At 38.2% G+C, this 144,179-nt stretch overlaps 2 long non-coding RNA genes across 8 annotated transcripts; one reads left to right on the top strand and one right to left on the bottom strand.

Annotated features, from left to right (window-relative positions):
• Positions 1-29,605: 29,605 nt before the first annotated feature.
• LOC106634928 (uncharacterized) lies at positions 29,606-87,429 on the bottom strand. 7 transcript variants are annotated; one of them, XR_008625823.2, is made up of 8 exons: positions 85,504-87,429; positions 73,053-73,130; positions 71,719-71,929; positions 63,565-63,598; positions 62,841-62,978; positions 51,965-52,125; positions 46,199-46,367; positions 29,606-30,346 (listed from the first exon to the last, which is right to left on the bottom strand). It is a non-coding gene; the product is annotated as an uncharacterized LOC106634928 (long non-coding RNA). The 7 variants fall into 7 exon arrangements; XR_008625825.2 differs by lacking the exon at positions 46,199-46,367 and having other exon boundaries at positions 29,608-30,346; XR_004672268.3 differs by lacking the exons at positions 29,606-30,346; positions 46,199-46,367 and adding an exon at positions 30,353-37,328 and having other exon boundaries at positions 62,841-62,975.
• On the top strand, positions 85,759-90,036 carry LOC117980757 (uncharacterized). The gene is made up of 3 exons (XR_010112547.1): positions 85,759-85,889; positions 87,446-87,906; positions 88,943-90,036. It is a non-coding gene; the product is annotated as an uncharacterized LOC117980757 (long non-coding RNA).
• Positions 90,037-144,179: the final 54,143 nt, after the last annotated feature.

The raw sequence follows: 144,179 nt of genomic DNA on the forward strand, positions 1-144,179 counted from the left end.
ACTTGAACATGAAATAGTCTTGTGTTCTATTGCAAAGTTACCTCCTTTGGGGACAACTTATTTTTAGGTTGGTAACTACTATAACTGATGTATTTTTTTTTTTACCCGTGATGTAGTCTGTACCCTTAGTCTTTTGGTACTAACTCTTGTAGCGTATACCATAATGGGCACCCACATTGCATCTGTACATACCCTTTCCCAGCTCTGAACACCCAGATTCCTGATAGTTCTGACCATCACAATCAATACTGCAACATAGTCCTCATTCCTGACTACTGCTAAACTTCTAATAATTTATTTTGAGGAGTGGTAAAATATATCATTTTTTTCCTGGGCCATATGTATTTAACTTAACTTTTCATATATATGATGGATTTGTTAATAGATAATATCAACTACTTGCCACAATTTGGTAAAGAAAATAGACATAAACTAGATTTAAAAACTTTCTATGTCCAGCCGTCTACTCAACATCTCAATTTGCTGTACCAATTTGTCCAAAAAGTAGCTGAGTTTTCCTTTTGTTTCAGACCTGGCAATATTTCTGAATGAGAAAAAAAATCAAACAAGATTGGTCTAAGCAAAATAACATTTTTTCGACCTCGTGGAAACGTGAAGAGTCTAGGATCAACATGACTGCTCCACAGTAATCAGAACCACAGGTTCCTCCCATCTCCTCACCCCAACACCTTCTCACCCCTCCCACCTCTTAACTCTCCCACCTTCTCAATCCTCCCATCTTCTCACTCCTCCCACCTCCTCACTCCTCCCACCTCCTCACCCCTCCCACCTCCTCAGCCCTCCCACCTCCTCACCCCTCCCACCTCTTCACCCCTCCCATCTCCTCACTCCTCCCATCTCCTCGCCCCACCACCTCCTCACCCCTCCCACCTCCCCACCCCTCCCACCTCCTCACCCCTCCCACCTCTTCACCCCTCCCATCTCCTCACTCCTCCCATCTCCTCACCCCTCCCAACTCCTCACCCCTCCCATCTCCTCACCCCTCCCATCTCCTCACTCCTCCCATCTCCTCGCCCCCCTACCTCCTCACCCCTCCCACCTCCTCACCCCTCCCAACTCCTCACCCCTCCCATCTCCTCACTCCTCCCATCTCCTCGCCCCACGACCTCCTCACCCCCCCACCTCCTCACCCCCCCACCTCCTCACCCCCCACCTCCTCACCCCTCCCACCTCCTCACCCCGCCCAACTCCTCACTCCTCCCATCTCCTCACCCCTCTCACCTTCTCACTCCTCCCATGTTCTTGCCTCTCCCATCTTTTTGCTCTTGTCTTCTTATTGCCACTCCCACCTTCTTGCTCTTCAAGGCTCACACTCTGACTCTCACCTCAGGAGCTGAAATGCTTTCGTTAATTCTAGCCACCCAATATACGTTCTAGCCTTTGGAAGTAAGGAGAGATGAAGAAATATACAAATTTCTCCCGGCCTTTAAGGACACCTGCTAGAAATTTCACATAATTTAGAGTCTATGAAACAAACCTAATACATTTTTCCATGCATTATTTCTAATGAATTTGAGAAAGAACTCAAAGGAGTTGCAGACTGAAGCTAACATATAATTTTAATGGCACAGAGAATCCTGATTGTATGTGTGTTGGTCAGGTGGTCACAGACAATACTGAACCTTCACACCAGACCACAGGCAGATTCCCCGTAGAGAAGCAGGGGTCATTTTCCCTGCAAGCATCTTATTCCAAAGAGAAAGAAAGGTAGAATGGAGCCAGGCATGTATAGTTATTCTTTCCAAACTTACAAACCAATAGCCGCCCCCGCTACTAGGAGACAAAGAAGCCAGCAGAATGTTTTGGATAAATCCCTTTTCACAAAAACCAGAAGTTAAAACATTCATCTTTAACACACAGTATAATATCTATATACTATGTACTATACTATCCTCCTCGTATTAGCTGGGACGTGGTCACAGGGTCACATCTGAATGCAAGGAATCCTAGGCAATGTAGTATCTACTCAAGGTGCTCTTGTGCTCCATGAAAATTTAGAGGTACTGTTCCTAAGGAAGGAGAAATTATCATTATTTGTGGCACAAAGTACTGTTTTGTTTGCAGTCTTTCTTTTCTTTTCTTTTCTTTTTTTTGTCACCTGAATATTCCTGTGTATATTTCCTGTACATACTCTCTCCCCAAAAGACATGACCCCAGGGTACCCTCCAATTATTCTGCACATCATTCAAATGCCAGGATGTCTAGAGACTTGCAGACCTCTTCATCAAGGCTAGATATGAATCTTTGTGCCATGGTATCAATAAGATAAAAAATACGTCACCTGCCCACAACATGCCCAATGTGAAAGGGGAGTAGAAAGGGGATAACTTTAGAGAACCCTCTATTCAGGAAAGGGGGCAATGGAACCCACGGTCAGCGATGGGCAAGAACAATCTCAGACTCCGTGTGTGAGTCCGTGCATGCCCCAGGCCAGATTCAGTGCTTTGGGTTGTCTCTGTTCCATGTGTCCAAGAGCCCCCACTTTCTCATTGTCTTTCTTGGCGCCTGACTTATTCCCTGGGAAGTTTTTCCTTCTTTAATATTTGTTCATGGTGAGCCTTAGGGAGCCCACTCTTCTGGGGTATTGTACAGACTTTTCAGCATCCTTCTTCATGAAGTGGATTCATGAGTCAGGACTACAGGTTGTTTTAGGGGTTACCTGATAGATGCTATTGAAATCTGTGTATATGATCTCTTTGGCAATACCATTTCCTATGAAAACTGTTTGCTGTCTGGTGTATTTGCATGTAGCCAGCCCCTTGTGTGAGTATTCCCACCCACAGTTTTTGTCTGTATGCTATGCTAAACCTGAAGACTCAGATCTTCTTTCTGTAGGTCTCTGTTCTGCCCAATATTCTCTTATCTTTAAACTGACTGACAGCTATTTTATGGCCATCTAGAACAACAGGCTGTCATAGGGAAGAAATTCCTGTAGTCCTTTCACCTTCCTATGGCAGGACACTAGGCTTATCATCTGGTAAGATATAGTTTGACAGCTACGGCTAGGATGCCAATGCAAGTGACATCCTATACCTTTCTAGGTTCTGAATTATGGGCAGACCTTACTTAAAACCCTACGTCAAATAACAATCCCTTTCCTGAAATTCCATAGCCCCTTTTCCCCTTCCCTGCCTGTGTTTCTCCATGGTTCTTAACACCATCTGGCAGACTCTATATTACTCATAAGGCTGTTTACTTTCTGTTGGAATGGACGCTCCAGAAGGGCTGTGCTTTGTTTTATTCGATGCTATAGCCCAGGGTGGGGAATAGCAGTGCCTGCTTCTACCATGTGCTCAGTGACTATTCGTAGAACAATGCCCAGTCCTATTGAGTCATGGGTCCACTGGGAGGGAGCAAAATAGATAATTCTCTTTCAACTCTGTTGTTCTATTAGTTTGCATTTTCATCATACAGTAGTCGAAAAGTTCAAGGAATCTCTGCTGTGTGCTTCTGAGGTCTCAGGACTCACACTCTTCCACCAGACAACACATGCGTTATTGGCAGTACACCTGCACTCTCCCTTTGTTGAAAAGGCATGAATGTATAGACACAATATATTAAGTAGTAAACCAGCACATGTTACTTTGAAAATTCTTTCCTTTCAGAAAAGTTTTATTATTGAGCTTCTTCTCTGTGTTAGTGGCCTTAACAGCACTGAGAATGTGAGGAAAGAAAAAGCACAACCCGTGTCTTCAATGCCAGCAGAACTCTGGACACTTAGATCTGGAAGTAAATCAATCTGAGTCAGTGCAATGTGTTATAATGGAGGGAGGCACTAAGGAGTAAATTGGAGGCCAGGATAACTCTTCCAGGGTGTGTGACAACAGAGGATGGGAATCAGGAGCAAATTTCCACAGAAAAACAATGATAAAATCGCCCATGCTCTTCAGGGGCCCACAGCCTAATCCTAGACCCCCAGTGCACCCTAACTCTGGGCTCTGAACTCAGCCACCAAGCCACTGCAGCTCCCCCACCCACTGAGCACTCCCAACGGCAAGGGCACCTCTTCTGTCTCATCTATCCTATCAAACTGAGATGAATTTCCACTGATTCTTATAAATTCTCCTCCACACATGTCTAGTTGTCATTTTACAAACTCATTTTATTCAGTATAAATAGTCATTATCAGGTTAGAAGTGACTTTTCCCCAGGGTGTTACTATTTTTTTTTTTTTTTTTTTTTTTTTTTTGAGATGGAGTCCCGCTCTGTCGCCCAGGCTGGAGTGCAGTGGTGGGATCTCGGCTCACGGCAAGCTCCGCCTTCCTGGTTCATGCCATTCTCCTGTCTCAGCCTCCCGAGTAGCTGGGACTACAGGCGCCCGCCACCACGCCCGGCTAATTTTTTGTATTTTTAGTAGAGACGGGGTTTCGCCGTGTTAGCCAGGATGGTCTCGATGTCCTGACCTCGTGACCCACCCGTCTCAGCCTCCCAAAGTGCTGGGATTACAGGCGTGAGCCACCGCGCCTGGCCGGGTGTTACTACTTTAACATAAGCAAAGGAGTATTGAAGTTGGAAAAATAATTTGACGCTGGGAATGAGTTGCCAAAGCAGGAAGGAGGAAGGAGTTATCTGGGGTCAGAGGAAGTTTCTTGGTACTCCTAAAATCCTAGCAGAAGCAGCCGCCGTCTCTGCAGTTGGTGAAGTCTGATTCCTCATTGTTTGTGGAATGCCTTGGATGCAGGGAATCCTGACCTGCTGATTCCAAGCACATATGATGACGCCCACTTGAGGGGAGTCCGGTAGCAGTCTCTGATAGTCTCTAACCACATGGCGCCAGGATGTGCTTGGTTTATTTTAGGACAGAGGTTTCCATATGGGGGAATTGCAATGATTTGAACCAAACTAATTTCTCCCCTCTCTACAACTGATAACACACGGCCTTGATTAGAGATACTCAGGAGTGCCTTTTTAAAATTCGCATATCTTTCTGCACAAAAACTAATGGTCCATTGAGTCAGGATTCTGCATGTGATGGTAGTTGGTGCCAGATGTTCCAGAGGAAAGCAGACAGCCCCACAATGAAGCTAACCATGAAAAACTCAAGCACAGGGAGAAATCCTTTCTGACCCCAGGTGGAAATCAATCACAGGTCTTGAAGCAAAGGATCATTACTGTTGGCAAAATTTCGTATTGGCAAGTGCTGTTGCAAACACGATTTTTCCATACAAATTAAGCTAAATGCATTATGAACAGTTGGTAACTATTAACAGTTACTACACTTTTCAACACTCTTTAACAATTTTCCTCAACTCCTACCATGTTAATAGATGTGTTAATCACTGCTTAAACAAGGCAAATAATGAGACATCTTAATTTGCCACTATAGATGGAGAAAGAGGAATATTGGAACTATAATGACAAAATAACACACATTTAAAAGAGATGTTTTCTTAGATATGACGGTGATGAGAATCCCGGGATGTTCAGGGAAAATTTTTAATAACTAATTGAGAATACAAAAGAAATATATGCAGAGATGTTTCTGTGTACCTCGCGCTGTTACTTATAAAGTCAGAATTGGGAGCAGTGGTGGAGAAGCTAAATAGAGTATTTTTATGGGATCCACCTCTCTGCCACCAGTGATTTCATGAAATATATTTATGAATAAATGGTTATGAAAACATATGCAATGTGATTCAGTCAAGGTTATCAGTCTATGTATTGTGGAAAGATACCAAAAAATTTTTTAAAGTCTCTTAGAATGGATTCATTATGTTATATTTCTCTTTATTTTTGTCTGTGAAAAATATGTATTACATTGTAGTCTAGGAAATATAAGTTGTTTTGAGAAAAAACATACCAATACTACGGTTGTTTAAAACAAAAAGCTCCATCCGAAGACAGGCACTCTCTTCAACAATTCTCTTTGGAATGGTGACACAGGTTAGACTTTTCCAAAAGATTTTTAACAAACTCTGAGAGAGAGAATAAAACAGAAACAGCAAAGAAGAAAACAGGAAACATAAAAACAGCCAAGCTTTCAAACTACAGGTTTCGTAGCCCATAATAACTACTTTCTAAGCTTGCATACTGTGTTTCAGTCGTCATCCTGTCTTGTTCTAGCCCAAAGGTTGAGTACAACTATTCAGGCAACATGCTGTAACTCCTGCACTTTCAGCTCTAGGCAAGGATTCCATCTTATTTTCAAAACACACAAAAAAGTTGTCTTCAGGCCATCCCAAATTCTCCCTTCCATGAAGTGAAAAAACACCGAATTCAGGTAAGGGCCTATTTTTTCTGATTTTGGTTGAGGGATATCAATGATTGGAAGCCAATTGAAAGGCCTTTTGTAACTGATAAAATTAATGAATCTGCTCTTCAAATGACACAGGATTTTTCTTGGCCCTTTTGCTGGGCTCACAGTGGGGGCACCCCATCTACTCAGCCCGCCTGGGTCAAGTCTAACTTGCACACTGGCTTAGCCCATGGCTGGGCCTGGTGTGCCCCAGCTCGCCTGTGTTATAGCTTGTACCCATGTTCAGTGGTTCTCGAGCTCTTGTCCAGCATCCAAGAAGAATGAGAATACACTGACGATTGAAGACTGAGGAGGGCAGAGCATAACTTTATTGAACGATGGAACACTCTCAGCAGTGAGAGGGGATGCGACGTGGTCCCTCACCCCCTCAGTTGGGTGGTTTCTCTCTCAGTGTGGCTGAGTCCGGGACTTTTATGGGCTCAGAATACAGGAGTCCACGCTGATTGGTTTGTGAATATGCAAAGAAAGCTAAAGCAAAGGTACCACTCAAAGGTGGGCACGGCAGTGTAGAAGACCAATTAGAAAAGGGTAGGCATATGTAAAACAGGTGAAGGCTGGGGATCCATCAGAGGACAGTGCACCAAATGGGAAGACAAGTTCTCAATCTGGTCTGAAGACTTACCTGAGACTTGTAGGTAGGCTTTGAACTGTCTTCAGCTTGAAGGTGGAGTTTCACCAGGCACCTGCCCCTATCTGCCTAGGCATTTGCCTGTCTCTGGCTGCTATCAGAAACACATGTTTTTGTTTGTTTGTTTTTGGTTTTTGTTTTTCCTTTCCTTTAGCACAACCATGACAGATTATAGAATGACCTATCCAAGACCAGTGTTATCTCTATATTTCTATGTGACTCTTTTTCAAGAACCACAGTACTTCTAAAACAGAAAGTACACATAAAGAAATATAGGACCTTAAATATATCTTTCCCGCTTCCGAATTTAGCTCAGAACTTACTTATTTGAGGAAACTTGCGTCCTCTAATTCGTTCCAATTTTTATCATTTGATTTGCATGCCAGCATTTATTTTCTTATTTTGAGATTCCTGCTAATTAGTATTTAAGCTTTTGCTTTTTCCTGCTTTTCCATTCCATATTTCCATTTTTCTGTCCCTTGATTGTTCAGCATAGCATAGTAATTATAATAAGGATTTGGGAGTCTGAAGTCCTAATTTCATATCTCAAATGTTCCATAGTTTAATCTCTGTGATTTTGTGAAAATTACTTAATCTTTCTAATTCTCAGTTTCCTTATCTGAAAAACAGAGATAACAGTCCGTCTTTCATGGGCATTTGGGGAAGATCTAATGAGATAATGGTTGTCAATTATTTACCACCATGCCTGGCACATAGTAAACTTTGAAATAATGGAACCTGCCATAATGCTTATAGCAGTCAGAGTTTACATGGATTCTGTTCACAGCATCTTTTGTGAAGACTTATTCATTAGTCACTTGTATAGTTAATTAATTATTGCTTTTAGGGATGGGGACCCTCCATGAAATACATCATTAGCAACTGTGGGGCATTTAGAGTTGAGATGACCATGCGTTCTTACTCTGAGCAAAAATCTCTGTCCAAGAAGCAGGAATATATTGAGGCTGGGGAGACGCTCCCATCATGCACACTCACCCCCTGTTATTGCAGACAAATGAATTAGAGCTTCTGCTGTACACAGCCAGGAGTGGAAACAGGTGAGCGATTAGACCCGAGCAGATGTACAAACTAGAAATCTAATCTTCTACAAGAAACCCTAGAAAACATGACTTGATCTCAGCTCACCACAGTGTTGTGGTTAAAGAGATGAAAACAGCCTAATATGGCTTGTTATCTTTTCCTTCTTTCTATTCATTTTACAAGCAGTTTGGAAGGCTTCCCAGATGCTAATCTATAAGTCTTTCCAAATAGCACCTCAGAGGCCGGAGAAATGGGAGGGCTGTGGGGAAAACCTAAATTTGTTAACAGGGTGGATTTTCTCTTTCCGTAAGTTAGTGGATTCTTCTGTGTCTATTCCAAGGGTAGAGAAAAGATTCTGCCTGTTACTGAGCTTCAGCAAACACACAAATCAAACATGCCTCTTGTCTGCAGCCAGACAAGCCGACGTGTGTTGCGGCTGCCGAGTCATCCATCCTCGGAGCTGTGTGTCAGAGCTTGGCTGAGAGCAGGATCCATGACAGGGACAGGGGTTATTTCGCAGCAGAGTTAAGGCATCGTTTTTCCCTCCCAGCAGTGCTCCCGTTTGAACTCCTCTCCAGATGTTTTTCCCTCTACCATGTAAGGAGCGAAGTGATGGGCTCAGATGAGCCAAGGTAGAAGAAAACAAAATGAATTGACTAGTCCAGGAGGTACTCTCATAAGACACACCCACCTCACCCCTTGTTTTGTGCAGTCCTATTTCCAGAATAAGGGGAGGAGAAGGCTTGATTGGAGGAACGATGCTGAGATCAGAGACCTGGCCTTTGTCATTGTGGTGGAGAAGGCAGAAAAGCACCACTGGCTGCAAAAATTCCCTTGCGCTTTCTCTCAAGAATGAAATGGATGTGATTATTGCAGATGGGAAAAGTATTTTAATTTCCAAGTTAAAGATGCATGGAAAGATATAGGTAGGAGAAGAAAGAAACCTGGGCTGCTGATTTATTCAGAAGTGAAGAGAGAACAGAAGAGAAACACATTGAATATGTGCCCAACAATGCATATTTATGTTTGTTTTCCTGGATCACGCAAGGTTATGGGTTGAATTAGTCCCCATTAAATGATAAATCCAAGTGCTACCCACTGTGTCCTGTGAATGTGTGACCTCACCTGGAAATAGGCTCCTGGCCGATGCAATAGAGTCGAGATTAGGTCATACTGAGGATAGAGGGTGGACACTACTACAGTGTAACTGATGTCTTTATAAGAAGATGAGGAGAGACACAGAGACAGACACAGGGAGAAAGAGGCCATGTGACAACAGAGACAAAGATTGGAGTGAAGCGGCTACAAGGCAAGAAATAACAGAGGTTGCCCACCCCACTCCCACACCCCCTCGCCCCAGAACTGGGAAAAGTGAGCCCGGACTCCACTCTGAGCCTCAGAGGAGCATGGCCTGCCACGCCTGGGTGTTGGACGTCCAGCCTCCAGAACTGTGAGAGAAAACGTTTATGTGGTTTTCATCCAGACTGTTGGTGGTTCTCTGATACAGTGACCCTAATGCAAATGCTGAAGGAAATGTGAAAAAAAAAAAAAAGGGACACAGTTTTTACCCTTAAAGAGTCTCCAGCATGAGTAGAAAGATTATCTAGCTTATGCATGCTAGAAACAGTACATGACAGCTGTTGAAAGAAGAACGAGGTTAGCATTGTTGTGTTGAGGTTATTGGTGAAGTTCTCATGCTCTAATGTCCAATGAAGGCCTCATACTATGCTTAAATATGTATATTTTAGATGTATAGTATTTTGAAGCTGAAATAGACTTAATTATCTGGCAGCTTGTAAAATGTGTCCTAAGGAGAGTGGGGCTTCTATAGAGTTGCTCCATCTCCACCTCCCACCTCTGACGCCTGCCTCCACCGCTCCCCCGGCCTCTTTCCATGGCAGCCGTGCCCCTCAAACCTGGTCCATAAACACAGACATTCGCCTTTGAGGCATTGGCTGTTCTAATACTAGTCATCTGCCATGAAGCCGGCCTTCTCCCTAGTCTCTGATAACAGTGATTTCCTACGTTTGGGTGGGAGTTGCAAATCATTTTGTGTCCTGTACAAACACAATGTCTCTTGCCATTAACAACCTCTTTTAATATGCTTTTTTTTTTTTACCTTTTCTTTTCTTTTTAATTTTTGTTTATTTATTTTGCAAGCAGCAAAACCTCACTCTGAAGTAGCAAATGATTTTTGGGGGGAGGATTAGCTAGCTTGCTGAATTCTAAGACTTGAAACAAGATTTTAAAATGGACAGAATCAGGGGAAGCCAGATGGCCAAAATGCTGTCCCATAAGACATCCATTGAGGACAGCACAGCCATCACCATGAAAACTCATGAGACAGCTTGGAACACTGTGGCCGCTCTCAGTCTGGAAACCTCCCTCCACCATAGCATCCCTGGTACTACCCTCCTGGAAGCCAGAGAGAGTAGTGCTACCGCTGTCTGCAGCCAAGCTGGGCTCCACAGACCAGCTCTGCGGCCTTCACCCTGGTGCATACTCCCTGACAAAGGCGTCTGCGTGGCTGAGCCTGGCAAGAACTTAGTCTCTGGTCTCTGCTGAACTGCAAGAGAGCAGAAAATAGAGTGTTGCATGTGCAGTGAGAAGAGAAAAGTGGGATGTTGGCCAGCACTCCCTACTTGTTTCTTTTTTGTTTGTTTGTGTGTTTGCCTTTTGCAAATGCAGATAGCGCTCAGCAGCCCAGGAGCTCATCATCAGAGCTCAGCACAGATGATCTGTATCAGAGTTTCATGTAAAATTTTATTCAAAAAATTGACTCTTGCAACCCAATGGCCCTGTCCAGTCGGCTCAATCTGCAGACTGCAAAATGTTGGGGGTGTCAAGTGACTCACTCAAGGTCACGCAGCTCATTAGTGTGAGCCTATCCATCAGCGCAGGGCCCCCTCCTGCTCTCTATGGCAGCCAGTCGGCATCCTACCTGACAGGCTGAGAAGAACGCTCCGAGGATCCCGAGCACATGCATTTGGGGGAGGGTGAGATGATTCTAACAGCCGTGATGAGGAAAAGCCCCAGGAAATACCACATGGTTTTGAGAGACAATGATCAATACCGAGTGAAGGGTGACGGGTGAAAAATATATTGTGGATAATATATAGCAATCTCTTGCCTTTTGAATTAGATGTCAGCGTGTCCCCCTAAACTCTAAGGTAGACACTCATGGAGAGGCATCAGAGAGGAGCTCAGAGGTTTGTTGCCTGATTGAGGACACTTCCAGGAGTGGTGAACCCTATGCTGAAAACCAAAGAAAATCTTCATTAGAAATTACCTAAAGATCTGTGCTTTGGAGAGCCAGATGCAACGAAGCCAGGTATGAAGATCAGCGGATCTGTGCCGTGCAGCACAGACGGAAGGAGTCCCACAAAGCCACAGGGAGCAGCCCTGTCTTAGCTCATCTCTCCAGATGGATCATGGTTTGGAAGGTGACTGCTTGGAGTTGCCTGTGCGAAACAAGACAGGAGCGGAGGCTGTCAGAGTCCTTCAGCTGCTTCTACATCAGGGCTTCCAGAGTATTCAGTGAGCTGCTGGAAGCCACAATGACAAAGGAGGCCCCTACACGACTGGGAGAAACTGGTGCTTTAAATTAAATTTTAAAAATCCAAGATAGTAGTTGTAAGCATTTTTAATTAGTTACATATCTGCTCATAAAATGTAGACATTTATTTGTTTCTACTATGCCTGAGAGCTAATAGAGCAAACTTTAAGTAAGGCAAGGAGTTCTAGAAAAGGACAGAAGAACTGACCCACAGCCATGGGTCACATGGTAATAACAACAGAGAGGTACGTTTCCAAATGTTACTTATAAGTGACAGGATGATTCAAAATGATGAAAACTCTAGATAGGTCCTTATAATGGAAAAAAGACATGTTTAAATGCTGTGAACAGACTAGGTACATTATCATGATACCATTGTAATATCTTATGTAATGCCAGTTCATATAAACTTGAACATCTGAGCTTCAAGAAAAACACAAAGTCTGTAAAACATCAAATTCTAGGCGATAAGAGTAGAAAGTCATGAGAGATTCTATGACACCATAAGTAAAATTTGTTATTAATGCTTGTGCTTTTCCTGCACAAGCAGGTCCTATTTTTCTAGCAAAAATATTTCATTGATAACTCACATCTGGCAACCATGGCTGGCCTGAAAAGATATTTTCATTTATTTTGGGCATGGTAAGTGTAACAGAATCCTAGTGGTGTATAGACTCTACACCAGAGAAGAACAGGAATAAATAATACTATAATCTCAGTAAGTTTAATAATAGTTACCAATATGATCTCTAATCAATTTAACATTCTTTTAAATTTATTATAGGATACGTTTCTAATCATCTGATGGATTATTTTTGCCCAATGCACAGATAAAACCAATTAACCAAGACTGTGGTATCGCAGTAGAGAAAGACTGTAGTAAATTCAGGGCTAGCCAAGTGGAAGGATGGGAGACTATTACTCAAATCAGTGTCCCCAGTAACTCAGAGGCTAGGAGGTTTATGAATAAGTTGGTGGTCAGGGAGCTAGAGAATTGATGCTGCTGATTGGTTACGGATGAAATCATAGAGGTGTGGAAAAATTTCCTGGTTGCTGAGTCAGCCTCTGGCTGGGGGCCATGGGACCAGTTGAGTCATGATTCATGGATCCCGGTGGAGTCAGTTGATCACCAGAATGCAAAAATCTGGAAACCATCTGAAAGACCAATTTTAAATTTTGACAGTAGTGATGTTATCTATAGGAACAAGTAAGGAAAATTAAAAGTCTTGTGAACTCTGGAACCACAGCTGATTATCCTTTAACTACATCTATGTTTTAGCAGAGTTTGGGCCTCTCCCGTAATCCTAATCTTGTGGCCTTTCATTGGTCTTACAAAGGCAGTTTCAGTCCAAGAAGAAAGGGGTCAATTTTAGGGTTAAACTTCTTTCCTTTGTAACTCATCCAGGCTCGGGCAGTTCTTTACAGCAGTGTGAAAACACACTAACACAAATATTTTCCAAGAGGTAACGAACATTTTAAGAGAGAGAAGGAAAGCGTTACATTGCCATCTCTCAAAATGACTGATTTTTCATTAAGTATGTCAGAGAGCTCATTTTATTCCATTCTTTCCAGAATTGCATATTACCATTGAAGAAAAAATTACTAATCTCTTAAACTGAAAAATCATATTTTTGTTTTAATTTTGCTTTTTTTGGTTATTAAGTGGAATAATTTTAATAGTTTTGTTAATCATCTGTAATTCTTCTTTTCTAATAGTCAGGTTTTAATTAAGTTCCTATTGAATTTTAGCATTTTTTTCTTATCTACTTACATGGGCTGTTTCTACAATAGTTTATTACTCCTTCTTATATATTTGTTGCAATCATTTCCTTCGTTTACAATTGTTAAAGTTAGCTTTGTGATTATTTTAACATGTTTAAATTCAAATTTATATTTACTTTGTCTTTGTATTTTGTATTGATTTGGGTTTGAAAATGACTTTGATTTCCAGATCAGATATGTAGGTTGAGCATTCTTAATCTGAAAGTCCAAAATCCAAAATACTCCAAAATTTAAAACTTTTTGATCTTCAACATGACATTACATGTGGAAAATTTCACACTTCACCCTCATGTGATCTGATGCAGTCAAATCACAGTCAATACTTTATTTCATGCACAGAATTATTTAAAATATTATATAAAATTTCTTTCAGGCTATGTGTATAAGGTGTGTATAAAACATAAATGAATTTTGTATTTAGACTTGGGCCCCTTCCTTAAGACACCTTATGTATATGCAAATATCTCAAAATTTAAAAAAAATCCAAAATCTGAAACTCTTCTGGTCCCAACTGTTGTAGTTAATATTGAGTGCCAACTTGATTGGATTGAAGGATGCAAAGTCTGATTTCTGGGCGTGTCTGTGAGAGTGTTGCCAAAGGAGATTAGCTTTTGAATCAGTGGACTGGGAGAGACAGACCCACTCTCAATTTGGGTGGGCACCATCTAATCAGCTGCTGGCATGGCTAGAATAAAGCAGGCAGAAGTTGGAAGGACTTGATTTGCTGAGTCTTCTGGCCTTCACCTTTCTCCCGTGTTCAATGCTTCCTGCCCTGGAACATCAGAGTCCAAGTTCTTCAGCTTTTGGACTCTTGGACTTACACCAGTTAATTTGCCAGGGGCTTTCAGGTCTTCGGCCACAGACTGACGGCTGCGCTGTCAACTTCCCTACTTTTGAGGTTTGGGGACTCGGACTGGCTTCCTTGCCCCTCAACTTGCAGACGGCCTATTGTGGGACTTCACCTTGTGATCATGTGAGTCAATTATCCTAATAAACTCCCCTTCATATGTACATCTATGCTGTTAGTCCCATCCCTCTAGAGAATGCTAATAAACCGCGCATTTTAGATAAGGACAATCCACCTATATATTCTTCTATATTTCTGTTTTTATTGTCTTGTTTTTATTTTTTAACACAAATATAAAATGTATTAGAATTTTAGTATTTTTTATGATGTGCTGTAAATATAACCTTTTATTTCTAGGATGTCAACGTTAACTAAGAAAGCAAACTCAGCTTCTCATTTGTATGTAACTGTATTTAGCACCCTTAAATGACTTTCTTAAATAGCTCTACTCTTACTTTTTTTTTTTTGAGACAAGGTCTTGCTCTGTCATTCAGGCTGAGTGCAGTGGTGTCATCGCGGCTCACTGCAGCCTCAACCTCCTAGGCTCAAGTGATCTTCAGCCTCCACAATAGCTGAGACTACAGGTGTGCCAACACACCCAGATAATTTTCTTTTCTTTTTTTTTTTTATTGTTTTTGTAGAGACAGAGTCTCACTATGTTATCCAAGCTGGTCTCAAACTCCTGGCCTCAAGGGACCCTCCCACCTGGGCCTCCCAAAGTGCTGGGATTACAGGTGTGAGCCACTGTGGCCAGCCTACTCTTACTATATTTTACATATAATTATATTTTAAATAATGGCATCTTTTTGAAATATAAGGAAAACATGAAAAATGTAAAATTCCTTATAAGATACAATATTACAGATAAAATGGGATTTAATACTGCTGGTAACCATCTCCCTGCACCAGCTGAGTGATGAGGTCAGAGAATAAATCTGGTTAAATAGATCTGAAAATACTATGCTATCTGGTGGGGATGTGAGTGTTTAAAAGACCTACGAGATTAGCATAGTAAACTAGCATGAGTCATGCACAGCTGAAAAGATTAGCGCCTCTGCTGCCTTTTCAGCTAGACTATCAAATGCTAATGGCCTCCATGTAGGACTGACCTACTCTGATGAATAGTTTGCAATAATAACATGTAGACCAAGTTAACAAAAATGTCCATATTTATAATAAAAATGGCCATATTTATGATAAAAATGATCCCCCGTGTTTGTTTGCACATCTGAATATTCTGATACTGACTTATTTTCTCCTGTTGTTTTAGGCAGTAACACCTAATTCAAGGAAACCCAGAGAAAGGTACAGAAAACATACTAAGAACACAGGAACCTCTGGATCCAGGAAAGGTGACTGAGTCCACAATGCCTCTAACAGACCTGAAGATAAATCACAAGACAACAAAACGTCGCTGTCTCTTATTTGGTGCCCTATGGCTGAAAATGTGCAGTGTTTCTGATGTATGTCTTTATGGGGGCCTTTTAGGATAAAGAGAATCGTGTAAGTTAGGGCTTGCCTGACAGAGACATGATCTAGAATCAGTATCCTCGGATCTTCTAATCTCTACAGTTAACTCATGCCCAAGTCCCTGGAGGGCACAGACACAGCCCTGAGGATTTGTCTGCGGGGCTCTCAGCACCCTTGAGGATTTCCATTAGTGAGACAAATGGCGAATTCACTGCAGCCAAATGTTGCACATTTCATGATTAAAGACAAGTATCTCCAGACTGGGCTTCATTTATTTCTCCTGCAGTGAAACATGTGTGGATTTGTATTTTTTCATTACTACATAAATACAAGCAGTTTATGAAATGCTGAAGGAATTATCAAAGTTAAACCTCCCATTCTATGGCTATGCGAAGAATTTTCTTGTTTCTTGCTTCATAAAAACACAAGCCACTATCTAATGATCTAATGAAAAAATCTATTTAATTACATTGTTTAAAAAGTGAAATTAGAATTTGGCACATCTGCTCAATACCTCAGGTGGAGTTAAACCCTTGCTTTCTGAAATAAAGGGTACTGTAGAAATGTGTACCACCAATTGTCCCAAGTTATTGGTTAATAATGCAAATGGCACTGGATCATAACATCAAAGTTGTTGTTTTGGTTCAGATAATTGTACTATGCATTTCCAGGCTAGCAGACCATTCATTTGTATTTTCACCCATCCTAATACTTAAGTGTCTACTAGATACTGGCCACCATGGAGGAGCTGGGAATACAGTGGTAAACAAGAGTGCTGGAGCCCAGGGAGCTTGCTATGATACACACCACCACCATGGTCCCAGTAATTCCTGCTGGCATTCAAGCCCTTGTGTAATCTCCTCCTCCTTTTGTGCACATGGAATGGACCTAATGACTGTTTTCTAACAGAATTTGACAAGAATTCTGGAATGTCATTTTCCAGATTAGGTCACCAGTGGCTTCTTTCTTGGGCGCTATCTCTTCCCTCTGTCTCATTTGCTCTGCAAGAAGACCTGCCATATTGTGAGCTGCCTGAGAGAGGTCCACAGTGGAAGAAACCGATACCCCCAAGGACCATCAAGGACCAACATCCCATGAGTAGACTTGGGGCCGGACACACTGAGTGAGCCCGATGTAGCTACCTGCCCTTGGCCAATAACTTTATTACAGTCTGATGGAGACCCCCAGCTAGGGGCACGTGGCTAAGCCACTCCCAGATCCCTGCCCCACAATAATGTTGAGGGGATGCATGTTTGCTATCTAAGGTTGCAGACTTTGGTGGTAGTTTGCTATGCAGAAATAGGTGACTTACACACTTACGTGCTAGAGCCAGGGTCAGATAATGGACAGATACATCCATGTATGATATGATGTCAGACTGATCTTTCTGCTTTCATGATTTTATCATTGTTTTGGGAGATTTGATTTTGATATTCCTTGGTGGTGTTTCCTTTATGTTTCTAATACTTAGGGGGATTTTAGACTCTTGGAAGTACGAGTATAATTTTCATTAAATTTGGATACGTTCTAGCCATTATTTCTTCACATATATTTTCTAGTCCCTCCTTACTCTTCAGGGACTCTAATTACTCATTTTAGGGTGATTTAAAGTTGTCCCACAGCTCACTCCTGCTTTGCTGATTTTTAAAAATTGATTTTTCACTCCGTGTTTCATTCTGGATCATTTCTATTTCTAAGTCTTCACATTCACTAATTTCTCTTTCTGCAAGGTCTAATTCACTTTTATTCTATCCAGGAAATTTTACATGTCCTATACCGTAATTTTCATCCCTAGAAGTTTGATTGGGGTCTTTTTTATGCCTTCCCTGTCTTCACTTGACTTTTTGAAATATGGAAATACAGTTATAATAACTGTTTTAATGTAATTTTCTGCCAATTCTCACATTTGTGTCAGGGCTGGGTCAATTTTGAAGGATGGATGGATGGGTGGATGGATGGATGGATGGATGGATGGATGGAAGAATTTAGTCCTCATTATGAGTCATTTTCCTATTTCTTTACATGCCTGGTAATTTTTTATTGGATGCCCAGGTTTGTAAATTTTAACTTGTGTGCTTGATTTTTTTTTAACTCCTATAAATGTCCTTGAACTTTATTCTGGAATGCAGTTCAGTTACTTGGAAACAGTTTAAAATTTTTAAATTTTTATTTACTTTTTTATTCAGGGCATTGCTCAGTTTAGTGCAAATTATTCCCAACCCTGCAACCAGATACTTCAGCACAGTCTACAGGCTGCTTGTGAATGTGGAGTGTTTCCCGTCTGCCTGTGGAAAGAGACACTATTCTCAGCACTGTTACTACTGATCCTTCTGGGTGGCTCTTCTGTGGCCCCGGTGAGTTTCCTGGCATGCGTGTGGTTGTAAGGGACTCCACTGAATGCTCCCTGGGGACCCTGGGAAAGATGCTGTGCAGCTTCCTCTTCTGTGTTACCCCAACCTGTGAACTCAAGTACCTTCTCCTTCCAAGACTCTTATCCCGGTCTTCTCAACTCAGGGAGTCTGCAGGAGCCCCTCCTGTCTACTACTCCCTTCCATATGGCTTATAAACCCTCTCAAGTCGGTGAAATAGGATGGTCATAGGATTCACTTTATTTTCCTACTTTTATGGATCACTGTCCACTTGTCTGATACCTATTGCCTTGCTAACCATGGTTTCACATATTTTGTCTGCTGGAGGTTGTTTGTAGTGGGAGGGTATATCCCTGTACTCCATCTCATCCAGAAGTGCAAGGATGATATATGTTTATTCTTAATGAGATTTTTGTTTAGATATAATTATAGATTTACATTTAGTTGTACCAAATAATACAGAGAGACCTTATGCACCCATTTATCTAATTTCTTCCAATGGTAACATCTTGTATAACATTGGACAATATCACAACCAGGATGTCGACATTAGTAAAGTCACAACATGGTACATTTCTGTGATGGTTAATATTCAGTGTCAACTTGATTGGATTGAAGGATGCAAAGTATTGTTTCTGGGTGTGTCTGTAAAGGTGTTGCCAGAGAAGATTAACATTTGGATCAGTGGACTGGGAGAGGCAGACTCACCCTCAGTCTGGGTGGGCACAATCCAATTGGCTGGCAGCACAGCTAGAAAAAGCAGGCAGAAGAAGGTGGAATTAGCTGACTTGCTGAGTCTTCCGGCCTTCATCTTTCCCCTGTGCTGAATACTTCCTGCCCTCAAACATCGGACTCCAAGCTCTTCAGCTTTTGGACTCTTGGACTTACACCAGTGGTTTAACAGGGACTCTCAGGCCTTCAGACACAGACTAAAGGCTGCACTGTTGGCTTCCCTACTTCTGAGGTTTTGGGACTCGGACTGAGCCACTGCTGGCTTCCTACCTCCTCAGTTTGCAGAGATGGCCTATCATAGGGCTTCACCTTAGCATCGTGTGAGTCACTTCTCCTCAATAGACTCTCTTTCATATATATACACATATCCTATTAGTTCTATCCCTCTAGAGAACCCTGACAGATACAATTTTTATCATTACAAAGATCTCTCATATTGCTTTTTTTTCTTCTGCCCCACATATCCCCTCCTTAACTTTGGCAGCCACTAATCTTTTCTGTTTGTATAATTATGTCATTTGAAGAATCTTATATAAATGGAATTATACAACATATGAACACTTGGGACTTGTTTTTTCACTCAGCATAATTCTCAAGAGATTCATCCATGTTGTATACATCAGTGGTTTATCCTTTGTTATTGCTAAGTAGTATTCCAAAATATGGACGTATCAAAGTTTAACTGTTCACCCATTGAGGGATATCTGGGTCATTTCAAGTTTTTGTAATGATCATAAATGGTATTGTGTTTTTAACTTCAGTGTACACGTGCTTGTTGCTAGTATACTAAAATACAGTTGAATTTTGTATGTTTATCTTATATTCTATGGCATTGGTAAGCTCTAAATTAGTTCTAGTAATATTTTTACTAGCATTTGGGAATTACTCTACATCTATAATCATGCAGTCTACAAATGGGAGTAGTTTTATTTCTTTCCTTTAGATTTGTATGCACTTTATTTATTTTTCTTGTTTAATTGCACTGGCTAGACCTTCCTGTAAATGTCGAGTGAAAGTAGTGAGAGCCGATATCTGTGCCTTGATATAGATCTTAGGAGAAAGTCATTCAGTGTTTCCTAATTAAGTATAATGATATCTGTAGTTATTTTGTATATGTTTTTTGTCAAGTGGAGGAAGTCCTTTCTTGACTGTTTTTTGAGAGTTTTTATCATAAGTGGGTATTTGATTGTGAAGTTGTCTGTTTTTTTTCTTTCAGTTCAATCAGTTTTCACTTTAAATATTTTGCAGCTCTGTTGTCTGGAAAATACATGTTTAGGATTTTTATATCTTTCTTGGTGGACTGACACTTTTATCGTTGTATTATATCTCTATATTTTGATTTATTATAATTTTTTTCTTTTTCCTGGAGCCATTCTTTCATGTTAAGTATTCTGAAAATAAATAATCTCTTTATTTTTTTTGAACTGATGATGTCTTGATCCCCCTTCATTCCTGAAAGATACTTTCACTGGACATGAAATTGTTGAGTTGATGGTTGTTTTCTTTCAGCCTGTGAAAAACGTGCCACTTTCTTTTGGCATTTGTTGTTCCTGGTAAGAAATACACTGTCATTTTATTAGTCCTTTCCCTATGGTTAAGGTGTCATTGCTCTCTCACTAATTTTAATATTTTTTTCTTTTTCTTTAGTTTCCAGATGTTTGGCTATGATGAGTCTTAGTATGAATTTCTTTGACTTTATCTTGTTTCTGTTTCACTCGGCCCCTTGAATCTGTGGTTTTATGTCTTTCACTACATTTGAGAAGCTTCCAGCCATTATTTTTTAAAGTACTTTTTAACTCCACCTATTTTCTCTTCTCTGCTGGGATTTTGATAACATAAATGTATATTTTGTTAAAGTCCTATTGGTGTCTGATGCTCTCTTGCTTATTTTCAGTCTATTTTCTCTCTGTTGCTCAGACTGGGTAAGTTCTAACGTCCTATCTTCAATTTTCCCATTGGTAAAGATTGAATTTAGGGTCCAACAAAATTTCATATGTTAGAGCCTCAAGCCCAGTGTGGCTGTATTTGGATGTGGGTCCTTCAAGGAAGTGACTAAGGTTAAATGAGATCATAAGGGTGGAATTCTGATCTGATAGAATTTGTATCCTTAAGAGAGAGCTTGTGCTTGTGCAGGCGTCTCTCTCTCTCTCTCTCTCTCTCTCTCTCTCTCTCTCTCTCCCCCCCCCCTCTCCCTCTCTCTTTCCCCCTACCCCACTTCTCTCTTTGTATTTATGCACATACCAAATAAAAGTCATGGGAAGACACAGTGGGAAGGCAGCTGTCTGCAAGCCAGGAAGCAAGCCCTCACCAGAAATCACATTGGCCAGAACATTGATCTTGGACTACTCAATTTTCAGAACTGTGAGAAATATATTTCTATTGTTTAAGCAACCCAGTCTGTGGTATTTTATATGGCAGCCTGAACAGATCGATTTTAGTACTAAAAATATTAGTGGGTGCTTCTGTAACAAATACCTGAAAATGAGGAAGCAGCTTCAGAATTGGGCCATGTGTAAAGGCTAGAGGAGTTTTGGGGTACATACCAGAAAAAGCCTAGATTACCATGAAGGGACTATTGGTGGAAATGTGTACGTTAAAGTTGACTCTGGGGAGGACAGCAAGAAAATAGAAGGCCTGGAGAGAAAGTCTTCGTCTTCTTGAGAATGCATATATCATCATAAACAGATTGTTGGTAGAAATATGGATGGGAATGGTCATTCTAGTATGGTCTCAGGTGGAAATGAGAAACAGGTTATTGGAAACTGGAGTAAAGGTGATCCTTGTTATAAAGTGGCAAGCACCTTGGCTAAACTGTGTCCTGGCATTTTGTGGAAGGTGGACTTTGACAGTGATGAAATTGGATATTTAGCTGAGGAGATTTCTAAGAAAAATATTGAAGAAGCATATTCGGTTTTCCTTACATGAGGAGTAAGATATGAGAGAAGAGAGGTAAATTGAAGAAAGTATTCAGCAAAAGGGAGCCAGAACTTGATGATTTAGAAAATTCCCAGACTATCCATATTGCAAAAAAGGAGAAAACATGTTCCAAAGAGAACACTACAGGTGTAGATGAACAACTACTTGATAAGATTCATGTTTCTGTAAACCGCAAATGGAATCAGCCACTTCAGCGGAAGCCAGAAGTAGAGATGGGATTATACCTGCAGAGACACTGCCAGTTTGAAGTAAGGGAACCTAAGAAAGCATGACACAATGAAAGAAGGCTATTGGATTTCTGGAATCTACAGAAGGGGACCATAAAGCTATTGAGCTGTGAACATGCTTCATCTTTTAAGAAAAAGAAAAGAAAAGAATGTCCCTGAAGGTGATTCAGAGGTTATTAGGGCTTCCTCCTCTGTTTCAAAGAGGAAGCTACCGCCTCTGTTTCAATGGGCTTGGCTGCTGTCACCAAAGTCCTTATAGGCAGAACCACCTGGTAAAGTCCCAAAGGCAGGGCCACCACAGCTGAAGGAGCAGGTCTTCCCTGCAGAACTATGGGGGTGATGCTGCCATCTCAGTGGGCCTGGAAGAAGAAGCATTGATCCAAAGTTTATTCTTGTCTTCAGATCTATTGGAATTTACCTGCTAGGTTTTGGGCTTGCATGGGATCCATCAACTCTTTCTTCTTTCCTGTTTCTTCCTTTGGAATAGGAATGTCCATGCTGTGCCTGTCTAGCCATTATATTTTGGAAGTACATACTTGTCTGTTTTCACATGTTCACAGGTAGAGAGGTGATAGGGTTTGGCTGTGTCCCCACCCAAATCTCATCTGGAATTGTAGCTCCAATAATTCCCACATGTTGTGGGTGGGACCCAGTGGGAGATCATTGAATCATGGGGGCAGTTTTCTCCATATTGCTTTCATGGTAGTGAGTAAGTCTCATGAGATCTGATAGTTTTATAAGAGGAAAACCCTTTTGCTTGGTTCTCATTTTCTCCATTGTCTGCCACCATGTAAGACATGCTTTTCACCTTCCACCATGATTGTGAGGCCTCCCCAGCCATGCGGAACTTGAGTCCATCAAATCTCTTTTTCTTTATAAATCACCCACTCTTGGGTATTTCTTTATCTGCAGTGTGAAAAAGGACTAATACAAGAGGCATTCTACCTCATGATGAATCATACCTTGAGTCTCACCCATGTCTGATTTAGATGAGTTTAGATGAGACTTTGGACTTTAGACTTTAGGGTTGACGCTGGAATGAGTTAAAACATTCAGGGCTGTCAGGATGATATTTGCACACAAGGAGAACATGAATTTCTGGAGGTTGGAGGTGGAATGTTATGGACTGAATGTTTGTGTCCTCCCAAATTCTTATGCTGAAGCCCTAACCCCCAGTGTGGCTGTCTTTAGAGCTGGGGCGTCTAAGGAAGTAATTAAGATTAAATGAGTCCGTAAGAGTGGGGTCCTTATCAGGTAGAATTAATTTCCTTATAAGATGAGGCATCAGAGAGCTCGCTCTCTCTTACTGTGAGTGCTTCAAAGAAAGACCACGTGAGGATGTAGCAAGCAGGTGGCCATCTGCAAGCCTGAAAGAGAACCCTGGCTGGACACGGATCAGCTAGAACTTGGATTATGGGCTTCCCAACCTCTAGAACTGTGAGGAATAAGTTTCTGTGTAAGCCATCCAGTCTGTGGTAGTTTGTTAAGGCAGCCAACAGACTAAGACAATAGCCAGCATGCACCCCTCCATTCAGCTGTCAAGCCTTCCATTGAGTGTTTTATTTCAGCTGTGTGCAGTAAATGTAGTCATGATACAAAGTAAACACAAAAATATTGTAGCAAACCAAAACTCACAAGGAATGCAAAATCATCACTTAAAGGTTGGTAAACACGAAGGCTTGATCTCAAAGAAACAAACAAAAATCCTGAGCCTAAGACATTGGGTTTTGGTGTCTTTGGAAATTATCTAAAATGTGTCAGTTAATGGCTCAATACAACTGTGATTGATTAGCCAGTCATTTGTGGAATGATCATAGTTACTCAGCATTCTCTCTTAAATGCTTACTCTTTAAATAAGTTACTGAATTATCTGCATGTATTTAATAAATAAATATTTATTAAGGGCCCTTTATTTCCTTGGTGCCATTCTAAGCATGGAGATTAGATTAAAAAAATATAATGTACTTAATACCTATATTGATTGTATTTTGGTTTTAGCCTTATAATTATGAAAAAGAAAAGTCCTCAGTATGTAGGGTGTGTATTGTGGGCACTGATATAATGAGTGCTTAAAAAATTTCTTCTTCTTTACTTCTAGTAGAAGCTGTTTCTTACTCTTGTTTATAACAGAAAGGAAAGAATAAGTGTTAAATATATGCAGCATAAAGTCTCTCTTGGACTCCATCTCCATGTAGAATTATTCCTGAAAAATAGCAGTGACTCAAAAGGCTCCCTGATCCTCACAGGTGGTCAGAGGTTTCAGTGTGGCAGCTGGCGAGCCCAACCCACCGCTGCGGAGCAGCAGCAGGGGGACCACTAGAAAGAGCCAGTTAGAAGGATTTACTTTCAGTTTGTTTTTTTTTCTCCTTAATCAGTGGAAAAATATCTGTAATAGTTAGCCTGATAAGCAGAAAAAGGGAAATGTAAGAGTCAAATTATTGGTTCATAAAATAAAGCTCCAGACAATTCTGTTTTATTATACAGAATGGATTGGTCGTGGTCTGTTAGCAGGCAGAGACACTATGCATACAGATACCATAATCATAGTAAAGAATGGTTGAGTGGAGAACCAGTGCCTCTGTTCCAATTATTTTTATAATTGCTCTCTATCTACTATCTCTACAGATATTGCATAAACAGTGTGCAACACTAACTCCATCCTTTTGTTGCATTTGTTATTATTTTTGCTATAGACAAAATTTTCAACCATGCAGAAACAAAAGTTTAAAACCGTTATGTTGTTCTCTGCATTTACAGGTTTGCAGTAATGTAGGGTAATTAGACATGCTGTTAAATGACCAAATTAAACACATCATGTTTTGGTAAAGAAACGAACCCAAGAAGTAGTAAAGATGGTGGGGAATTCCTGAATCCCAAAAGTCTTCTTAATTTTGACCATTGGACATTCATATGTGTGTGTGTGTGTGTGTGTAGTAATTCAAATCAGAAAAACAAACAAAAGGGGCCAGCTCTCAAAATCCAGGCGCTTTAGTGAGACAAAGGCTATTTCAGATTTCAAGGGCTCAACTCTGTGGATTAATATCTTGCCATTCAAAGAGGTAGTTACTACTGTGAGGTCATTTATTGATTCCGTTAACAAATATGTGTTGACTACTTATGATGGGCCAGGGACGGCTTTGATGCTGAGGGTCAGCGGATTTCAAAGCTAACTATGTAAGAATTTACATATGTAATATGTAGTTATTATATGTAAATATATAATTACGTATTTTAGATTTCAAAGCTAAATATGTAATAAATATTTAATGTGTTGCCAGAAACATTTTTCCCTGAGCAGCAACTGAACAGTGGGAAACCACTCATCTGGAGGCATGGTCCTCTTGGCCCTGCTGGCCTACTGTCCTGCAGTTTTGATATATCAGCATTCATTGAAGATAAAATTGCTTTTCCCTGAAGTTTTTGTTTGTCTCAAAACCAGTCTAAGACATGCTTTCTTCATTTGAGAGATGTCCAGAAGAGGGCTTGAAAAAGAAGACCAAATACAGTGTTGTCAGTGGTGCACCAGGATTGGGAAGGGTAAAAATGTCCACAGAAGACAGAATAGACAGGAGACTAGTGGAAGGATCAACGTATCTGTACATAAGCAGACAACTAATAATAATAGTAAAGAATGGTTGAGTTTCCAAACCTACTGCTTTGTAAAAACAAACAGAACAAAAACCACCCTAAATCTTAGTGGCTCAAAACAACCATAATGTTTCTGCTGATCTTGCTTGGCTCACATATATGACTGCATCAGCCAGCCATTCAGACCTGGATGGAATTCTGATGTGTCCTCACATACTCGTGGTGGGAGCTGATGGGGGGCTGGAACTTTCTTCTCTTTTCTCCCACCACTCTCTCACCCCTTTCTCTCCCACCACTCTCTCACCCCTTTCTCTCCCTGCACCCTTCTCCATTTATTCACTAGGCTGGCCCAGCCTTCTGTATTTGGAAGCAGGACAATCTAAGGAACTGAAGGCAGAAGCTGCAAGCTCCTGAGACCCAGGCTCTGAATCTTCCACAGTGTCACTTCCGCCAGGTTCTGTTGGTGAACGCAAATCACAGGGAACAGATCTAATGGTCAGTGACATAGACTGTATCTCTTAAAGGGAGTTATGCAGAAAATTGTGACCATATTTGATCTACAGCACCTATTAAGGACTACATGTCCTGTGTATAAGAACATAATTATGTAAATATATAATATACATATTTCAAAATAACTTCTGTTGAATAAGAGATGACTGGAAATTAAAACACACAAAAGAAGAAAAGACTGTGAGAGAGTGCAAAATAGGCTTTTGTATCATGTTGAAACCATGTAAAGCTTTATTTCTATTTTTTATTGATTTATTTTTTTTATTATACTTTAAGTTTTAGGGTACATGTGCACATTGTGCAGGTTAGTTACATATGTATACATGTGCCATGCTGGTGCGCTGCACCCACTAACTCGTCATCTAGCATTAGGTATATCTCCCAATGCTATCCCTCCCCCCTCCCCCCACCCCACCACAGTCCCCAGAGTGTGATATTCCCCTTCCTGTGTCCATGTGATCTCAGAAACAATGTAAAGCTTGTAGTAAAGTTGCAAGAATTGTTTGAAGAACTTCGATCTGTCATTTATTTGAATTTCCCAAATGCAAATATTTTACCACATTTGCTTCAGCAGTAGAATAAGGATGAATGGGTACATATAAATTCAGGAAGTAGATTAGTAGCTGTGGGTGGGATAGTGAGAATGGGAAGTGAGTACTGATGGGTAAGGGGTTTCTTTGAGCAGGATGTAAAAATGTGTAGAATTAAAACGCGGTCTTGAGTGGTACAACTCACTGGGTATACTAAAAACACGAAATTCTACACTTTTGATGAGTTAATTTTATGGTATGTGAATTATATCTTAATAAAACTCTTTAAAAATACTATACGTGAGTACTAGGTGAACAGATGTCATTATTAATGAAATCAAATGAAAAGTTGTGGGGCTTAATGTATGCTAGGACTCTATTCTAGATCATCAGAGAGGCTACATTGTCAAAATAAATAGGAGGATATTGGTGAAGTCCGTGAAGTGACCTGCGAACTTATATCCCCGCCCCTCTGAGTATGTCCTTTCAGCCTAAGGCATTAGGTGGTTTCAGTTATTTCACGGGCCCAACGTGTGACTCTCTGACTCAAGGGAGTTAGAGAAATTGAGCGGCTTTCCTGGGTCTCCTGGCCTGAGTGTGGCAGGAACTGGGTAGCAAGAAACCGAGGCCTGGATCCAGCCTCCTGCACCCTGCCAGTATATGTACGTAGGGATCTGATGGGCCAGTTTTGACTTGGTGGGTTATATAAAACAGACATGGCCCATTGTAGATTTATAAATACATATAGAAAAATAGAAATATCAAATGTTGTTCAAAGGAAAAGAAACCTGAAACTAAACAGAGTTGACATAGGCAGTTGTTCCATCTTTTGGCTGATCAGAGCACTCTTTGTATCAGTATCTTTCAGAAGTATCTGGTTTTCCTTCACAAAACATTCGTTCTCATTTTAATTTCTTGCTTGTAGTTTGCATTAAGTCATATTTTAATTCATTTTATGTGTCATTTACCTAGAAAATTATTAATAAGAAATAACCACAGCAACTAAATAACAACTGATAGCTTTTGGAAAGGCTTAAATAAGTTTTGAATAACTTCTTGATTGCTACTGTAGCTAAAATACGTGTTTTGTGAAAAATACACATTATATTATTTTCGGGGTAAGAAACTGAGATAAATTATAGGTAATTTCCATTTTGTAGTACTGTTTCTATGGTTATATAAGCAATTTATGTTATTTCAGTACTTGTTACCATGGTTATTTCAGGTAATTCCAGGTTAATAAAATTAAAATGGTGTGGGGTTTTTTGTTTGTTTGTTTCTTTGTTTTGTTTTGTTTTTGGTGATGGTTGTTGAGTAAAACTGTTCATGTGGAAAGAAAGAAATATCCCTTATTGGTAAAATCGAGTATTTCACTTAGTCGTGGTACTGGGTGACTGGAGGAGAGTAAAAGAGTGGGCACCTCATTCTTATTAGGAACCCCCTCCACTCCTCTCCCACCCTTAGACAACTGTGAGACCCAGGCATCTTGAGCAGCTCCAGTTAAGCTCTTGCACATGATGGGCTGAGCCACGATAACAGATGGAAAATACGCTCTAAATCCTAACATTCCCTCAGCTGCTTCATATAAAAAGAGTGACAGAAAAATTAATGACTGCGAGCTCAGAAACAGAAAGTACTGTCCAGATGCTTGTTTTGTTGTTGTTGCTGATACTGTTTCTATTGTTTATTCATTTTTCTCTTGTTCTCCTCTGATGGACACACGGGCTGACATAAACTTAAAGAGGAGATACGTGTATTGGAGTAGATGCCCGAAATGACTTTTTAAGGTGTGATGGTGGGCAGGGAAGATACCTTTAGTACAGGATTGATGCGCCAAGCCTGCCAGGGAAAAGGGAGTGGTAGAAACCCCACTGGAAGAGCAAGGGCATCCTCATGGGCAGAGCAACAATGTCCAAAGCTCATGCTACGCTGGACTTGGCCGACGTCTAGGGGGACTAAGTTTCTTCTGGCCAGTTAGGGACCCCACTGATTAGGCATGTGACCTTCATGTGACTTGGCAGTAGTCTCTAAAAAATCTGAAACCAAACATCTGGCCCTCCCCTGCAGAGCCTTGTGAGGTGAGTGGAGAGAGAGAGACGTCATTGGAATTTTACAGCATAAATATTGAGTGGCTTTATCTTAGTTTTTTTCTCATTATCTTTTTCTCACTTTTCTTACCTCCACAGTTTCTTAGTTTTGCTTTCTTGCCCTCCTCATCCATCTGATTTAAATTTTACATTTTGTAGTCTCATATGTATTTCTGTTAAGCTCTGATAAACCGTTATGAGGCAGAGTATGGTATGAGTTAATAAAAGTAATAGAAGTTAGGAACCATTATTGCAATGACAGTATAAAAGTAGAATAAGAACTGCACATACTGCATATGCGTACACATGTTCAAGTGTGCACAACACTGTTTCAGCTAAAAATCTATATATATCTACATTCACATCTATCTTTTTAAAACGTGTGTGTTATTTGAGCGTTTGTAAATTAAATAATTGCTAAAAGCATCATGTTATTACATATCTAATTTTTCCCATCTTACATAAATACCAGGATTCTCCAGTACAATTCATAATCTAACAAAATATCTTATTGGGAAACCATAAAACCAATTCTACGTCTCTTAATGCCAATACCAGTGGGGTACATATTTTAGTGGATATGAATAATGTGTCCACTACATTCCAGCAAATGTATGCTACTGAATCTCCAGGAAAATTTTTAGATAATGTCTTATTTTCCTTTTTTCCTCCCTATGGAGACAGGAAGAAGTTCTGATACAAGGGAAGGAAACAATCCTCAGACAAAAAAAATACCCAGTTCAACTTACTATGCAGATCAATTAGAACAATTTAACTGAATTTTCTGCCTGTCTCTTCATGTACAAATAGCTCCTGTTCAGAGATCCTCACAATTGCTGTGAAATTCAAAGCAAGAAAGTAATTTTTCATGACCTGTAAGCACATACAATACTAACATAAGAAAGAAAAAATGTATTTTTCTTTCCGAATAAATTAAACACATCTGGATAAAACCACTTTCTACTCCACAAAAGAACTTGGAAAGAATATATTTGGATTGTTTAGTGGGATTCCCTTTCCACAACACATTCAAAGAGTCTCTGTCTCTCCTTTTTTTAAACCCAGGATTACTCTGTTTTAGACCTGTCATTCTTTCACGTTGCTAACTTGACAAACTCGGTCTTTAAATACGCAATTGAATCAGCCTGTTTCAAGAAATATTACACACAGCATATCAAAGCAAACACAATTCCAGCTCAATTTTAATAATGCTTTTACTTTAATTATAAAGTATGTTCAATGGCAGTTTCAAAATTAAATGAAAATTTTTTACATGACATCTTAGCACCCATAGGATAATCGAAAAGGAAGGTTGGCTGAGTAGATTAGGATATGAAAGCTAAGATGTCAAAATAATTTTTGTTTAAAGAAATGAAATCTATTTTCAATCTGGGGAACATATGGCGGAAGAATCATAGATCTGGAAGAAAGGGACATTAAGCATTCAACAGGTACAGCTCTCTAGTATGGAAGAAATTTTACAGCAAGAACAACTGCAACGAGCAAGAGGCTCACATCGCCTCCTTGAGCCTGAGAAGGATTCTCCACATTCTTCAGATCGTTATACAGAAGATCTCTCTTCAAATCAGGGCAAAAACATGACATTCAGTTTCGGCATTATTGCGTTTACTGCTCAATGCATTTAACTTTACTCGTTTTATCGACATTCTCTCTGAGACTCCTTATTTTGCCCATAACTGCAGTAGGTTGGCCGTACTTACGTTAGTAATGTGATGTTGAAGGTTCAATGCAGTCACTTGACCTGGAGTTTGGGGTGAAGATAAACCACAAGGATTATTTATATTACCAGCAGAGTAGCCCTGATGAGACTATGTGACTTCCTTCTAAGTAAGGATTCCAGATGTCCCAATCAAGATGATCAACAACATTAAAAATGAAATAAATTACCATATTCATTAAATATATGGAAATAGCATATTCATTTATTTTACTAAAAATGAAGTGGATTAGCATATTCTTAGTGGTTATTTTAAGATTAGATATTAAGAATTTAATTGCTCAGTTGTGGCGAATGTGATGGGCCCATCCCCTCAATTAATCCTTTTTTTTTTTTTTTTTTTGAGACAGATTCTCATTCTGGTGCCCAGGCTGGAGTACAGTGGCGTGATCATGGTTCACTGCAGCCTCAACCTCCTGGGCTCAAGTGATCCTCCCACCTCAGCCTCCCATGTAGCTGAGACTACCGGCGTGTGCCACTATGCCCAGCTAATTTTAAAATTTTTTGTAGAGATAGAGTCTCACTATGTTGCCCAGGCTGCTCTCAGACTCCTGACCTCAAGTGATCTTCCTACCTCAGCCTCCCAAAATACTGGGATTATAGGCATAAGCCACCACATCCAGTCTAACTATTCTCATTTTAACAAAAGTTGTTTTTATGTACAAAGCGAAATTAATTTTAAATATTTTCTAACCTAACATATACTAATTATTAGTAGAGATACAAAATGAGCATTTGTAATATGCCAAATTTTATTTTCTTTTATTATCACAAAAAACACACCAGATAGATATGTTTCTTTTCATACTTCAAAGGTAGGAAAACAGAGTCATCGAGGAGCAACCTACCCCCAGGTCACCTGCCATACATTGGCAAGATCCATGCCTTCAACTTATATTCTGTGTTTTTACAGAAGTTTTTTGTAGTATTGCTACATGTGTCAGTAGCCCTTAATCATTCTAACCTCTGTAACCACACTATTAAAATTTATTGAGTCCACCAAGAACTTTGGTTTATGTAAGATATATCAATGACTTTACCATATCAGAATTTAAAATGAGAAAAACTTAAAATATGTATTTAGTCATTGAATAATAATAAATCGATTACACGTTAACAAAAATAATATATCTTCTGATACCTATGCTTCTCAAAGCAAAATATTATTGAGAAGGGGTCATTCTTTTAAAGTTTTACAAATGTCTTTAATATCTGGCTTAAAAGAAGACAGCTGAATTTCCATGTCTGCTTCTGCATTCAATGTAGTGCAATATATTGCTTTTGTTAATATATATACTAAAAATAACGGGCGTCACACAGATACATTTTTGGAAAAGGAAGGAGTATTATATTTGTCTTTCTAGATAATTGTGATGTGTATCAATAACCCAAAGTCAATAGCAGTTTCTTAAAGGTTAGTTCCTGCAGGAGTGGCTCACAACCCAGCACTTTGGGAGGCTGAGGTGGGAGGATTGGTAAAGGCCAGGAGGCTGAGACTGCAGTGAGCCAAAATCATGCCACTGCACTCTTGCACTCTAGCCTGGAAGACAGAGACAGACTCCATCTCTAAAAAAAAAAAAAAAAAAAAAAAAAAAAAAATTAGTTACAAATATAGAATCTTGAACCATAGCAGTAAACCCTGTACACTTGTGAGAGAGTAAGAGGAACCTCTGCAAGTCCATTGCATTTAATTCAGGGGTTCTCAGGTCACATTTTAAAAACCATTAATATTTGATATTAAATAATATTTGTGAGTATGATTTTAATGACTATATAATATCTTAAGAATAAATCTCCCATCATGATAATCCTCCACTTACTATTTATATTCTAGATTTTGTTTATATAAATAATTTCATACTTTTTAAAATATTTCTATTTATGGTAGACTTTTTTTAGGTAGTGCTAATGAGTGAGTATGGATCTTGTAAGGCATTACTGCATATGATCAAATTTCTTTCCTAGCTGTTACAGTCAGTCTTGCTATGAGTATTCTTGCACATCAAGTGAACATTTCTGTTGAGCATATACCTCATGATATAATTGCTAGGTCATGGATTTACTCATGTTCCACATTAATAGATACTTCCCAACAATCTTCTAGAGTAGTTTTCCCAGTTGACCCTCCCATTAGCATTATAGGACAGTTCTAATTGCATCAGCTTCTTGACACACTTGGTAATTTTTTTAGTGCATTTTCCATTTTACCTAATATGGTAGAAGTGGAATTGTATCCCATTAGGGTTATCATTTTCATTTCCCTGATGACTCACAGATGAGCAAATTAATGTGTTTATTGGTAATTTGAGTATTCTGTTTAGTGAGATGTCTTTTCAAGTTTTGCTTTTCTTTTAATTTGATTGTCCATCTTAGACTTACTTGCTTGTTAGAGTTCTTTATGTATTCCAGAGATCAGCCTCTTGTTGACCGTATGTATTTAGAAGATCTTCTCCCATGATGGGGCTTGCTTTTGCAATATATTAATCACTTTAAATAATTTGTAATATATTTCAGTATATATTTTTCCTCTTTTGTAGTTGCTGCTTTTTTCCTATTTCTTTAAGAAATCAGCTCAACTCCAAGGTCAGCCTGATGTTCTCTTGTTTCCTGCTAAAATAGTTTTCATTTTAATATCAATTTAAATATGAATTCCATCTGAAATTTGATTTTGTATTTTGTCTGAAATAGGATTCCATGTACACTTTGTTTTCCAGAAGAGAATATAATTACATAGCACCAACCACCAATTTTTCCACTGAACTGTATTAATTAATATAGTTTTTTGTTAGGTCTTGATTTTTGAAATATAAATTCCCCAGATTTATTCTTCCAGACCATCTTCACTAATCCTGTGCTTTTGCATTTCTGTAATTTTAGTATCATTGTATCAATTTCTAAAAAAAACTTTCTTGGATTTTGAATTTTGGTTGAGATTTAAATGAATTTATAGAAAAATTTTGGAAATACTGACATCTTCACAACACTGAATATTTCAATATGTGAACATACAATTGGGAAATATTGCTTCTCTTTCATTAGATTTATTTCTAGTATTTGATATTATTAATATTGCGATATTGTATTGATATTGCAATAGTAAGTGGCAACTTTTAGAAATATACATTTTCCAGTTGTTTGTTGCTAGAACATAAAATACAATTACGTTTTTTATTTTTGTATTTTTTTAATCTTTCAATTTTCCTTTATTTTTTATTTTTTTATTATACTTTAAGTTCTAGGGTACATGTGCACAATGTGCAGATTTGTTACATATGTATACATGTGCCATGTTAGTGTGCTGCACCCGTTAACTCCTCATTTACATTAGGCATATCTCCTAATGCTATTCCTCCCCCCTCCCCCCACCCCATGACAGGCTCTGGTGTGTGACATATTTCTCCCTGTGTCCAAGTGTTTTCATTATTCAATTTCCACCTATAAGTGAGAACATGCGGTGTTTGGTTTTCTGTCCTTGCAACAGTTTGCTCAGAATGATGGTTTCTAGCTTCATCCGTGTCCCTACGAAGGACATGAACTCATCCTTTTTTATGGCTGCATAGCATTCCATGGTGTATATGTGCCACATTTTCTTATTCCAGTCTATCATTGATGGGCATTTGGGTTGGTTCCAAGTCTTTGCTATTGTGAATAGTGCAGCAATAAACATACATGTGCATGTGTCTTTATAGCAGCATGATTTATAATCCTTTGGGTGTATGCCCAGTAATGGGATGGCTGGGTCAAATGGTATTTCTAGTTCTAGATCCATGAGGAATCGCCACACTGTCTTCCACAATGGTTGAACTAGTTTACAGTCCCACCAACAGTGTAAAAGCATTCTTATTTCTCCACATCCTCTCCAGCACCTGTTGCTTCCTGACTTTTTTATTTTATTTTTTTATTTTATTATTATTATTATATTTTAAGTTTTAGGGTACATGTGCACAATGTGCAGGTTAGTTACATATGTATACATGTGCCATGCTGGTGTGCTGCACCCATTAACTCGTCATCTAGCATTAGGTATATCTCCTAATGCTATCCCTCCCCCCTCCCCCCACCCCACAACAGTCCCCAGAGTGTGATGTTCCCCTTCCTGTGTCCATGTTTTCTCATTGTTCAATTCCCATCTATGAGTGAGAACATGCGGTGTTTGGTTTTTTGTCCTTGCGATAGTTTACTGAGAATGATTATTTCCAATTTCATCCATGTCCCTACAAAGGACATGAACTCATCATTTTTTATGGCTGCATAGTATTCCATGGTGTATATGTGCCACATTTTCTTAATCCAGTCTATCATTGTTGGACATTTGGGTTGGTTCCAAGTCTTTGCTATTGTGGATAGTGCCGCAATAAACATACGTGTGTGTGTGTGTCTTTATAGCAGCATGATTTATAGTCCTTTGGGTATATACCCAGTAATGGGATGGCTGGGTCACATGGTATTTCTAGTTCTAGATCCCTGAGGAATCGCCACACTGACTTCCACAATGGTTGAACTAGTTTACAGTCCCACCAACAGTGTAAAAGTGTTCCTATTTCTCCACATCCTCTCCAGCACCTGTTGTTTCCTGACTTTTTAATGATTGCCATTTTAACTGGTGTGGGATGGTATCTCATTGTGGTTTTGATTTTTTTAATGACCATGTGTCCAGCAACCTTGTTAATTCTAAATATGAATTTTAAATAGTTTGTTGATTCTTTGGATGTTCTAGATATATCATCACGTTGTCTGCAAATAATGACAGGCTTGATTTCACCTTTAAAATTCATGTGGAATTTTTTTAAAACCTTGTAACAGAGGCTAGATAATTCAGAACATTGTTGAATAAGAAGAATAACAAGCATCTCTTCATTTTTCTTGATCTAAGAGGTGGTACTGGGATGTTTTCAGTATCCCAGCATTGAAAATCATGGCTTTATTAATAGTTTTTCTTTTTCAATTAAAAATGTACTCTCCTTTGGGAGGCCAAGGTGAGAAGATTGCTTGAGCCCAGGAGTTTGAGACCAGCCTAGGCAACATAGTGAGATCTCATCTCTACAAAAACATTTAAAAATTAGCCAGGTGTGGTGACACATGCCTGTAGTCTCAGCTAATTGTGAGGCTGAGGGAGGAGGATTGCTGAAGTGAGCCACGATCACGCCACCGTACTCCAGCCCTGGCTACAGAGTGAAACCCTGCCTCAAAATTATTAATTAATTAATCAGTTAAATAATTTAAAAGGACTCTCATATTATTAGTTTAATAGTAATTTTTAGTAAAGAATGGGTATTGATTTTTTAATGTTTTCTGAAATTATCTAGATAATATGGTTGTTATGACTTTGATTCTTAATGTGGTTAAAGAAAACATTGATTGATAACCAATTGTTATCCAACTTTAGAGTTTTATAATAAGCCCTACTTGGTTGCGATGCAGCATCCTTTATATGTATTATGGAATTTAAGTTTCTAATATTTGTTAATGTTTGAGAGAAATTAGTTAGAAATTTTACTTTTTATGTTGTGCTTGTCATGTTTTATGGTAACGGTTATGCTTAAGTCCTAAGAAGGTATGGACACATCCATGTTATTTCTGTAGCAGTTCAGAGTAAACAAAAATTACAGATGGTCCCTGACTCCCTGACTTATAATGGTCAGTATTCAGTAGAAAATGTAGCTTGAGTACTCATATAATCCTTCCACTTCCACCTTTAGCTATAGTATTCAATAAATTTCGTGAGATCTTCAACACTTTATTATAAAAAGGCTTTGTGTTATATAATTTTCCCAACTGTAGGCTGATGTAAATGTTCTGAGCATATTTAAGGTAGGCAAAGCTAATTTACGATGTTCCATAGGTGAGGTGTATAAAATGCATCTTTAATTTACAACATTTTCAACTTACAATGGGTTTATTGTGAGGTAACACCATTGTAAGCCAAGGAGGATCTGGATATCCATATACTTGACCCTTTTGTATCCACGCTGGTTTTGTTTGTTTATTTTATCCATTCTTTAAAGAAGGGCTTTACATTTCCAACTATGAATGTGCTTCCAGTTAAATTTCCAGTTTTATTCTTTAAAAATGTCTTCCATTGTATTTTATACACAATAGTTCTTCCCATTGCTTTTGTCTGATATTAATGTACCATGCCATTTTTATGCTTACTCTCTCTATGGTATATTTTTCATATTTTTAATTTTAGTACACATGTGTCTATAAATTTTAAATATGTCTTTTTTAGCCAGAATATAGTAAGTGATTTTATCCCATCTGGCACTCTCTGTGTTTAATTGGTATATTTAATCAACTGACATTTAATATAATTATTGATATGGTTATGTTTAAGTGTAAATTGTATCATTTTTCATTTTTTTCTATGACTTTTTTTCTCTCTTACTCCTTTTTTGCATCCTCTGGGTTGATTAAATATTACTTTTGCACTCCATTTTATTTACTGAAAGTACTATTGGCTACCTCTCATTTTACTCCTTTTATAAATGATTGACTTAGGCATATGATATGCAAAGTTAGGCATATTATATTCGAAACGTAGCATTTAACAAAGTCAGTAGCACATTACACATTGGCGTTTCCCATGTCCTACTTCACACTTCTCAGTTCACATCTGAAAGTTGCTTTTTATCTCTCAACTCACACTTCAAGCTTCAATTTCCTACTTTACAAATGCAATGAACTGACAACGGTTTAATTTCATTCCCATATTATAATTGGTGCTAATGTTATGATATTTTTCTTTTATATGAGCTATCTCAGATTTATAATTTTTGTTTTAGACAATTAGATACCTTAAGTAAAATTATGAGAAGTAAAAACACACAAACGTACATGTATCAATTTATTTACTTTTGGTTTTGCTCATTTTTACTGAAAATATGATTATCTATGTGGTGTCATTATTCTTCACCCTAAATAACTTCATTTTTACATAGTGTAGTCCAGCTGGAAACATTTATTTCATGTTTATCTTTTAAATGATATTTTCACTGGATACAGAAACCTGAAATACAAATTATTTAATTAGACAATAAAAAATAGTAGAATAAATCAAGAAGTTCAAATGTTTTATTTTTAACTCAGCAGAATACATAAATATTGACTCAAATAATAGGAAGGAATGGAAGCATACATTCTCAATAAGAAAATGACAAGGAGTAAATAACTACCAAATGAAGGAAATTCTAATACATTATAAGAGATTTCTTTTACAATAATGTAAGAATAAAATTTTAAAAAACTTAAATGAAGTGTATCTTTTCCTACACAAACATTGTTATCTAGATTTATGCCAACAGATATATATGTATATAATATTTGACATGTTTATTATTGTTAAATATCTTTTATACCTGATAATATTCTTTTTTTAGAAATCTACTTTTTAAATGTTAATATAGCCAACCTAGCTTTCTTTGGTGTTTGTATGGAATATCTTTCTCCACTGATTTAGTTTTGATCTGTATTTAAGTGGATGTTTATTTATTTATGGTAGAGTTCTTATAAAATATATATAGCTGAGTCTTGCTTTTAATAAAATCTGAATTATTCTTAAAAGGTAGGTTCAAATCATTTGCATTTAATGCGATTATTCATATCTTGGATTAAAATCTATCATGCTGCTTAGTATTTTCTATTTTCCTTCTATTATTTTTTCCTTTTTTCCTCTTTTATACCTTCTTTCATATTATATGATTTTTTAAATTGCTGTATTTTTAACTTCATTTATGCTTTATTTCTTACTCTGCTCTTCAAAATTTTATTGAGTATACTAGCATTTATAATATTAATCTGTAAGTAATCACAATCTTTCTTCAAATAATATCACAGTGCTTCATATATAATGTACAAAACTCATAACAATATCATCCCAATTCCCCCTCCCAAGCTTTGTGCTATTGCTTTCATACATTTTATTTTACATATAGAAACAATATGTTGGTATTATTTATTCTATACACAGTCAGTTATCTTTTAGATTGATAAAGAAAAAATGAATTGTATAATCATTTCAGTTTTACAACTTTCTTACTGCAATGCTTGTGGCTATATGACATCTTATTCTTTCTGCCTGAAGAGCTTCCTTAACCAATTTTACTAGTGAAAATTCAATAATATGAGATCTTTCTGTTTTTGATTTTTTGAAAAGCTTTAATGTCCTTTTGATTTCTAAGACATATTTTTTGCTGAATACAGAATTCTAGTTTGAGGTTTTTTTTCTTTCAGCATTTAAAAAAATGGCACTCATTGTCTTCTGGTATTCATAGTATCTAATAAAAAGTCTGCTGTAATATTGATCTTTGACAACTGTAAGTAATGTGTCTTCTGACTGGCTGTATTTAATATTTTCTACCTGTATCTTTGTTTCTTGCTGATATTATGTGACATTCTTGGATGTGTGGTTTCATATCTTTCATTTTGATAAAAAAAAAAGAACAATCATTATTTTTTCAAATATTTTTTCTGCCTCATTCTTTCTTATCTTTATCTGGGATCTCAATTACACAAAAGTTAGACCCTTTGTGTTATTGTGTTATTTCACACATCTTCTGTAGTCTGTTTTTTTGTTTTTGTTTTTGTTTTTTTGACAGAGTTTTGCTCTTGTTGCCCGGGCTGCAGTACAATGGTGTGATCTCAGCTCACTACAACCTCTGCCTCCCGGGTTCAAGTGATTCTCCTGCCTCAGCTTACTGAGTAGGTGAGATTACAGGCATGTGCCACCACACCCCACTAATTTTGTATTTTTAGTACAGACAGAGTTTCACCATGTTGGTCAGGCTGGTCTTGAACTCCTGACCTCAGGTGATCTGCTTACCTCTGCCTCCCAAAGTGCTGGGATTACAGGTGTGAGCCACCACGCCCAGCCAGTTCTTTTTATTTTTTTAATTTTTAATTTATTTTACCTTCACCTTGTTTTTTAAATTGTGTCATTTCTATTGTACTATCTTCAAGCCAATGATTCTTTTTTCAAATATATCAGAATTTTATAATAAGATCATCAGGCATTTTTAAATGTCTGTTACTATATTTTATTAGATTACCTTAGTTTTTCATCTGTGTTTTTTTTCTGAAGAGCACCATGTATTCCTATTGTCCTTTTCCATCATATCAGAGGTTGGTAAACTATAAGCCATAGACCTTTCAGCTGTTCTCATAAATAAATTCTTATTGGGATACAGCCCTGTACATTTATTTATGTTTTTATCTATGGATGCTTTTTAGCTTAATGTAAGGGTCAAATAATTGTGGCATGTGTTGCATGGCTCTCCAAACTAAACATGTACTTCTCCTTGAAGAAAAATTTTACCAAAACCTGCACTAAGCTAACTACTACACATATGAAGAAAGCCATTTAAGACCAATGAGACCTTAGCCAAGTGTTTGTTAGAACTTTCAGCCTATCCTTGCCTTGCAGTATTATTAATTAAGTAAATGTGTAATGATTTGGTTATGCAGCACAATCTGGCTGGTATACCAATGAGCAATAGTCAGATCACAAAAGTTAGAAAAATCAAGCATTTACAATGAAGTAGAAAGTAAAAAACACCAATTGTGGGACAGGCAGGGTGGCTTACACCTGTAATCTCAGCACTCTGGCAGGCCAAGGTGCGCAGATTACCTGAGATCAGGAGTTCAAGACCAGCCTGGCCAACATGGTGAAACCCCATCTCTACTAAAAAATACAAAAGTTAACTTTGTGTGGTGGCAGGCACCTGTAATCTCGGTTACTTGGGGGACAACAAAAAAATAAGAAGTTGTGTGTTGAAAAACCACATTTTTTAATGAATAAATGGACTAGTGGAATAATAGAATGAACTGACATGGATAAAAGAGACGTAAGAGACCTATCATCCGAATGCAGTGAATAAACTTATTTGAATCCTGATTCATATGAATTGACTACACAATTATATTTTAAGAAATTGGATAAAATTTTATATGAACTTTTTTATAAATTATGATAAAGGAGAATTTTAGTTTGTTAGATGTAATAACAATTTAGGGCTTCTTAAACAAGTCTACCGATTAGAGGTACATACCATATTATTTAAGGATGAAATTATAAACTATATGGGATTTCTTTTAACATATTCCAGCAAAAACAACTGGGGTAATACTTACATAAAAGAACAGAAATATGCGGATAATTGTTGAATTTAAATTATTAGATACATATGGATTAATTATACATTTGCTTTATTTTTATATATGGTTAACAATGTCAAAAATAAAACTTCAAAAATTGTATACATATATTCCTACATATATACGTATACAGAACAATAGGAAAAAATGGAAAAAGGATTATATGGAATAAAGCCTGTAATCCCAGCACTTTGGGAGGCCAAGGTGGGTGGATCATGAGGTCAGGAGTTCAAGACCAGCCTGGCCAACATGTTGAAACCCGGTCTGTACTAAAAATACAAAAATTAGCCGGGCATGGCCAGCATGGTGGCATGCACCTGTACTCCCAGCTACTCGGAAGGCTTGAACCTGGGAGGCAGAGGTTGCAGTGAGCCAAGATCGCACCACTGCACTCCAGCCTGGGTGACAGAGGGAGACTGTCTCAAAAAAAAAGATAAAAACCTATCTAAGGAGCTGGTAAAAGACTATGTCTTGAAAGACATTTTTAGCAAAGTATCTCAATATATAACTAGATCATCAATAAAAACCTAAGTTACAAAGCTCTCCAAACATTATCATGATCAATACACTAATGCTGTTCTTTTTTTTTATTATTATACTTTAAGTTTTAGGGTACATGTGCACATTGTGCAGGTTAGTTACATATGTATACATGTGCCATGCTGGTGCACTGCACCCACTAACTCGTCATCTAGCATTAGGTATATCTCCCAATGCTATCCCTCCCCCCTCCCCCCACCCCACCACAGTCCCCAGAGTGTGATATTCCCCTTCCTGTGTCCATGTGATCTCATTGTTCAATTCCCACCTATGAGTGAGAATATGCGGTGTTTGGTTTTTTGTTCTTGAGATAGTTTACTGAGAATGATGATTTCTAATTTCATCCATGTCCCTACAAAGGACATGAACTCATCATTTTTATGGCTGCATAGTATTCCATGGTGTATATGTGCCACATTTTCTTAATCCAGTCTATCATTGTTGGACATTTGGGTTGGTTCCAAGTCTTTGCTATTGTGAATAATGCCGCAATAAACATACGTGTGCATGTGTCTTTATAGCAGCATGATTTATAGTCCTCTGGGTATATACCCAGTAATGGGATGGCTGGGTCAAATGGTATTTCTAGTTCTAGATCCCTGAGGAATCGCCACACTGACTTCCACAATGGTTGAACTAGTTTACAGTCCCACCAACAGTGTAAAAGTGTTCCTATTTCTCCACATCCTCTCCAGCACCTGTTGTTTCCTGACTTTTTAATGATTGCCATTCTAACTGGTGTGAGATGGTATCTCATTGTGGTTTTGATTTGCATTTCTCTGATGGCCAGTGATGATGAGCATTTTTTTCATGTGTTTTTTGGCTGCATAAATGTCTTCTTTTGAGAAGTGTCTGTTCATGTCCTTCGCCCACTTTTTGATGGGGTTGTTTGTTTTTTTCTTGTAAATTTGTTGGAGTTCATTGTAGATTCTGGATATTAGCCCTTTGTCAGATGAATAGGTTGTGAAAATTTTCTCCCATTTTGTAGGTTGCCTGTTCACTCTGATGCTAGTTTCTTTTGCTGTGCAGAAGCTCTTTAGTTTAACTACATCCCATTTGTTTTTCTGTTATCGGTGTATAAGAATGCTTGTGATTTTTGTACATTGATTTTGTATCCTGAGACTTTGCTGAAGTTGCTTATCAGCTTAAGGAGATTTTGGGCTGAGACAATGGGGTTTTCTAGATATACAATCATGTCGTCTGCAAACAGGGACAATTTGACTTCCTCTTTTTCTAATTGAATACCCTTTATTTCCTTCTCCTGCCTAATCGCCCTGGCCAGAACTTCCAACACTATGTTGAATGGGAGTGGTGAGAGAGGGCATCCCTGTCTTGTGCCAGTTTTCAAAGGGAATGCTTCCAGTTTTTGTCCATTCAGTATGATATTGGCTGTGGGTTTGTCATAGATAGCTCTTATTATTTTGAAATACGTCCCATCAATACCTAATTTATTGAGAGTTTTTAGCATGAAGGGTTGTTGAATTTTGTCAAAGGCTTTTTCTGCATCTATTGAGATAATCATGTGGTTTTTGTCTTTGGCTCTGTTTATATGCTGGATTACATTTATTGATTTGCGTATATTGAACCAGCCTTACATCCCAGGGATGAAGCCCACTTGATCATGGTGGATAAGCTTTTTGATGTGCTGCTGGATTCGTTTTGCCAGTATTTTATTGAGGATTTTTGCATCAATGTTCATCAAGGATATTGGTCTAAAATTCTCTTTTTTGGTTGTGTCTCTGCCCGGCTTTGGTATCAGAATGATGCTGGCCTCATAAAATGAGTTAGGGAGGATTCCCTCTTTTTCTATTGATTGGAATAGTTTCAGAAGGAATGGTACCAGTTCCTCCTTGTACCTCTGGTAGAATTTGGCTGTGAATCCATCTGGTCCTGGACTCTTTTTGGTTGGTAAGCTATTGATTATTGCCACAATTTCAGATCCTGTTATTGGTCTATTCAGAGATTCAACTTCTTCCTGGTTTAGTCTTGGGAGAGTGTATGTGTCGAGGAATTTATCCATTTCTTCTAGATTTTCTAGTTTATTTGCGTAGAGTTGTTTCTAGTATTCTCTGATGGTAGTTTGTATTTCTGTGGGATCGGTGGTGATATCCCCTTTATCATTTTTTATTGTGTCTATTTGATTTTTCTCTCTTTTTTTCTTTATTAATCTTGCTAGAGGTCTATCAATTTTGTTGATCCTTTCAAAAAACCAGGTCCTGGATTCATTAATTTTTTGAAGGGTTTTTTGTGTCTCTATTTCCCTAAGTTCTGCTCGGATTTTAGTTATTTCTTGCCTTCTGCTAGCTTTTGAATGTGTTTGCTCTTGCTTTTCTAGTTCTTTTAATTTTGATGTTAGGGTGTCAATTTTGGATCTTTCCTGCTTTCTCTCGTGGGCATTTAGTGCTATAAATTTCCCTCTACACACTGCTGTGGATGCGTCCCAGAGATTCTGGTATGTTGTGTCTTTGTTCTCGTTGGTTTCAAAGAACATCTTTATTTCTGCCTTCATTTCGTTATGTACCCAGTAGTCATTCAGGAGCAGGTTGTTCAGATGAAGTTGAGCAGTTTTGAGTGAGATTCTTAATCCTGAGTTCTAGTTTGATTGCACTGTGGTCTGAGAGATAGTTTGTTATAATTTCTGTTCTTTTACATTTTCTGAGGAGAGCTTTACTTCCAAGTATGTGGTCAATTTTGGAATAGGTGTGGTGTGGTGCTGAAAAAAATGTATATTCTGTTGATTTGGGGTGGAGAGTTCTGTAGATGTCTATTAGGTCCGCTTGGTGCAGAGCTGAGTTCAATTCCTGGGTATCCTTGTTGACTTTCTGTCTCATTGATCTGTCTAATGTTGACAGTGGGGTGTTAAAGTCTCCCATTATTAATGTGTGGGAGTCTAAGTCTCTTTGTAGGTCACTCAGGACTTGCTTTATGAATCTGGGTGCTCCTGTATTGGGTGCATATATATTTAGGATAGTTAGCTCTTCTTGTTGAATTGATCCCTTTACCATTATGTAATGGCCTTCTTTGTCTCTTTTGATCTTTGTTGGTTTAAAGTCTGTTTTATCCGAGACTAGGATTGCAACCCCTGCCTTTTTTTGTTTTCCATTTGCTTGGTAGATCTTCCTCCATCCTTTTATTTTGAGCCTATGTGTGTCTCTGCACGTGAGATGGGTTTCCTGAATACAGCATACTGATGGGTCTTGACTCTTTATCCAATTTGCCAGTCTGTGTCTTTTAATTGGAGCATTTAGTCCATTTACATTTAAAGTTAATAGTGTTATGTGTGAATTTGATCCTGTCATTATGATGTTAGCTGGTGATTTTGCTCGTTAGTTGATGCAGTTTCTTCCTAGTCTTGATGGTCTTTACATTTTGGCATGATTTTGCAGCAGCTGGTACCGGTTGTTCCTTTCCATGTTTAGTGCTTCCTTCAGGAGCTCTTTTAGAGCAGGCCTGGTGGTGACAAAATCTCTCAGCATTTGCTTGTCTGTAAAGGATTTTATTTCTCCTTCACTTATGAAGCTTAGTTTGGCTGGATATGAAATTCTGGGTTGAAAATTCTTTTCTTTAAGAATGTTGAATATTGGCCCCCACTCTCTTCTGGCTTGTAGGGTTTCTGCCGAGAGTTCCACTGTTAGTCTGATGGGCTTCCCTTTGAGGGTAACCCGACCTTTCTCTCTGGCTGCCCTTAACATTTTTTCCTTCATTTCAACTTTTGCAAATCTGACAAGTATGTGTCTTGGAGTTGCTCTTCTCGAGGAGTATCTTTGTGGCGTTCTCTGTATTTCCTGAATCTGAATGTTGGCCTGCCTTGCTAGATTGGGGAAGTTCTCCTGGATAATATCCTGCAGAGTGTTTTCCAACGTGGTTCCATTCTCCCCATCACTTTCAGGTACACCAATCAGACGTAGATTTGGTCTTTTCACATAGTCCCATATTTCTTGGAGGCTTTGCTCATTTATTTTTATTCTTTTTTCTCTAAACTTCCCTTCTCGCTTCATTTCATTCATTTCATCTTCCATTGCTGATACCCTTTCTTCCAGTTGATCGCATTACCTCCTGAGGCTCCTGCATTCTTCACGTAGTTCTTGAGCCTTGGTTTTCAGCTCCATCAGCTCCTTTAAGCACTTCTCTGTATTGGTTATTCTAGTTATACATTCTTCTAAATTTTTTTCAAAGTTTTCAACTTCTTTGCCTTTGGTTTGAATGTCCTCCCGTAGCTCAGAGTAATTTGATCATCTGAAGCCTTCTTCTCTCAGCTCGTCAAAGTCATTCTCCATCCAGCTTTGTTCCGTTGCTGGTGAGGAACTGCGTTCCTTTGGAGGAGGAGAGGCACTCTGTGTTTTAGAGTTTCCAGTTTTTCTGTTCTGTTTTTTCCCCATCTTTGTGGTTTTATGTACTTTTGGTCTTTGATGATGGTGATGTACAGATGGGTTTTTGGTGTGGATGTCCTTTCTGTTTGTTAGTTTTCCTTCTAACAGACAGGACCCTCAGCTGCAGGTCTGTTGGAATACCCTGCCGTGTGAGGTATCAGTGTGCCCCTGCTGGGGGGTGCCTCCCAGTTAGGCTGCTCAGGGGTCAGGGGTCAGGGACCCACTTGAGGAGGCAGTCTGCCCATTCTCAGATCTCCAGCTGCGTGCTGGGAGAACCACTGCTCTCTTCAAATCTGTCAGACAGGGACATTTAAGTCTGCAGAGGTTACTGCTGTCTTTTTGTTTGTCTGTGCCCTGCCCCCAGAGGTGGAGCCTACAGAGGCAGGCAGGCCTCCTTAAGCTGTGGTGGGCTCCACCCAGTTCGAGCTTCCTGGCTGCTTTGTTTACCTAAGCAAGCCTGGGCAATGGCGGGCGCCCTTCCCCCAGCCTCGCTGCCGCCTTGCACTGTGATCTCACACTGCTGTGCTAGCAATCAGCGAGACTCCGTGGGCGTAGGACCCTCCGAGCCTGGTGCGGGATATAATCTCGTGGTGCGCCGTTTTTTAAGCCGGTCTGAAAAGCGCAATATTCGGGTGGGAGTGACCCGATTTTCCAGGTGCGTCCGTCACCCCTTTCTTTGACTCGGAAAGGGAACTCCCTGACCCCTTGCGCTTCCCAAGTGAGGCAATGCCTCACCCTGCTTCGGCTCGCGCATGGTGCACGCACCCACTGACCTGCACCCACTGTCTGGCACTCCCTAGTGAGATGAACCCAGTACCTCAGATGGAAATGCAGAAATCACCCGTCTTATTCGTTGCTCACGCTGGGAGCTGTAGACTGGAGCTGTTCTTATTCGGCCATCTTGGCTCCTCCCCACTAATGCTGTTCTTCTAGACATGTTTGAAATAGGGGCATTGCTATAATGAATGGCTAGCAAGTAGGACAACCTATAAGAAAGGTACACAAAATTAATACTTTAAGGCTATATTGCATTTGGCAATGGCAGGTAATCTATTGGGTATGGGTAGAATACTACAAATAAATGCTTCATTATTTTGCATGAGTAAAATTGTAAAAGCAGAAAAGAAGTCTTCACTGATCAGATTTTAGAGCATATTATATTTTACTTGTTTCTATTTTCTCCTTCTTGCAGGTGAGCCAAGTTTATCTGTTTCGTGAGGTTACACTTGGGTAGAGCATTGGTTGGTAAGAATCTCAATCAATTATGCTCACTGGAATGAGACAAGAACAGAAGTGTACCTTCCCCTGCCTTTTAGAAATTCAATTATGTGTATCTGTTTCGTTCCTAGTCCTTGTTTGAATGTGGACTATTGAATATAGGGCAACACTTAAACAACCAAGAGAGACTAAATTAATTTATATTTCAATCTAATGACAGTCAGATAGTCCATAGAATGAGAGCCCAGGTTTGCATGGGCTGTGTGAACTGCAGGTTTTCTGAGGATGAGGGAAATATAGGAGATACATGAACTATTTCTGTGAAGATTCAGGGACATTCAGGTGAATAAAGGTGATTGTAGGTCATTTTTCTGTGAGTCATAAGTTGCTATTTTATTGAGAGGCCCTTGGTAAAGCTGCAGTTAACATTTAAGTTGCTGTTTGATTCTTTTGTTTGTATCATACTGGTTTTCTTTTGAATGTGATATTGTTTAGAGACAGGTTACAAGGTAGCCCAGTTTTATTCAACTTAGAGGAAAGTCTGTCCTCCTGGGTTCTGAGTATAGGTTATCTGTTGGTCTATGTTTAGGGTTCTTCTGAGTTCCTATTTTGTTGTATTGTCTTTATCCATCTTTTAATGAAAACTAAAGAAAGGCTGTTTTCCAAATGCGATTTTAAAACACAATTTTAAAGTGTTCTTCTCTAGCCTAGATTTTTTTCTTGCGATTTAAACCATAATCACAAAAATCGCCAAAGTCCTTCGCAAACATTGTTTATTCATTTTCTAGTTACAGAACAAAAATATTAATGCTACTTTAAAACACAGATTTTGATTTTTTTTCTCAAAGCAAAGCCTATTTTGCAGATACCCCATCATAAATCACTGCTATTTGTAATAGTCACATCCATCATTTGACCTTTCTACTGTATATAACATGACAACAAAAATCATGCTCCAAAGAGATAATATTCTCATTAAATTCTGTGTCCTATTATAGTATTTGGTTTTTAAAATCAGTGAACTCTCACTTCAACATTTTACTAATAACAAGTGGCTAATGCTTGAAAACAACAGAAATGACCTTTTTCTGCCCCATGTTAATCCCTGTGTAAAGGGCAAACAAGTGTTTTAGCATAAACCAATCCCAGAATGTAACCATGATCTAAAATATACTAACAATTAAACAATAATTCAGAGGCTTTGATTTTAAGTACTCTGTGTAACAGATTAAAAGAACGCCATCCATGTATTCCAGGAGAAAAACCAATTAAGCCAACCATATAATGAGCAATGATGCTGTCTCACATCTGCCAGCAAAAACAATCAACTTAATCTATCGTAGACTGGTATGTTTCTACTCAGTATTCTATATGGGTGACTTAAATCAACAAACCAAGTGCACAGAACCAACACTTGGTTATATGGCTGTGAAGTAACAGCTTTAAGAACCAAAGGTCTTTCAAATGGTTTATGGCTGGTGCTTTAGATCTTGGGTCAAAGTAAGAAGAAAGAAAACTTATAATATTTTTCACGCCATATTTTCTGGATATTTGTCCTCATCTTGTGGTCCTAATATTACCTTTTAGTCAATTTGAGAAAATGTTATAAACTTTTCAAAAAGTAAGTTGAGCTTAGGTGATAGGCACTGAGTTCCGCATTTTCCTAATATTGGATTTTTTCCCTGAAAATTAAGACTGAAAGTATCATTGATGTGTTATCTGTTTTTCATTTACTCCAACACTTAGATATTTATGCAATCTTAGAACTAATTTTATTTAAATCTTTAAAATTATTTATTTCTGGAAGACCGTGTCGTCTCTGAGTGATTTTTTTTGTTGTTGCTTTGGAGGGAGGTATCAGTACTGTATTAATAATCCAAATCATGATTCATAAGGAAGAGTCATTATTGTATCTTTAGGAACCAAAGAACATGTAAATTGGAGATATTTATATTTAGTCTTTCAGTTTCTCTGGGCCAAACGAAGAAATGAGAAATGAAACACGTAACATTCAGCCATACCCTTAATACCTTTGTTCCTCAGGCTCCCCAGGACCTGAAGGAAATAAATGGATTTCCAACAACTCCAATGAGGCAAATAAGAGCAAACTAAAATTAGCATTCATTTATTCATACTCTCAACAAATATTTATTGAGTGCCTTCTGTATTCTCAGCACAATTTTGAAATAATGCACAAATGTGCAATGTTATAACGAGATTTTCATATTAACTTTTCCACTTGGTGTATGATTTTCCTTCCGTTCATAAATCTAAGCCTAGTTTTCTGGGCCAAATAACAAAAACCTAAGAGATTTCATGAGAAGTGTGTGTGTGTGTAAAACATACAGCCCAAAACTTAATAGGTATATAAGTATATTCTTGGTTTCTTCATTTGGGAAACTGTCAATCATGGTAAAGATATATGAGCATTTTGGCTATAATCTTACAAACTTTATGTTAGCACTTTCTCATCACCTGATGTATTATATCAAATAGTATTTCACTGCATTAATGCTTTATGTATCTATTTCACATTTTTACATGATAAAAATACAACTTAAAAAATATTCATTATTCATGATTATATCTTTAAGTATATGTATATTAAATATTTATCATTTTCCTATTTTTCTATAATCCTATTTAAGGGTCTGGCACATGATTAATTTCACTCATTTGAACATTTATTAATGTATATATTTATTAAAATATTTATATTTATAGTTTATTCCTACTGATTATTTATAGTTTATTCTTAATTTATTCTTATTATTCTTCTTAAGATGTTACGTTTATTGATTATATCTATACATTTTGTAAATAGTTAAATACAAAAAAACACAACATATATGATCCATGAAGACACTGCTTCTGCCTACCTTAGTAATTCTATACAGCACTACAAAAGCAACAACTTAAGGTCAAAATGAATAAGCTGATAATTGTTGTAGGACTTTTTTCAGTGAATTGTGGAGTATTCTGATAGCCAATAAAAGAGAAGATGAAAGCATTATATGTGTGTAATATTATGAGTGGCTGCAGTTATAATTTTGATTGAGAAAAATATCCAACATTAAATAGTTTTGATAGTATACAAGTCTCCTTTATAAACGTATTCATTCTTTTTTCAAACACTTGCGTGAAGTACACTAAATTTGTAAGAAAAACTATTGACTATGGTTTTACTTTAAGTATTATGATGACTATTATTATTATTATGATGACTATTATTATATATGCTACATTTCATTGTCTATGCTAGGCAGGTGCTTTACATGCAATAACTAATTCATTAGTAAAAATGGTGTATTGAGAACATACTAGATTTTGATGCAGTTCTAAGGTCAAAGGAATATTTGGTAGTTTTTAAATTTTATAAATAATTAAAGCATTATTTAAAATAATGCTGTGGTAAGCATCTTTGCTATAAGCATTTTTGTACGTATTATTTATATTTTTCTTAGAAAATATTTTTAAAAGAATCAGCAGGGCCAGATTTATTTGGTGCATCACCACACCATATATGCTGCTTTACCCAGTACTGCTAAAGCATGCTCCCACGCTAACATACTAACAATCTCATAGTTTTAAGGTGGCATATTCTCTATTTTCTCTGTGATAGAAAATCTTTTTATATTCATGGCTAGCCTTATTTCTTTTTCTACAAATTACCTGTTCAAGTATTCTTGAGGTCTCATTGAGTAGTTAATTTGCAAGCAACCTTTATATTCTCAAGTAAATAATATTGTATAGTTTTTTCGTTATAACATGTTCAAAAGAAAAAGAGAGCAGTATTTGAAATTATCTTGCATATATTTGTGATGTTATTTAACTAAAATCTTAAGATAGCCTTTAAATTTCAAAAATTAAGAACAACCTTATATTACAATTTTTATGTATATTTATTATAGTTATCAGGTTGTTATAGTTACATTATTTTAAGATGCTTTGTGTGTATATTTTTAACAATGAAACCAATTATTGATGTATCTCATATATTATTTTTCAAATATAATAACTTAGATGTAGTTTAGCTATAAGAAATACTGTATATGTCAATTGCATCTATTATGTTACATCTGTCACAGTCACCATGTCCTTAGCAATATAACACATGGATAAAGTACGATTACATAAATCTTATGGGCAGGGACATTTGTTTATAACTGTCTATTTTTGGTGATTTTTATTCTTGCCCCATATGGAGTGGGTACTGTCTATCAAGTGAGACTTGGCAGTAGCTGCAGGAGGAGCAGCATCAAGAGTGAGCACACTGATGAAAACAGAAGAGGAGCTGCAGATCAGATTTCTTCAGGAGGAGGAAGGAAGTAATAGGCCAAGGGAAGGAGAAGCAGCAGACAGAGAAAAAACTGGCCAGAGTAGTAGCAGAAGATCTAAGGAGGATGGGGAAGCAGAGGGCTTTACAAAAAGCATCATGAACAGTGTTGTATGCTGAAGGGAGATTGAATGCAGGGGAGACTCAGAGTGCCTGGAGTAAGCAACAAAGAGGTTCATAAGCCAAGTGGAATGACTCAGTCATAAGACAGTAAGGACACCTGAAAGACCACACTCTTTGGAGAAGTATCCCAAAGAAGAGAGGGTGATATGGAATCAGGGAGAGAGACACTGGGAGAAGAGCCTCTCTTCTTGAAAAGGCGCATGGAGAAAGAGGGAGGCATGGGTAAATATGGTTTATTTTTCCTGGGCCCTGGGAAGTTAAAGGAGTTCCCACCAGATGGTCCTGACTTAATGAGATAATTTAGTGGTGCGAAGGAAGGCTGAGAAGAACGTTGCAAGTCTGCGGATACTGAAGGGAAGAGAGAGGCCCCACAGCAGCTGAGAACCACGTGTAGTGAGCATGAATTTGTACTGGGCTGATTTTCGTGATTACAGCATGTTTTTTAGCATTGAAGAACTTAATGTTTAGTGTTCTGCTGTCCTGGAGATAAGAATAGAGAAGGCAACATGGATGTTAAGCTAGAGCTATGTATGAGAGTTATTGCAAACAGAGGAGGAAAGGCAAGTTTAAGTGAAATAGTCACTCAGATGGGATGACCAATTGTAGTGTCTACAACTGATTGATAGGACTTGGAAATTGACTAAGGAAACTGATGACCTGGGAGGAAACAAAGTCATTCGAGGGAGCAGTGGTCTGAAGAAGTTTATGGGGAGTGAGAACTTGAAACTCACCTAACAGTGGGGTTGCAAGGCTATGGTCAAGATGTTGGACTCTGAGGTTCTGATGATGAGGTTCAGTGCCTTAGTCCGGGTGACTTAAGAGGAGTGGAGTTGGAGATCAGGAAATCACAGGCTGACACCCCAACGCCAAACTTCAGTCCACAGCTCTAAGTCAGGTGGCACTTACCTGAGGTTTGTGCTGACATCTTTCACAAAGCTTCTCATGTCCCTCCCTCTCCCTTGGCCACAGGTTGACTTCATCTCCTGTGTCCTCAATGATTTCCTGCATATTCCTGTTTGTTTGTTCTCATGTTCTCAAATCCTTAACTCCATCAAGCATCCAAGAACCTTGACATAAGAACAACAACAGAAAATTGCATCAAACATTAGTTCAAGGACATTGAAAGAAAAACAACTTAAAAAATAGTTACCAATTACACAGGTAAATAATGGATGATACAGAAAGTTTTAACCATCTCCTACCTAAGCTAACAATTTAGATTTCTCCCTGTGCAGTGGTAAGTCTTCCCTGCCAATATTCATCCGGTCATCAAATTATTAGCTACGTTGAGTCTAGAGACAGAAACCAGGACCTAAGTCCTAAGAATCTCACCATACGACACACATGGTGTGCATCTGGTCCCCACGAGATGATCCCAACCCGGTGGCCCATTACTGGCCATCTAAATGGAAGTTAATGTTTCCATGCCATTGTCACTATTCAAAGGACACATGGAGAAATTACAAATGGCTACAATCTTAAGTCATCAGCCCATCTTTTAAAAAGTAAATAAGGCTCTTTTTTTTTCTCCCAGCTGCTCAGTCACTTTTTGTGACAGAAATGCTGTGTCATTATCCTTCAATGTGAACTCCACAGGAAGGCTGAAAATGAACTAAAGAGCCTGGAAAATGTGGCTCGGTCAAGATCTACCTATCAGCAAGCACTCGAGCAATGTCTGAGTGGCCTGGTAATGGAGCCCCTCACAGAGCCTGTCACCAGCCAATCACAGGCATCACTCGGAGGCATTTTCCCTTGGACGTAGCTAGCATCCTGTTTCTTCAAGTTCAAAAACTAAAGCTTCCATATACCCTACCCTCTCAACGGAGAAGCTGAATGTAAACTGTCCGTGCTAGGAAATGTGGTAACAAGCAGTGAGTAATGAAGGGTCCCCGGCTTGCTGCCTCAGTATTTCCCTGACTATTCTTTTTTTCTCTATATCATCCCTTTCTTTTAACTAGAATTCGTTTTCTGAACTATTTTCCGTGACAGATGCTTAACGTTCACTTTGCTTTCCTGAAACGTGGCCTGGAGAATCAGGTCTTTTCAATATGCTCTATGTGTTTTTCCCCCTCTGCCAACATTAGTATTTGAAAAAAATTTGGGGACCGCATAAAGCTGGCAGGACAGAGCCATCCACACCATATTTCTTTGTTATTTGTGCTTAATATATTGTTGGCAGCCTTGTCTGTTTTAGCTTCTTGGCAGGATTTGGTCTCTCTTTCCTTGGCACTATTCCCTCGTTTTTGAACATGCAGGGAAATTTATTTAGAGAGCTTTTCAACAGTCCATTTTTAGACCCACGGATGTAAAACTCACCAGTCGACCCTGTTCCATCAAACGGCCAAGAAGCAGTCCTCATTGTAATTAATCATGACAATAATCATTAATAATTACTGACGTGCACATAAGTTTTGAATCTTAAAAACACAACATATATTTGCAACTTGCATAATGTCTCAGTAAAAACCTTCAGAAGACACTTGTCGCAAAGTGCAGAATCTCACTGTGAACTAGCGGCGGAGAGGCCATGAGGAGGCAGAACGCATTTGACAAAACGCAAAACGCCTTGAAATGCAGAAGAGTTTGGCAACATGCAGCTATGACAGTGGACTCTAGTATTTGTTGCATTTGGTTTTAGCTCATTATAAAGAAAATGTGTTGCAAATCAGGTAGAAGAAGCTGCTCCCTAATAATTAAAGCATGTGTTCTAAACGGGTAGTCAATTTCTTGACCGGAGGTGACCTTGAGCTGATAGCACATGTCAGTTCAGAGGATGTAGTGCAAGGAGTGAATTTCATCAGTTCTATATAAAAAGAGATTTCACCTTGATCACTGCTGTCTGCTTAATGGTTGTTCCAGTTCACATCTCATTTGATTAACAGAAATTTAGAGAAAAAAATTAAAACTGGTGAAAAAATTCATCAAAATGGAAAATCAGTCACTGGCATCCCTTACTGCAGCCCCACTATACTTGAGCTAACAACTTACAGCCCCTCTCTAACCTATACATAAATCGTTCTTCAGAGTTTATTCCAATCATCAAAACCTGCAAGTACATGGATCATGTACTGCCAAAAGATTCTGCATTGGCATTTAAAATACGAATTTAAAAGCTTAAAAATATATACCGCATTAAGGATGTTTATCTCTGAGATGTGGGACTGTTTTCTTTTTGTATTCTTTTGCATGTAATCCTTTTATAATTGGATGAACAATGTGTAATTTTAAGAAAGTAGAGAATGTCTTTCCTCAAGTATCAGGAGAATGAACAATCTTAAAATTAAAATCAACTTTTCGTGCAAGAATTTTCCAAACACTTGAGCAATTTTTGACTTAAATCCAAGGTTTCATGACTGAAGGTGTACTTAGCAACTATCCCATGGTGCATGCTCCAAAAACTCTACTCCAATATGCCAGTGAGTATTTTCTACTCCAAAGAATAGTGAAGTATGTCCTGTGAGCCCAACTTGACTGGCTCCTTCTTTTCCTATGGCCCACAAGCACATAATAGTTTTCATCTTTTCAAAGGGTTTATTTTAAATGGTTATTTTAGTACCTACACAATCCCCTCTGCTTTTGGGATGTTTGTTTGACAGCAAAACCTAAAACATTTATTTTCTGGCCCTTTAAGAAAGAACTCAGCAGTCACCGATGTAACAAAAAGTAGTCCATATTGAAAGAATTGTAGGATACAGTAAGCAAAAACAGAAAAACGTTTTTTCACTCAATCCCTCTCAAGGCTTTAATGTGCTATTAGGTATTATAACTATAACTAAATTATAACTATAACTATGCATCCTCCCCGAACTATTTGACCATTTAGAGTTTCCTTCTAGGCAGGCTTTATGATATATTCAAGGTTATTATGAAGTGTGGTGCATTGTTATTCGACTAAAGGAAGTTTTCTCTGTACCTTTATAGGAATTCATAAAGACAAGTTACTACATTCAGGTCCCAGATGCAGCTTTTTATGGAAAACAACATCATGTAAAACAGTGCCTCTGTCTGCTCAGAGTTCACAATCATTTCGAGAAATAAAAGACTCATTTTTTTAAGTGTAGAAATGGTATGTCTCAAAGACATCAGTAATAGAAATAAAAGCCAGTAACTAAATTTGGATTTATTCTCTTTTTTCTAGCACACAGCCTTTGGGATGGGGTAGAGAAAGAAGTGCCCTTCCTTACAAAGACAGGAAATCAGGCATCTCAGTTTTAAGAATTGCGTCTCTTTATCCACAGGGATTGGTAAACAGACTTTTCAAAGTGTTGCTAAGAACCATAAAACTCTTGTATCTTTTGTCTGTCAGGCTTCAGAGAGAACGGGGAATGAAGAAGAGCTGAAAAGAACATGTGTAAGAGATCAGGAGAGGGTGTGGGATGTGATCTTGAAGCCCAGAGCATGGTCTGCAGAGTGTTCCAGGGACAGTAAATAGCCAAGTGTGCAGGGCCAGTGCACAGTGCAAAGAGGCACGTGCAAGTTCCAGAGCTGCCAGATAAAGCCCTGCACACAAGCAATGGGGAAAGGATTCCCTATTTAATAAATGGTGCTGGGAAAACTGGCTAGCCATATGTAGAAAGCTGAAACTGGATCCCTTCCTTACACCTTATACAAAAACCAATTCAAGATGGATTAAAGACTTAAACGTTAGACCTAAAACCATAAAAACCCTAGAAGAAAACCTAGGCATTACCATTCAGGACATAGGCATGGGCAAGGACTTCATGTCTAAAACACCAAAAGCAATGGCAACAAAAGACAAAATTGACAAATGGGATCTAATTAAACTAAAGAGCTTCTGCACAGCAAAAGAAACTACCATCAGAGTGAACAGGCAACCTACAAAATGGGAGAAAATTTTCGCAACCTACTCATCTGACAACGGGCTAATATCCAGAATCTACAATGAACTCCAACAAATTTACAAGAAAAAAACAAACAACCCCATCGAAAAGTGGGCGAAGGACATGAACAGACACTTCTCAAAAGAAGACATTTATGCAGCCAAAAAACACATGAAAAAATGCTCACCATCACTGGCCATCAGAGAAATGCAAATCAAAACCACTATGAGATATCATCTCACACCAGTTAGAATGGCAATCATTAAAAAGTCAGGAAACAACAGGGCTGGAGAGGATGTGGAGAAATAGGAACAGTTTTACACTGTTGGTGGGACTGTAAACTAGTTCAACCATTGTGGAAGTCAGTGTGGCGATTCCTCAGGGATCTAGAATTAGAAATACCATTTGACCCAGCCATCCCGTTACTGGGTATATACCCAAAGGACTATAAATCATGCTGCTATAAAGACACACACACACATATGTTTATTGCGGCATTATTCACAATAGCAAAGACTTGGAACCAACCCAAATGTCCAACAGTGGTAGACTGGATTAAGAAAATGTGGCACATATACACCATGGAATATTATGCAGCCATTAAAAAGGATGAGTTCATGTCCTTTGTAGGGACGTGGATGAAATTGGAAATCATCATTCTCAGTAAACTATTGCAAGAACAAAAAACCAAACACCGCATATTCTCACTCATAGGTGGGAATTGAACAATGAGATCACATGGACACAGGAAGGGGAACATCACACTCTGGGGACTGTTGTGGGGTGGGGGGAGGGATAGCATTGGGAGATATACCTAATGCTAGATGACAAGTTAGTGGGTGCAGCACACCAGCATGGCACATGTATATGTATGTAACTAACCTGCACAATGTGCACATGTACCCTAAAACTTAAAGTATAATAATAAAAAAAAATTAATTAATTAAAAAATAAAAAATAATAAAAAATAAAGCCCTGCACCAACATTGTGGCTCAGGAAATGTCACCAGGGAGGTTTGCCTTGCCCTGGCTGTGGGAATAAATAGTGCTCTGCCTGTTCTTTGGAACTTGTTTGTTCAGTTTTGATCATCACATGAATGGAATCAATATCATGCACATATGTTAAGACATTGCCAACAAAACACAGGACAGACAGATAGCAAAACAAAAGACAGACAGCAAACACAGTGAATTGTTCAGGTTTCAGGGAGCTGAACTCTGTGAGGTAAGTTTTACGTATCTACTCATTGTAAATAAAAGTAATGTTTTAAAAGATGTTTTGCCTTGACCTAGAACATAAGCAAGTTCCCTGACTCAAAATATTCTACGCTCCACTACTTCAATTGTTCAGTTTTCGTAACTCCCCAGATCCTTCAACAGGCATCCAGGATGCAGCCCAGAGATTTCTGGTTTGCCCTGTTTAGAAATCCAAAAAGTCTGGCTTTTTACCTTTAGATAGTTCCAAAACAGGAAAATAACCCTATTTCTTAAGTGTTAATAATATGAGAGGTAATAAAATTGATTAGACTTTAAAATACACAAAGTATGAGATGGTTAAATCAGACACACAAGAATTGGAGATTTTAACCTGTATCAGATCTTCCTGTAAACCAAGGGATAGACATAACTAACTTTGAGACACAATGAAGCGTGAAGTCTGAGACCACCTGGCACTCATACCTCACTGCGCCAGAATGTTCCCTAGCCCAAATTAAATACATGAGATCTCTAGATGATGTTACATAAGATATTATGTTACAAAGGGAACTATTTTGATCATAAAATATCTCCATGTTTTACCTTCGAAGATATATAACTGTCATTGATATTTTTAGCGGGTCACGCTCCAGAAATGCATGAATTTCAGTTTGGTTCACTATAAAAAATCTAAGTTGACCAGATATAACCTGCTAAAAGCATTCTTTCAATAATGCCTCTTCCTTATACTAGTAAATGTTATCAACAATTTATGTTAGCATGTTTTTAAAAAGACCTATTAGTAATTTTTTTCTTTGTATTCTCACTCTTGGTGTTCATATGATAGAAAAAAATAGGTTATAGGTCAGCTTCGAATCCTTTCTTTCCCATTCTTCACTTTCAAATATCATTTCCTAAGCACTTTATTATGCTAGCCTTTAAACTATAATAGCTCAGGCAGCTAAGAATTGGAAAATGGAAGCAAATTACAATTGGAGACATGGCATGGACATTAAGCCTGGAAATCAGAAAAAGGTGGACTTGAAGCCTAATTGCATGCACACTAAATGATATGAAAGGGTTATCATCTGCATAATGGAGATGATGATACATGGGCCTCATAGATTTCCTTAATGACTAAGTAAAATAATATAACAAAAATTTTTAGCACAATGTTATACTCTTAGGAAAACCCGAGAAAAAGTTAACTATTATTTTGTTATAGTTTTGAAGGTGATGGGGCATGGTTATTGGTGACCTTGAGAGACAGAAAAATTCAGAAGAGCATAAAAGAAAGTAGATAACTACTGCTCATCAGTATCCAGCTCTCCTCTACACTGGGGCATATGGGATTCTTGTACTCCTTCATCTCCTTGAAGGTAAGTGCATGTGACTTGTCCTGGCAGCTGAGATCCTATTTCTTAAGCAAGAAGTGACATAAGCCATTCCCAGGTGGAAGCACCTATGAGCCGGTGCTCACCTCTTCAGCTGACTCTTCCCAAGATTCAGTGACCATGGAAGCACTTACTGATGTGGAGGTGCCTATCAGTAACACTCAATGGAAGCAGCCTAGAATATCCTGCTAACACATCTTGTGAATGTGAGACAGCTGTCCCGAGGATTCACAAGATACAAAATGGACTATCTTTGTGTGAGACCACACTATTTCTGAGGCTACTTCACTGAGAGTGTTTATTATTACAGAATAATGTAGACTATTTTGACTCATACAACTTGTATCGAGAGAAAATTCAGCAACTTTCTATAATTAAAGTAAGGTTGTCTGAATTTATGTGCATGCATTTTATTGTCATTTACATTTCATGCTTCCCAAAGTACAACCCAGCATACAATGTAATGAAGGAAATGGCTAAACATGCATACAGCAAATAGCAAAATTTCTTCTTGCATTTTGTGATTTCAATAAAAGTGGTATCAATGTGGTATTGTACTTAGTGTATTAAGTAGCTGATTTTGCAGACTGATTTTCATCCACAATATGCCCCTTGCACAAAGAGAACACTGCTCAGAATGCGTATTGACAAATGCCTGATCCTTTCTAGTCATGATGAATAGAATAGGTTGTCATAACAAATTGCTATCTTCTAGAACAGATTTTGAAAAAAGAAAAAGCCAATAGAGAGAATGTCAACAATCCTTGGGCTTTTCAGTTGACAATAAGTAGAGATCAATACCTTTTATTTAAATGGACATGCATTACACCTGCTATATTCTTTCTACATTGATGTCAACTTGGCATTTCCCTAGAAATTTTTCTTACAAGAAAAGCAGTATTGTATCCTTTTATTCCTTCTGTCCTGAGTCTATATGCATGCTATTTCTGTAGAAGGTTTCTACAGAAGAACCTTTCTATAGAAGGTTTTAACAGCCAGTGATACAAACTAAAATTTGAATAAAAGAGAAAGTAATTTCTTGTTAATACATTACTTTTTATTATATTTGAGATGAGAAGTTTAATTGGAATATTTATTAAGAGAGGTAAATTGTCTCAGATCATTTCAACACCTTACATGAAATATATGTACATATTTATTTCTATTTTATGTGAATAGTGTGATTAACTGCCAATCATTTAGAGTTATTTATACTAAATGCTAGATTATTTTTATGTAGTATTTAAATCTATTTCTTCAATCCTAAACCAAAAATATATATTTGATTTTCTTTCAATATCTTTGTTACTTATGACTCTTATTAAGCTTAGGATTTAATGGTCCTGGTTCTGTTCCTGACACCTTATCAAATTTGTGCTGGAATTTTTTTCCTGAGCAAACTGCCACTATATTTTAGAATGCAATGCCCTGCCTCATCTCGTGGTCACTCCTGCAATTCCCCACATCTCACAGCTCCACCATCATTTGAAATGAGACTTTGCTAACTTCTAAAACAGTTTCATTGTTCTTTCATTCTTATCTTCCCCCTTCTGATCAAGATAATACAAAAGTTTACCTTTTACTTTTAGATTTTGAAGCGTTACACGATTCTAAAGAATTTTGTGTAACATATGTGCTGAGGGTTGCCCCTCATTGTGTCAAATTTTTCACAAATCTATTTTAACTTCAGTTTCAAGATGGCATTGTGTCCAAAGGGACTGGGCATGTAAAAGAGTCATGCGACACTGGAGCATGTCGGGTAGAAAAAAAGCTCCGCTAGGACCATGATGTCTGGGGTCCCTGGAGGTCCTAGCAGAGAGTACGAGATACGTGTTACGGTCATTCATCCTCCTAGAGAAACACTGGAAAACAATATCATATCCAGAGAAAGGACTCGAAAGGAACCTAAAGAAAGATATGGCCTTAAAGTCACTTCCTCTATGATGTGAGCATGACAGACTCTATCAGCTCTATTGTTTTAGTGCAGTTGCTATGAAACTATTCTATTAAATTAGAATAGAAATTTAATATTCTATGCTATTCTGTTATATTAAAAGCCAAGACCCTCATCAGCTGATGAGAGGAGCTGGGTCTTCTATGTGCCAGAAATTTTAGCCAGAGAGCTAAAAGCTTCTCCCAACGCTCAGCAGGAAACAGAGGGCATTTCTTCAGCTTCTGTGCAATTGTGATGGGGGAAGGGGCAGGGAACAGAGTCACAAAACAAGTATACAACACAACCAGCCTACCCTCTAGGTTGGGTTAGGTATCCAAACAGCTAGAGAGAGGGAGGCCAGGGAGAAAAAAATGGGACACTGACCCCAAAGAAGACACAGGTAAGGGCCACAAATCTAAGAGACAGAGGGAGAGAGAGGAGAGAAAGAGACCATTCACAAATTGAAGGAGTTTGAGTGTAACACACACACACACACACACACACACACACACACACACAAAAACATATCTTTCTACGGATTAAAAAAAATAAGATTTTCTTACTATATAATTCAGTAAATGCACTGGAGAACAGCTTGGTCACCGTTGAAACCAAGGTCTGCAAAATCAAGTTAAGAAACTATTTTGAGGCATACAGCATAAAAAAGGGACTTCTGAAGGACATAAAAGAAACTTGGAAGATAGTGTAGGGTAGTACCAGGAAAACAAAATGTTTATAATAGGAGCTTCAGAGTGAAGGATCGCATATACAACTATCATCATGAAAAAGAAAAAAATCTAACCTTAGAGTATGTAAAAATTCAATGAAGACATTCCTCATAGAACACTGAGAGAAAGCTCTAGCCAAATGAAGAAACAAAAATACAAAGCTAAAGAGACAAGGATTTGTGAAGTTCAGAGAAGAGGAAATATTGGGAGAATATGATGTGGTTTAATATGACACTTGAAAATGATGTATTCTGCAATTGTTGGATGAGCAGTTCTAAAAATGTCAATTAGGTTAAGGTGACTGATAATGTCCTTAGGATCTACAATGAGTTATTTTTTTTCTCTAATTGTCCAATTAGTTACAAAGAAACATGCATGAATATCACCAACCATGTCTATTAATACCTCCAAAATGTGCTGTGGATTTGTCTGTTTCTCCCTTAAATCTTGACAGTTTTGGCTTCCTGTTTTAAAGCTCTCTCATTAGGCACAAAATACAGTATTTATAACTTCTTTATGTTTTGGCAGTTTTATCATTAAGAGACCTCTCTCTCTCTTTTTCTCTAGTAACATTCTTTGCCTCGAAGTCTAGTTTGAATCTTATTAATATAATCTCTCTTCCTTTCTGATGTTTATTGTTTAAGGAAATATTATTTCTAATATTATATTTTCAACCCATTTATGTTTGTGTGTTGTAAACTCTTCTCTTGTGGGCAGAATACAATTGACTTTTCCCAAATTTATCCTGATAATTCCTGTCATATGATTGGATTATTCAGTTTATTGCATATAATATCATTATTGATATGATTGTTTTTAGGTGTGCTATTTTGCCATTTGTTTCTTTTTTATTTTTTGTTTCCCTTTAGTCATTCTTTTAAAAGTTTTTTTGATTATTCCATTTTATTTAGTGTATTGAATTTTTAGCTATTTTAAAAATCATTTTTAGTAGTTTCTCTAAGGAATTAAAATATGGATTTTTAAATTAGAGTCATCTTGGAGGTATTATTCAATTACTTCAGGTAAAATATAGGAAATTTCAAAGAAATATATTTTTATTTCACATTCCCATCTTTAGTGCTTATTGTCATGTATGTTATATCCATAGACATTATGAACTAAGCTAAACTAAACAAAAACACTTTATGCTTTAAAAAATCATATATTTTTAAATGAGATATATAGATGAGATGATAGGTGATTGATAAATAGATGACATAGATAGATAGATGGCATAGATAGACAGATGATAGATAGATGACATAGATAGATAGATGATAGATAGGGCACTAATGGCTTCAGTCAGACAGGGTTTGGTTTGGATTACTCAAGCAGACTTATAGGACCCCGAAGAACAGTGCCTATGAAACAAGTTTACTTTAGGAAAAGGATACAACATAGCAACTGCACTAAAGCAAGGACATGAACAGCAGCCAGAGGCTGCCCCACAAAGCAAGACCCACAGCACTCAGAGTGGGCCCCAAGAGTCCTCCCCTGAAAGACCTTATAGATGGATGCACTCTCTTATTCAAATCCAGAATCACTGACATGCACCTGGATACCTCCAAGTCTCAGCTAGTGCATTTTAAACCTATATATTATTAGTTTTTAAGGCTTCAGTAAAAAAAAAAAAAAGAAAAAAAAAAGATTGAGTGGCTTAAATAACAGAAATTCATTTTCCCACAGTACCTGAGGCTGGAAATTCAAGGTCGAGATGTCAGCAGGGCCAGTTCCTTTTGAGACATTTCTCTTGGCTTGCAGATGACCATCTTCTTGTGTCTTCACATGGTCTTTCCTTATTGAACATCTGTGACCTAATCTCCTCTTCTTATAAGAAGAGATTCATATAAGGATGCAGGTCATATTGAGTTGGACACTATCCTACTAACCTCATTTTAACTTATCTAACTCTTAAAGGCCCTATAGCCAAATACAGTCACATTCTGAGATACTAGGAAATAGAACTTCAACAAATGAATGTGAGGAAAACACAGTTCAGCCCAGAACACCCTGCTCATCATGTGGGCATAGTCTTGCTATCCAACCAGCCTCACTGCCAGAGCCCTCTGGAGACCTTACCTGGATCAGTGCAAATCCTTGATCCCATTACACAAACTACCTCCAACCCCCGCTTGTCCCCATGATGATGAAGCACACTATTAATCAGAACATTTAGTGCCTTCACTAGGCACCAGTGCTGTGCAGGGACAACACTTATTTCAACAAAAGAGTCAGGTCAATTGAAGCCTTCCTGTTGTGATTAACCCTCAGTGAGGAGTGTGTGCGTGTGTGTGTGTGTGTGTGTCTGTGTATGAGAGAGTGTTTGTGTATGTGTGAGAGAGAGAACACATTTCTAGATCAACACATTTCTAATTGTTACCCATGGGATGATTTGCCCAACCACTCCACTTACCATGATCAAAAGCTGATCTTCAGTTTTGACTGACCTTGCAAGGGCCAGGGGAGAGAAGAAAAAAAAAGCTCATCAGAATGGGAATTCCAACAGGAGATACCTAAATAAAGGTGGGACCCTATGGAGCTGGGTTCCCTGATAATGGATAATCCCACTTTAATACAACTTCTTCCCATTAGTCCTTTTCCCAGGTGACTACAAAGGAAGTTGCCTTATTCAGGGCAAACCAGGGGAGAACAAATACATGTATGTATGTTTGTTCTACATACATACAAATACAAATATAATTGTGTGTGTGTGTGTGTATATATATATATATGTAAATATGGATAGATTTACAACCACAAGACTGTGTTTGTGCATTGTGAACACTTATTTATTTAATATAAGTGGTCCAAAACATCTGTGGCCATACGTTGAATTTAAAGTGGTTCCAATTTAAGATGTCAAAAGGCACCAGGCAGAGACAAATTCAAATGTTTTCCAACTGATGACACCTTGTCCTGTGCCTTAAACAATCCCCACAAATAAAATTAGCAGCTAAGTAATTAGACATCAAGGAATCAAGACACTATGACTGATAGTAATAAGAGGAAAACAGTTTAAAAAACAGATGTAAAACTCTTTTGATATGATATTTATCAGACATATATGATAAAGCAACTGTATTAGTCTGTTCTTACACTGCTATAAAGATACTACCTTAGACTGGGCAATTTATAAACAAAAGAGGTTTAATTGACTCAGTTTCACATGGCTGGAGAGGCCTTAGGAAACTTACAATCATGGTGGAAGGTGAAGGGGCAGCAAGGCACATCTTACATGGCAGCAGGAAACAGAGTGGGGGAGGGGTGAACTGCCAAACACTTTTAAAACCATCAGATCTTGTGAGAACTTCCTGTCATAAGAATAGCATGGGGGAAACTGCCTCCATGATCCATTCATGTCCCACCAGCTCCCTCCCTCAAGCCATGAAAATTACAATTGGAGATAAAATTTGGGTGAGGACATAAAGCCAAACCATATTATTCTGCCACTGGCCCCTCCAAAATCTCATCTCCTTCTCAAATTGCAAAATCAAACAATTATGACTTCCCAACCGTCCCCCAAAGTCTTAACTTATTCCAGCATTAAGCCAAAATTCCAAGTCCAAAGTCTCAGTGGAGACAAGGCAAGTCCCTTCTGCCTATGAGCCTATAAAATCAAAAGCAAGTTAGTTACTTTAAAAAAACAATGAAGATACAGGGGCACTGGGTAAATATTTCCATTTCAATTGAGAAAAATTGGCCAAAACAAAGTGGCTAAAGGCCCTACACAAGTCCTAAACCCAGATGGGAAGTTGTTAAATCTTAAAGCTCCTAAATCTCCTTTGTCTCCGTGTTTCACATCCAGGGCATGCTGATGCAAAGGGTGGGCTCCCAGAGCCTTCAGCAGCCCCGCCCCTGTGGCTCTGCAGCATACAGCCCATGCAGCTACATTTGTGGGCTGATGTTTAGTGCCTGCAGCATTTCCAGAGGCAAGCTGTCAATGTATCTACATTTCTGGGGTATGGCCACTGTCTAGTGGCCCTCTTCTCACAGCTCCACGAGGCAGTGCCCCAGTGAGAAATCTGTATGGCATTTCCAACCCCATATTTATCTTCTGCAATACGCTTGCAGGGGTTCTCCATGAGGGCTCCACTCCTGCAGCAAACTTCTGCCTGAACATCCAGACATTTCCATACATCCTCTGAAATCTAGGTGGAGGCTCCCAAACTTCAACTGTTTTCTTCTGTATGCCCACCACTCTAACAATGCCTGGAAGCCACCAAAACTTGGGGCTTGCAGCCTCTGAAGCCATGGCTTGAGCTGTACCTTGGTGCCTTAATTAGAGTTCTCTAGAGGGACAGAACTAATAGGATAGATGTATATGTGAAGGGGAATTTATTAAGGAATATTGACTCACATGATTACAAGGTGAAGGCCCAAAATAGGCCTCTGCAAGCTGAAGAGCAGTGAAGCCAGTCTGAGTCCCAAAACCTCAAAAGTAAGGAAGCCAACAGTGCAGCCTTCAGTCTGTGGCCAAAGGCCTGAGAGCCCCTAGCAAACCACTGGTGTAAGTGCAAGAGTCCAAAAGCTGAAGAACTTGGAGTCTGATGTCCAAGGGGAGGAACCATCCAGCATGGGAGAAAGATGAAAGCTGGAATACTTAGCAAGTTTACTTCTCCCATCTTACTCTGCCTGCTTTATTCTAGCTGCACTGGCAGTTGATTAGATGGTGCCCACCCACATTGAGGATGACTCTGCCTCTACCAGTCCACTGACTCAAATGTTAATCTTCTTTGGCAACACCCTCACAGACACACACAGGAACACTACTTTGCATCCTTCAATCAAACTGACACTTAATATTAACCATCAAAGGTCCACCCCTTGTCTACTTGAACTCATACACATCTCCTGAAATTATACATAATCTCCAAATAAAGACAATAAGATAATTTGGCTAATAAAATACAGCTATCCCTTGTACAACCAGAAGCACATTAATCCTTAACCTAAATGCTATCACGTAAAGTTAACAACACTTAAATGCTAACATGAAGTCAACAAATCTTATGTCACATGAAAAGGAAAAAGAAATGAAATAAAATTAAGATTTTTTTTAGTAGAAGTGTATACATGCACAAACCTATTCTTAACAAAATAAAAAATATATTCATGACAATTACAGTCCTTGTTTCTGCAACTGGTCACATTGTCATGGCTGGTTTTAATGACTACTTTCTTCTGTTACCCATTCTGTATTCCCTTTGCCTTCTGCAAGCACCTCAGGGGGTCATGCTTTTTTACTCCTGGTGGAGTGACCCAAACCTTCATGCCTGAAGAGTCTGGGCCATTTGTAGTCCTGCCTGGGTTGGGCCATTGTAGTTTCCCATGGACCTTAATCACAGGGCCTGGTAATACTAAGAGATGCCCTATGGAATCTCCTGTATTTTATACATACTCTTCCTTACTCCATTGTGGAATAGTAGATTGATTTCATCTTGATAGTCTGGGTCAATCTCCCCAACCAACACTGTAAGATATTTTCCTAGTACAAGTGTATACATGCACAAACCTATCCTTAACAAAAGAAAAATTATATTCATGACAATTACAGTCTTAATTTCTGCGACTGGTCACGTGGTCAGTTATTAGTTATTCCTCCTACCCTTAGGGGTAGGAAGAGCCCAAAGTGCCCAGGTGGCAATTGTAACTTTTGGTTTAATGGAATCATTGTTGTATCTCCTGGTGGCAGCATTCCTCTCTCTGGAACTAAGACTTTTAGGCCAACAGAACATAAAGTCATGGAAACAGGAAGCAAAACTTTTGCTAGTGGGTCACCAGGGGTGATGGTGAGTGGTGGCACTTCCACTTCCACTCCTTGATTCCTGGACCCATGAATCCTGACTATGGGAGAAAAAGCACCATACATTGCATGCTGATTCAGAGCATACACAACCTCCTGGAGACCTTTGCCCCAGCCCTGCAAAGTATTGTTACCTAGTTGGCATTGCAATTGTGACTTTAAAAGACCATTTCACCAATCTATCAATCTAGCTGCTTCTAGATGATGGGGAACATGATAAGACCATTGAATTCCATGAGCGTGAGCCCACTGCTGCACTTCTTTAGCCGTGAAGAGGCAATGCTGTGTGGAATACCATGATGATAGATAAGGCATTCTGTGAGTCCATGAACAGTAGTCTTGATGGAAGCATTGCATGCAGGATAGGGAAACCCATATCCAGAGTAAATGTCTATTTCAGTGAAGACCAACTGCTGCCCTTTCCATAGTGGAGGAGGTCATATAATCAACCTGCCACCAAGTAGCTGAGTGATCACCCCAAGAAATGGTACCATATCAAGGGCTCACTCTTGGTCTCTGCTGCTGGCAAATGAAGCACTCAGCAGTGGCCGTAGCCAGGTCTGCCTTGGTAAGCGAAACTCCACGTTCCTGAGCCCATACATAGCCTCTATTCCTGCCACCATGACCATGTTTTTCATGGGCCCATTGGGCAATGACAGGGGTGGCTGGGGAAAGAAGCTGAGTGGTGTCCACAGAGTGAGTCACCACTTGATTATTAAAATCCTCCTCTGCTGAGGTCACCCACTGATAAGTATTCACATGAGATACAAATATCTTCACAGTTTTTGACCACTCAGAGAGGTCCATCCACCTACCTCTTCCCCAAATTTCTATGTCACCAATTTTCCAATTATACTTCTTCCAAGTCCCTGACGATCCAGCCAAACCGTTGGGTACAGCTCATGGATTAGTATATAATCACACATCTGGCCATTTCTCTTTTCAAGCAAAGTGCACAACCAGGTGTATTGCCAGAAGTTGTGCCCGCTGAGATTTCCCTTCACCACTGTCCTTCAGAGATGCCCTAGAGAGGGGCTGTAGTGCCGCAGCTCTCCACTTTTGGATGGTGCCTGCATATTATGCAGAACCATCTGTAAACCAGGCCCTTCTATTCCTCTGTCAACTGATCATAGGGAACTTCCCATGAGGCCATCAATGCAGGCTGGGGAGAGAAGGCAGGGTGGAATGAGTGGCAACCATGGGCATTTGAGCCACTTCCTCATGTAACTTACTTGTGCCTTCAGGACCTGCTTGAGCCCAGATCACGTATGTACCACTTCCATTTGATGATGGAATGCTGCTATGCATGCCCAATTTTGTGGCTAGATGGGTCAGGAAGCACCCAGTTTATGATAGTCAGTTCAGGTCACATGATGACTTGATGACCCATAGTCAAGCATTCAGTTTCTACCAAAGCCCAGTAACAGGCCAAGAGTGGTCTCTCTAAAGGACAGTAGTTATATACAGAAGATGGCAGGGCCTTGCTCCAAAATCCTAGAGGCCTCAACTGTGATTCACCTATAAGTGCCTGCCAAAGACTCCAAACAGCATCCCTGTCTGCCTGAGGGATGCCCCATCGGATTTGCTGGGTCATATGGCCCAAGTGACAGAGCAGCTTGCACAGCAGCCTGGACCTGTTGCAGAGACTTCTCCTGTTCTGGACCCACACAAAACTGACAGCCTTTCAGGTCATTCAACAAATAGTCCAGAGTAACACACCCAAATGAGGAATGTGTTGCCTTCAAAATCCAAATGGGCCCACTAGGTGTTGTGCAACTTTCTTAGTTGTAGGAGGTGCCAAATGCAACAACTTATCCTTCACCTTAGAAGGAATATTTCAGCAGGCCCCACACCACTGGACCCTTAGAAATTTCACTGAGGTAGAATGTCTCTGAAGTTTAGTTGGATTTATTTCCCATTCCTTACATGCAAATTTCTCAGTCCAGTGCAGTGCATTTGCTACATCTAGCTCAATGGGTCAAATTGGCATAATATCACCATTGTAACGGACCAATGTGATATGTTTTGGAAGTGAAAAGCCATGAAGATCCATGCAAACAAGATTATGACACAGAGCCAGAGAGTTGATATACCCCCGAGGTAGGACAGTAGAGGTATATTGTGGCCTTGCTTCTGGCAGGCATTATAGACAGGAATGGAGAAAAAGGCATTTGCCAAATCAATGGCTGCATACAAGGTACCAGGAGATATGTAAATTTGTTCAAGCAATAAAACTACATCCAATACAGTAGCTGCAATTGGAGTCACCATTTAGTTAAGCTTGTGATAATCCACTGTCATTTCCCAAGATCCAACTGTCTTCTTCACGGGCAAAATAGGAGAATTGAATGGGGACATGGTGGGAATCACCACTCCTGCGTCTATCAAGTCCTTGGTGGTGGTGCTAATCCTTGCAATCCCTTCAGAGATGTGACTTTATTTGATTTACTATTTTTCTAGGTAGAGTCGCTCTAATGGCTTCTATTTTGCCTTTCCCACCATAATAGCCCTCGCCCTACCAGTCGGGGAGTCAATGTGGCGATTCTGCCAGCTGCTAAGTATGTCTATGCCAGTTATGCATTCTGGCCCTGGGGAAATGACCACAGGATGAAACTGGGGTCCTACTGGACCCAGTGAATGTTGAACTTGTCCTAAAACTCCATTCATTACCTTACTCAATAAGCCCGTACTCTAACTGAACTGGAGAACCACAATGATGTTTTGGTTCCCCTGGAAACAACGTCAGCTCAGAGCCAGTGTCCAGTAGTCCCTGAAAGGTTTTATCATACCCCTTTTCCCAACTCACAGTTACCCTGGTAAAAGGCCAGAGGTCTCCTTGGGGAAGGATGGGAGAAAGATGAACAGTATAAATTGTCGGTATGTGTAGTGGAGTCCTTCCTCAAGGGGACCCAACTTCCACTTTATTCAAGTGGTTCTGGGTCTGTAAACTGGTTCAAGTCTGGAAATTGATTGAGGGGTCGTGATTCTCTATTTTTATAATTTAAATTAGTGTTTTGTCCACTCGACCTGGAAGTTTTCTGCTTATACGAATTAAGTAAGAATGCAGTAGGCTTCCTATCAATTTCACTTCTAGGAACACCATGATTAATTAGCCAATGCTAAAGCTCTGCATGAGTCAGACTATTCTGATTGCTCCTTTATCTGTGCTGTTCATTACAGTAACTACACCCACATTGCCCTTGATGATTGAGTGCCACCACTTGGCCCCTGCCAGCTTGGGATCCAATTATTCCCATTGCATTTAAATTTTTGAATTGAGTAACTGTGGTTTCCACTATAAGATCTGCCGTACACAGAAGAGCAATCACAGAGCTCTTCAAAAACTCAGGTGCTCCTATCAAAAATCAATTTCACAAGGGTATGATCATGGATATGTCTTCTGGAACCTCCCATCCGGGATGAGTAGGTCTAAAGTGACTAATCCACATCACCATCCCAGTCTCCCTAACCTTTGGATCTCTCCCTCTACATTAAACCAAGGGAGATTAGACATTCCTAGCTCACTCACAGTGGGCCATTTATTTATTCACATTTCAGCTAACCAAGCTAATAAACTATGAGAACTTTTTTTTAACTCCCCAACCTGCAACATTAAATTCAGAGTCCATGCTAAGTGGGCCCATATCAATAAACTAAGCCTGATGCAACTTTATGTTCCTTCCATCATTATCCCACACCCTTAATATCCATTCCTATGCCTGTTCTCCAGATTTCTGCTTATATACATTAGAAAACTCAAGAAGTTCTTTTGAAGTGTAGCACACCTCCTCATGAGTCACACTGTGAACCTCACTTCTAGGAACCTGCCAGGACTTGAGTCTAGTCTATAAGCAAATAGGTGTGTTGAGGGTGAGTCCTGAGGAGAATCACCTGGCAACTGCCTCAGAGGAGGCCATCACTGTTGCCTCAAGCAGTGCATGGTTTATCTTATCAGACTAAGGTGAAAAGGCTGATGGCAGCATGGGTGGGGAGGGTATGTTTCCACCACTGGGGGTGGGGGCAAAAAAGCTCCTGTTTCCTCTGGCAAAAAGGCCTCATTAGAATTTACAAGCTCAGTGTCTTCAACTTCATTAGGGTCTTCCCACACACCCCCATTTCAAGTTGCAGGGTCCCATTCTTTTCCAACCAATGCCCTGGTGAGACTGAGAGAGCACTTTTCATTGCTGGTCAGCCACTCGCATGAAAAGAGCTTGTGTCTGATCTTCCACAATTTCAGTCCTTTGTCTACAGGAAATAAGACTCTCACTCAAGGCAACTGTAGAAGACTGGAGGCTCAGTATGTGCTTCTGGAACTGGGAGTAAGAATCCTTGAGCTCGTCCTTTTCTTTCATAATTTTCTTCAGCGAATTTAGGAGCAACTAATCAATTTCATTATATTCCTTGGTTCTCCACATACGGTTGAAGGTACTATGTATACAGTCACTAAACTTCTTGCTTCTCAAGAGTGGTAAATCAGAGGTTTTAAATGCATTTATTTTGAATAACTCTTTAAACAGTTCATGTCAGGAACTGTCAGTGTTCTCCATACTATTAAAAGTAGAGACCCTAGCATTTTGGGTCTAATCAGATTAAGCAGCCAACTTCAGAAATCCCAAAACCAGCAACAAAAAAATCCACTCTTAAAATTCTGTTCCTCTAGAACCACTCCCAGTGCCAAAATCTGTATTAGTGTCCTCTAGAGGGATAGAACTAATAAGATAGATGTATATATGAAAGGGAGTTTATGAAAGAGAATTGACTCACAGGATCACACGGTGAAGTCCCACAATAGGCTGTCAGCAAGCTGAGGAGCAAGGAGGCCAGTCCAAGTCTCAAAACCTCAAAAGTAGGGAAACTGACAGTGCAGCCTTCAGTCTGTGGCCAAAGGCCCAAGAGCCCCTGGCAAACCATTGGTTTAAGTCCAAGAGTCCAAAAGCTGAAGAACTTGGAGTCTGATGTTCAAGGCAGGAAGTATCTAGCACAGGAGAAAAATGAAAGCCAGAAATCTCAAGAAGTTGACTTCTCTCACCTTCTTCTGCCTGCTTTATTCTAGTTATGCTGGCAGCTGATTGGATGATGCCCATCTACATTGAGGGTGGGTCTGCCTCTCCCAGTCCACTGACTCAAATGTTAATCTCCTTTGGCAACACCCTCACAGACACACTGAGGAAAAATACTTTGCATCCCTCAATCCAATCAAGTTGACAGTTAATATTAACCATCACAGCCCCTTTTAGTCACAGATGGAGCTGGAGCAGCTGGGACGCAGGTCACCATGTCATGAAGCTGCACAGAGCAGTAGGGCCCTTGGCCCAGCCCACAGAACCATTTTTCTCTCCTAGGCCTCCAGGCCTGTGATGGAAGGGGCTGCCACTAAGGACTCTGACATGCCCTGGAGACATTTGACCCATTGTCTTAATTATTAACATCTGACTCCTTGTTATTTATGCAAAGTTCTTTGGGCTTGAATTCCTCCCAGAAAATGTCTTCTTCTTTTTTTTTTTTTTTTTCCACATGGTTAGGCTGCAAATTTTTCCAAACCTTTATGCTCTGTTTCCCTTTTAAAAATGTGTTCCAATTTCAAATCATCTCTGTAAATGATGCATAAACCTGAATGTGTTCAAAATTAGTGCTTTGCTGCTTAGAAATTTCTTCTGGCAGATATCCTAAATCCATGTCTCTCAAATTCAAAGTTCCACAGATCTCTAGGACAGGGACAAAATGCTGCTAGTCTCTTTGCCTAAGCATAGCAAGCATGACCTGTGCTTCAGTTCCCAATAAGTTCCTCATCTCCATCTGAGACCACCTTATCCAGTACTTCATTATCTATGTCACTATGAGCATTTTGGTTGAAAGCATTCAATAAGCCTCTATGAAATTCTGAACTATCCCACATCTTCCTGTCTTCTGAGCCCTCCAAACTGGTCCAACCTCTGCCCATTACCCAGTTCCAAAGTTGCTTTCATAATTTCAGGTCATTTTTATAGCAGTACCCCACTCCCAGTACCAATTATCTATATTAGTTCATTCTCACACTGTTATAAAGATACTGCCTGAGCCTGGGTAATTTATAAACAAAAGAGTTTTAATTGACTCACAGTTCCGTATGGGTTGGAGAGGCCTCAGGAAACTTACAATCATGGTGGAAGGTAAAGGGGAGGCAAGGCAAGTCTTACCTAGTGGCGGGAGAAACAAAGGGCAATGTGGGGACTGCCAAACACTTGTAAAACCATCAGATCTCATGAGAATTCACTCACTATCATGAGAACAATATGGACAACTCCACTTCCATGACCTAATCACCTCCCACTTTGACACATGATGATTACAGTTTGAGATGAGATTTGGGTGGGGACACAGAGCCAAACCATACCAGCAATTATCTTACTGTGATTGAATAAATGTAAATTAACTTTGAAAGAATTTCAGAAAATAGGGACTTATTAAAAATGTCTTAGCAATCCTGCAAAAACACTAACCAGAACTTCTGCAAATGAAAAACGCTAAAAATGAAGTAAAATCTTATATATTTTTTTTAAAAGACACAACCGGAAAAGAAATTATTGGATAGAAAAATACAACAAAATAATTTATTTTGTCCTCTTTGTAGCATAGAGGGCAAAGAGTCTGAAATGGAAAATAATAAAAAACAATGGAGATAGAATTAGAAAGTCAGACATAGTCTATTTCCCCAGTAAGAGACTAAAGATAGAAAAGGTGGTGGATGCAGTATTTGAAGAGAAAAAGACTAAGGAATTTTCGAACTGATAAAACAGACCGATTCACATTATCAAAAATACTAATCAAATCAGTAGGGTATTTGTATGGAAGGGGAACATTATGGTTCTTAATAGTAATTCTACTTCTTCTGGTATTTTCCCATTCTTCTTAAAGTAATATGACCATGTGAATTGCTTTAGTCAATGAAATACGAGCATAGATACTGAGTGTGTCTCCAGGCAGAAACACAAGTGAGTGCTTCACCATGTGTCCCTTCTCTTTGCTGTGTGATAGTGGAAGGATGCATGTAAATAGAGACTGCTTCACCACAGATCTCAAAATAGGTGCATCACATGTGCAGAATGAGCAGCAAATCAACATTTGTTGGTGTAAAACAAGGACATTTTGGGGTGTTTGTAAAACATGATAAGCTAGTTGACTGCTACTGAAACTTGAAATTAGAGAAATCAATCAGTGAAACACATGTGGATGTCAGTATGTCACACAGGCATTAGCATAATTCAATCAAAAATCAATAGATTGTTTAATGAATGGTATTGCCACAGTTGGCTGTCTATCCAGAAGACACATACAGGGATTCTACATTCACACATATCTTAAACCATAGTCTAAAGCACATTTTAGATAAATTAAAGGTGCTGAATGTTAAAAAAGTAAATGCCAACAGAAAAGTAAATGCTTACAGAAAACCTAGGGGACTAAAAATAAGGGTCGGAGCGATTCTCTTTTTAACCAAGGCTTGAAGCCCAGGCATTTTTAAAAGGAAAATTGGCATATTGAATTACAGGAAAATTGGCATATTGAATTACAGAAAAATTTAAACTTTTATATAGCAAAAGTTACTGTGAAAAATGCCAGTAGAAAAACATGTGAGCTGGAAAAATTTATTATGAAGATGATAATGTGTTACTAGTTATAATATAAAATGACAACTACAGATTTACAAGAAGGAAACAAATAATGCAAGAGCAACTGAAACATAATGATCAATAGAAGTGCAAATTGAAAGGCCATGAAATGTATGAAAAGATCAAATTCACTAGTATTCAGACAAATGTAAATAAATGTACAATAATATATAACTTCGTGTCAGTCAGTCTGAAAATATATAAGCTATAAAAACTATTTCCAATAGGGTATGTGTGGTAAAGAATACTTTCAAACATTTCTACTGAAAGTGAGAAACGATACTACTTTTGTTTAGAAAATAATCTGACAACATCTATCAAATTATAAAGAATAATATATATACACATATATTTTAACAATAAAACTTCACTCTTCAATTTAACCCATAGAAATTAAAGTACTAGAACATAAAGAGGTTTCTTGCAAAATTATTTGAATTAGAAAAAGAATAAACAAAATGAATATGTATACAAATATAATCTATATACATATATATATATATATATGAAGTACTATATATATAGTACATAAGTGAAGAGAGAAAGAGAGACTAATTCATTGGGAATAGCATGCCAGGAGGGATTTCCATAAAAAAAATTAATGAGAGAATGATGATGCAAAAATCTATAAGCCTCACCACCATGGGCTAAGATGCAATGGGGCCTCAAATAAACTTGAAAGGCAGTCTAGACCACAAGGACTGCAACGCCTAAAGCAAGTCCTAGGGCTGAATTGGGCTGAGACAATGGACCGGGAGAGTACATGACCCACTGAGATACCAACTGGGGTGGCTAAGAGAGTGCTGGCATCTCTCCTCCCCTAACCCCAGGCTGCACAATTCACAGCTCCAAAACAGACCCTTCTTTCCTTCTTGAGGAGAGGATGTCAAAGAGTAGGTATGAGTTTGTCTTGCATCTCGGGTACCAGCTGAGCCACAGCATGATAAAGCACCAGTCAGAATTGTGAGGCCCCTGTTCTAGGCCCTAGCTCCCGAATATTTGTAGACATACCCTGGACCAGAAGAGAACCAAAGGAAGGAATTCACTGTCTTGAAGGAAAGAACTCCCCTCAGGAAGGATCCATCACCTGCTAACTGAGGAGTCCTTGGGCCATGAATAACCAGCAGTGACACCCAAGTATTATGTTGAGGGCCTTAGGCGAGAAGCTGAAACTTGCTGACCTCAGGTGAAACTGAGGACATTCACAACTAAGGTGGCTATAGAGTAAGACTCCTTCTACTTAAGAAAAGCAGAGGAAAAAGTAAAGGGGACTTTGTCTTGTACCTTAAGTACCATCTTGGCCACAGCGGGGTAGGGCAGCAAACAGGCTTTTAAGGTCCCCAGTTCCAGAACTTGGCTCTTGGATGGCATTTCTGGACACACTCTGGCTTAGAGAGGAGCCAGGGTGAGCCCCAGGCCAGGCAGCATTCAACACGAGCTAACTGAGGAAACTGTGGGCCTAAAGGGAATGTCAACAGTGGTTTGGCTATACTTCTTTTTTTTTTTGAGATGCAGTCTCGCTCTGTCACCCAGGCTGGAGTGCAGTGGCAGGATCTCCGCTCACTGCAACCTCTGCTTCCCAGGTTCAAGAGATTCTCCTGCCTCAGCCTCCTGAGTAGCTGGGATTACAGGTGCCCGACACCACGCCTGGCTAATTTTTTTGTATTTTTAGTAGAGACGGGGTTTCACCGTGTTAGCCAGGATTGTCTCGATCTCCTTACCTCGTGATCTGCCCGCCTCGACCTCCCAAAGTGCTGGGATTACAGGCTGAGCCACCATGTCCGGCCGTTTGGCTGTACTTCTAATGGGCCTGAGGTGGTGGTCGCCATGGAGTGAGGCTCTTCTGCCTTTGGCAAGGGGAGGAACGAGTGGGAAGGATTCTGCCTTGTGGTTTGACTGCCAGCTCAGCTGCAGTACAGCAGAACAACAGATAGACTTCAAAGGTATTTGGCTCTAGCTCCTGGCTCCTGGTTGGCACCTCTGTATGCCCCTAGGGCCTGGGGTAACTTGCTGTCCCAAAGGGAAGGACATAGGCCTGACTAGAATTGTCATCTGCTGATTTTAGAGTGCCAGGGTTTTAAGCAACCATAGGCAGTAGTTAGGGAGTCATTAGAGCAGGTTTTGGGCAAGACCCAGTGCTGTGCTGGTTTCAGGTCTGACTCAACTCAGTCCTAGGGGTGATGGCCACACAGGTGCTTATGTCACTCCACCCCTAGGTCCAGGTAGCTCAGAATAAAGAGAGACTCCGCTTGTTTGGGAGAAAGTAAGGGAGGAGAACAAAAGTCTGTCTGGTAATCCAGAAAATTATTTTGGATCTTGTCCAAGACCATCAAGGAAGTACCTCTACAAGTCTGCTGGAACCACAGCACTTCTGGATTTGGGTTTCCCCCTAAAGCAGATACAGCTTAGATCACAATAGCCAAGTCCTTTAGAATTTCTGGAAAGTTTTCCCAAGAAGTGCAAGTAAGCCCAGACTGCAAAGACTAAAAGAAATCCCTACTTCTTCAATGCCCAGACACTGAAGAATATCTACTAGCATTGACACCATCCAGGGAAACATAATCACACCACATAAACTAAATAAGTCACCAGGTACCAATCCTGGGGAAACAGAGATATGTTACCTTTCAGACAGATAATTCAAAACAGCTGTGTTGAGGAAACTCAATGAAGTTCAAGATAACATAGAGAAGGAATACAGAATTCTATCAGATACATTTAACAAAGAGATTGCAATAATTTAAAATACAGGAGAAATTATGGAGTTGAAAAATGCAACTGAAGAATGCATCAGAGTCTTTTAATCACAGAATTAATCAAGCAGAAGAAAGAATTAGTGAGCTTGAAGACAGGCTATTTGAAAATACACAGTCAGAGGAGGCTGAAGAAAAAAGAATAAAAAACAATAAAGCATGCCTACAGGATACAGAGAGTAGCCTTAAAAGGGCAAATCTAAGAGTTATTGGCCCTAAAGAAGAGATAAAGAGATAAGGGTAGAAAGTTTATTCAAAGGGATAATAACAGAGAACTTCCCAAACCTAGAGAATAATATTAATATCCATATACAAGAAGGTTATAGAACACCAAGCAGATTTAACCTCAAGGTATTTAATAATCAAACTCCCATAGATCAAGGAGAAAGAAAGGATCCTAAATACAGCAAAAGAAAAGAAACAAATAAAATACAATGGAGCTCCAATGCATCTGGCAGCAGCAGAATTTTCAGTGGAAACCTTACAGGCCAGGAGAGAGTGGCATGACATAATTAAAGTGCTGAAGGAAAAAAACCACACACACTTTACTCTAGGATAGTATATCTGGTGAAATTATCCTTTAACATGAAGAAGAAATAAATACTTTCCCTGATAAAGAAAAGCTGAGGGCTTTCATACCTCAAGAAATGCTAAAAGGAGTACTTCAATCAGAAAGAAAAGGATATTAATGAGCAATAAGTAATCACCTGAAGGTATAAAACTCACTGCTAATAGTAAACAGAAAAGCACAGAACATTATAACACTGTAACTGTAGTGTATAAACTACTCTTATCCTAAGTGGAAAGACTAAACCATGAACCAATCAAAAATAATAACTACAACACTTTTCAAGACATAGACAGTATAGTAAGATATAGTGACAAAAAATGTTAAAAAGAAGAGTAACGAAGTTAAAGTGATGAGTCTTTACTAGTTTTCTTTTTGCTTGTTAGTTTGTTTAGGCAAACAGTGCTAAGTTATTATCAGCTTAAAATAATGGGTTATAAGACAGTATTTGCAAGCCTCACAGGTAACCTCAAAACAAAAAACATGCAATGGATACACAAAAAATAAAAAGCAAGAAATTAAATCACATCACCAGAGAAAAATCACCTTCACTAATGGAGGACAGGAAGGAAAGGAAAGGAAGCGAAGACCACAGAGCAACCAAAAACAAGTAACAAAATGGAAGGAGCATGTCCTTATTTATCAATAATAACACTGAATGTAAACAGACTAACATCTCCAATCAAAAGACATAGAGTGGCTGAATGAATTTTAAAAAAAGAGAGAGAGAGAGAGACCCACTGATCTGTTGCCTATAAGAAACACTCCACCTATAAAGACACACATAGACTGAAAATAAAGAGATGGAAAAAGATATTCCATGCCAATGGAAACCAAAAAAAGACCAGGAGTTTTACTAACATCAGACAAAGTAGATTTCAAGACATTTATTAATATAAGAAGAGACAAAGAAGGTCCTATATAATGATAAAGGGGTCAATTCAGCTGGAGAATACAATAATTGTAAATATATGCACCCAACACTGGAGCACCCAGATATATAAAGCAAATATTATTAGAGCTAAAGAGAGAGATAGATCCCAATACAATAATAGTTGCACATTTCAACACCCTGCTTTTAGCACTGCACCGATCTTCTAGACTGAAAATCAACAAAGAAACATCAGACTTAATCTGTACTATAAACCACATGAGTCTAATAGATATTTACAGAACATTTCACTCAATGGCTGCAGAATACACATACTTTTTCTCAGCACATGGTTCTTTCTCAAGAATAGATCATATGTTAAGTCACAAAACAGGTCTTAAAATATTTTTAAAAATTGAAATAATATCAAGCATCTTCTTTAATGACAATGGAATAAAACTAGAAATTAATACCAAGAAGAATTTTGAAAAGTACACAATTACATGGAAATTACATAATATGCTCCTAAATCACCATTGGATCAATGAATAAATTAAGAAGGACATTGAAAAGATTTTTGAAACAAATAATAATGGAAACATAGACCAAAACCTATGGGATACAATAAAAACAATATAAGGGGAAAGTTCAAAGCTATAAGTGCCTACATCAAAAACGAAGGAAAACTCTAAATAAACAGCCTCACAATACATCTTCAAGAACTGGAAAAGCAAAAGCAAAAGCAAACCAAACCCAAAATTAGTAGAAAAATGAAATCATAAAGAACAAAGCAGAAATAAATGAAATTGAAATAAAGAAAATAATACAAAAGATCAATGAAACAAAAAGTTGGTTTTTTTGAAAAGTTAAACAAAATTGACAAGCCTTTAGCTAGACTAAGATAAAAAGAGAGAAGATTCAAATACATAACATCAGAGATGAAAAAGAAGACATTGCAACTGATACTGCAGATATTCAAAAGATAGTGGCTACTGTGAGCAACTATATGCCAGTATATTGGAAAATCTAGAACAAATGGATGAATTCCTAGACACATACAACTTACCGAGATTGAACCAGGAAGAAATCCAAAGCCTGAACAGACTAATAACAAGTGAAGAAATTGAAGCTGAAATAAAAATGTTCCCAGTAAAGAAAAGCCTGGGACCTAATGGCTTGACTGCTGAATTCTACTAAACAGTTAAAGAAATAATAGCAATACTACTCAAACTGTTTCAAAAAATGGAAGGGGAAAGAATACTTCCAAACTCATTCTATGAGGCTAGTGGGCATATGAAAACATGCACAATATCATTGATCATCACACAAATGCAAATCAAAACTACAGTGAAATATCATCTCACCGCAGTTAAAATGGCTTGTATCCAAAAGACAGGCAATAACAAATGCTGATGAGGCTGTGAAGAAAAGGGAACCCTCATACACTGTTGGTGGAATGTAAATTAGTAAAACAACTATGGATAACAGTTTGGAGGTTCCCCAAAAATCTAAAAAGAGATCTACCATATGATCTAACAATCCCACTGCTGGGTATATACCCAAAAGAAAGGAATTCAATATATTGAAGAGATAACTGCCACTACTATGTTTGTTACAGCTCTGTTCACAATAGCCAAGATTTGAAACCAACCTAAGTGTCCATCAACAGATGAATGGATAAAGAAAAGGTGGTCTGTATATACAATGAAGTACTATTCAGCCATGAAAAAAAAAGATTCAGTCATTTGTAACAACATGGATGGAACTGGAGGACTGGTGGTCTTTATGTTAAGTGAAATAAGCCAGGCACAGAAAAACAAACATTGATTGTTCACATTTATTTGTGGGATCTAGCCATTAAAACAATTAAACCCACAGAGATGGAGAGTAGAAGGATGGTTACGAGAGGCTGGGAAGAGTAGTAGTGGGGGGTGAGAGGGAGGTGAGGCTATGTAAAGTGTACAAAAAAATAGAATGAGCTGGGCGTGGTGGTTCACGCCTGTAATCCCAGCACTTTGGGAGGCCAAGGCAGGTGGATCACCTGAGGTCAGGAGTTCGAGACTAGCCTGGCCAACATAGTGAAACCCTGTCTCTACTAAAAATACAAAAATTATCTGGGCATAGTGGCACACTCCTGCAATCCCAGCTACTAGGGAAGTTGAGGTGAGAGAATTGCTTGAACTGGGGAGGTAGAGGTTTCAGTGAGCCGAAATTGCGCCACTGCTTTCCAGCCTGAAGGACAGAGCAAGACTCCATCTCAAAAAAAAAAAAAAAAAAAAAAAAAATGAATGAATGAATAATGCCTAGTATTTGACAGCACAAAGGGTGACTAGAGTTAATAATAATTTAATTGCACATTTTAAAATAACTAAAAGAGTGTAATTGGATTGTTTGTAACACAAATGATAAATGCTGGAAGGGATGGATACTCCATCTTCCATGATGTGATGGTTACACATTGCATGCCTCTATCAAAACGTCTCCTGTACCCCATACATACATATACCTACTATGTACCCACAAAAATCAAAAAATAAAAATGGGTTCATGCTATATATACTGTTTCATAATCTGGCTTATTCTATTGCATTCATCTGTGTTATTTTTATTAAAGCACTTATAGGAAATTATCTTGCACTCACTAGTAGGTAAGCTCTGTGAGAATAGAGAATTTTAACTGTCTTGCTCACTACTTTATCCTCAGTAGCTAGAAGAGTTCCACACAAAAAGCAGAGGTTCAGTAAATATAAATTCTGAAAGAATAGTTATTTTTCATTTAATTTGCTCTATGTAACTTAGTGGTTAGAAGGTATATCACTATGAAGAAATACAAATTTATTCAACCACTGATCCAGTGTTTTACGTTTGATTTTGTTTTCAAAGTTTTCACTATTGACACAATGCTCTACATTCTTGTAGCTAATCTTGGCACCTATCCCTTAATATTCCCTTGATTTAAATTTCTAGATATGAGATTAATGGGTCAAAGGGTATGCATATTTTAAGTATTTTTATTTACTTTTCCATATTGAGATCTATAACCCTTTTTTCTCTTCTATCAGCTTTGCATGAGGACCATCTTGAATCTTTGCCAACACTGTGTATTACTGTTTACCAATGCCAGTTTGAAAGATGAAAAATGGCTTCTAATTTTTTATATTTGCATTGCTTAGGTTATTAACAATTTTGGACTTTATCGTGGTAATTTATGAATTGCTCTTTATATATTTGTTCAGTTTTAATGCAGTCATTGTCTTTTGCTCACTGATTTCATGAAGATTTTCAAATTATAAAAGCATTAATCATTTTCCTCTCATGTCATAAATATTCTCCCCAGTTTTTAATTTCCCTTTTACTCAAACTGATAATTTTCTAATGATCTTCAAACTTAGTTTATCAATTTCTAGCATCTCAGAAGCTCATGCGAAGAAATCTCAAGTTTAAAATAGTTTTCCTTTTACTGCCGATTTTTTGTTGTGTTTCTTGTATGTTCTTTTGAATTAACTTCTTTTAAGAAATACAATTAATTTCTGTGGATTTATACAAAGTATTTGGAAAAAATCACAATACATAATTTTGAACATAACATGGATGTCAATGGAATAGTGAGGTTAGATAGCACTGCAGTTTCGCTCATACATGAGCAGTGTTGACAGATCACATTACGCCAACTCAGAAGCAGTCATCTTTACCTGCTATGTGCACTTTATCCCTGATCATGCCTGTTTCTGACAACTGCTAATTAAAGTGCTAACGACATCAGAGATATGCACACAAATCTATGGGTGAAACTGAGGTAGAAGGCAGGACTCGGCACAGGAGGTAGGTCTTGACTCCAGAGGTGGGGCTCAGACATCAAACCAAATTGAGGACTAGCTAAAACAGGGACACAGCAAAAGCAGCTTTCCACAAGACACTCCCATTCGTGTGCCATGTCAGTTTACCATTGCCATGGCAACATCCAGATTTTACCACCTCTTTTCATGGCAACGACTTGATGACCAGAAGTTGCTACCCTTTTCTATAGATTTCTGCATAATCTGCCCTTTAATTTGCATGTGATTAAAAGTGGATGTAAATATGACTGCAGAACTGCCTTCGAGCTGCTGCTCCGGGCACACTACCTGTGGGGTAGCCCCACTTCACAAGGAGCAGGACCTCTCCTGCATCAAAACCAAGCTGAAGAGGACAGCACATTTACATGGACAGCAAGATTTCAAAAAGATTTTCATAGACTGTATCACAAAACAATAATAGGATGCTTTTCTGACTCATCTCCAGTGAAACTGCATGTTAATAGGCACCTACTGTGTCCATATTCCAAAATTAGGTATGATATTCACCAGGTTAGACTTCCAAAGGGGTCCCAGAAACCTGTTTTGTACATTCTTAGTCCTCACTACGTTAAAGATACATGAGGGTAGGAATAAGCGATCAGAAGGATCATTTATTTAAAGAAAACATCCCCTCTGTTTCCTCTGCAGTGTCCCTCAGCAAGGAGTGCCTCCTGTAAACATTTATGAACAGAGGTTGCCAGGACCCCTTTGCAGAGATCAATATTGCATCCCCTGGAATCTTATCTATCTGACAGTGTCATGAGGTAGTGGATGTGAGAGAGAACGTGGATTTTCCCTGGATCTTCTCTGGGTAAAATATTTGGAATGGAAAGATGACCTCAACTGACGCATGGACCACAAAAGGCTAAGGCACACATGGCTGGGTCAAGAATGCTGAAGGCAAAAGCTCCTCAGCTGTGGGCAGCAGGGTTCCTGCAAGACTCACAGATGAGCAAAGAGAATCAGTCAGTAGATTACGTGTCAAACCTAGACAGAGGCACCTTCAGGTGACAATCATGTCCAGGAAGGTTTTAGGACGGGATCCGTTTCCAGCCCATTCTCTACTTTTCTCTGTTCTACACCCGTAACTTTACAGGAATCAGAAAACAAAGTTCTTAAATAGGGTGGGGAATATTAGACCACAAAATCCCTTCCCTAACAACAGGATCCCTGTCTTCTAGCAAGCTTAAACCAATAGAGTTCATCGCCAATGAATTTTAGATGTTTTCTTTCTTCACCTGAATTAAACATTCTAATGATGGAACTGAGGCTATTCGTGGACAGATAGAAATGACTGGAAAATTGTCTATCACTAAAGAGTGAACTGAAAATGTTTACCTCTGTGCTCCACTTCGTTCACACGCAGGAGAAAAACTTGTCCCACAGAGTGGGTTTGAAAGCTCAGCGGGAACAGAAAAAGAATAGTTGTTTTCTGATCTACTGCAGATCCTTTTCTTTTTCCAACATGATGGATATAATTATAACCACAGACTCAAATCAATGAGAGTATATTCAGAAGAAAAGATTTTAAGGATGGCTACCACATCAGACACCCCATTCGGTAAAAATTGCAAGGAACTGAATTGTGGTTCATGAGTGTGTTGATTTAGGGATAATCATTGAACTGTTTAGTTATGATTCGTGTGCCTTTCTGTTTATAATGCAATCCAAAAAACTTTAAAAAATTACCTGGTTTGACAAGTCTATTTGAAAATGACTTTATATCGGCTGGGCACGGTGGCTTACGCCTGTAATCCCAGCACTTTGGGAGGCCGAGGTGGGCGGATCACTAGGTCAAGAGATCGAGACCATCCTGGCTAACATGGTGAAACCCCGTCTCAACTAAAAATACACAAAATTAGCTGGGCGTGGTGGCAGGCGCCTGTAGTCCCAGCTACTTGGGAGGCTGAGGCAGGAGAATGGTGTGAGGCGTAGCTTTCAGTGAGCCGAGATCGCGCCACTGCACTGCAGTCAGGGTGACAGAGTGAGACTGTCTCAAAAAAAAAAAAAAAAGTAGTGTGCCTGGTGAAAGTTAAAACAGCTCTAAGTTCGCTGTGTTTGTGAGTGACACTCAGATACAAGGGCAGCTAAGAGCCCCTCACAGTTATCACATTCCTCGTGCTTAGAAATGTCCCAAAGTCTCACAATAGATATGCACATTGAAAAGGGGCTTCTATCACTGTAAGTTACTCGGATGTGCTCTGGTCAAGGAATAGGCCGAGGTGAATATCCGGGCCTGCATGACTCAGAGAGTTTGGCATGGAGGAGCACACCTCCACTTGTTATATAACCTCTTTGTGTAAGTTTGTGCTTGGCTTGGAGCCACTATTGTCTGTAGAAGGTATAATTGCCCTGCTGATGCTGTGCACAGGGCTTGGCTCAGTTCAATGTGGCTTGACGTGGCAGGCACACTGGCACCCAGAGAAAGAGAGAGAACCAGAGCTGTCTGTCTTGCAGATGGACAGAGGGGAGCCAGGGCATGGGTCAGCATGACACAGCACAGCACGGCTTGCACTCATGCCCAGAGAGAGAAAGAGTTAAGCTGCTGACCCTGAAGGCAGGGGAGAGCTGGCCGCGCAGCCGTGTGTAGGAGCCGCTGGCTCAAGGAGCCAAGACAGGGTACACGGTGTAAAGAGCTAGTGTGAGAAAGCTGTTGATGAGAGCTGACGCTGAATAAAACCCTATTCACCTGCAGACGACCTCCCTCTCCCTTCCCCAGTGTTCTTTCTGCCCATCCACCCACTCCCTTCAGACCGCAGCATGGGCTGGACCTGGAGCCCGGGATCTAACAATCAGCAAAAAAAGAAAGTTAGAAAAACAAACTTAAAAATTTCCAGTTAGGAACCTTGCAAGCATCTTTCCCAAATCATACCTGCTTCATCAGCACTGAAACGCCAAGAAAATCTGCAGCAATCAAAGTTAAAGCACCTTTTCTCTCATCTGGGCTGCTTCTCTTTCTGTTTCTCTTGCCCCTCCTCTGGGCAAATCAAGCTTCACTAAGTGAAGCGGGAGTCCCGCCTTCTAGCAAACAGTCTGTAGCTATAGCCAAGGAGAAATATAGCCCCAGGGATATAGATGGGAAATGAAATCACCTGGCCCCTGACTCAGTCCGTCTCCCAGGCTAACTGGGAGCTTCTGGATACCGGCATCAGGAAGGTGATGTGGAAGATGCCGCAGGTGAAAGAGAAGAAGAACGCGGAGCACCTGAGCAGCTGTGGAGCCTCGGATTCGTTGGAAGGCACGTTCTTGGAAGAATAGGTGGGCTTCAACTGAATGTCGTCCTAACAGAATCAGGGCTCACCTTGGTGTACATTGTGAGTTTTTAGAGAAGCCTGGATTTTAAAGCAGTCTGGATTTTTTTTATTTGTATAAACTTATTGGGTACAAGTGCAATTTTGTTCCATGCATAGATTGTGTAATGTGTAAATCAGGGTGTTTGGTGTAATAACTATTAAAGTAATTTCTCATCATCCAGCCCCTCTCACTCTCTCACTTTTCTGAGTCTCCATTGTCTATGATTCAACTCTCTGTGTCCATGTGTACACATTTTCTAGCTCCAATTTAGGAGTGAGAACATGCAATATTTGTCTTTCTGTATTTGACTTGTTTCACTTCAGATAATGGCCTCCAGTTCCATCCATGTTGCTGCAACAGACAGGATTTCATTTATTCTTATGGTGAATAGTTTTTATTATGTATATGTAACATTTATATTTTATATTTATATTTCCTTTTTTTTTTTTTTTTTTTTTGAATGAGGTCTTGCTCTGTAACCCAGGCTGGAGTGTGGTGGAGTAATCACAGCTCACTGCAGCCTCAACTTCCCAGGCTCAAACAATCCTCCCATCTCAGCCCACCAAGCAGCGTGGACCACGGGCACACACCACCATGCCCAGCTAATTTTTTTTTTTCAGAGAAAGGTTTCCCTGCGTTGACCAGGCTGCTCCCAAACTCCTGGGCTCAAGCAATCCTCCTGCCTTGGCTTCCCAAAGTGCAGGGATAACAGGCGTGAGCCACTGCCTCCAGTCACCATTTATATTTCTTGACGTTTAAATGTTGTCACCTAATTTAAAAAACGATTTGGTCCAGTGTATGAGGGCCACACTGTCATCTGTAGGTCAAATGTAGCCATGAGTGCCCAAGTTTTCATCTCACAATGCTGAAACTTGATTCAGTTGACATAGAAAAGCCTGAAGTCAGCATACAAAAGATATTTGTGCCAAAATAGAATGTAAGAAATTATAAAATGTAGGGGTAGCACAGATCCCAGATGAGTCCTCCCCTACTTGTCTACCAAATGATGTCTTAAGCCAGCAGTTCTCAAAGTAAAGGCTATGGGCCCTTGAGAGTCCCAGAGACCCTTTTATGGTGTATTTATTTCTATTTCTAAATTTTCGATTCATGTCAAACAAGTTACTGCAAACTTTTTGGCTTAACACAGCACACATTTATGGTCTAACAGTGTCCATGGGTCAGGAGTCCAGGTAAAATGTGAACAGTCCCTGTCCTGGGTCTCCCAAGGCCACCATCAATGTGTTGGCAGGTCTGCCTACTGGATATTCCAGGGGAAAGCCATGTATAGCCTCATTCATGTTGTTTGCAGAATTCAGTTTCACACAGTCATAGGACTACAGTCCTGTTCCCATGCTGGGTGTTGATCCAGGGTTGTTTTCCACTTCTAATTAGTTCTAGCATCTTCTAGTTGCTGCCTGCCTTCCTTGGCCATGACCTCCTCCATCTCCAAAGCCAGCAACAGTGGGTGAAGTTCTCATGTTTCAAACTTTCTGAGATCTGCTCTCCTCTCCCGTCCACAGCTCCTGTAATGAGATTGGGCACATCCAGGCCATCTTCTATTTTACTGTCCGCATAACACAATCCAGGAAGTGAAATTTCAGCATGTTCACAGATCCTAAGGACTCAACTATGGAACCATGGGGGCTGCCCATAGAAACTCCACCTATGCACAAGGGTGATGTGCATCAAGACTAATTTTATAGTAATGATAAGTCATCAACTTTTTATTAACACTATGTTGCCACTTGCCCTTGGAAGCAGTCGCAGTGAATTTGCCCATCCCTTAGAAGCAAGAATCAAGTTGATAACACCAAACAGAACTCAATGAATTCTCCATGGCCACAACCCATGATTCAAGAAAATGCTAAATGTCTTTGATAAAGAGTCAAAATGTATCAATTTATTAAATCTCAATCCTTGCATCCCATCTTGTAATACTGAAAAATGAAATGAGAAGTATGCCTAAAGCATTTGTCTCAAGGTAAAGCACTTACAGAACAGTTTGAGAGGCAAATTGAACTGCCTGCTTTTTCATGAATACTTAACTGAATGACCCAGTTGCTTATTGCAGGTATTAATATTTGACTATTTAACTGGCATTTTGTTTAATTCGTATAAAAGTTCTTATCAAAGGAAAACAACTGATAGTATTTACTGCCAATGATAAAAATTGAGCCTTCAAGTTTAATTTAGTATTTTGGAAAAGAACTGTCAATCCACCTCAGCTTAAATACTTCTTAATATTTCAGAGATTTGATAAGACCTGTGGTGATATTTAACAAATGTGATTTTAAAAAATATTCTACAATAAAATATACCATGTTTTAAAGATCTGTAGACCTAACTAAACCAGTATTTTCCAAATGATCAAAATCATGCATAGGTAAAGATCCATTGAAATTTACAAGATAGACCAAAATAAGAACAATAAATGAGAAGCTTGTTGATATTGCTATATATTTTACATTGCAATTCAACTTTGAGAAACTATGATTTGCTGAGTTTTGGTGTAATATTAAAGAAGAATAGTCACAATTTTCTAGGCAACCTACATATACTTCTCCCTCTTTCAGATACACATCTGTGTGAGACCAAATTTTCCTTATAAATTTCTACTAAAACTACATATTTCAATGGAAGAAATGCAGAAGCAGATGAGAATCCGTCTTCTATTATGACAGATATTAATAGATTTCAAATGGAAAATAATGCCACTTCTCTAACTGCTACTTTCTTTTAATAAAATGTCATTTTTCATAAAATAAGCTGATGTCAACAATTAGTTATTATTGCTATTTTAAAATATATTAATAAAAATATATTTTACATTTATTTTTAAATTTCGAATACAGTATTTATTAAGAAGTATAATCTTCAAAAACAGAAATTGCTTGGTGTTCTAAGTAACTTTTAAAACCAGAAAGTGTCCTGAGACTAAAATATTTCAAAAGTGGTACCTGAAACCCATTAGACCTCTCACACTAACTTAATAACCAATAAGCTACTCTCTCTTCCAGGAATTCTTCTCAACAAATTCCTCTCAACTTCTTGCAAATAGCCAACTCTTTGCGGAGAGTCAAGACTCATCTTTTACATTTTATTCTGCAGAAAGCCTCCTGTGATGGTTAATATTGAGTGTTAACTTGATTCGGCTGAAAGTATGCAAAGTATTGTTCCTGGGTATGTCTGTGAGGGTGTTGTCAAAGGAGATTAACATTTGAGTCAGTGGACTGAGAGAGGCAGAGCCACCATTAATCTGGGTGGGCACCATCCCCTTGGCTGCCAGCATGGTTAGAAAAAGCAGACAGAAGAAAGTGGAATGAGCAGACTTGCTGAGTCTTCTGGCCTTCATCTTTCTCCTGTGCTGGATGCTTCCTGATCTGGAACATCAGACTCCAAGTTCTTCAGCTTCTGGACTCTCGGACTTACACCAGTGATTTGCCAGGGCATCTTGGGCTCTTGGGCCTTCAGCCACAGACAGAAGGCTGCACTGTCAGCTTCCCTACTTTTGAGGTTTTGGGACTCAGACTGGCTTCCTTGCTCCTCAGCTTGCAGATGGCCTATTGTGGAATTTCACCTTATGATCGCATGAGTCAATTCTCCTTAATAAATTCCCCTTCATATATACATCTATCCTATTAGTTCTGTCCCTCTAGAGAACCCCGACTAATACGCCTCACATTCTTCTTTCCCCAAACAGCAAAAGGCATTTCTCTTCTGTGTTTTTTTAGCATATTATTTATAAGTTAAATCATAGTACTTACTATAATGTGCTTTAATTATTGCGTGTTTGAAGGTCTACTCCACAGGACTGAAAAGTATCTGGTGGTCTGGCCTGATTTGCTTCAGGTACAGGAATTAGAACTTTTCTATCTCTATACCATCAATGTCTAGCACTGTCCTCTCACTCCATGTGGCATGTACTTAAAATATGGCATAAAAGGATAAATCTGATTTTTGTAGAATTTCCTAATAGTGTGAAAACGCTGGTGTGTATGTTATCATACTGAAGATATGTTTCTTTCATGACAGCTCTCATTCTCAGAGGACTGTGATGGTATCATGATATATTTCTAATGCTATTTGTGGTAGTAAAGATGTGTCAAAGAGGCCCACTGTTTGAATTCTTGCACCCAATGAATTGTTACCAATTTTCTGTAGTTTTGTGTGAAAGCACTCTTACTTTGTTATTATTTCCATGATGCTACTCATCAATCTAATGCTACAGGCTCAGTTTAGTAGTGAAATGCTTAAGGTCCCATCTCTTTGGACTTTGTTTATCTTTATCTGTAGTTCATTTTCCTTATTTTAATTGTTTACCTTGCCATAGATCATCAGAAGCTAAGATACTGGAAAAGTGACTTTAAGTCCTTAATCAACAAATTATTTGTTATCAAATCTGTTGCTGCGACATTGTGTCCACTGTATTGACAACCTCCCAGAAGCTGCCATCTCGACGAATTTGTCCTTCACTGAGTACTTTCACAAATGTCACTCCTGACAGCGTGCACAGCAGCTATTTCAGTAGAACAGACACATATTGTTTGGAGCACTGTGGTAGCCTCGGCTTTGAGACCTGTCGTTATTTAGGGTTCTGCCTCTTGGATGGCTGTCTTTCTGGACGAAAATGAATCATTCCTTCTCACAGTGCTGCCTGGCACACTGATGCATGCCTGCTGCTGCAGCTCTGTCTGAAGACATGGTTCCATAGGTCACATGCCATTTTTTTTAACTCATGCTCCTGAGGTGACCCCCACCTTCATCTGATGACACACAGGAGTAGCTCAAATGTCATGTTGTCAATCATCTTGTGGACATGACTGTGTCAGGATGCCCAGCCTCATTGCTTCAGGATCTTCCCACTATTGATCTTCTCTTGCCACTTGCTGTTAAGCTTCACGCGTGAGGGACTCTGGGAAAATTTCTTAAGAAACTAAAGGTCACATCAAGACAGATTCAAGTCTTGAAGGAAAAAACGGTTAGTTTTCTCAAGACTGTTGGATGTAGGAGTTTCCTTAATGTTTGTTTTCCACTTCTTAGATTTTTTTCTTACTTGTCTGAATGAAAAAGTAAGAGAGCATAATTTTGTAGCTGCTTTAAAACCATAGTATCAGAGAACTTCAGTTTTGAAAAAGGTATGTCATTGACTTCAACCTCCCATTCCCACATGAGAAAACACACAGAGACAACGAGAGAGAAAGGAAGTGTACCATGGAAAAAATTAACATAATAGCTGCAACGTTCTCCATGAATTAGTTTGATTTGCCATTTGCAATCTTAATGAAAAATTTACAATTTTTACATGATTGTCCAAAAAATGCAATTATGCCATGTATCAGAATTTATGTAGTGAATGATCTGAGTTTTATGGGATATTTATAGTGTTTCTTCCAGATTCCTTTGTATTTACTTTTGGATATTTAGACCCTATATTCAGATCTTCTGGGTTACATGTGATTTTCCTTCTCCCATTCAGTCTGTGCTGAATGTGTGATTGTGTGTGTGTGTGATGTGGCATAGGGTTAAGAATCTGACGTACACTTGCATTCTCTTCTGTACTAGGTAGCTTACTTGTTTTAACCAGTCTCTGCATTTTCATCTGTAAAATGGAGCTATTAATATCATCATTCCCCTCCCAGAAGCCTAACACTGCCTTTAAAAAATACAAATTCTGGGCCGGGCGAGGTGGCTTACACTTGTAATCCCAGCACTTTGGGAGGCCGGGGCGGGTGGATCATGAGGTCAGGAGATCTAGACCATCCTGGCTAACACAGTGAAACCCCGTCTCTACTAAAAATACAAAAAATTAGCCAGGCGTGGTGGCGGGCGTCTGTAGTCCCAGATACTCGGGAGGCTGAGGCAGGGGAATGGCCGTGAACCCGGGCGGCGGAGCTTGCAGTAAGCGGAGATCCTGCCACTGCACTCCAGCCTGGGCGACAGAGAGAGACTCTGCCTAAAAAAAAAAAAAATATATATATATATATATATATATATATATATATACACACACACAGATATATATATATATATACACATATATATATACATATATATACACACACACAAATTCTATAAAATTTGGATTAAATTGTATATATGTATATATAGCCATCTATAATATTTATAACAAATTTAAGAAATTAATACTAGCTCCAAATCTATGCCCCTGCACTTACCACTTGGCTCCAAAGGCACCTATACAATGTGATGTAAATGCTGGGACTTTGTAATATGTTTTAATGTTGTTTCTAGAAAAGTCTATTTTGCTATTAATAGGCTCCAATGTAACCCCTAAATGTACTCAGCTGTTTATATGAAAATAAGTAGTGAGGCAGAAAATTGCCTTTTTATAACTCTAGGAATGATGATTCTGCAAGTCTGTAAACCATTGGGAATATTATAAACAAGAAAATCCAAGAGATAGTTTTAGTATATTTGGATATATGCAAATCTAAAGAATAGCAATTTTAATTTCCTAATAAAATTCTCAAACTATAGAATTTATTCTTTCTTCTCCAAAAAAAATATGCAAAAATCATGTTTTTAAGAACCACATATAAATATTAGTTAATAATTAAAATTTCAAAAATTACCATGTTAAGCCATCTGAAACACTTCTTATTATTACCTATCATCAAAAAAGCTCATTAGTGTCCACAGTATGTTACCATCAAAAATACAATTTAAATAACTTTGCTACATGAATATTTAAACAAAAACTTCTTCAACTCTAAGTTGTTGGTGGGAAAATAGCTCACATGGCTTGGTTATGACTTATTCCTTAAAAACTATGGACTTCAAACTTTTCTTCTGTGACAAGCTCCGATACAGCAAGAGGGGAGTACACACCCCACTTCTGTCTTTGAACATTTTAGCCTCTCTTTTCTAATTTTCTCTTGAACAAGAAAAATGAGAGGAAATGACTCATGTAGCTTTGAAAGATGAGAGAACAAACAAACATACAAAACAACACATAATAGATGTGAATTCTAGAAGTGGTAGAAATGGGTTATGATCAGCCTCGTTCTGATTGTTTTAGTCCTCATAGCCCTTTAAACACAGGAAAATGCTTGAATTTAACTATTTGATTCTGGACCGTGGAGTGACTTTAGTTTTAGCCAGAGCTGATGTGAACAAAAGAAAGAATAGAGGAAAAGTAAGAACAGTGAGTGGTCCAAGGGAAACAACAGAGAGAGAAAGGCAGGGCATTTCTGAGTCCAGGGACAAAGCAAGGGCCCCTTTTCCATATGCCATGTTGTCATGGAGCCTTGATATGCGGGTCCACAGTTGTGAGTCATTTGTGTTAGCCATTGTGACTACGTGTCGGGAGAAAGAGGACAGTTTGCTTACAGGGCCACCCCAGGGGCACCAGTTCTTGCTGGTATCTTCAGGTTTGACTGAACCCAGGTTTAAGTGGCATTTGTATATAAGAATAGCGAAGTGTTCAAGATGTGTTTGAAATCAAAATCCAAGTGGAACAATATTGTTAGCTTTACCTACTCTTACTCTCTCTCTCTATATATATATAGTCTGTACCTGGCACCTGGTATATATATATATCCCATCTCACTGATTGTTTACTTGTACTTCAAGATCCTTCAGATCAAATGTCACCTGATTCACTCACTCACCCTCTCATTCACTCACTCTACCATTCACTCATTTACTCTGCCTGCAAGTGAGTAACCTGAAGTAGTTGTGTCTTAGTCTGTACAGGCTTACAGGCTGCTATAAAAGGATACTACAGACTAGGAATTTTATAAAGAGAAAACATTTATTGCTCACAGATCTGAATGTTGGAAGTCCAACATCCAGGCACCAGCAGATATTGTGTCTGATGAGGGCTTATTTCTCGTAGACAGTGCCTTCTTGTTGCATCTTTACTTGGTACCAATATCTTCCTTTTTTTTTATTTTATTTTTTTAACGGCAGGAAGCCCTTTACCTTTATGACCTAATCACCTTCCAAAGTCCTTACCTCTTAACGCTATCACCTTTGGGGCTAGGTATCAACACATGAACGTGGGGGAAGGGGACACAAACATTCACACCATAGCAAGTTGCTAGTGTAAAAGTTGTTAGACTCACGAAGTCACTTGTGTTAAAACCCTGACGAATGGAGCCGGGAAAGGCCATGATGGAGGGTTCTCATTCATGTATGCCTGATAATAAGAACTCTGCAAAAGCCTCTGCAAAAACCACAAGCTTGCACAAAGGCCACTGCAACCTTATACAAAATAATATGTCTGCGAGGACATCTGCCCAGCAACTTCCTGTCCAACCGCAGACTGGTGCTCCCCTTGGTACCGATTCTTGCACCCAAGGATAATTATCCAAAAACAATTATGTAATCCTCCTCATGTCTCCTTTCTAAACCCTCACCTTCCTTTGCTTCCCTCAATATACCCATTGTATTCCCATTGCAATGCTTACTCTGGAATACAATACATACCGTTTTCTTTTCAGGAACCTATTTCTGTCTCCATTGTTCAGGGTTTTCATGAGGAATTCAAATGGGAGAATATACAGCCCTTTCTTTAAGGACATAAAAAACAACTAGGGAAGACAGACAAGTAAATAATTAAAACAGTCCAATATGACATTTGTTGCAAGAATAGAGTGCTCACGTATGCAATAAGAATACTCAGGCGAGATAATCACACAGTGAAATATTGCTGGTCATTTTCCCCAGGGACACTCCAACACCATGCCCTGTTTCCCCACCTCCTGTCCATGCCTCCAGGGAACTATTTGCTGGGTCATCTTTTAATCATCCATAGGATTGTCTCATTCAATGGACAACCTCTTGAGAACACAAACTAAGTTTGGCCATTTTTTTATTGTCTCTACACTGAGCACAGCTCCAAACACATTTGGTAAATGAGTAAGTAAAGCAAAGGACATTAGCTGGCCTCAGTTCCCTTCAGTTAATCTCATATGCCTCTTTAAGGCATTATTCTTTGAATCTTCCCTTCTCAAAATTACTATACCTTTGACAAATGTGAAATGCAATGTGCGGCACAAAATCCTTCATACTATAGCCAAAATTAATGTACCTGGCCACTGTTCATAATTTCATCTCAGCAGAACACTGGAATTATTTCCAAATAAACTGTTTGATTCTAGTCCCTATTAACTCTACATTGGGAGAGCTCAAATTAGGATAGAATTTAACATAAGACATGCAGGCATGAAACATCTTTCTCTCTCATCACTAAATCACTGCTGCTAAATTTATCGACCTGCTGCTCTAAGTCTGCCATCACACAAATAAAGTAAAAAGGCACTAGCTAATCCACCCTATATTAGTTTCCTATTTCTGCTGTAGAAAATTACTACATCCTTATGGCTTATAGCAACACAAAGATGTCATTATACAGTTCTGCATGTCCAAAGTTCAAATGGGTCTCAGCAGGGCTGCATGCCTTTCTAGTGGCTCTAGGAGTCCATTCATTCTCTCGCCTTTTCCAGCTCTAGTGGCTGTCAACATTCCTTGGCTCATGGCCCCCTTCCATCCTCAAAGCCACCCACAATGTCTGCTTGAGTCTTTCTCAAGCTGCACCATTCTGAAACTTATTGTTCTGCCTGTCTTTCACTCATAAGGACCTTTGTGACTACATCAGGACTGTCCAGATCATCCAGATGGTCTCCCCATCTCATGATATCTGATTAGTAAATTTAATTCCATATGCATTTTTAATTTCCTTTTGCTATACAGCATAACATTTTCAGAGTCCAGAAATTCTGATGTGGACATTTTTGGGTAGGTGAGGCTATTCTGTCTACTACACCCTCTTTCTGTGCCTGATTAGGTGTTATTTCCACGAAAGCCTGTCTGGACCTCCCTAATATATAACTTCTCACCTGTGGCATCATTGTGTTGTTAACAACAGGAGAATGGGTTAGTTCTTAGCGTATTCCAAAAGAAGATAAGAGGGGGTCTCTAATAATAGAATTTGATACTGTCTTTTTATAAGGTAATTGTTTATTCCAAAAGAGAGGGCTGAGTTTGCACATGCTTGTGTATGCTTCCCCAGGACTGTCCCACATCTCCCCACATTCCCTGGGTGAGAGAAGCACTTTGTGCTTTTGCTGATACTTCAGATCTCTCAACCATGAGTGCTTGCACAGGAGTGTTTTTGGTCTTTCTCAGCTCCCATAGAGTCTTCCCATGTGTCCTCATGGGGCTTCAGGGTTGTTAGCTGCTCCTGTCCTCACCTCCCCCACAGCAGCTCTAGTAGGTTTCTTCCCAGTGCGCTATCAGAACAAATGTGTCAGCACTTTGTACCAGATGGTTGCCTTCAACAGTGAACAAAGTTCCTTAATATATCACACAGACTTCAAGAAGTGCTGGGTGCACATCTCAGAGACCAGCTGGCTGCCCTGTGAAATACAGGCAAGGGAGAAACAATTGCTGCCCATGGATGCCTGTGGCAGAGCCAAGGCAGGAGGCTGCAGAGAGCCACGGCCACTGCCACGCCATCCTTTGCTGAATTCAGCCAAGAAAATGGCACATTGTGATGTGAAAGGATCCACTCCATACCAAAATCTTAGAAGGCTAAACTTCCCACTGGTTGTCATAATAAAAACTCACAACTAAATAAGAGATCCATTTTACCTAGCTGTTTAATTGTGTTTGACTTGGGGCAAATCTCTAGAATTTTGTTTTGTTTTGTTTATTCTGTCACACAGGCTGGAGTGCGGTGGTGCACTTTCAGCTCACTGCAGCCTCTGTATCCTAGGTTCAAGTGATCCTCCCACCTCAGCCTCTGCATCCTAGCCTTAAGTGATCCTCCCACCTCCCATCCTAGGCTCAAGTGATCCTCCAAGCTCCTGAGGAGCTGGGACCACAGACATGTGCCATCACACTCAGCTAATTTTTGTATTTTTGTAGAGACAGGGTTTCACCATGTTGCCCAGGCTAGTCTTGAACTCCTGAGCTCAAGAGATCTGCCCACCTCAGCCTCCAAAAGTGCACTAGACTTTTTTAACTTACATTTATCTAAGATGAAGAGATGGCTACCTTCTAAAGTTTTGGAGAAGAGTTTTTTGGAAAGTTGTTGGAAGGTGGTAGAACAACCAGCAAACACAAGGAACTGTTGTTCTGTTGTTTCTATCAAACATAAAACTGCCAGGCCTGATTACATTAATCTGAAGCTTGATATAAATTAGCCAGTGGTTCCCAATAAGGTGTTAAATTATTTCAAAATGTATGAGGGGATTTTGAAAAGTTTGTGGAAAATGGAATTAATAAATAAAAGGGGAAAATATAAACTTATTTCTCAACATAAGCTTCATCAAGTTCAAAACATTTTTGTAAGCAATAATACCAGTGGAGGCTCCTGGGAATGAATCATATCAGCACAGTCTTTTTTACATTATTAACTGAAGAAAAGTGAGAACACTTTACAGATTTATGTTTTAAGATTAGGAAACAAAAAGGAGCTGAAAGGAGCTAAATCAGGATGGTAATGATTGGAGGTGGAGGCCTAATGATTTCCCATTAAAACTCATAAAATTGCCCTTGTTAGATGAGAAGAATGAGCAGGAATATTGTCATGGTGGAAAAGGAGTCTCAGGTAAAGCTTTCCCAGGTGTTTTTCTGCAAAAGCTTTGGCTTTCTCAAAACACTTTCAAAATATGCAAATGATATTGTTTTTGGCCCTCCAGAAAGTCAACAAGCAAAATACCTTAAGCTTATAAAACAAAACAAAGAAAATCTGTTGCCATGAACTATGTTCATGACTGGTCTGCTTTTGGTTTGATGGAACCACTTCCACTTCTCAGTTGCCATTGCTTTGATTGTGCTTTGTCTTCAGGATTGTACTGGTGAAGCCAGGTTTCATCTCCCATTATAATTCTTTGAAAAAATGCTTCAGGATCTTGATCCCACTTGTTGAAAGTTTCCACTGAAAGTTCTCTTGTCTGCAACTGATCTGGGTGAAATGGTTTTGGCACCTATTAATTGGAAAATCTGCTCAGCTATAATTTTTCAGTCAGAATTGTGCAAGCTGCATTAGTTGAGCTGTCTATGGTGTTGGCTTGTGTTTCTGTTGTGAATCTTTTGTTCTCTTCAGTTGAGGCATGAACAAAATGATTTTTTTTCTCACAAATTGATGAGAATGATCTACCACTATGGGCTTCATTTTCAACATCCTCTTGTCTCTTTAAACAAGTTATCCATTTGTAAACTGCTGATTTCCTTAGGGCATTGCCCTGATAAACTTTTTGTAAAGCATCAATGATTTTACCATTTTTCCACTTTAGCATCACCATAAATTTATGTGTGTTCTTTAATTTTAGCAGAATTCATGTTGCTCTGACAGGGGCTCTTTTCAAACTGATGTCTTATCCTTCTTAGTGCCTCAAACTAGATCCTGCTTAGACATGTTATAACAAGTTAGTATGAGTTTATTTGGGTCCAAAACAATTTTAGAATCTCTTCTTAGTTTTTTCATAAAATGCATTTTTTCACAAACTTTTTGAAGACCCCTCCTATGAATGATTTTGCATTGTCACAAAGAAAAGCAATGCACTGAATATAATTGGTTGGGTCCCATCAGTTAGATATACTGAAATTCACAGGACAGCCCTGTACAATAAAAAGTTTTTTAAGTTTTTTCTACTGGAAAATCAAATGTCCCATTAATATTCCTATTGGTGGATGATTGAGCATAAAACCTAATACTCTTTTGAAACATAAAGTGTTTTTTGCTGGGATTTAATATTTATGGGATTATTCAGAAATACAATTATCATGTAAGTTAAATAAAACATACTTTGGCTCAGACTTTTGCTAAAAGTTGTTTACAATTTCAAAAAATCTTAACATCAATAGCCACACCTTTCATGGTATGTCATCAATCCAACATACTTGTATCAATCTATATTTGTAATTGCAATATTCATGATATGTTTTTGTATAAGGATATCCTTATTTATGCCTCATTTCAAAATGTCAAAACCAAAGAAAAAATGGATTATAATAAACTAAAAGCTGTTTTCTCTTGTAAATTTAGGTAGGTGTGAGCATACAACTATGCCATGAATGCAGGTTATATTATCCATGCATTCTTTTACAATTATAGGTTAATTAGCTTATTGTTTAAAATATATTTTTTGAGAAGGAGAAAACTATAACACCCAAAGGAAAAAAATATAGAATTAGGCAGAAATGAGATTAAATTTGATTTTCATATCTAAGTAACTATTTTCTATGAGCTGTCATTGACCTCTTGAAACTCTGTTTCTTAAAAATAATGTAACAATTGTGGTAATGAGATAGAAATTATGATATACAGAAAATCTTGTTTTTAAGGTAGTTGGATTTGTCCATATTTTTATTTATGGTTTGTATTTATTAAGTCTTATTTAAGAAATTTTTTCCAAGTACAAAGGGTTAAAAGTATTCTTATATATTGTTTTCAAAAGAATATTAAATTTTGCTATTCGCATTAAAACTCATGATCAACATGGAATTCAGTTTTTACTGATCACATATTACTTGTACTACCTTTTTAAAAAACACTTCTTATTTTCAAAGAATTATAGAGCTACAGAACAGTTACAAAACCAACACAGAAAGTTCACTTACTTTCTTCTTCAACCTTTCCCTAATGTTAACATATTATAAATCCATAGTATAATTATTAACAACCAGAATATTGATGTCATTATAATACTATTATCTAAAATCAAGACTATATTCAAATGTCAGTATGGGATAAATTTTTGCCTATCAGTTGAAATGGGGTCTGTTTCTCATTTCTTACTTGAATAGTCAATTGCTTTCCCTTTATTCTGTGTTAACTCTCTTTCCCGCTGATATGACACAACAGCTCTGATATTTATCAGGTTTTCACATATGCATGAATCTGTTTCTGGAATACGTTTCTTTTATCTTCCACTGGTGTATTTATTGATCCCTACTTCAATACTGCCTATAAAATGCAATATAGCTTTACAACGAGGTGAATATGTAATAGGACAAATCTTGTCTTGTGTGTTCTTCTTTTTCAAGGAGTGTCTTGGTTATTCCTGGTCCTTGATCCTTCCATATAATTTTGAAATATGAGATATATGGAATCTAAAGACCATAATAGGTACTCCATAATTATCTAAACAAAATATTGAGGATGAAATAAGTACACATACTCCCTGACTTAGGTTGGGGTTACATCCTGATAAATCCATTGCAAGTTGAAAATATTGTAAGTTGAAAATGCATTTAATATACCTAACCTACTGACCATCATAGCTTAGCCTACCCTACTTTAAACATACTCAGAACACTTACTAGCCTAGAGTTGGGCAAAATCATCTGGCATCACTATCGGTTGTTTACCCTCATGATCCTGTGGATGACTGGGAGCTGAGTATTTATTGCATATTGCTAGCCCAGGAAAAGATCAAAATTCAAAATCTGAAGTATGGATTTTCTGTTGAATATGTATTGCTTTCACACTGTAATAAAGTCAAAAAATCATAACTCAAACCACCATAAGTTAAGGACAGTCTGTACAAGTGTATATTAATATTTAATTTTTCAGTGGTTACAATCATTACAAAATAGTGGATGTATATTAAAATATTTCTTATAGTGTATATCTTCCACTGTGTATATTGCATTTCATTTGACAACAAATTGTTTAGTTATCTAGTTTTACTACATCCTTCTGGAGTTTTTCAAAATCTCTTAAATTCTTCACTAACCAAATATTTTGTATCTTCAACAAATTTTGCTTTTATAGGTATTCAAATAACCTGTTACTCATCATTAATACAGCACAGTAAACAACAGAAATATAAAAATGAAAACAAATCTAAATTTTAGACTAATCAGATATGACCACTTAATTCTACTGAATATTTATTTTTTTATCTAACCAGGTTTAAATGTGTGCGGTTCTTTTATTAATGACAAGTCATTTTTTCAACATGTAATACTTAAACATTTAAACTTTATGGTCATTTTAACAATTCTCTCATTTATTTACAACAATTTAATAATACTGACACTATGCTTTAATAAAACTGAAACTTTTACCAGTCTCTCAAAAACCTTAGTTAATATCAACATTGAAAATCTTTATACATGTGTCCGCATGAGGGTAATTGATGTAAAAAAAAAACTTTATATAATTAATACATTGAATAAAAATATCAAAATGCAATGATATTTTGGCTTTCTCATTTTTTAACCAAAAAGTATTGTTCAAAATATTTATTTGCATTACATAATTTTGGGTGAGCTTTTTGATCTCATCTTAATATAATGAAGTATAACAATCATAAATGTACAGCTAAATGAAATTTCATAAAGTGAATAGAATACATTCTGATAACCATGAAATTTGGAAAATAGAATATTACCAGCACCCAGAACTATCCTCAGCATCTTTACTGCCCCTACTACCTTTCCAAAGGAATCACCCTATTAATTCATACACTATCAATGAGTTTTACCTTTTAAATATGTTTATTAATGACTTGGTAATCTTTTGTAGGTGACTTCTTTTACTCAACTATATATTTATGAGAATCCTTGTTATTTGTTTTTGTCGTATAATATATCATTGTGTGAATAGGCCATCAATTTTTTTTATTTTCTATTATTTTCTGAGACAGGGTCTTGCTTTGTTGCCCAGGCTGGTGTGCCGTGGTGCAATCACAGCTCACTGCAGCCTCAACCTCCCAGGCTCAAGTGATTCTCTTGCCTCAGCCTCCCGAGTAGCTGAGACCACAGGTGTGCGCCACCATGCCCAGCTAATTTTTATTTTTGGCAGAGCCAAGGTCTCGCTATGTTGACCAGGCTGGTCTCGAACTCCTGGGCTCAAGCGATTCTTCTGCTTCAGCCTCCCAAATGGCTAGGATTATAGGTGGGAGTCATTGTGTCCAGCTTAGGCCATTATTTATCTATTTAGCAACTAGATCTTTATAATTTTTAGTTAGTAAGAATAGTGCTTCTCTACATGTCTTTGGTTCATATTACTGAAATTGTATTGGGTAAATCGTAGATTTCTGAGTAATAAGGTATAAATATATCCAACTTTAGTTGATACAGTGTTTTTAAAACTATAAAACATCAGCTCCTATAAGAAGTTTGTGAAATGACCAGTTACACCATAGCTATGCCAACCCTTCATATGTTGTCTTTTTCATATTAGCAATCTTAAATATGGCATATTTAATCATCTTCAGTTCAAAATAGTTTATCAATTCCATTGTCATTTCTTAATTAATTTATGGGTTATTTACAAACATACTAATTATTTTTCTAACATTCAGAGCTCTACTTGCCTACTTCTTATTGATTTCTAGATTAATTTTACTGTTTTAGACAATGTGCTGTGAATGATTTTCATTCTTAGGTTGAAAGAGTTTTTATGGTCCAGCATGTGGTCAGTTCTATGCAGCGTTCTCTATACGTCAATTAGATCAAATTTATTGATATTTTTCAGATCTTTCAAATTCATACTGATTTTGTTTAATCTCATCTTTCTGTTGTATAATAAGAAAGGTACATTAAAGGATCCCAACTTGGCTATGATTTTTTTTCCTTTCTTTTAGTTCTATCTATCATTATATTATGATGTAAAACTATAGTGGTAGGTTCATTCAAATTCATAATTGATCTCTTTCTTAGTAAGGTGATATATAACTTTATAAAAGATTATTCTCCATGTTATACTAATTTTACTTCCCTTGAAGTATACTTTGATATTGTTAAGCTATACCAGATTTCTTTGAGGTAGTGTTTGATTAGCTTATTTTTCCTTACTTCCAAGCTTTATGTGACTTTTGTATTTAAGAGTAGCTCTTGCAAGTTATATTTATCTGGAGATTTTTAATTTAGTCTGATAACCTTTACATTTTAATTGAAGTATTTAATCTATTTGCATCTACATTTAAATTACTAACATTTCTTTTAAGTCTCTGTGCTCCTTATGTTCTATATTTCTTTTTTTCTTCCTTGTTTTGTTTTAGATAAAAAACAAACATTTATGTTTTTGTGGTGGTACAGGCCTGTAGTTCCAGCTACTCAGGAGGCTGAGGTGGCAGGATCACTTGAGCCCAGGAGTTTGAGGTAGCAATAAGCTATTATCATGCCACTGCACTCCAGGATGGGTGACAGGGTGAGACCCTGTCTCTAAAAATAATAATAAAATAAAATAAAAATTTTTAATTACTTTCATTATATCACCCTACCCTTTCATTATTTTATTGGTTACCTTATTAGCATGCATAAATTGGTAAAATCTAATATATATGTACGTCAGTGTTTTTTCCACCTTCAGGGCTGAAATTTAGAAAATTTTAAATGTTTATGTTCTATGATTTTTGCCATTGAAGATTAAACATTAAACACAAATAAAATTATGATTGTTTTATATAGTCAATATTCATTTAGATTTACTCCATGTGTAAACTTTCCTTGGTTGTTAATTATCCCTGCATTTCCATGATACCCTTTTCCCTGAAGAAAAACTTTTAGTATTTCTTTAGGTACACTGCTGTTGGCAGCAAATTCTTCTGGTTTTGTTTTTTTAGAGAATTATAAGTGTCCCCTTTACTTTTGGATTGTTTGTTTTAGGATGCTGTGCCGTATTTCCTTGTGTAAGTGCATGTATGTGCCATTACAATGGGATGTCCCATGAAAACTTAATGGGCTCAGGAACAGGTCTAACGTTTTCATCTTAATCTGCAATACAGGAAGAATTGCCAATGGTTGTTAACTTCTAAGTTAATAAGCCTATGTATATTGAGGAAAACTTAATTTTACTTTGAAAGTACCACTACAGTGTTCCTTTTATTATTTAAAACTAGAAGATTTATCCACTTGTAGTTCTTCTAAGGAAAATAACCACATTTTATTTTCCTTTGTTTAGAGGACAAACCTTCCAATAGAAAAAAATAAATGATGAGTGTTTCAAGGGCCATCTGTTCTCTGTCACAACCGTTCAAGTTTGCTGTTGTCATGTGAAAGCAGCCATAGACAGGACTTGAGCCAAGGGAGAGGCTGTGTTCCAGGGAAACATTAATACAGAAACAGGTTATGGGTCAGATTTACCCTGCAGATTTGGTTTTCAAGCCCTGGTCTAAGGCCTAGTGTCTAGAAAGATCAATGAAGACAGATATTGCTTCTTTACAACGTGCAACTGTTTGCATCTATAGAGATGCAGAAAAATCATTTGGGAAGATGGAAAGCGGGGTCCGGACATCTTGTCTTTGATGTTTAAAACCATTTATGCATTTTTACTGGAGTGGGAATATGAACTGTTGGCAGAGGGTCAACCCTAAAGCTGAAAAAGCTGAGAAAAATCTTTATGGCAGATGCCAAAACTTCTAAAGATACAATGATTGTACCATGTTGGCTCTGCCTTGGGGAAAATGGCAGGTAAATACATAGCTTGTGATAGTATGATAGACTATCCATGCAATTGCTTTTCTTGTTTGCACGTTGTGTGTGTGTGTGTGTGTGCAGAATATGTTAACCTCATTTCTGATATCCTTTCGGTATTACTTGTAGAACAGCTACTAGTAACCATTCCATTTCTTTCTATTAGTTTTCCTCCAACTAAAATTTCTTCACCATTCGCTCTGGATAGGAAACAATTTCTGTGTTTTTCTTTATCTTATGTTCATTTGTTTAAAACACCACCATTTGGGTGATGTTTTAAATCTCAGTTTTTATTGTTGTTGTTGTTGCACTGGATTGGGTATGTCTCACACATGTTTGGTTCAGGGATCAGCTTAAGGCTTGTGAAGATTCATATGCAGAAATATGAAATCCTATTCCCCAGACCTCTCCCTTCTTGATCTTCCCTCTTAAATTCAACTTATGGTACCTCTCTCCCTGGTTCTCTAACCAGAAATATAATGCAATTTTTGCACCACCATGTTGCTTTGCAGAGGTCTATCTTTGGGCGAAGCCACAGGAAGTGAAAAAATGAGAAAAATCTCTCTGTTTGTGTCATTTGTCTCAAATGATGACTCTTTTCAATAATCTGCCTGCTTCTGTTTACTTTTCAGAGTCTTTAATCTGTCCAGAGATTATAGAGGTCATCAGGGAAGGGATAGATAATAGAGACTTGTACTGTTGGTAGTCACTGATTTTTTTTTTTGAAAGCAATTTTCACTGGCAATCAAACTCCAGTTTGATAATTATTTTATTTTAGAGTTTTAGATATGGCATTTTACCATCTTGTGTTTTTCACTCTTTCTGTTAAAAAGACAGCTGTCAGTCTTATTTTTGCTCTTTGAAGGATGATGCATATTTTTTCCCTCTGGCTGCTTTTAAGATTTTTGTCTTTATTTTGGTTAATGTGTGTAGATGTATATTTATTTCCTTCTTTGGAATTTGTAATAGTCCCTGAATCTATGTCTTAATATTTTTGTCAGTTTTGGAACATTCTCTCCTATTATCTCTCCAAATATTTCTCATTATTTATTTTCTACACAATTTCTAGGACTGCAGTTACAAATACTTTACACTTTTCTCCATGTCAAATATGCCTCTTGCACGCTTTACATTTTCAATTTTTTTCTCTTTATGCTTTTGACAGTATGCTTTCTACCGACCCCTAATCCTTACTTCAACTGTGAATACTTTGCAGTTAAAACAATTATTCATTGAATTCTTAATTTTGCCTTTAGAAGTTTCATCTGAAGCTTTGATATAGATTACAGGCAAAATTATCCCTATTTTCAGTCTTTTTATTGAATATGTTAATCAGAGTTATTTAAAGCTCAAGTCTGATAAACTCAATATTTCTATCACTGGTTTCTGTATTTTATTTTCTCTGAGTTCTGTCTCTTGCCATGCTTATAATTTTATTTTTTTTGAAAGTTGGACTTTATGCATCTTAAAAATGTAGAGTTTCTGGATGGTATTTTTATTTTTTGGTAAGAGACTTAGTTGAGCTTACTGCCAGTATTAAATGAGGGAGAAAATCACCCTAACCCCATCAAGAGTTGTCCTGATTCTCAGTGGGAGTCAGTGTGAGTGCTGGTCCATTTCTGCTTCCCACTTCCTTCTGGAGTCCCAGCCTCCAGGGTTGTCAACTGGCAGGATACATGTTTCCCAGGGTCATTCCACATGGCAATCCCTGAACTGCAATTTGTATCTCTCCAGTGCCATGAAAATGTTGGTAATTTTATTGAGTATCTCACTCTGTTTGCTCCATGTTGGCAAAGCTGAAATGAAGCTCGTAAGTCAATGCCAAAAGTGATCGGTCCACTGTCCTATGTCTCTGTGCTTCCTTCAGTGCCAGCAGACTTGGGCTTTCTTCTGGGCTAATTTTGTTTCTCTGTTCAGGCAACTGTGAATTGGCAAATACATTGAAGGAGAAGGTACATAAAATATGAACTCTCTTCAATGAGTTTTATGAAGGTACACGAAATATTGAGCTCTCCTCAACGAGTTTTCTTTCTCTCCAGGACTTTGGTCCCTCAAGTCCTGGGTGCTTTTGCATCTTTTGGATGCCTTTATGCAGATGAGATGATTTCCTGTGCCTGTATTGTATGCTGCTTTTCTCCAGCCTCCCGTTATCCAGAGGATTTGCTGCAAACTAGGCCCTCATAGCAGAAGTGAAACAGTGTGCTTGCATTACACATTTATATTGGCAAATTACATGTCACCTTCAGATCTATAACTTTTTAATTTACAAGGAACAAAGAAACTCAGAGGGATCATAAATTTATCAATTTGGTTTCATATGTAAAATAGAAAAGGCTGGCTTAGTCAACATTACATTTTCAGCACTTACTGACGGTGTGTGTTTATGACATGTCCAAACAAATTTTCGTATGGTGCCTTCGGATGTTCACTAGCTTCATTTTATCTTCCTTTTCATTGTTATCAATGACGCTATAATCTCTCCAGTGGTAGGTAATCATAAATCTCTAGGATGTGTCAATTACATATGGAACGGAGGGGACAATTCTCCAGTTCAAAAGCAGAAATAGTGAGCATGTGTTCAACCAGCACTGTGTGAAGAGGCATTACAGGGGAAGCAATGTTCTGGGCCAGCGGAAGGCAAGCACACATCCCTACCTCCAGAAGCATGAAAGCATTCACTCACAATTAGCGAATTGCCACTTCACATGATAAATACCACAGTAAAGGAGTGACTAGCACACCGTGGAGGGAGTGATCCCCACAGAGGAGAAACTGATCAAGAGCCCTTAAAAATGCCCGAAGACTTCTCATGGAAGGATCTAGGTGAGCAGAGGCTTAAAAGGCACTTAGAGGTTTTATCTGTTGGACAATTAAGATAAAATGTTTTTGAGATAGAGGAAAGAGAATGTGCATCATGACAGGGAAGTAAATATGGGAAACGGCAAAAGAGTTGGTATGGCCAAACATAGGGTACTTAAATAAAAATGGGGTAGGATGTCAAGTGTAAAAGACAGGGTCATGGTGTGTCTGCCATGATGGGTCATTCGGGCTTTATATAGCAAGCAATGGGGAAAAGATAAATGACTTAACAGGCAATATTACGTGATAGGTGGCAGATCACACTGACCTGCATCCACAAGTGACAGATTAAGAGTCATTTTGATATGCCGTGAGGTTGCCTCAGCAGCCTACCCCCTTGATGCTAAAGAGTTTGAATTTATCAGAAAACAGCATCTTATGTTATACCAAAAACATGATATAAAAACATGAATGAAAAAATAATTCATCTTCTCTGGCTAGGAAAAGATAGGAGAGACTCAATAGTGCCATAAGATTCAGATGACACATGACTAAAAACAATTTGCTCAAATAGCATTTACAAGTTATATTAAAAGAGAGGTGCCTTATGAACAAAGTCTGTTGATCCCACACGCAGCGCACAACCAAAGAATAAACAAACAGGCCCAGCATATGACTTTAAAGTCAAATGGCTCGGCCAGGCGCGGTGGCTCATGAGTGTAATCCCAGCACATTGGGAGGCCGAGGCAGGCGGAGCATGAGGTCAAGAGATGGAGACCATTCTGGCCAACATGATGAAACCCTGTCTGTACTAAAAATACAAAAAATTAGCTGGGCGTGGTGGCGTGTGCCTGCAGTCCCGCTACTCAGGAGGCTGAGGCAAGAGAATCACTTGAACCTGGGAGGCGGAGGTTGCAGTGAGCTGGGATCACGCCACTGCACTTCAGCCTGGTGACAGAGCGAGACTCTGCCTCAATAGAAAAAAAAAAAAAAGTCAAATAGCTGAAAACATGTTGGAAAAGTGGAAAGTACACATAGAAGAATAGAATCTCACAGTAAAAAACTGATACAAATAAAAAATTTAAAAACCAATATCAATTTAAAAATTCAGAACTGCACAGAAAACTTGATTGGAGCTGGACAAATGCCAAACATAATGAAGATTCATCATATATACTGGAATATTTTCAGAAACGCAAATTATATTTTTATACCTGAGAGTTTGCTTTATTTGGGAATTTGGTAAATTGATTTCTATGGAAGAAATATTATTTTAAAAGATTTTAAAATTCATATTATTCATCAAAACAAATCTTCACTTAACTCTAGATTTGGGTTAGGAACAATACCAAATCCTTACCCTTTGATGACACACAGCTGCTATACCCATATCAGCCCACCTAGTTGGTTGTTATGCTAACTGAATTTAGTGAATGCCAATGCATTTAACACAAATACTCATGTTGTTTTTGTTTTGATTCCATTTACTATGAAAAAAGCAAGTATAGCTTTTTCAATTTTCACCCACTTACAATCCATGTAAGAAGAAATTGTGTGATAAGGAATATATTATTGTTTCTTCATGTTAGACCTATCTCTATATAGTAATGATATCCAGGGTCAAAAATACAATGACATTTAGAAACTACCTCTTCCTGTTCAATCAATTCAATTGGCAAACATTCATTTTCATCACTATATGTTCTAGCTACTGAATTTAAAAAATACACACAATTTTTTTCTTGCATAAGATGAATGTTCATTAATCTCAATTTTATTTACATAAATAAGTCAGCAATGGAATCTGATTACCGCAGTGAAAAAAGAATCCGCAATTTTAATGTATTATAGCTATCAAAGGATTTCTGCAGCATCACACCATATAACAGAATATTCAACAGGGTTTCCCAAGATTTTTGTTTTACTTTCTTCCACAGCTTTTCTTTATGTGGACGAGATAGAAAATTAAATAATATTTTTTAGTCAAAATTTTTTTATACTATAGAAAACTGTATGATATAATATAGTAATCGTTCTCTAATATATAAAACTGTCTTGGTCTCATTGTAAAAGGCTCATAGAATTAATCACTTGGGTATGTGTCACCTGTGACCTAAGTCAACTGCAACTTAGAGTGACAATCCAGAAGATGTTTAGAGTTCTTAGCTGCTACACTAGACAGGGCCAAAGTGTGTGCTATGGACTGAATATTTGTGTCCTCCCTAAAGTAGGCTGTTGAAACTTAATTCACAATGTGCTGGTACTTGGAGGTGGGGCCCTGGGAGATGAATAAATCATGAAGGTGGCGCCCTCATAAATGAGATTAGTGCCTCTTTAAAAAAGACCTGAAAGAGCTCTTTTGGCTCCTTTGACACTGTGAGTTTACAGTGAAGAGACATCATCTAGGAAGCAGGAAGCAACCCTCACCAGGTGCAGAATTTGCTGATGTCTTTCTCTTGGACTTCCCCAACTCTGGACCTATGAGAAATACATTTCCACTGTTTATAAGGCACCTGGTCTATGATACTTTCTAATAGCAACTCAAACTAGCAGTGTTCATTGTTTGAACAAAGAGAGGTGAGGGACATGATTTAACATCTGTGCTTGCTGTAAAATGTGCACAATTTTGAGGGTCAGAACAAATTAACAAAATATCTTTTCCTGCACAATCTAGAATTGGTGTTCCAATCATAATATTTGTCTGAACCTGTTTATCCACAGCTTACTGGACATACAGAAGAATTTACAAGACAGGAAGACAAAATGTCTTCTCCAATTATTATACTGTGTTTCATAGCATGTGATTTGCTCATCCAGATGCATTTGGCACCAGTCAAAATTGTTTCCTAAGCACTGGGCAGATGATCACTTCAATAGAGTAGTTTGCATCTTTCAGTAACATCTTATGCCTTAGCTTCACCAGATATACATAAGAAGTAATACCACTCATTAAGAATGAAGAATTCCAGAGAAATCACTGTCCTGAGATTGTTTTTATTGATGTTGAATACCTGCACAGTTTGGTTATGCTGCCTTCAACTGAAACTAATAGAATACATTGGCATAAAGAGACTAGTTATCAAGTAGCTCTCTGATGACAAGGTTTTAAATCCTGTTACTCTTAACTAAGCATCCTAAGCATCCATTTTAAGCCAAATGAGATAGAAAAGATAAACAGAACAACTACTTATAGCTTAGCACTTATAGCTGGAAAATAGGCATTTGGATTTCCTGTTATAACAAAAATAAATGTGCGAACTAATGACAGTTTAGAAGTGACTTAGATATATGTATCATAAGTATAATAATATATATCAAAGCTTAGGTATTATCATATCTATCAGAAACTATAAGTCAAGTAGACTATATGAGAGATATATATTTACTGCAGTGGTGCCACCATTGAACAAGGGATTTAAAATTTTCTTCATAGGGCAGTTTAGCAGACACAATAGAAACCCATCTTATTACCATACGATTTTACCGTGTTCCGGGCACTAAACTGTGCTATCAGTTTTTATTCTCTCCCATTCTGAAGACTTAAATTTGAATAAGTCACAATTGCTTTCAAGAACCATAAATATCATCTGTTGTGGGTTGAATTCTGTCTCCCAAAAATATTTGTTGAAGTCTTAACCCCTGGTACATGTATATATTCCCTTATTTGGAAACAGGGTCTTTGCAGATATGATCAAGTTAAGAAGAGGTCGCTAGGGTGGGCCCTCATAGGAGGGCAAGGTGGGCGGATCACAAGGTCAAGAGATTGAGACTGTCCTGGCCAACATGGTGAAACCCCATCTCTATTAAAAATACAACAATTAGCTGGGTATGGTGGCACATGCCTGTAGTCCCAGATACTCAGGAGGCTGAGGCAGGAAAATCACTTGAACCCGGGAGGCAGAGGTTACAGTGAGCTGAGATTATGTCACTGTACTCCAGCCTAGTGACAGAGTGAGACTCCGTCAAAAAAAAAAAAAAAAAAAGCAGAAGACAGAGACCTGCAGGGAAGTGACAGTCAGTCATGTGACAACAGAGGTGGAGATGAGGGTAATGCCTCTGCAACCAAGGTCCTGCGGCTACCAGAAGCTGGCAAAATAAAGGAAAAGTCTTCTACTAGAGGTTTTGGAGGGATTGTGTCCCTGCTAAAATCTTATTTTTTGTATTCTTAGCATCCAGAATGATGAGAAACTAAATTTCTATTAAGAACCCAGTTTATGGCAGTTTGTTAAGGCATCTTCCTGATACACCATCAAAGAAGTAACAGCCAAATATAGGTCAGGGGTTTCAAAAATGTTAGGAGAGTAAACAATAACACGAATAAAGATATCCAACGCACCATCCCTCTGATTGATCCCCACCCACCCATTCCTGCTGTTTCTCAGAAATCAACTTAACAATCCACAAACATAGTATGAAATTAAGAGAGAAAATCACTTCAGCAAACTTGGAAAACAGAGTCTACATACAATAATCTTTGAGCATGGTTTTTACTAAAGAACATTGAAGAACTGAATACCAACTTGAATTTTTCCTGAATAAATGATGTAGCACTGACAAAAAAGAGAATGTATTAGTAAAGGTCCTCCAGAGAAACAGACAAATAGGATAGAGCTAGAGATAGACATTGACATCCACATAGACCTAGACATAGACATCAACATCAACATAAACCTCAGCACACACATAGACACAGAAGACATAGAATGAGATAGAAATAGATGGGATTAGCCTACACAGTTATGGAGGCTGAAGGGTCCTACCATGCTGTCTGCAAGCTGGGAAACAAGGAAAGCTTGTGGTGTAATTCACTCCGAGTCTTAAGGCCTGAGAACCAGGGTGGGGTGGAGAAGAGGCTTCTGGGCGAAGTTTCATAATCTGATGGCCTGAGACTAGGAGCTTCAATGTCCCAGGCAGGAGAATGTTGATGTTCCAGCTCAAGGAGAGGGAGAATAAATTCACCCGTCCTCCCTTTGCCATTTTGTTCTATCTGGGCCCTCGATGGGTGGGATGATACCTGCCCACATGGATGAGGGCAGATCTTCTTTACTCAGTGTACTGATTTAAATGTTAATCTCTTCCAAAAACACCCTCACAGACACATCCAGAAATAATATTCTGTCAGTCATCTGGGCATGTCTCAGCCCAGACAAGTTGACACAAAACCAACCATCAAAAATATCATTACAGAATGTTTAAAAATGATTTGGGCGTGCTTTAGAAAATGAATAGTAGGGGACATGAATGAAAGTTGGAGATCAGTTGGGATAATTCTAGTCTATGGAGACAGCATGGTCACTTTAGCTTGGGTACTGGCAATAAAGAATAAGTGAAATGGATATTTTTTGGAACTATCTTTGGAGTTGCATTAATAGAACTTTCAAGGCTGAAGAAGAGATAGCTGTCAGAGGTAATTCCCAGGTTTGGCTTGAACAACTGGTTTCCATGGAGGCATTATTTCTTGATGGAGGTGCCAGTTTACTAGGGATAAACAATGGCATGAACACAATTCAAGTAAAGGAAGTTGGTTCTTGGCATAGTGGCTCCACCAGATAAACAATAGCCTTTGTTGAAATAAAATCCAAATGTGGGCATTTCCCTGAAATCCAACTCTCTCAACACTTATCATTTATCTCTTCCTCCAGCTGAAGATCCAATAAAAAAAATCTAATAGCATTCCAATTCAACTGTGAGTGAATACCCTCATTTTCAGTTTTAGAAATCACTAGCATCAATTATTGGCCTCTCTTTGCTCAATGATTAGCAAGCGTGAAAAACCAGCATGAGTCCTGTGAAATTACTTTATAATATAAAGATGGAATAAACCAGCACTAAGGAAATAGAAGAAATTAGATTTCTACATTTTTTAAAGTAAAAATATTTTAGACAACAAGTTCTGAATTCCTCTAAAATTAAATAAAACAAGAACACTATGAAACAAAATATACACATTAGTAAATTTTAAAATAACAATCTTAAAGGAAAACAGAGATTGCCAAAGTTAAATAAAATGAGTAAAATTAATCATGTCATAAGATAATTCAGAGGACATTAAAAATAACGAGGGAATTTATTAATGCAGAAAAATAAATCAGAGACGAAGCGATCATGTATGCCTATAATTCCAAGGAGAAGAAATATAAATAAAGAAGATGATAGATATAAAAAAAAATAATAGAATATGTTTGCATATGTATGCCTGCAGAAAAATTTCAGGCTAATAGAGAACAGCACATGTAAGAGATATAGTTAAATACGATAAAAGAAAATGTATCTGGAAAGTACTTGTCAGGCTAAAGCAAGCCATACATTTACATTTAGAAAGGGTTGACTTTATACCTAGCCAAAAATGGATAAAATCACTGAAATCTAACAATTAAAAATATTTTGTACAAAAAAAAGTTTTTTAGAAAACATTTTTAAGAAAATATTATCAAAGAAAAAAACCAGCAGGCTGTCCTGCTACTTCTCTTCAGTAAATAGAAATGCCAAAAGGCAATAAAACAGACACTCCCAGGATTCAGGGAGACAAAGCTTCACTAGGTTCAAGGCTGCCTCTAGTGCAGAGTGCAGGCTTGGCCATGGGGACCCCCTCAGCAGGTATCACTGTGCCAGGAACAGCTGCTATTTATTCCAGCTTCAAATATATTTATCAGAAAACAAGAAAGACTGAAAACACATTACTAAATGCTTCTCTCTAAAAGTTTAGGAAGAACTGAATATACTCAGTAAACAAGAAAAAAGAAAATAATGAATTAAGAATAAAAAATATAGAGAATAAAAACACTGGAGTAGGTCATCTAAACCATCTAAACCAAAAGCTAATTATTTGGAGAGAGCAGTAGGGTAAAATTCTGAGACAAACAATCAAGGAAAGAAAAAGAATGATGAAAATTGACAAACTATAGAACCAAATAAGATGGGTAATAATTTCATACTGTAGAAGTAAAGATGAAATTATTAGCAAAAACACACAAGTGGATTTGAACCAGAATGCTGGCTATAAACCTCACCTTACAACACAGAGCAGAGAAGGAGGTGTGTGGGTGGGTGGACGGGGTGCAGCACTCTGTTTGCACCAGCTCCCAATCCTAGCAGGCTTCAAGCTCTGTGCTTTCTCCGGCTGGTTCCTGGCTAGTGTCTACCTCACACGGAGCAGGACAGGGATTCCCCTGGACAAGGAGGAGGAGGAAAAGAGCTCCACACGGCAATTCCTCAGCCCCATCCCGGCTAAGGCAGGTGCCCTTCATTGTTTTTGGTTGCTAACCTCATATAGAGCACATAGTGTGAAGGCGACCTTCGCACGCCTACCCACCTTATGGCCCCTGGCTCCACTGAGCTCTCTCTTGACTTTTTAAAAATGTTTTGTTTTGAAATAATTACAAACTCAAAAGAAGTTCCATAAATAGTACAGGGTCCCACCCATCTTCCTTCAATGGTGACATCTTAAGTTATAGTACAATAATCAAAACCAAGAAATTACTCCTAACTAAACTATAGATCATATTCAATTTCCACCATCTTCTAAACATGCATCTGTAAGTTTCGGGGACATTCTGCGTAAAGTTATCACATGCAGACATTTGCATCCATCCCCACAATTCGCTCTTGGTTTTTATGTCAGTTTCTCTAGTCATTCAAGCTCTCTCGCTTTTTTATCAGTGAAAGTTTCGTTTTGGGGAGAATCAAAAGCTGATGTAACGTTAATGTCTTGGTAGAATCTAGAAGACATTAAAATTCACTATTGTATTAAAAGTCCAGCGAATTAAATAAGAAAAGAAACAAAATTAAGTATAAAGATTTAAACACAAGAGAAAAATAGCAAACAACTCCAGACAATTTTCTAGGTAGTTTTATAGACAACCTAGAAAATTCAGAAGAATCCACTGAAAAACCAGAGTTTAAATGAAATTGCCTATGTAAAATTAAAATACAGTCATGTATCACTTAATGACACAGGTATCATTTGAGAATCCTTGTGTGAATGTCATAGAGTGTACTTACACAACCCTACATGGTTTTATCTACTACACATTTAGGCTAAGTATTAAAGTTTATTGCTCTTAGGTTATAAACCTGAACAGCATGTTACTTTTCTGAATACCATCGGCAATTGTAACACAACGGTAAGTATTTGTGTATCTAAACATACCTAAATATCAAAAAGGTACAGTAAAATTATGGCACAAAAGATTATAAATGGTATGCCTGTATAGGGCGCAGGAATAAAGCTTGCAGGACTGGAAGTTTCTCTGGGTGAGTCATTGAGTGAGTGATGGATGTATGCGAAGGCCTCGTACATTACCATACACTACTGTGGACTTTATAAACACTATACACTTAGGCTACACTGAATTAAAAAGAAATTATTTCTTCAATAATAAATTAACCTTAGCTTAGTGTAACTGTTTTACTTTGCAGACTTTCTAATTGTCTAACTCTTTAACTTTTATGATCACATTTAGTTTAAAACATAAACGTACTGTATAGCTGTGCAAATATATTTTCTTTATATCATTATTGGAAAAGCTCTTTTATATTTTTATTTTTTCACTTTTAATTTTTTTAAATAAAATCTAAGATACAAATGCACACATTAGCTTACACCTACACAAGGTGAGGATCATCAATATCACTGTCTTCCACTTCCACATCTTGTCCCACTAGAAGGTCTTCAGGGGCAATGACAGGCACAGAGCTGTCATCTCCTATGATCACAACGCCTTCTAGATATCTCTGGAAGGACATGCCTGAGGCTGCCTAACAGTTAACATGGTTTCAGTAAGTAGCAGGAGTACATTCTAAGTTAATGATAAAAATATAGTGTGGTAAATAAATAAACCAGTAGCAGTCACCTATTATCATGCACTGTATGCAATTGTATGTGCTATAATCCTATCCAACTGGCAGCACTGTAGGTTTGTTTACACCAACGTCACTGCAAGCAGTTGAGTGACGTGTTGCACTATGATGTTATCATGGCCATGACATGACAAGGTGATAGGAATTTTTTAGCTAGATTATAATCTACTGGGTCCACCATCATATATGCCGCCCATTGTGACCTGAAATATCATTAGGTGATGCGTAGCTGAATAAATATCTAATACATCAGCAAACACAAATTAGAAAATACTGACATAAAATATTGAAGTAACAAAATAAAATACCCAGGAAAACTATAGAAACTATAAAACTCTAGAAAGGATTTATGAAAAAAATGTTAAATTCTACTAAGGAAATAAAGGTTACCCAAATTACTAGAGATATTATGTCCATGGATTGAAGATTCAATATGGCATATATACCATCTCTCCAAAATTAACCCATAAGTACAGCATAGTCATAGACAAATCTTGAAAAGGACTTTTCATAGACCCTGACAAAACAGTTGTAAAATTTACATGATGCAATATGCACAAAAAGAGCCAAGGCTATTGTGGAAAATAAAAAAAGAAGAGCTTTTCCTTCAAAATATTAAAACTTACTTTATATTTCAAGTTACTACAGGAGTGTAGGATTTGTATCAAAGAATAAATGAATGGAATAGAACTAATGATATAAAAACAATTATATACATACGTATTATACACACACACACATATATATCTTATGTATCTATATGCATATTCATGAAGTTGGAAGGGGAGGAAAGGGCTTATAAAGAAGTCTCCAGAACAAAACCTAGCAAAGACTGATAAATGTTCTTCATCAAAATTAGGTATTTTTAAATGTACTTAAAAGCAAAGTTAGAGGATAAAGAAATTTAGAAATTATGCTCTACATATGTAACAAGGAAATAATATTAGTAAAAATTAACTAAAAACTACAAATTAATTTTTAAATGACCACTCAAAAAAATAAACACAGGAAAGTAACAATAATAAAAATTAAATATTTGATAATAAATGAAAAGCTCTTGAATGTCACTAGTATCACAGAATACGAAAACTAAACTACGGTTAAAGTTTTCACCCATTCAGTTGTCAAAGTTTACAGTTTTATAATATCTTAGTTGGCAAGCCTGAGGAAATGTATATCTTTACACACTCATGGCTGACTCTCACTTCATATATTCTTGAAAATAAATAAACCCTGCCCACCTAGGATTCTATATTCAATTTTTTCATTAAGTAGGCCAAGCATACTTACATGTGTCACAGAAAAAAAAAAAAAACAAAGATAAGAGGAGAATAATATTAGCGTGTCAACACGGATTATATTTTGGAATTTATTTAAATTACCTAAATACAAGTTGAAAGTATCCAACTCAAATTAAAGTTAATATTTTGTTAAAAAACAGAAACCGTTTTCTAAAGAAATCCTTTAAAAGAACACCTGTGTCAATAAGCATATGTCTAAAACATGTAAGCACTTACAACTCAATGTACTTTTATTTTTTATGTGAATTCCTGTATTATACCTAAGTAGTAAAGATTAATAATTTGTCTCATAACTGCATCACTTTAGGCTGCAATGTCTACCATTGATGCATGATTTTTTAAAATAATTTCTTGGGAAAGCAAAACAAAAATTCAGTACAAATACTTTATGAAATGATTACTTTTTTCATTGAATAGACAGAAAGTAAAATGAAAGAGATTGCAGTTTGGGGGAAGAAAAGAGGCTGGAATGGAAGCTTGATTAGTTAAAGTACTTTAAAGAAATTTAAAATCCACCTGGCACTCAGATATAAAAAGCAATGAAGATTGAGCTGCTGCGCTGACATTTCTTTCTGGATTGCAGAGGACTGTAATGACTCATACTTCATTGCTATGCCAGCCTATCTTTCTGCCACGAGCCTCCATTAAGGTTAAAACAAATGTAAAAGCAAACTGCAAAGCGCATGTCAGTGTAGCACTGGCAAGTTTTAGTGACCTGTCACGGTGACATAGACCCCAATATGCCCACCTAAAAGCTCCACAGGTAAAGGTGTCTAATGACAGGGACTTCAGGACAAATCTATACCGAAATGAAATTGGAAGTCGCTCTGATGTTACCTAGCAGCGTGGAGGCTGACCCTCACAGGCATTAATGTGATACAAAGGATGCCTTAGTAACCAGGCACAGGGAAATATAATTGGCAAAGTAAGCGATTTTAATAGAGCATATAAAAATGTGTGTGGAGACAGATAGGGACGGTCCCTTCTATGCAATTTTCTAGTAATGGTAGTTGTGTGTGTGTTAAATGAAAGTATGGGTGAGTTCAAATCAGCCTTTCCAGAAGAGCAGCAATATCAAATAGAAAATAATCATAATATACTATGTATGTGTTTTAAAATGAATTTTTCACATACAGTTGTTGTCAGGTTGTAAGTCAAGATTTATTCTGAGGACTGGAGCAAACTGAAGGTTGCTAGAAATTTATCCCTAATTCTGCTATATTACGATACTATACTGTTCTCTGTGAGAGAACACACATGTATGCTGCGTGTGTGTGTGTGCACTTATGCATGTATGTGTGTGCAGTCTGTTCATATGCATGTGTGTGTGTATGTGAGCACACACTTGTCCGTCAAGAAGAGAAAGGAACAATGGATGAAGAAAGAAAACCAGGAATATTATTGTCCCACATTTTTCATATTGCTCATCAGTGGTGGCTCCTAAGTTTCTACCAAGGAAACCTGAAAGAGAAAATATTGGTGGGACTCTCTGTGACCCAGCATATCATGTGTTTCTTAGATGGAGTGTCCATAGGGTAGTTTGAGGAGCTAATTGAGATTTCACAGTGGCTGCAGCCTTCCAATGCCCTCCTTTGCACCAACACTGCTGTTGATGTCTGACATTCTTAGTACTTCATGCTAATGTGACATAAATGACCATGAGGCATGATAACCAGGATATGAATAAAATCTCTCATAGAATGATGATAAACATTAAATGAGACTATAGTGATGACAAATGTCAAAGAGTACCTGGTAAGAAGTAAGCACTCAATAAATGCCCCGTGTTATTATTCCAATTGTACAGGACAGGTGCCCCTCAATATTCCCAGAAGACTGGTTCCAGGACCCCTCTCAGATACAAAAAAATCCATGGATGTTCATAACCCTGATATAAAATAGGTACCACCTGCCTATAACCTATGCACACCCTCCTGTATACTTTCGGTCATCTCTAGATTATGTGTGATTCCTAATACAATGTAAATGCTATGTAAACAGTTGTTATCCTGCATTTCTGAAGAATAAAGACGAGGGAAAAAGTCTGTACATGTTCAGTACAGACAAATCTTTTTTCAGATATAAGGTTGGTTGAATTCATGGATATGGAACCCAGGAATAGGGAGAGTCAGTTCTAATAGCTTAAAAAATGCACCAGAGTTCCGCATACAAATGATCTTGCTATCTTTTCAGGCATCTCCTTGGAAGGCATTAAACTTATTCCAGCAAGATATCATTGTTTTTCCCAACATCATTAAAGCACTTTGAATCCTTCTTTTGGAGCAGCTTTTAAAACCTGCAAAATTTGATTTGAACATTCTTAATCATGGCAATTCACTGATAGGCATGATTTCTGATTTTATTTTTATTGCTCCCCTAAAGGACAAATACAGTATTCTAAGTGGAAGGGACAGTGGGAGACACATTGATGAGTCAAGACATTCATTGTCCAGCTTCCCTTCAAAAAGATGATAATTTAGAGCCCAGAATGAACGAGATAACTAACAAAGTTGCCCCTTTTCTGATAAAAATTAAGGAGATAATAACTTGTATTTTATGGCTTACACAGAGCCTATGATGCACTTCCAATGAACAATTTCAAAAGTGCATTAATTCGAAAAACATATTCATTTGGAAGAATACAATCTGTAAATCTGTTATAAAATTAAAAATAAAGCATCAACTCTCAGAACTGTGGAGTTTATTACTAAGCGAACTTGCTGATTGGAATGCCCTTGATACATGTGCTATCTGCTTCTGTTTGCACAGCGGAGAGTTCACAGCCTTACAGAAAACCCTCATACGTACTGGCTTTCACTTTCTCAACTGAGTGTAGCTTCAAATCTCTATGTAAGAGCCCTTTTATCCACTGTCTATCAATATTTGTGGCTTACTTTGTCACTACTCTTACCTCAGTGTAATCGATTTGCCTACTTCATTGCTTGTTATCTGTTAGAGCAGGGGCTGTGTCCTGTGTCCACTATACACAGGATTTAGAAAGGAATTTGAGGCAAAAAAAATAAGTATACAAAACTATTTTCAGTAAACAGCTTAGAGGAGGGTAAGGCTGGATACAAAGTTCCAGATAGACATTGCTGAAGTGAAGGTGAAAAGTGTTTTACACGAGGAAAGAGCAGCGGGGCGCACAGAGGGAATTCACGTGAAAGCAGGTAAGGAGGCAGCAGGGGCGAGACAAGGGTTGCTTGGATTTATGCAGGAGAAGGAGGCAGAATCCCCACATCCCCCGCGGGTTTCTAACTTGCCTACCTGGGAATTTTCCCATCCACCTATAATGGGAAGAATGGAACAAATGTATCTCAGTGGACTCACAGGAGAAAAGATCAAGCGTTTTTCGTCTTGCACACCAAGATCCAGTAGGAAGCACAGCACACAGTAAGCAAAGAATTGCCTATGAGTAGTGCACTTACGTAAGCCATGAAAAGTAAGCATAGGATAGCATTTGGAAAAAAGGTAGAGAAAAAGATAATTTGAGGAGATGATTTCATGGACGTATACTGAAAGCCACGTGACCAAATAAAGATGCTAAAGAAGCCTTTCCTAGTAATTTCATGTTAGATTTTTACAGAAGCCAGATACGGATATAATAAGACATCATAGACACTCTGATATATAGTTAGTTAGTTTGTTTGTTTGCTTGCTTGCTTGTTTTTGTTTTCTGAGACAGAGTCTTGCTCTGTCACCCAGGCTGGAGGGCAGTGGCACGATCTCGGCTCACTGCAACCTCTGCCTCCTGGGTTCAAGCAATTCTCCTGCCTCGGCCTCCTTAGTAGCTAGGATTACAGGCATCCACCACCACCCCAGGCTACTTTTTGTATTTTTAGTAGAGATGGGGTTTCACCATGTTGGTCAGGCTGGTCATGAACTCCTGACCTCAAGTGATCTGCCCAACTCAGTCTCCCAAAGTGCTCAGATTATAGGCGCGCCACTGCACCCAGACAGATATGTTTTAATGCAGCTTTTTGAGGTATGATTCTCATAGAGCAAATGTTTTCCTTCCCAGTTCTACAGTCTGTAAATATTGACAAATACTTATGTACAATAAAGTAACCGCCACCACAGTCATGAGACATTTTCTTTGTTTTTATTTTCCAGTAATTGTAATGTATCTTGACATAGGTTACTCTAGGTTTATCATATTTTGAATTTGTTCAGCTTCTTTATTATGTGGGTTTTATCTTTCACAATATTTGGGAAAGAGTGCTTGTTTCAAAAGCCCCCAGGTAGGGGGCTTGTTGTGGTGGGGTCCCCCTTGTCAGTGCCCAACATAGCAGGACCCGGGATGTTGGAGCAGAATCTCAGGCTCAGTGGAGACACAGAGAGCTTCCCTTGTCTATGCACTGTCGGTGAAGCTTCAGGTTGAAGCCCCACACTTGTCCTGCTGTGCTCCTCTGGTCTTATCAGGACTCCAATTTGACCTGGGTGATGAATAGTCCTACATAGGACACATTCTGTTGCCAAGTGCAGGTCAATGTTATCCAGTGTATTAGTCCATTCCCACATTGCTATAAAGAAATACCCAAAACAGGCCGAGCGCGGTAGCTCATGCCTGTAATCCCAGCACTTTGGGAGGCCGAGGCGGGCAGATCACAAGGTCAAGAGATTGAGACCATCGTGGCCAACATGGTGAAACCCTGTCTCTACTAAAAATACAAAAAATTAGCCGGGCGTGGTGGCAGGCGCCTGTAATCCCAGCTACTTGGGAGGCTGAGGCAGGAGAATCACTTGAACCCGGGAGGCAGAGGTTGCAGTGAGATGAGATCGCGCCATTGCACTCCAGCCTGGGCAAAAAGAGCGAAACTCCTTCTCAAAAAAAAAAGAAAAAGAAAAAGAAATACCCCAAACTGAGTACTTTATAAAAGAAAGAGGTTTAATCAACTCACAGTTATGCATTGCTTGGGAGGCCTCCGGAAACTTACAATCATGGCAGAAGGCAAAAGTAAAGTAGGCACTTTCTTCACAGGGTAGCAGGATGGAGTGAGTGCAAGCAGGGGAAATGCCAGATGCTTATAAAACCATCAGATGTGGGAATTCACTCACAATCATGAGAACAGCATGGGGAAACCACCTCCATGATCCAGTTACTTCCACCTGGTCTTGCCCTTGAAACGTGGGGATTATGGGGAGTACAATTCAAGGTGAAATTTGGTGGGGTCACAGAGCCAAACCATATCACCAGGTCTGGGCCATTTTCTACTGTTAGGTGGGGGTCTTAACAAGACCAACCACTATGCATTTCCTCCTGTCTTGGTATGTCTAACCAGTTCACTTTTCTCTTTCCACCTTTCAGAGTTCTTATTTGGTTGTCTCTTAGGAGATCTTGAATTACAGCTGTATGTTGCAAGAGGAGAGAATCAGCAAACTTGAAGACAGATAATTGAGATTACTGAGTCTGAAACAGAAAGAAAAAAGATTGAATAAAAGTTAACAGACAGTGTGGGGCACCATCACACAGACCAACATAGGCACTGTGGGAATCCCAGAAGGATAAAACAGAAAGAAAATGGAGATTACTTGAAGAAATAATGGTTTAAAACTTCCCAAATTTTATGAAAGATATAAATATAAATATTCATGAAGCTCCACAAACTCCAAACAGGATGCACTCAAAGAGAACCACGCAGGCCCGGTGTGGTGCCTCATGCCTGTAATCCCAGCACTTTGGGAGGCTGAAGCAAGTGGATCACTTGAGCTTAGTAGTTGAAGACCAGCCTGGGCAACACGGCAATACCCTGTCTTTACAAAAAATACAAAAATTAGCGAGGTGTGGTGGCACACACTTGTAGTCCCAGTTACTTGGGAGGCTGAGAGGCTGGAGGATCACTTGAGCTCCAAAGGCAGAGGTTGCAGTGAGCCAAGGTCATGCCACTGCACTCCAGCATGAATGACAGAGTGAGACTCTGTCTCAAAAAAAAAAGACAAATACACCAAGACACATTATGATCACACCATCAAAAGACAAAGAGAGAATTTGGAAAGTAGCAAGAAAGAAGCAACTCTTCATATACAATAGAGTCTCAGGAAAATTATCAGCATATTTCTCACCAGAAATCTTAGAGGTCAAAAAACTTGTGAACCAAGTATGTTCAGGAAAACCGTCCTTTGAAAGCAAGGGGAAAGTAAATGAAAATAAGGGGAAAGTAAAGACATTCTTAGATAAACAAAAGCCGAAGATTTTGTTGTTACCATGAGACCTGCCCTGCAAGAAATATTAAAGGGAGTCCTACAAATTGAAATGAAAGGACAGTGGACAGTAACTTGAAGTCTTGAGAAGAAATGAAGATCCCTGTAAAGAGAAATACATGGGCAATTATAAAACCCTGTGTAATTTTGATGTTGGTTTACAACTTTGCTTTTTTTTCATAATTTAAGAAATGGATGCATTAAAAAACAAGTATTTGTCTATGTTTTGGGGAACAAAATGTATAAGGATGCAATTATGTGACATTAATAACTGAAATAATGAAAATGGAACTGTTAAAAGAGTAAGTTAAGCTAGTATGAATTCAAATTAAGGCGTTATAATTTTATGATCTTAAATATAACTCCTATGTTAACCGAAAAGAAAATAGCTATAGAATATACAGAAAAGAAAATGGGAAGGCAATTAATATGTTTTACTGTAAAAAATTAAAAATAAGATCACAATGAAAAAATGGAGGAGAAAAATTCCATAAGGTATATGTAAAACAATAGAAAAATGACAGAAGTTAAATTTATTCTCATTAATAATTCTTTTAAATGTAAATTTAAATGAATTAAACTGTTTGATCAAAATACAACTATTCACAGAATGTATTTTTAGTAACCCATATATATGCTGTCTGTAAGAGACTTGTGTTAGATCCAAAGACATAAATAGGTTGAAAGTGAAAGAATAGAAAGGTATCACATGAAAATAGTTACTAAAAGAGAGCAAAGGTGACTGGAACTAATGTCAGACAAAATAGAGTTTATATTTAAAATGTTACGGAAGACAAAGAATATTATTTACTAACAAGGTTCAATAAAGCAAAAAAGATATAAAAGTATGAATAATTATGTATCTAATAAAACACCATCAAAATATATAAAGCAAAAATTAAGAGAATTAAATGGAGAAATAGTTCTACAATAGTATTTGAAGATTTCAATAATCTGCTTTTATTATGAATAGAATAATCAGATCGTATATAAGTACGGAAATAGAGTACTTGAACAACAAAATACACCAACTAGATCTAACAGACCTATACAGAAAATTCCACCCCAAAACAACAGCCTACACATCTGTCTCAAGTGCGCACAGGACATTCTCCATAATAGACCATATGTTAGGCCACAAATTCAGGCTACTATTAAAAAAAGATGAAAATAACAAGTGTCAGAAAATAAGGGGAAACATTGGAACTCTTGTGCACTGTTGGCATGAATTTAAAATGTTGTACCCACGATAGAAAACAGTATAGTGGTTCCTTAAAAATTAAAAATATAATTATCATATGATCTAGTAATTCCACTTCCAAGTGTACACTCAGAAGAAATGAAAGTAGGATCTGAAAAAGATATTTGCATACCCATGTTCATAGTGGCATTATAGATTAAAGGTGGAAGCAACTCAAATGTCCATCAAAGGATGAATGGCTAAAGAAAATGTAGTATATATGTACAAGAGAATATTGTTCAGCTGTGAAAAGGAAGAAAATTCTGACACATGCTACAATTTGGGTGAAACTTAAAAACATATGCAAAATGAAATAAGCCAGTCACAAAAAGACACATGATTCCACATATATAAGGTACTTAGAGAGGTCATATTCATAGAGACAGATAATAGAATGGTAGTTGCCAGGGACTCTGGGGAGAGAGGAATTGTGAGTAGTTGTTTAATGAGAACAGTTTCAGTCTAGGAAGAAAAAAAGAGTTTGGGAGAAGAATGGTGGTGATGGTTGAACAATATGAATGTACTTGATACCACTAAACTATACTTTAAAAAATGGTTAATATGGTACATTTTACATGATGGGTATTTTCCACAATTTTTAAGAAGTATTTTTTAAAAGTAGATATACCATTTTCATTCCCACAAGCAATGTATGAGGTTTCAAGTTGCTACACATCATTGCTAGTATTTGGTATTGAAAGATTTTTAAATTTTTATTTTAGCCATTGAAATATTTAGAAGTAACTCACTGTAGTTTTATTTATTTTTTTCTTAATTTTATTTTTTTAATTATACTTTAAGTTCTAGGGTACATGTGCACAATGTGCAGGTTTGTTACATATGTATATATGTGCCATGTTGGTGTGCTGCACCCATTAACTCATCATTTATATTAGGTATATCTCCTAATGCTATCCCTCCCCCCTCCCCCCATCCCACAACAGGCCCCAGTGTGTGATGTTCCCCTTTCTGTGTTCAAGTGTTCTCATTGTTCAATTCCCACATATGAGTGAGAACATGTGGTGTTTGGTTTTTTGTCTCCTTGTGATAGTTTGCTGAGAATGATGGTTTCCAGCTTCGTCCATGTCCCTACAAAGGATGTGAACTCATCCTTTTTTGTGGCTGCATAGTATTCCATGGTGTATATGTCCCACATTTTCTTAATCCAGTCTATCATTGATGGATATTTGGGTTTGTTCCAAGTCTTTGCTATTGTGAATAGCATATAAACAGAACCAAAGACAAAAACCACGTGATTATCTCAATAGATGCAGAAAAAGCCTTTGACAAAATTCAACAGCCCTTGATGCTAAAATCTCTCAATAAATTAGGTATTGATGGGATGTAACTCAAAATAATAAGAGCTATTTATGACAAACCCACAACCAATATCATACTGAATGGGCAAAAACTGGAAGCATTCCCTCTGAAAACTGGCACAAGACAGGGTGCCCTCTCTCACCACTCCTATTCAACATAGTGTTGGAAGTTCTGGCCAACTCATTGTAGTTTTAATTTGCATTTCCGTGATGAAGAATACTGTTGAGGATCCTTTCCCGTGCTTATTCACCATCCTTGTTCTTTCTTTAACTAAGTGTATTATTTGCCAGGTTTTAAATTTCGTTTAGTTATTGAGTTGTAAATGTTCTTTTTATATTATAGAGACTAGTCCTTTATAAGATATGTTTTATGCATATATTTTTTCCTGGTCTATGGATTATATTTGAAATTTTTTAACAAGGTTTTTCAAGGTGTAGAAGTTTTGAATTTTGATGATGTACAATTTGCCTCCCTTTTTTTTGATTTGAGTGTTCTGTGTCCTATCTAAAAAATTATTTACCTGAATCAGGATTGTAAAGTAAAAATTTGTTCTTATTTTATTTGTTTTTGGTTTTTTCCTTCTCTTTTTTTATGCTTTAGGTTTTATGTTTAGGTCAATAATTCATTTTCAGTTAATTTTTGTGGATCATGTAAAGTGGCAGTTTTGTATAAGAATTTTCAATTGCTTCTGCATTTTTTAATAAGATTATACTACACTTACAGTAATTATTGATGTAGTTAGATCTAAATCTACCATTCTGCAGGTTGTGTTTTTCCTGTTCCATTCTTTTGTTTTATTTTTCCCTTTCTCTTATTGCTTTTAGGTCAGTTGAACAGTGCTTATATTGTCCATTTCATCCCCACTAAGGGCTTATTAGTTATGCCTCTTTCCTTATGTTTCTGTATAGCCTTAGAGTTTTCAATACACATCTTTATTTTATCATGGTTTACATTCATAAACACATACCATTTTATATGTAGTTTAAGAAACTTATAATTGTCTATCCCTATTTTATCCTTTATGCTATTTTTGTCATACATTTTACTTTTATATACTTTATTAACCTTAAAACTTGTTATTAATATTTTTGCTTTACAGAATCAATTATCTATTAGTCATTTAAAATAAGAAAATTATCTTACATTTACTTTTGTATTTATTGTTTCACGAGCTCTTTCTCAGCATTCTCATCCTTCCTCTTCACATCACCCAAGCTCTGCCTTGTATTGGTGTGCATCTTATGCAAGCCAGAATTTTCTTCCTCTCTCCAGCGGTGGAAAGCTTCTAATCTTACTGGTATAGGATCATGAGCTCTGAGATTTTTCTTGGTACTTCTCATAAGTTGAGAGGTTGTTTCTTCTCTCCTTTGTCCAACAACAATGACATAGCTTTGACTGGGCTTGTTGCCCTATTCCCCTAGTACTTAAGACTTTTGCTCCTTATGAGAGAAGTGTCCAGGCAGTGGGGCCAAGGTTTTGTGCCTTCCATAGAGACGATTGATTCCTCCCTGCGGTCCTGCACAAGGAATTCCCCATTGATCTCCCACCCTTCTCCTAAATCCCCCTCATGAGCCCATGGTGGAGCTACATGAAAAAGGAAAAGAGCCTGTGAGTGAAGGGAGTCTCTCCCTGAATTTGGGGCTCTCAAGGGGTCTACATGATCACGGTAGCTCATACTCAACCTTCAGCAACACACGAAAACTTGAGCCGACTTCCTTTTACCTTCCTTCATGACAGCCACCCCTTCCTCTAGGACACTGACACCAGTCAGACTGGCTGTATGTCAAGTCTTTACTCAGCAGGGAATGGGAGGCAGCCTTCTCTCTCTGGATTTTAGTCTAATTGATTAACTTGTGATCTCAGCTTTCTTACAGGTAAAATAGTATTATTGTTTTATACTGTACCTAGCTTTTTCTTGTTGCTGGAGTGACAGAAATGCTCTTTCTAGTTTTTTACATCCTAGACCTAACTTATACATTTTATGAGCTACCCTTGGTGATATTGTCATCTCAGTAGGTGAAGTAAACAATGGAAAACAAGGATCAACTGACTGGTAAAGCTCATAGAACAGGAAACCAGTTGGAAATTCATTATGTTGCTTTAGACACAAATGGCACAAAAGCTGTTGGACTGATAGCCTCTTCAGGATAACATTTATCCTCAGAGATTTCTCAACACCTTGTAATGTGTACTGTGAGACAGCCAATTAATGTCTTTGAATTCTGAGTCAAAAGATCCTGGAATTCTTTACAAACCAGTAAGGGAAGTGTTTGCTATGTAAAGAAATGAGGTCAGGTTCGAGAGCTGGAGTTTTTAGATATAGTGAGATCAAATAGATTTTGCTGCCTAGCTTCCAGTGAGGCATTTTTAACAGCAACAACAAAATAACAATATGCTTTTCCTCAGTTTGATAGGAGACATCTTCCCAAACTCTGTGCAGGATTCAGGAGAAAGTTTTTAATATATGACTCATATTTATCTATTGTATATTCTAATAAGATTTCTCTATGGCTTTCTAATACGTCTAGGTACTCAGATTTGTTCAATCAAAGCCAAATGATGTGAATGATAAAATCGAATTGATTCTCCTTCCCAGTAAGTCCTGTTCCCTTGACATTTTTCTAATAATCTATGCCCCCTCTGAAAATATAGGCAAATGATGAAGGGTAATGAGGCCCACAATAACATGATCGTTCACCTGTTATGCTTAATGAGGCTTATGCTACATTCCTCCAGATTCTGCGGAGGCTAAAGCCCACTCGTTCATTTCATCAGGACCCTGAAACATAATACTACTGTTTTATCCTGGTAACTGCCAGCCACAGATTCACCCTGATGAACTTCAGTGCCTCTAAACAAGGAATCGAAGATAAAGGAAACCGGTTAAATGGCACCCTGAGTGTTGTTTATGGTACTTCACAGTCATTACAGGGGTGTATCCATAATGTATAGCAACCATTTGCCATCCTACAGCTCTTTATCTTTCCGGGCTATGAGGGCTGCTGTAGATGGTCAGCTTGTTCTTAATTTAGTGCTGAAAACCAATTTTATTCATTTTATTATAGAGTAACCCATGAAAATAAGTCTCGTTTAACTAGCTTTATTTATTTATTTTTTTGGCTGAGACTCAGATGATCAGGACAACTGCCTAATTCAAATTTGTTGATTGCAGTGCAGTTTGTACAAAACTTCTACTATTGCATATCACAGATAACCATGATGGTGAGACTGGGTGAATGTTCATTTGCAAATAGCCTGGAACATTTCCTGTCAATTGATTGTTTCCAGCTTGCTCAAATGTGAAGTAAAAGAGCATAAACAATGGAATCTAGTTCCAAGCTTAACTCTTAGCCGCACCAATAAGACAACTTATTTCCACATTATTTTTAATTCAACCCTTTATATATTTTAAATTGAGTTAACATTTACCCTCCATATTATCATACCTTCTTCTGAACCTATCAACATCACTATTTAATAAACAAATACATTAAAATACAACCAAAACCAATTCTGCCTTCTGATCTGTCTTCTGAAGGTAACCTTTTAAGCACTAACTCTTCCTGACCCACCTAAATTGTTAGTAAAAGAATGTCACTCATAAGTGAAGCCTGCTTGGTGTCTTCTAGATTGGTATCAATAGGAAGTAGTAGTGAGACTGAAGTCAGGATATTAACCAAGATGTACACAGAGCCAGTCAGAGCTGAATAAGCATAACAGAAAGACAGGGAAGCACTGGCTTGCCCCGCATAACAGAAAGACAGGGAAGCACTGGCTTGCCTCACTTTCGGCTTCAACCTTTTTCATTCACTTATATCTGTGGGAGAGGTCAGGAAAAGACCAGGAATATATTCTTCCTTTTAGACATTCATTGCATTAGGCTCTCAGTATAAACTGGATCCTGAAGTCAAACAAATAAATCACTTACAGGACTCTGGCATCTTTCCTCAATACATCAATAAAGAAGAGTGTGTGGTGGGGGGGCTGTGAGTGCACACAAGTGTGTGTTCTTTTCTTTTAAACATTTATTACTAAATTAGTGATCATTATATTTGCTTCATTGCATAATAATTTGGAATACCCTTTGCTTGTAGTATAAATTTCAAATCACCTCGTAAGTTGCATAAAAATGAAATGTGTTCCCTTCATGAGTCAAACTACCATAGGACATCCAAAACACTTTGAAAACATTATGTATAATACAGTAGGGCCAACACACCATAAACATGTACACTAACACAACAATTTCACACACAAAATGGCTTACCAAAGTATTTTCATAATTGAATTCTGTTGTCTTTCTAAGAGAAATTCTGCCATCAGTTAAAGTAACTTAATTTGCATGCATTATATGTGGTAAGACATCCAAGCTTAGGTAACTGTCTCTTCTGTCATCATAGTTATATCTTCTCTTCAGTGTGGGTACGACTGGGCTTTATTCTGATCTCAGTCCCTGTGTCAGCTAGCTTGGAATCGTCACCCATCACTACAGCCACTCTTTTGCTTATATCTCATGCTACTTATTCACATTATTCTATCATAGGATTCACCTGGAAAAATCACTCCTGGAACAATCCCAGGTTGACTAACCATGTGGGATTGCCAAGGAGTGGAGGGATTCCGAGGACCACAGGACTACCAGTGCTAAAACTGGGAATATCCCAGGCAAGCCAAGATGGCTGGGAAGCTTGAAACCAACTGTCCAGTCACGCTCCTTCTCTGTTCCTTGCCCATTTTTCTCTGTGGGCCCAGCTCACTCCTGGGAAACTATTTCTGCTCCTTACTCTCCGTGGCATATCCAATGGGGCGCCAATGATTATGTCCTTCCCTCTTGGGGTTTTCACAGCCCCCACAGGCCTTCTGTTGATGCAGTCTGAGAGCTAAGCATTGTTTTTCCTTTCTTAACACTAAAATTGAACTTTAAATTTTGTGAGTTTCTGATCTACCTGCCTTCAGTCAGCTACATGTGGCAACAACCACAACCATTTTCCCCCTTGACATAACTTTCAAGCCTGATTTCTTTTTGTCCCTATATCAGTCTCTCTCAATTTAATGTTAATTAGCTTGAGACCATCTGAAAATTAGGCTTGGAGCAAAAGACACTCAGAGCCAAGTCTCTTTGAATAACTTATAAATCTTAATGAACATTTTTCATCTCAACCTTTTTTACTTTCTTTCTTTTCTATTCCTGCTGTGATCAGGAGGCAGCTGAATTTTCAAACATGTGCAAGTCACAATGTCTTTAATCTAATCTCACCTATGTCTTTTGGTTCCATGCTAAAAGCAGAGAGTAAAAGATGTTATACCACATTTTGACTTTTTCCAATCTCTTATCCTAGAATACATCTCAGTAGACATATGGATTGCTTTTCAGGTTTGACATGTGGCATTTTATCTAATATTTTGCCACTGCATTTAAGAGATGCCTCCTTTCCAATCTAGATCAGTTTCTTACCATCTTTTTGTGAATACTAGGACGATTTCTGTTTTGGCAGCACCCCACTTCAAAGGTAACAATTTTTGTACTGTTTCAGTTAATTCTAGCTCTTTTCAAAATACATTTCAGTGAGTTAACCCAATTGGATGGTGTCCACTCACACTGGAGAGGACTATCTGCTTTACGGAGTCCACTGATTCAAATGCTCATCTCATCTACTCATCTCATCTAGAAACACCCCCACAGACAGTCCCAGAGATAATGTTTAGCCAAATATCTGGGCACTCTATAATCTAGTCAAGCTGACACATAAAATTAACCATCACACCACTGAAAGAGTTGAAAGCTTCTATGTGTGCCCTGAAGGAGACCCTTGTCTCCTACAGCAGCAAGACTGAGATTGCTGAAAATTAAACTCAGAATCTTATCCTTCAACTGGCTGAACTGCAATGCAAGTTGAGCTCCCAGCCTCACAAAGTTCTACTGTTAAAGGGAGGGCATTGATTGGGGAAGAATAGGATTTTGTAAGTTGGTGTAAGAATGGGTGGGAGGAAATTGATGAAGCTACAGTAATTGAGCCCAGATAATGCTGAGCTTTCTTTGCCAGTAGAAGAAGACTCCCACCCCCAGCAGAATTAGCTTCCCTATCCCCAGTAGAAGCAACCTCCCCAGCCCCACCTGAGATGACTCACTAACAGTGCATTGCCTAAGGAAACTGTAGTGGCTGGCCTCCCAGGAGGCAGTTGCCATGCAAGACAATGCTGATTCTCCCCAAGACCCACTCTCACCACCCCTATTAGTTTTTAGACTTATAGCATGACCCAAGTTCCAGCAGGCCCCTAAAATCGAGTACAAAGTGTGGCCCTTAAAGAGGTAAACTACACTTCAAAAGAATTACTTGGTTTTTCTCATTGCTACAGTCAGAAATCCAAGGAACATGTGTGGGAATGGATACTAAAGGTGTGGGATAATGGTGGAAGGAACATAAAATTGGATCAAGACAAATGTGTTGATATGGGCCCAATAAGAATATTCTGGATTTAAGGTTGCAGCTTAGGGAGTTAGAAAGGGCTTTCATAGTTGGTTTGGTTGATTAGCTAAAATATGGGCCAAAAAGCAGCCCACAGTAAGCAAGTTACAAATGTCAGCCCTGCTTTGCTTTAGTGAAGAAGGACTTCAAAGGCTTAGGGAGACTGGACACATCCACTCTGGGAAGGTCCAGAAGACATACCTTTCACCACGAGTGTGAGAGATAAATGTGTGAGGGAAGCCCCAACATTCTCAAAGAGATCTGTGGTTGCTTTTCTCTATCGGACAGACCTCACAGTAGGAAGTGCAGCCACTGAATGGGGAAACCTAAACACAATGGAAGTAATTGTATTCTGGAGGGACAGTGGCCAAGTGGAGGCACTGTCCAATGGCAAGGTGGGTGTGGTATGGTAAAGAACAGCAAAGCGAAAGCAGACATCAGAATACTGACTCAAAGACCTATGATGTTTGCTGGTTGATTATGGTGCTACTAGAAGTAAAATAGAAAGCTTACCAAATTCTTATTTGATCAGAATATGCAGAAAAGTTTAAGTCAAGTGAACATGACTATAACCTAAATTACAAGCAGACGGTCATGATCCCTTAATAAGTTGTCAGACTTGTGCCAGTTTTACAAACCCAAAACACCTTGAGCAAAGGTGATGCTGGTTTCCCTTGAGGAATGACCTTGGCACACTACTGAAAATTTATACAGTTAATTTTTCTCTCAACCTTCCCCAAAAGGACATACCTGCTTTTACTAGAGTAACTTGGCATTGGGTAAAAAGAAATAATAAGGCCTTTTGGGGACCGCCAGAAACTGTCTCTAAACTGACACCAATTTTAAGAGACAAAATGTCATTGCAGCCTACCCAGTCAGAGTAGAGGCTTATGAACCTCAGGTGATCAATGGAGCTTTACTTCAGGGCCATCTCACAGTGGTTCCAGTGGGTCCTTGAACCCATTCTGTGGTTATTTGCAAAGGCCCAGAATGCATAATTGGAATAGAAATACTCAGCAGCTTACAGAATCCCTACGTTCCTGACCTGTGTTCCCTGACCTGTGTGATGAAGATTATTATGGTAGGAAAGGCCAAGTGGAAGCCACTAGAACTGCATCTACTTGGGAAAATGATAAATCGAAAGCATGCTGCATCCCTGGAGGGGCTGCAGAGATTAGTGCCACCATCAAAGGGTTAAAGATTGCAGGGTTGGCAATTCCCACTACATCCCCATTCAACTCACCTATTTAGCATGTGCAAAAGACAGATTAACCTTGGAGGACCACAGTAGATTATTGTAAGCTTAAATAGGTGGTGGCTTCAATTGCAGTTACTGCACCAGAAGTGGCTTCATTAGTTGAGCAAATTAACATATCTATGGGTACCTGATATACAGCTATTGATCTGGCAAATTTCCTTTTCTGCATCCTTGTCAATAAGACATACCAGAACCACTTTTTGTTCTAACGGTAAGGGCAAAACTACACCTTCACTGCCATACCTCTTGGATATATCAAATCTCGAGTCTTATGTCATGATTGCTTTTCCCTTCCACAATATATCACACTGGTCTGTTACATTGATGACATGCTTATTGGACCTAGTGAGAGAGAAGTAGCAACTACTCTAGACTTACTGGTAAGACGTGTGTGCCAGAAAGTGGGAAATAAATCTGACCAAAAATCAAGGGCCTTTTACATCAGTGACATGTCTAGGGGTCCTGTGGTGTGGGTCATGTCAAGAAAACTCTTCTGAATTGAAGATCAATTTGCTGCATCTATCCCCTTCTACAACCAAAAAAGAGGTGCAATGCCTACTGGGTCTCTTTGGAGTTTGGAAGTAACATATTTCTCATCTAGGTGTGTTACTCTGGCCCATTTACCAAGTAACTTGAAAAGCTCCTAGCTTTGAGTGGGGCTGAGAGCAGGAGAAAAGTCTGCAACAGGTCCAGGCTGATGTGCAAATCTTTCTGCCACTTAAGGCAATCCAATAGTGCTTAAAGTGTCATCGATAAAGAGGACTGCTGTCTGGAGTCTTTGTCAGGCCTCTTGAGGTAAATCTTACAGTGGGTCCTTAGAATTTTGGTGCAAGGCCTTGCCGTCATTGTCTGCAGATAACTACTCCCCTTTTACGAAATTGATCTTGGCCTGCTTCTGGGCATTGCCTCTGATCAAGGAACTCCCTTCACAACAGAAGTGCAGCAATAGGTCCTTGTTCATGGAATTCAGTGGTCTTACTGTGTTCCCTACCATCCTGAAACAGCTGGCCTTAGAGAAGCCTGGAATTAATTTTTGAAGTGACAGTTACAGTGCCCACTGAGTGACAAAACCTTGCACAGCTGGGACACATTTCTCCAGAAGGCTGCACATGCTCTTATTCAGCATCCAATATTTCTTGCTATTTTTCTCATAGCCAAGATTCATAAGCCCAGGAACGAAGGGGTGAAAATGAGAGTAGCACCACTCACTATTATCCTTCAGAGCCACTAGAAAAATGTTTGCTTTCTGTTTCTGCAAGCTTGTGCTCTGATGGCCTAGAGGTCTTAATTCCAGAAGGAGGAACGCTTCCACCAGGAGACACAATGATGATTCCATTGAGCTGGAAGCTAAAACCACTACCTGGCCACTTTAGGCTCCTCACACCTCTGAGTCAACAGGCAAAGATGGGAGTTAGTTGCTGGCTGTGGTGATCAATTCTGACTACCAATGGGAATTTAGACTGCTACTCTGCAAAGGTAAGAAGAAGCATGTCTGAAATACAGGAGATCCCTCAGAGTGTCTCTTAGTATTACCCTGCCCTCTGACTAAGGGCAATGGAGAACCAAAACATCCCAATCCAGGCAAGACTAGGAATGGTCCAGACTCTTCAGAAGTGAAGGTTTGGGTCATAGAATTACAACCAGCTGAGATGCTTGCTGAAGGCAAAAAGTACAGAGTGGGTAGCTAAGAAAAGATTGTTATAAATAACAGCCACAATCATGTGGCCAGTTACAGAAACTAGCGCTATACTTTTCTTAATTATTTACTCTTTATTTTGTTTTAATACATTATATTTACCTCCTTTCTGGAAAAGGGGTTATTGCACTTTGGGTTGTTCATAGGATAGGTGTATTATGTTAGGCAGAATTATGACCTTGTTATTGTCTTCATTTGGAGGCTAAGTATGATTTAAGGAGATGGGTATAAGTGCCAAACTGAAAAAGGATGGACTTGTGATGGTTCATTTCATGCATCAAGTTGATTGGATGATAGGGTACCCAGATGTTTGATTAAATATGATTTCTGATTGTGTCTGTGAGGAAGTTTCCAGATAAGATTAACATTTGAATCAGTGACCCAGTAAAGCAGGTTGCTCTCTCCAATGTGAGTGGACATGATCCAATCTATTGAGTGCTTAAAAAGAACAAAACATGGAGGAAGGGAGACTTTGCCCATTCCGCCTGACTACTAAACTGAAACATTAGTTTTTTCCTGCCCTTAGACTGGGACTTACACCGTTGGCCCTATTGAGTCTCCAGCTTGCAGATGACAGATCATGGGACATCTCAGCCTCCGCAACTGCATGAATCAATTCCTCATAATAAATCTTTTCATATATTTCCTATTGGTTCTGTTTCTCTGGAGAACTCTTAATAATATGCATAGCTTACAAAATCTTATACCTGCTGACATCTCAAAACCCATCGCTTACCACTCATTCTCATACTTTTCCCTCCAGCTGCCCTAAGTCACTGTTAGATCCTACAGCTGGGAGTTTCATTCTCTTTTTCACATCTGAGCCTTAATAGATGTTGTTTCTTCTGCCTGGTATCCCCTTCTCCCCATTTGTGCCCAAAGTTTTTCCTTGTGCAACTTTACGTGTCTCACAGGTCTCACTTTGTCACCGACTCCTCAGGCTGCTTTCCCTAACCCAGGCCCAGGTTCAAGTTAAATACCTTCTTATGTTGTCTCAGGGTAACTCCCTCACATATTAACACTTAACAAGATGTGTATAATAACCCGAATAATTTTAGGTATGGATTCCTCTATGATACTGAGCATGCATGTCTTCCCTGTATAATTATGTGTGGCGTCTAGTACTCTTTTATGAATATAGTGGATGTTAAGAGCATGTTTGCTGCATTGACTTAAATTTAACTTATATGAGAAAATGTCTTTGAATAGTTGCTCAAATTATTTCCTTGTTATGAATAGAATAAAATGGTTAGGTGAGGTCATCCATTGTACATCCTTAAATTGAAGTTGGTAGACTGAATTTCATATGAGAAATCTTTCAGTGTCATCACCAAAATGAATCACACATTTTTAGAAGCAAATGCAAATTGAGAAAACCAAATAAATAATTTGTGAGGAAATTTTACCTTTGCCTTGCAAACCAAATATATCTGGTGTAAAACATCTATCTAGTCACAACACCTATCTAGTCACAAAACTGCAGGAAAAAAAATACACATACTGTTTTAGATAGAATCGATGGCCGCGGTCTGACACCTTATTATCTTAACTACAAAATTGTTCTTTTTTTTGTGGTTTTTTTTTTCAATACTTACCAAATCTACCCTCAGTAGGTGCACATGTATTTAGTATCACTGACTTCAGGAAGAATAACAATAATGTAAAGTGTACTAAGTAGAATTACACCTTGGCTTTATATAAAATTAAATAAATAAAATGTGTTACATATTTCTTTGCAGCTTACAAGATGACTAATTCAAAAATAGACAAATGACTCTTTCCATATTGGTTTTATTATACTAGCAGTAAGAGACTCCTGGAATTACCAATAGTAAATGAATTAAAAATATCTCATTTTTCAGTAACTTAACTGTGTGAAACTCAGAATATATTTTAATTTGAATTAAACAAATGGTTTTTGCTCCCAAAATATATTTGACATGGCACTAGAAAATAAACCTTGAGAGAGACAAGTCTCTGCCTTCAAAGTTGACTTAAAGAAAAATTAAAAGTAGTTGAGCATCCATTTACATAACACTGTGGAGAACACTGATGTAAAATGTTTATGTATATGAACTGATTCAATTTTCAACAAAGAAGAAAGCACTGACTTGAGCACAATTTTTAATCGCCATCTGTGGATGAAGAAACAGAACCCCAGAGGGGGTAAGTAACTTGCCCGAGGCCACGTGCCTAGTGCTACAGCCAGAATTTGAATTCAAACAGTTTGGTTCCATAGTCCATGCTCACATCACATGCAAGTTAGGCTGATAAAATATTCACAAATGCATAAAATGCAAGTCAGACTATGAGTACAAATTGTTAAATTAAAGCCCCTATGCATTCGCATATGATTTTTTTACTATCCTCTTCTTCTTCTGAGTTCTCTCTCTTTTCTCTTAAAATGTTATATTTAATTGGAGACAACTTTATAGTCATGTGCAGATTTAAGAAATAATACAAAGAGACCCCTTCGTATAGTTTACCTAGTTTTCACCAGTGATGACATTTTGCAATCCTATAGGACAGTATCACAACCAGGATATTGATATTGCTTTAGTTAAGAGAAAAGGGCATGTCCACAGATCACTGTGGGCTGTCCCTTTTCTGGTCTTTTTGCTGGAAAGAGCTGGCTTTTCTTGGGAACCTTTTTTTCTTCTGTACCTGCTGTTACTGGGTTGCTAATTCTACAGCTGGAAACTCACAGAACTCGCCACCATGAGCATATCCTTTCTTGAGTCCTAAGTCCCTGGCCTATTTGCCTGTTCTCCACTTTTCAGAGTTCCCTTTTGTTTGTTTTATTATGTAAGACCCATGGTATTTATTTAGACTTAGCAGAGAAACAGGGGAAAAATATCTACTGTATCTTTCCTGAGGCAAAGTCTCATTAAAAAAAAAAAAAAAGGCTAATCTACAGTTTCATTTCCATACTCAACTCCCACTCACTTCCTGGGAAAGTTATTGGTATAGGTTACTCATCCATTCTCTATTTTCCCATCCCATCTAGTGATGATCTTGACAATAACATTTATCACTGAGTGCAGTTATGGTATGCTTACCTATCTGTAAAACTTGGAACAAGCCTTCCAACTTGCAACTCGGGATACCAAAAGCACATCAGAGATTGTGATTTCTCACCACATGCCATTCAGGGAGAATATGCCAAACTCATTCCATTTCTGGTGTGTGTAGTGGAGAGGCTGGTGGGGGGACTCTCAGCTAGGAATGCACCAAGGGCCTGCTGGAATAGAAGCAATATAAAAGTAGCTCTGTAAGGAATCTAATCTATACTAAGGACATAAGAGTGCAGGGTCACCTCCACAAAACTTTTCTCATGCAAATGAAGTTCTGATCCTTTTGTTTGTCTCTAAGTTCTCAGGAAGTAGATGGTATGCCTCACCACTCAGAACTTCTAACACATTACTCTCTTCAGGGCCAAAGTCACTGGTTCTTTCCTGAGCTGTTATCACTAAGGTTGTATTTCAGTCAGCCCTCCCCATTTGTGGAATCCACATCTACGAATTCAAATCAAACAGATTGAAAATATTCAGGAAAAAATTCCACACAGTTCTAAAAAATAAAATTTGAATTTTGTGTGCTGAGTAACATGTTGAATGCATGCAAATGAAGTGATGTGTAGGCATGGAATGAGGTATTGTAAGTAATCTAGAGATGACTTAGGGTATACTGGATGTGTGGAGGTTATATGCAAATGCTATGCTGTTTGATATCAGGGGCTTGAGCATCTGAGGATTTTGGTATATGCGAGAGGATCCCGGAACCAATTCCCTGTGTATACCAGGGTTGCCTTTATTTTGCCAGGGCTTTCATAACAAAGCACCACAGAATGGTTGGCTTAACCAACAGAACTGCACCGCCTTACAGTTCTGGGGGCTAAAAGGCTACGATCAAGTTGCTAACGGGGTTGGTTCCTTCTGGGGACTGCGAGGGAAGGAACTGTTGAGGCCTTCCTTCTCGCTCTTGGCATTTTCTTGACTTGTGTCAACATAATTCTTTTGCACAGCATTCCTCCTGTCTATGCATCTTTACCAAATTTCCCTTTTTGATACGGACACCAGTCATGTCGGAATACGGCCCATCCTAACGACATCATTTTACCATAAATACTTTTTTAAAGACCCTGTCTCAAAATAAGGTTACATCCTGAGATTTTAAGGGTTGAGATGTCAATATATAAATTTGGGGAAGACACAACACAATCTATAACAAAGGCCATAGATCTTAAAAGGTTTATGGATTTCTATTGCCTTTAACAACTAAATTCTCTACTAGATTATAACAAAGACAGTGACCAAATCATTCTGTCTCCTCTCCATGTCTATCTTTACTATAAATCTGTACTTAAAATAAATATTTTGGAATGCTAAAGATTTAAATAAATTTATTTACATGAATGGAAAAGCTCCTACAAATTATTTTGTCTCTATTTCTTTTTTTTTCCAACATTTTTTGTCTTTGCTTTTCACTTCTTTGAGAGGCAGCATTGTATAATGATTGGAAAGGATGATATCAGATGGTCAGAGTTAACCTGCAGAATATACTTGTTAGGTATGTTATTTAAAAGTCATCTGGTCACAGTAGCTCACGTCTATAATCCCAGCATTTTGGGAGGCTGAGGTAGGTGGATCGCTTGAGCCAAGGAGTTCAAGACCAGGCTGGGTCTTGAGCCTAGGAGTTCAAGACCAGGCTGGGCAAATGGCAAAACCCCATCTCTACTAATAATACAAAAAATTATCTGGGCATGGTGGCGCATGCCTGTGGTCCCAGCTACGCAGGAGGCTAAGGTAGGAGAATCACTTGAGCCCAGGAAGTGAAGTCTGCAGTGAACTGTAATTGTGCCACTGCACTCTAGCCTGGGTGACTGAAGTGAGATCCTGTCTCAAAAATAAATAAATAAATAAATAAAACAATCTTCACCTCACCTTACTTAAATGAAAAATGAGAAAAGTAGTGGTACTGATTATATACAGTTGTGGTGAGGAACAATGTGATATCTTCCAATCCTCAAGCTTCCAACTCTAGAAAATTGCATGTCTATTACAGTAAACTTGACATTTTATCTCTTTTGGGGTTCACATGATATTGTCTCTTTTTTTCTTTTTTTTTTTTTTTTAAGACAGTCTTGCTGTGTCACCCAGGCTAATGTCCAGTGGTATGATCTCAGCTCACTGCAACCTCTGCCTCCTGGGTTCACTTGATTGTCTGTTTTAAAATAAGTAGAGATTTTTGTTGTGCTTCATATGCTAAGTAAATTTTATTTGTATCTTGAATATTTTGAATTATTTTTAATTTTAGAATTGTTTTGGGTTTTTATTCTTTAATTGGCAAACAATAATTGTACAAATTCATGGGGAACATAGTGATGTCTCAATACATATAATGTATAGAGATCAAGTCAGGGTAATTAGCATATCATCATCTCAAAAGTTTATCATGTCTTTGTGTTAGGAACATTCAATATCTTCCTTCTAGCTATTTGAAATGATATATTACTGTTAACTCTAGCTATCCTATGGTGACATAGCACACTGGAAATTGTTTCTGCTATCTGCTGTGGTTTTGGATCCTTCACTGGAATATTAAATATGAGACTCCAGCTCTGATTTATGTTCTATAGAGAATGTTGATATTTTTGTAGACTGGTTGAAATGCCACCTGTTTTCAGATCCTTTGCAGGGCTATTCTGTGCTATCTGGTGGTCAGTCTGGGATATGGCCAGGAGTCCACACTTGGCTTCGTTCCCACATGTTCAGTATGTAATTAGGATGAGGTCCACACAGACTGGACAAAGACAGGAGTTTATACAATTACGTTGTAGGGTCATTTTCCATCATTTTTCAGTGTTTGCCCCCTTCCCAGGGTTCCCATTTTCAATCCTTGTCCAGAAACAATTCACTTCCTTGATTTGCCTTCTGTGACCCGGGGCCGAGCAGTGAGAGGATCTGCAGAGAGGAACAAACACTGCAGATGTGGCATTGCCATGTCTCAGCCACAGCTCCACAAAACAAAAGGAAGGATTCTTCCCTCGGAATTGTGACACCGCCAGCTCCACTTCTGAAGATGTTGCTTTGCTTTTGCCTCTGCCTGAGACAGCCCAGGGGCTGAGGCATGAGCAAATAGATCAAATGGAAAAAAAAAAATTCCTGGAGGATTTTCCCCATTCTCTTTGAGCTTTAAAAGTTTCCTTTTCCACTGTGTGAACAAGAACTAGAGAGCCTTTCCTAGCTCTCTCTAAGCTCACACCACAGTGGTTTGCGTTATGTTTTGTTAAGGAGGATACTAGAAGGAAAATAATATCCACCTTATAACTGTTTGGTGGTGGTCAGATTCTGGTCACCTCTGTCCTACATAACACATACACCTACACATACATACCAACACAGACACACACACAATCACACTATGTATATAATATACATGCTATTCAGAATCCTCACCATCTACACATGCATTTTGTCAAAGTTTTATAGCTGAGTTCAGTGAGAATTAATAAAAAGAAGTGTGTGATTACTCCATCTTACCCAAATTCATTTTAGATATTTTCATTTGCATTATTATTAATGAGCCTTTTTAAATGATTCTGTTGGCTATTTATATTTTCCATCATAAATTATATGCTTTTGCTTTCAAAAATTTTTTTTCCTATTACTTATCTGTTCTCCTCATTTATTTTATGAGTTCTTCCTGTATTGTGTTAGGAATAACAATATACTTGGCTACATGTATTGAACCAGGAGTGTGCCTGCTCCTTTCAAAGGCCAAGCCTACCCAGCTTTGCTTTGAATTCCTTTCACTGTTGCTTTATTCATGAATTTACATCTGTAGTTATTTCCCTTCCTTCTCTTTTATCTCTAATTTCACTTTCTTTCTCAGATCATGTCTCTGACATAAAATCATGCTATACTATATTTACATAAGAAATTGACCCTTAACTTCACTTCTTTCTCATAATATCTCCTTATTACTCTACCCATTTTACAGAAAGAAATAATGTAAACATATGTAATTGTCCACTGAACATACTTTATTTAATCCTCTAATTCTTGAAACTTAGTTTTATTCCCACCACTCCACTGAAATTACTCTTGCTGAGGTTAAAAATCACCTCCATGCAGCAGGGTTCAATAGTCATTTCTCATCTTAATCTTTTTTAACACATTCATTTGGATTCCTCAAGAGCATTCCATGTTCCTGCTGAGATGCCTTTGGTGGTCCATCCCCCTCCCTACCTGTATATGTTGGGTCACCCTTGGCTCCACCCTGACCATGCTTCTCTTCATATTTTATATTCATGATCAAAATTCTTAGCAAACTAGGAAGGTAAAGGAATTTTCTCAACCTAATAAAAGGTATCTACAAAAATCTAATGAGTAACATTGTATGTAATGGCGAAAGACTGAATGCTTTATTCATAAGAACTGAAACAAGCACAGTTGTTCACTTATAATACCTCTTCAACAAATTATTGAAAGGCCTCAGCAATGCAATAAGGCAAAGAGAAGAAATAATAAGCATACAGATTAGAAACAAATAAATAAAGCCCTCTTATTTTCAGATGACATGATTATCATGTTAGATATTCACAAAGAACAACAAAGAAACCACTAGAACAAATAAGTGACTTTAGGATCACCGTGGACCATAAGGTAAATTTTTAAAAATCAAGCTAGGAATATACAATTTAAATTTTTTTAAATGCCCTTTAAAATAGACCAGAGACACCATAAAATTATTTTGCATAAATCTTCCAAAATGTATACAAGACCTGTGTATTAGTCTGTTTTCACACTCCTGATAAAGACATACCCAAGACTAGGAAGAAAAAGAGGTTTAGTTGGACTTGCAGTTCCACATGGCTGGGGAGGCCTCAGAATAATGGTGGGAGGTGAAAGGTATCTCTTACATGACGGTGGCAAGAGAAACCAAGAAGAAGGAAAAGCAGAAACTCCTGATAAGCTCATCAGATTTTGTGAGACTTATTCACTATCACAAGAATTGCACATGGAAGATCAGTCCCCATGATTCAATGACCTCCCCCTGGGTCCCTCCCAAAACACATGGGAATTCCAGGAGATACTATTCAAGTTGAGATTTGGGTGGGGGCACAGCCAAACCATATCAACCTATGTACTGAAAACTACAAAACACTGATGAAGGAAAATGAAGAAATTTTAAATAAATAGAGAGATATTTCATGTTGATTGACTGAAAGTTTCAATATTATTTACAATATTATTACAATGTTAATTCTTCTAAAACTGATCAATAGATTCAACTAAAATTGACACAATATAATGGCAAACATTTTTGTAGAAATTACAAAGATCTTTCTAATATTTATAAAGAAATAAAAAGGAACTGAAATAACCAAATTTTAAAAAGAAGAACAGAATTGGAGGAATTACTCTATTTAATAGATTTATTATAAAGCTACAATATTTAAAACATAGTATATTTGAAGAAATGATTTACTATTAGAATCCATAGAACAAAATAGTCTATAAATTGAACCATATAGAAAGTCAATTGATTTTTAGACAAAGACAGATGCAAAGGCAATTCAATGGGGAAAGAATAGTCTTTTCAACAAATGATGCTAAATGAATTGGATATTTATAAGAGAAGAAAAAAACCTGATAAGTATCTTGCATTCTATTAAAATGAACTCAAAATGGACTATAAATCTAAATGTC

Source organism: Pan paniscus, chromosome 5 (assembly GCF_029289425.2).
Source record: "Pan paniscus chromosome 5, NHGRI_mPanPan1-v2.0_pri, whole genome shotgun sequence".
Classification (NCBI taxonomy): domain Eukaryota; kingdom Metazoa; phylum Chordata; class Mammalia; order Primates; family Hominidae; genus Pan; species Pan paniscus.